Source organism: Solea solea, chromosome 21 (genome assembly GCF_958295425.1).
Source record: "Solea solea chromosome 21, fSolSol10.1, whole genome shotgun sequence".
In the NCBI taxonomy this organism is placed as follows: Eukaryota; Metazoa; Chordata; class Actinopteri; order Pleuronectiformes; family Soleidae; genus Solea; species Solea solea.
The window spans coordinates 12,451,510-12,573,446 of NC_081154.1; the positions used below are offsets into that span (position 1 = coordinate 12,451,510).

The 121,937-nt window shown below is 41.0% G+C and overlaps 3 protein-coding genes across 4 annotated transcripts; 2 read left to right on the forward strand and 1 right to left on the reverse strand.

The window, feature by feature from the left end:
* Positions 1–19,560: 19,560 nt before the first annotated feature.
* chst15 (carbohydrate (N-acetylgalactosamine 4-sulfate 6-O) sulfotransferase 15) lies at positions 19,561–53,595 on the forward strand. Of its 2 annotated transcripts, none has more exons than XM_058621804.1 (8): positions 19,561–19,822; positions 40,008–40,571; positions 42,059–42,395; positions 45,749–45,892; positions 48,432–48,582; positions 49,513–49,669; positions 50,843–50,990; positions 52,257–53,595. In XM_058621804.1, exons 2-8 carry the CDS (start codon positions 40,131–40,133, stop codon positions 52,448–52,450), a joined length of 1,572 nt encoding a protein of 523 aa, XP_058477787.1. In that variant the 5' UTR covers positions 19,561–19,822; positions 40,008–40,130; the 3' UTR covers positions 52,451–53,595. The 2 variants fall into 2 exon arrangements, with proteins under 2 accessions (XP_058477787.1, XP_058477786.1); XM_058621803.1 differs by having other exon boundaries at positions 40,029–40,571.
* Positions 53,596–63,105: 9,510 nt separating this feature from the next.
* Positions 63,106–91,882, forward strand: cpxm2 (carboxypeptidase X (M14 family), member 2). Its single transcript, XM_058621641.1, is given in 15 exon segments — positions 63,106–64,028; positions 66,715–66,807; positions 71,971–72,080; positions 74,969–75,108; positions 79,448–79,532; positions 80,832–80,982; positions 81,982–82,070; positions 83,899–84,022; positions 84,152–84,348; positions 85,583–85,762; positions 86,503–86,800; positions 87,006–87,145; positions 88,126–88,225; positions 90,828–91,081; positions 91,083–91,882. Coding segments are annotated over 15 exon segments (2,361 nt in total). The 5' UTR covers positions 63,106–63,754; the 3' UTR covers positions 91,209–91,882.
* A 6,970-nt stretch (positions 91,883–98,852) lies between these two features.
* Positions 98,853–107,663, reverse strand: LOC131448125 (G-protein coupled receptor 26-like). The gene is made up of 3 exons (XM_058620255.1): positions 106,572–107,663; positions 105,137–105,250; positions 98,853–101,738 (listed from the first exon to the last, which is right to left on the reverse strand). Exons 1-3 carry the CDS (start codon positions 107,237–107,239, stop codon positions 101,492–101,494), a joined length of 1,029 nt encoding a protein of 342 aa, XP_058476238.1. The 5' UTR covers positions 107,240–107,663; the 3' UTR covers positions 98,853–101,491.
* Positions 107,664–121,937: the final 14,274 nt, after the last annotated feature.

The window sequence follows — 121,937 nt, forward strand, 5'->3', positions numbered from 1 at the left end:
GAAAATACGACCCATATGTGGACTACTGGCTCAGTAGCCAATACAAATGAAAAGTCCATGACAAAGAAAACCCTATAAAACAGATGCTTTTGTAACACCCGTCTCAACGACCGGAATACAGGTTTTAATCTTTAATTTAATACTAGGCCAATCACTAAGGTTCGACTACTAGAGCAAGGTGGATGACTAATGACACACACTCAAAAGGTTTGGTTGAACATATATATATTTGGATTACCACAAGTGCAGCATAACCGGTCACTTTCAACCTGGTAAATCACATATATTTAATAAATGAACATAGATGACATTATATACAAAATACAATGGGCCCAAAACCCTATTAAAGCGTTCAACAGGGTTACCCCTTGGAGGATATACATCCGAATACAACACATCCAAAGTGTTAGTGCCGCATTTACTCTCATGTTTGGAACCACAAGGGCTAATGTTGGAACCTGGACCTCCCCTCCTACAAACTCCTTTGGGAAAGTGATGTCTAGTTCCACATACCCAAAATATGGAACCTCAGAGACAACGATGGTTAGACTTTACTGTGACTTTTCCTTTTAACATCATCACCGGACTGCAAGCATAATACCGACCATACAGTTGTATAATATCTCGGTGCAAGTTTTACGATGTTTCTGAAAGGTTTTATAATGTTAGTAGCCTGGTATAAGTTGTAAAGAGCAGTGAGTTAATGAAGTGGGTCGTTTCCTTCTCAGCAGTGTACTTTGCTTTATGAGCTTGGGCAGTTCTAAAATCACAACAGAGAGAGGCTGCTTCTGGGTTTGTTAAAATCACACTTTTATCTGCACTGATCGTAAACAGGCCTCCCTGGTATCGAGCTGACTGAATCCTATTGTAGCAACAACACACTTTAATCCCTGCACATTTTTTGCCCCAGTGGAAGCTACACACCAGGATAAGAAATGCAGGCAGATCAACTGCTAAGCATACTGTGAAATTGAAAACTAAAACAGGAGGTGATAAACGGTAAACAAAGAGGGATGCGTGACACATCGTGTTGCAATTTGTCAGATTATAGTATAGTAGACGTATTATCAGGAGCAGAATGATCACTCCACTTAAACCCACTAAACCCTGACAAACCGGCTTTAAAGCAACACTATGCAACTGGTGGGCTCTGAGTCTGAGTGGTTAAGCTGTTTTCATGTACAGAAACCAAAGCCTTCCAATCACTTGACTAGAGGTCTGACCACCTCCAGTCTCTCTCACTGAGACATGGATGAACACTGTATGTTCCTCATGATCGCCACCTTCCACAAACCACCGGTGCCGTCACTAGAACAAACACACCAAACTCCACTAGGAAGACTTTGCATTTTAACCCTTTATCAACTAAGCTGCAATTGTTTCTGCTTATTTTAACCATAAAAGGGCCAGAAAATGTCCTGTGAGTAATTGCTTTTGCCCATTTTTCCAGAATAACCCTCAATATCTGGCAGTTATTGACAACGTACTAAATGTTAAAATAGTTTAATAACAAATTAAAATGAATAAAAAACGTTAAAAGTAACATTTGTTTGAGTCTTTGTGTTGATGTCCACAAACTATGTTGAGGCGTTTTTCCAACTCTCTCCTCTCTGGCGACAACGATACTGATTCACCGTCTAAATTACCGTATTAACCACATTTCGGCTTTGACTTGCAACTTCTCAGCTTTCAGAAACCGCAAACGTGTCATCTGCGTTACATCGGTGTTAAAGGTTTTCTCACTGGATATCAGAGACAAACACCATCTCTTGTGTGATGGTGATAGTGCTATAGGCCTAATTCCAGCACATTCAGCTCTAAACCTCTCTGGGGTGATTTTACCCCCTCTCTAAAGCTACATAGTACATAAACAGGTGGATAGTGGGCACAGAGTGAGAATGAAAGAAGTCACTGTACCATCAAAATGATTTTGAAGCTGTTAGTTCAAAAATAAAAATGTTCCATGGTGTTGATTTAATGTGCATGTAAACTCAGTCACTCCTGCAGGCAAAAAGTGAGTCAGTTGAGCGCGCTGAATCGGTGTTGTGGGACACAGAGCTGAGCCCGCTTTGAACTTTATGTCCCAGTTTCTCACAGCCAAACACAGCAGGCATCTCCCCAATGTTCCCTCATGAAAGCGGCTTGGACCAGCCATTATCCACCAATAAGGCCTTTGGCTACGCTGTGTGGTGGCCAAAGCTCTGGGGAATGAGATAAGAAATGAGGGTGAATTTGGCTCTCAAAGCTGTGAATCTTTTCTACATGCCCTCCTCTTGGCTTATGTTGGAGACTGTCGCCGTCTGCACTAATTGGATGAAAGGACTCACTATGAAAAGGAAATGAGTGGCAGAATCCAATTGCCGTTGCCTGCACACGCAAGACTCCAGAAAATGACAAAGTGAAAACGGATAACCAGAAAAATAGATCGCAACATTAAGGCAATGGTTCAGCAATGCGGGAAATAGGGTTGTTAAATTTCCTTAGAAATAAACTGAAACCACACATATTTTTTTTAAACTGTTCATAATGTAAGCCAGCAGGCACAGTTGTGCAAATAAAGTGAGGTTAAAGTGTGGCCTTGGTTTAATCTGAACATAATCTGAACATAATATTTCACCTGCTGACTGAAATTGGTGACATTTGACTATGTAGTGATCCATTCACCAGAGTTCTTATGAATATATTGTTTTATACAAGACATAAAGGCACAAGAAGAAAAAAAGTGCTTTCAAATTTCAAGCTTTGTTAGAAATATTACCAAAAGTATTAAAGTCATTTTGAAACAATGCAGTTTAAAGGCATATTTCAGGTGTTTTTTAACTGTTCTGTGACCATCCTGTCGTCGCCAACAGGACTTGGCATGCCTGTTTCTCATTACCGTAACTCCTAGACCGTTTCTCATATCTAGAAAATTCAAAAACTATGGACTGGGGATTTGTCCAGGGTGTGACCCTGCCTTTCACCCAATGTCAGCTGAGATTGGCACAGCACCCTGCACGGCCCTCATGTGGAGGATAAAGTGGTAGAAGACAGATGGATGGATAAGGGAAAGCAGTGAAATAGAGCTTTGCACCCATTTACTTGTCATTACGGTAGCCCTCAGGACTTCCACGGAATGACCATCCAATCACAAACAAGGTTCACCAGCTCGTCACACATTTGTCACGTCAGCTTCTCAGTACTGTAATTCCTAAACAGTTGGATAACTGCCAGATATCCTAAGTGAAACTTATCTTAGAGATCTTAGAGCAGAAGCACTCACTCAGTGAAAATTTTTCGACAATACTGCAGCCCTAAAATCTAAATAAATCCCCTGCAACCTCATTATCTTGATGGACATAAGAGGGTTAAGTATGATACTGATAGATATTAAGCAGCGACTTTGCATGCATGCAGAAAACATGAAATCATGGCTCCCAATGGGGACACATGGAATAACAGATTTTAACCACCGGAAAAAGGAAGTTGTCTACACGTTCATTAGAGTTGTGAAGTTTAGTGTCGGTTGTGGGAGATGTTCAGAATTATGAAGTATGGGAAAGGCTGACAGAGAACCAGCGTTACCATGTAAGGTCAAGGGAGCTGCTGGTAACCACTCATTTGCTGAATGTGTGTTTCTTAGCTAAATCCGAAACTGATGATTTAAAACACCAAAGTCACAAAAACACATTTTGTTAGTGGTGGAGGCAGCAGTGGATCTAAAACTGTGTGTGCTGTGATGTAGATTTTCTCTGTGGAGTTTGGTGCAGGGGAGTAAGTGGTTTACAAAGTGAGATCAAGTGGCAAACAAAGACTTAAGCAGATGCATAATTTAAGTGACCTGTTTGTTGGACCACACGGTTGGCGACCCGGTCAGTACAAGGGCCTTTCTGCTCTCCGGGTTCAGCTTCCTCCCACAGTCCAAAAAGGTAAATTGGACACTCTAAATTGACCATAGGTGTGAGAGTGGGTGGTTGTTTGTCTCTATATCTGTGCCTATAATGGACTGGCAAACTGTCCAGGGTGTGTGGCAGAAGATTGATGGATGGATGGACCTTTTTGTTTTGTGGTTCAAATCTGTTTTTCCTTCTGTGTCTAGGGCTGAAGTTATGGCAGTATGCTGGCCGCACACACAGATAAGTCAACACTGACCACACAAAACAGAACTATCCCTTTTTACTGGGTGTTATTTTGAAAAATAAAACACAAATCAAGTGTGCAAGAACCTGTGTTTGGAAAACAGTGGCTTGGAAGGGAATAATGACTTTGGACATGTGCCCAAGTCTGTCTCAGTGTCAGCAGGCTGTTGCTGCTGCTGCTGCTGCTGTGAGCGCTGCGGCTACAACACCTGAATGAGTGTGAAACAACAAGCTATCATAAAGATCCTCAAGAGAGTAAAGGTGTGTGTGTTAGCAGAGGATGGGGAGCATTCATTTGAAGGTTACAGGCTGTAACCTTCAAACTTACAGCACAGTCCAGAGTATTTGTGGGTCTCACCTCTCCATTGCCCAACCTTAATTCAAAATTAGCAAACATGTCACAATGAATCAAGACCAGGCGTTTTAGATGACGAGAAGCTGATGCACCCCGCTGTGACACTTCCTAATTTGAACTGTTTTTAATTATCACACCCGGGGGAGTCACATCTGTCCGAGTGGTCGGTGTCTCACTCTTTAGCTCAGCCGTAGTTTTTCATTTTGACCAAAAAAAACAAAAAAAACACGGAACTGATTGGACATTCAGGATTAATCATTCAGAAGGCAAAACAAACTGAAAACGTTAAACCTGGGGGTAGACAACATCTTTATATATTCACAGTTAATCAATAATGGATGAGATGGAGAGATTGTTCCGCATCATCTGTCCCAGATTAAGTGTTTGTCTCTGTCCATGCTCATGTGGTGGGCTGGGCTCAGGACTGAGAGACGAGAGCCCAACATATTAGTATTCAACAGCCTGGGGATGAGACTTAATTGTTTCTAGTGATCCTACCTACTCTAGCTATAATATTTTGACAATAATTAAGAAAATATCACATTTTCTTTTCCTGACATTGGGAATTAAGAGCTTTAGTGTGTAACTTGTATATGGAATTAGATTTGTGTCAATATTTTCAAACAACACTTTTTAAGAAGCAGACAACACTTTATGAATTGAGCAAACAAAAAATAACCACAAAATCAAAATACACAAATTGCAAATAAAATATCGATTCAATTATTCAAAAAAATATGCTTATGGAGTCGCTTCGCTGTCCGTCTGGATCTCGCTCCCCAAGTTTTCCCCGTTGACATCCGACAATATAATGGTAAGTATCTAACGTTTATAAGCTGACAAACGTTAGATACTTACAATGCGACTCCAAGCCTGTGACTACCTCTAGGCCATTGAGCTGTGGCTCCAAAACTCAGTAGCCAATCAGCTGCCCTTCCTAAGGCTGGCCCATGGTCAAAATCGTAAACAAAAAACAACACAGCAAAGAACAAGTGAGGGAGCGCAAACGCAAAAGAGTCGGAGCAAACAAAATTCCGATCGTTGCAAACAAAAAGTGTATTTTAACAAATAAAACACACAATATTTTTGAACGATTAAATAGACATTTAATTTGCAATTTGTGTCTTTTGATTTTGTTTTTTGTTTGCTAAATTCATAGTGTTATTTAAAAAGTGTTGCTTGAAAACATTGACACAAATCTAATTCCATACTTTTGTATGTAAAGTCTATTACATTCAACCTATTGTCAAATGAGTTCATACAATGATGTTTAAGGCTTTCAGCGTGTGTTTCTCAGTACAGTGGTGTTTAGATTTCCTGTCGCCCGGTGACTAGAGAAATAGCAACATTGCTCTAGTAAACAGTCTGAAAAGTGCCGACCAAGAGTGAATTCTACTGCTCAAAAAAGCCTCCTGTGCTGCTGCTGTATACACACAAATGCTCCCACAGTCAGGTCTGATCTTACTGCTCGACAGAGCCCGTCTTCAGGCAAAGAACGCAGCACACAAATAATGCTTCTGTTCACAAAGGCCAACCGGTGACAGAATCACAAAAACAACATAAATCTAAAGTTACGGACTGCAGCTTAAATTTCTTTGGATGAACAATAGTAAAAAAAACAACCTTGACGGGATTTTTGTGCTCCTTGACTGGATGAAAAAATCATGAATGGCAAACTTATCAAAAGATGAAGCCGCTCAATCTTTCCTCAGTCAGAAGTGTCCTGAGACTGTCTGACCAGCATTTTCCATTTTACAGGTGAAAGTGAGCACAATATGTTCTGCCTTTTTATTTTTGTCTACTTTCCATTGCCTTCTCTCTCTCTCTCTATTTTCTTAACTCTTGCATGATCCTCCGTGCCATTCCTCCAGCTCGATTATATTCTTTCGCTCGTGAATGAATGGAGCCTCAGTGTTAACGGAGGATGTGAAGTCACCCGCTTGGCACAGTGGCACAGGTTGGCACCTGGATGGAGCAGCTGTCTCGCCGCCCGTGACTGACAGATTGCAGCTTGTGAAACCTGGACAAACAGCCACACAGTCGTGCAGACAGGGGTGCTGGAGACGGGCCATTTCATTTATCTCAAACACCATCGAGCCTCAAAAACCACTTTGACTGGACCACCTCTCCTGTGCAGGTTTACTCACCTGTGCTCCAAATCCAGAGCGGTGGAGTAGAACCCAGCTCCAACCAAGGAGACAAACGGATGCACGTCCAAATGATTTCAATAATTTAGTCTCATTAATATAGCAGATGAATATTTGACAGGCCTCATAAGAAGTCCAGCAGGAAATATGTGTCTTATGTAACGTGATCAAATAATCTGTTGCACAGAGGTTGATTTTGGATCTTTCATGCAAAGTATTGGCTGAATTTTCACGACTTCCTAACCTTTTCCTTGGAGTCTGAACTTTCAAGATTTCAATCTGCTGTTCCAGGTCATTTTTTATCTGTCTCGATTCAAATACTTTACTTGGATGATGACGGGGGTTTAGTTTTCGCCAAAGATTATACAGAACTGAAATAAATTATTCAGACGCTGATAAGGTAATGTATTCTGTGGTAAGAAATTTATCAGTGTAAATTTAAATTTATGTATACATTTTTACTTTGCTAATCTGTATTCCTATACACACACACACACACACACATATGTATGTATATATATTTATATATACATATATGTATATATATATATACTGTATATATATATACACATATATACATATATACACAGTATATATTTCTTATTATGTCATTATTGTAAACTGAATGCTTGGGTTTTGAAATATTAGATGAATAAAATAAGAAATTTACTTCATTTTTTTTAACTTAACATTTATTAAATTTTTCAGTAAATATATTGATTTTAGGTATTATATGGACAAAATAAAAAAAAACATGGTAACAACAGTGCTGTGGTGGATAAAAAAAAGTGAACGCTATGGTGATACCATGTTGTCTGAGCTAAAAATATGTAAATAAAAAGCCACAGGTTGTGTGGACAAAACATGAAGCTTTGCCGTTTATTTTATTTTATTAACTCCTGCAATATAAATGATTGGATATAGAAGATTTAGTCCTGCTTAACCACTGGGGAAAAAGAAAGTGTGGCACAGTGCATAAAAACAAACAATAAAATGCAACAATTCACAAAGATCTCATTAGACAAATTGAAATGAACAGAAATGTAATTCATGTTAAACTAGGAGGTGAAAATGGTTTCTGAGAAAGTTTTTTGGAGGAATAAATTGACTGTGGAGAGTGGAGGAGAGGCCGTTCCAAAGTGACGGCGTGCTCACTTGTAAAAAATTCACCTTTGGTTTTAAGGAAGGTACAGGGGCGAGACGTGGCTTTGCATGTTTTAGTTAGTTAATTAGTAAGCTAGTATTTTAAAGGCAACTGTGAATTCTGTGACAGGATATCACAGTGGTTTAGGTGCCCTGCACTAGGGGTGGCAATCACAGGGTACCTCACGAGACTAAGGGTGTCATGATTTGATTTTCGATTTTTCATGAGTGGATTCCATTTTTTCTCTTTTAGCACAAATGGGTCTGCCATTTTTTAGTAAGTTTAGTCTAGGATCATTGGTTTGTCATACGTCATAATAACTCATTAATCCCATTGTCTACATGGTGTCATGACTGATCTAATGTCCATCATGTGTTTGCAATGTACCACACTAAAGCCTTATTGGCAAATTGAAATCATTTATTAATAAGAACCAGTCAAAAACTAACTGTAAAAAGAAGAGAAGTCATGGAGAGTCATGTCGCTCTGTGTTGCTCTTAAGGTCCAGCAATCTGTTTCAAAATATTTCCACACCGGTGACTTCACAGAAGTGGGAGGGGATTCAAGTCTGCTCAACATGCCGCCCAAATCAGCAGTTGCCATGGTGACTATTAGTTAACAGCAGCTTCGGGTTAGCGGGAGGAGGTAACATGTAGTTAGAAAGTTAGAAGTGCAGGATTTATATATTCAGTCTGTGTTTTGAACGTGGATGGGGCATCGCTTAACGTAAGCTTTCTCCGCCATTACCCTACATTTAACTCCAGGTAACTTCTATCCCAAATCTCCCGCCGCGAGGAGACGTCAAGTACAGTAGTGAAGTCCGGCAAGTGAAAATCACAGGGACTGTTCACTTTACAGTGCCTCCATTTATTAATTAAAATATCAATATTTGCCATGCTGAATCAGTTGCCATATTCCATAATATACCATATTCTGACCTACCACTAGCCTGCACTGTATGTTAAAGGCGACATAGAATGCTTGTATCACACATATATGTTAGTTATGGAGGTCTACTTACATATATAAACTTGTGTTCATGGTTAAAAACCTCCTAATCGCTGCAAACGAGCCGATCAAAATATCTCCTCACTGACGCTCTCGTCAGCCGCGCTGTTTCAGACCAAAACCACACCCCCAGAACCAGGACTGTGTTGTGATTGGCCAGCCAACGAGAGCTTTCCTACTGTCCTGTGATTGGCCAGGTACCTGGAAGTGACGTAATAGATAGGCCAGCTCTCAGATACACAGCTCCCCCTCTGGCACGGTGGATGCTCTGCATCTCAGCAGCTACAACGAGAGTAGTTCTTCTTCTTCTGCGGTTGAATGTACGCAACCGGATGTGCCCGAACTAGTGCCCGCACCAGGAGGCGCTACGGTGGTGAGAGGAGTGGTGAGGATTTTTGATGATGACATCAAACTACGGAAGTGCCGATCCGCTTCGCAGAGCCCAGGAAAACAATACAACACTATTTTCTCAGCAGTGGCTGAACTGTTTGTTCTGAAGCTTTAGGGTTTCATAAACGAGGTAATGACGCAGATACACACACAAACGCAGCGTTAATTGGAGCTTCCGGTCTATGTGGGCTTTAACCCACCAGAATAATGTTCATTTCTCCATGGTCAAATCATGCCGTTAATGCAAATGCAAATGCAAATCCTCCACGTTAAACCAATTATCTGTCATATCCAGAAAGTTGTGTTAAGTTATGTTTAGTTTTGCCTTCTATTTGTTTTGTGACTTCCTGTTTTATTTTGACATCTCTCTTTCCTCTTGTTTCAGATAACTTGCCCTTCCCCTGTAGTTTTCCCGCCAGTCTGATTATCTTCCCCGCCCTGATTGTTTCCACCTGTTCCCCATTTACTTTGAGTTACATATAGCCTGTGCTTCCCTCTGCCCTGCGTCAGTTCGTCTTGTCTGTCATGCCAGAGAACCCACGCCAATCCATGCCACGTCAATTGTTTGTAAGGTTTTTGCTTTTCTTAGTTGCTACTTTGTTTTGTCCCTTTTTGAGCCATCAGAGTTTTTTCCTCGTGAAGAGTGATTTTGATTTGGCACCTTGCCTAGACCTTTTGTCTCCTCCCAGTGAGTGATTATAATTTGTTACTTTGGCCTTTTGCTTATCTAGTGATTCCTCGATAGAGTGATTTTCTGTTGATACTTTTCCTCCCTTTGAGAGTGATTTTTATTTGTTACTTTGTCCAATAAATTGGAGTATTTTTGGAAGTTGTCTCTGAGTCGTGCTATTGGGTTCAAGTCCTTGTTCGGTTGTGACATTATCTCTGTTAAATGTATGAACAGAACACCGGAGAGGTCATGTGTCTGTGAAATCAGCTTTTAATCACTCTGACTTGCATGGAAATTGATATTGACTGATGTTAAAAAAAGCCGCTGAAATTCCTGAACATTCCTCAGTGATGTCTTGCTCCGTGGCCTCGGTGAAATCAACAATCACAGGATGAAAATGTGGTTCTGAAGCTCAAGCTAGATCCTGCATACATGCATGAAACCCACCAGCAGGATGAAGGCATGCAAAGGTGGGGATATCAAAAAGCGGATGCACCATCAAGCCGTCTCACTTGAAGCAGAAGAAATGTGATTCCCGTGGAGCGCACTTTGAAATACTGAGCTTAAAGTGAGCCAAATGAAAAATAACACGTGCAACAGCGCTGTCGTGCAGAATTCAAAACTCGGCATCATTTCAAAAGCCTCTATGTAGTCTCCATCTCTCCCCCCCCCCCCAATAAAAAAACAACTCGACTGAGGAAGCGACATATTGAAGCAATGGCAGAAAATTACACAGGTTTGACTGATGGGTTTTCATTACTCTCATAATTACTTCATCACAACCCTCTTAGAGGCTACTGTTTATTTACATGCCAGTGCCATTCAAAAATCTCATTAAAACCCAGCCAATGGTATGGACTTCTATTAACCTCCAACCATTCATGTTTGCATCTCGATCGCTATTTGAATTCCTAAGTTGGCTCATTAGTCTTCATTTCCACACACACACTAGGTTTGTCCCTGGCATTTGGCATGTTTAGAATTTCACCAACACCGGGGGAACTGGTGTGTCTGTGTGTGTGTGTGGGGGGGGGGGGGGGGGGGGCGAGGGGATATCTTATCCTCTTAATAGTTTTTATTCCTAATTATAGAGAAATGTGTATATTTCCTCCCACAGGAAGCTCCAGCACTAGCCTGCAGAAATGATATTGGCAATAATAGCATCACTGTTTAAGAAGAGTTCTGTTGCTGATTATTATGGGATAATAATTATATATATATATATATCCAAAAAGCAGGAGAATGCAGTTTTCTCGTTGCTAATGAAGTCAACATCAGCCCATTTGTACTATCTGGACTTCAAAAACCCCTTTGTATTCTTTCATTGGGAAAAACACTGTTAAAATCATGAGCTCAAGGTTAAGACGGAGAGCCTTTAAAAGACATCAGTCTGCACGGACACGTGAATAATGGGACCTTTAATAATATTTCTCTAAAGTGAAGGAACACATTCAGAGAGAAGATATTTTGGCTCTGTGATATATCTGAAGAGCTGAAGGATGTGTGTGTGGGTGTGTGTGTAGGGGACATTAAAAACAGATGACGTTCCTAAGAGTCCCGCAGGATTAGAACTTTCCTTTGTGATTAACCAAGCCAATCAGAAACCTGTCTTTAATTATTTAGTTTATCAATATTTCATAACATGGCACAGGTCCCAGAGCCCAAAACCACTTCTTTGTATTTCTTGTTGTTTGTTCCGTCTGATCAAACGCAATATGGAAATCCATCCATCCGTCCCTCTATCTACCTATGTATCCAAACCCACCAGATCATGTAACACAACACTGAAATAAACTGATAGTGTTGAGATTAAAATGTTTATGTTGTTCACCCTGTGTGTGTGTGTTGTTATCAGGAAAAGGGTGTTGACCCAGTCTGGTGAGCTGATGCATGGCGTCCTGTCCAACACAACAGGATTGGACTCAATTCTTGCTCATTCCCCCCACACACAAGACATGAGCAGCCTGGCATGAATCAAACATGTATTTAATGGAGAATGTTGTTTTCGCTTTCCCTCCAGTGACTCTTGGAGCTCCGCGTAGTTGACACGTGCCGTGATTAACTGATTCCGTCGAGTACCGCGACTCAGGCGTATTTTAATTTTTCATTTCAGCCACTGAGCTGCGAGAAGAGCGGCCTCCGAAGCACAGAGGTATGACAGAGACGATGGACTGTGGCAGCTTCGATCGAAAGTCCCGCTTTGCTGAAGCGCTGAGGCAGCACTATTCTCCGTGGAGGCAGGTGCTGCCATCTACATCTGATTGTTGAATCCAATAATTTACGACAGATTATGCTGGAATAACACACCCCATAATGTTTTCCCTTTTGATCTGGCCCTGGGATGCCATCCTGATATTAATAGTTGCAGATGCTGATGCCTTCATTGGACCAACTTTGCAGATTGCATCATGAATGTAATTTAGATTTTTTTTATGAATGTCTGCTAATATACAACCAAGGACAAATTTCCATCCATCCATTTATCTACCACTTTATCCTCCGCATGAGGGTCACGGGGGGAGCTGTGCTAATCTCATCTGACATAGGGTGATCGGTAGGGTACACCCTCGACAGGTCTCCAGTCCATCACATGACCACATATAGAGACAAACAACCACCCACTCTCTATTGTCAATTTCGAGCGTCCAATTAACCAAAAAAGATTACATTACATGTCATTTAGCAGACACTTTTATCCAAAGCGACTTACAATAAGTGCATTTCAACATTTGGGTACAAACAAGAGCTCGATTTAAGTAAGTGCTTCAAGTAAGCCAAACTGTAAAGTGCGAGTCATAAGTGCTTTTTGTTTGTTTGTTTTTTGTCGTTGTTGTCTTAGTCGAGGTAGAGTCGAAAGAGATGTGTTTTTAGTCGGCGGCGGATTTCGTATCCGTCTGATGTTGTGCAACATGTATCTGCAAGATCGAGCTGTTGCAGCAATGTTAGCAGTAAGGGAGAGATGGTCACCAAGTGTCACACTTGATGACCATCAAGAGTCTGAGCCTGAACTTCTAACACCGACTACTAAGCACATACCAGCATTAGCTTTGTATGAGCCTGTCCTAATGGATTTTTTCTCTTAGTCCACATTGAAAAAGTTGTAATTGTATCTAAATTCTCCACCATGTCTGAGGATTAAGTTGTCAACAAACAAAGCATTTTCAATGCAGACAATTTACCTATATTTTTCTTACCATAGCAAATGACACCAGAAAACACTATACATAACTCAGTCTAACTACTATTCCAATAAGTACATTTATACAGTATACTATAGTTTTTTGAGGGGAATAACTGCCTCAACAGCACCTGCTATTCAAACCATGCAGAATGGATGTCGTGCCATTTAATGTGCATGACAACGAAATACTTTGTCCAATACTTTGACGCTTGAGCGTCCTATAAAAAACTTTGGACTTGTTGTGCTTAGTTTCATTTTAAAGAAGAATCCCACACTAGACGGAGCGGGAACAGAGTTTTCTATAATTTTTTTCTGATTGCTTCATCGGCAACTACATCAGCAACAATGCAACCTGGAGACGGGCCGTTAGGTAACAGATTTGTGTGTATAATGCAAAGAGCAGCTAATGAATCCTCAAACCACAAGCATCGAGCAGGTCTCTAGTAAGCTCATTTGTAGCTAAATCTACAGCTCCTTAATATTTATTTCCCCAATATTAAACTTGTAGATTTCAGCAAGTCAGAGGGAATGGTTCACTTTTGTCTTTTCAAATACAAAACCACCTACTGTAAATGTAACCATACAAAAGATTAGTAGAGGATACTGAGCTATACAAGAGTGCAAATGGTGGAGAAGCAATATTCTATAAAATGATTCAACCTTGGCATGATTTAATGAGGTTTGGTCCAAGTGGTATAGTGTATCTGTGTGTGCTTGAGAGACGGAGAGAGAACCACAAGAATAGATGATATTTCTACTGTCAGGTAGACCAATGCCAGCTTTGTCATTTCACTGAGTGGTCAATAGAAATTCACTTTCACAGATAAGGATAACATTATATGGGAAACTTTTTTCAATTCTGCTTCAGAAAGATACCTTTTCTTCCAGCCTTGCATACTATTATAATTATATTTTTATATTTTATATTTTATATTTATATATATATATATATATATATATATATATATATATATATACTTGCATATTTACTGTACTTACATATCAAAAGTTATTTTCTGATTAAAATGTACTAAAGTTGGTACTTAAGTGAAGAGTAAGGATTGAGCCATGGTAGCCAAAGTTGTCTTTCAACTGGAAGGTTGTGGGTTCAATTCCTGGCTCTGCTAGTCTATATGTGTCCTTGAGCAAGACACTTAACCCATGTTGCAGCGTGTGAATGGGTATGAAAGATGGCAAAACTATAGTGTAAAGCAGCTCATCAAGACTAGAGACGCTCTATATAAATACAGACCATAATACCAACTCTTCTTCTTCTGATTTTATTTGGTAGTAACAAGTAACAAAGATAGTTAGAAAAGATAGTCCAAACTGTTTTGCTTTCAGTTTCACGCCTCACATGTCTAATAGGTTGCATTACAGTAGGTGGGAAGTCTCTGTGCCTTTAAAAGGTGTTTGATACAGCTTAAGTGTGCCTTTTTTCCCTGATTACTCCACAAAAAGCTGCTATTTCGCTCTGCTATTTTAATGCCAAGTAGACTTAACATGAAGACATATATACTGTTGTCAGGCTGAATATTAAAGTTTTTATTGAATTGTTGAGATGAAAATGAACAAAAACATTCTGATAGTCTCCATGCATCTTGATACACCAAGCTTTCTCCTGCATCTTTATATCTCAAGACAGATCTAGTTAGTATTGATCTCGAGGCAGAGGGGCCATTTTTCAAGTGTTTTATTTCAATGTTATAAGGAAAATGAAGCAATGTTTCCCCACTAGAAATGTATTCCATGGTCTTTGTTTAGCCCTCATACCAGCACTGAGGAGTTTCTACAAATATCATTAAGGTCAGACTGTAATCACCGTTCAGCCTTGACACACACAACATGGAATGAAAGAGATGAGTAATGCCCAGGCTGCAAAGAACCACAGAGCAGCAGCTGCTTTAGCTCCTGCGAGTTCAAACCGGCCCTAACAACAAACACATTTGCACAAAAGACAAAATAGAGACATGTTCACCTCATTTCAATGGAAACAGTGAATCATTATGAGGTCAGTGTTCATTCTTTCCTTAGACGTCCGCAGCATGATTTTATCGGACACCTAACCCAAGCCCCACTCACTCACTGACATCTGTAAAAGTTATTAATTCTCATTCGACTGATCCTCCTGTGTTTCTTGAAACTTTGCTTTTATCTTCTCTCATTATGCAGGAAACAGAAAAACTCACAGAAGCTGTGGTGCTCAGTTCATAAAAACCCTCTCTAACAAAGCCAACTGTGGGGGTCTCACTTGGCCAGACATAAACTGGGATGGATACATTTCTCTCCCCGTCAATCCAGAGAAGGTGGGAAATAAAATATCACAAAACACAGAAATGATGTTAGCTACAACTACAAAATAAAACTCTTTTTAATTTCAAGGGCATATGTAGCTGTGAACTACTTCAAAATCCAGTAGTTTGGTGGAAAAGAGCCAAACTATTAAGATTTCTTGGCTGCCACCACTGTGCATTAACGGCACTGACATGACACTGCCAATTGTTAACACTTTGAAGGAATGCCACCTTTAAACAAAAGCACGAGTGGAGTGTGTGTGACTAAACAAGCAATCATCAGACACGGCCAAGCTGAATTACATGGGGTTCGGCTCCAAATATTGTGTAATTTTTGGAACTTCTCTGGAACTGGAAAACACTTAATCACAAGGGTCCCGGTAACAAGCACACACATACCGACATGTATTTCCCCCTATCGCCTACCTCATGTGTGATGAAATGCAATTTCTGCGCTCAGAACACAAAAAAGATGAAACAATCACGACCAGTTTTTTTCCCCCACGTTTGCTTCCTCTTCAGTAATTTCCACTGGGCTTTAATGGAGACAGAGGCTAAGACAGGCTGTTGTTGGGAGGCATGTCTGACTGCAGATATGGGGCTGCCTGCAGGCAGAGTGACTCATAACTGAATGACTTGCTGAAGAGACAAACAGCCATTACACGATCACTTCATCACCAGTGCTGTTGCCATCAGAGGTAAATGGTCTTACACACACACACACACACACACACTCAGAAACACTGCTATCATCTACGAATGACAGACGGGGAGCAGCTGAAAACAAAATTCACACTGTGTGCGAGAATGAAACTCCTGTAAATGCAATGAGATAAACTGACAACAATAGATAATGGGAGGATTTTTAAACCAGCATCTGGGAAAGAGAAAAGCAGAATTTTAATGAGAGCCACTCAGAAGCTTGTGGCAATTATGATGACGGTAGAGGGGATGACAAAGACCAACTCTGCTGCAGCAATGACCAACACATACTGTAGCACCATTAGTGAAACCGTGATCCCCCCCCCCCTCCCCACCCCCTCAGTCTTGCTGATGGAACTGTGTCAGCATGTGGTGCCACCACGGTCAAGCTTTGATACATTTTAGCTGCTGAATGGTTGTAATGTATCAGGGTGAATCATTTCTGGTCCACATGCAGCTCCCAGCTGGCCTTCATTAAGCAAGAGACTGAAACACCAACAGTTGAATCCACACATTCTCAAATCGATGGGAGATTATTGACCTTTACTCACTTCCCCCTGGTAATTGGTCCGGGAACTGATCTAGAATCTCTCATTTAGACCTCTGGCAGTTACTGTTTATTTATTTCACAGCAAAACAAAGAAAACCTTACCAACATATAGACATAATATGGCCGTCTGTAAATCCTTCTTTGCTTGGTGTGAATTAAGCAGCAGCTGTCTGGCTTCCCTCTCTCTCCCCTCCCCCTACATTCACCCCCTTTAACCAAGCACCACAATAATCCACTGATGGTCCAATAGAGACTTGGGGTAATGGTGTTCTTGTATTAAATTTTTTTTCTTCCTGCAGAGATCTATATCCGTTTGAGTGCACCAGGTTTAATATGAGATCAGTCAATGCAGAGCCTTAAGGGTCAGTTCACCTAAATCACACAACAGTGTTTCCTCATACACCTCCATGTCGCCATGCACATAGCTTTAGCCGATGTTTTACAGTTTTCCGACTCGTGGGATTTCTGTCCTCAGTGGACATGAATAAAACATTTGTGCTTCTCATTGCTTTGGAACATTTCTCCTACTATGCCATGCCAAATGACTGTCCATTTCTCAAGGTCAACTGAAAAGACCAAGGCCAAAGGTATGCATGTTAGTCTCTCTCTTCCTTTTGTCTTGAATTGCTGTGGAGAAAATAATTGACAATGCAGACAGACGTGAAGCATTTACAGCCTAAGCGAGGCAAAGCTTTATTTACAATGTCCGCACGGGACTAATATTGTCGCAGTGACATTTTTAATTTACAAATTGCGGACATATGGACGCGACCCAAATTTATACACGAGAGATGCGATTGGCACGCAGCGACGCCACAGAATTGCGGCCATCGTGTCCATTGCACAAATCGCGATGGCCAATCAGAGATGAGATTCTCCAAATGACGTCACGAACTGGCTAATGGCCAGACTCCGCTCTGGGATACGTATTATTTTTGTGTGCGGCTAGTTGGAGCTGTACGACACCACTTTATCTCTTGTGGCAACACCTGCAGAGAAGAAACCGTCTTCTTGTGTGGTTTCACAAGAAGACGGTTTCTTCTCTGCAGACGTTTCCACAAGAGAGAGTGCAACAATGCCTTGGCTGATGGTGAGAAGAAATGCGACAAATCGCACTCGGTGTGATCACAGATATACTTAAGTCAAACACAAGTCTTCATTTGCGTTTATTTATTTACAATTTATGTGTCACATAGCAGTGGAGCAACAGTCAAATAGCGTCTCTTGATCTAAAATGTGAGCACTCTTTTACACACCGACACGCACGTTCATCAATGATGGTGGAATTCCTCCTTATTCGTGGAAAAACATGTTGCATAACTGTTCCCTGGCTATCAAACCTTGTGATAAAAAACGAAACAAAAAAAACACCAAGTTGGGTCATCCAAACGTCTTGGACAACAGCTCAGTTCACCTTCAACCTGTTAGCCAATAATATGATTTATAGTAAGAACGCTCATTAGAACCAAACACATCGGAGGCACATCTGGGAGATTCCAGTCCCCAAACTCTCAAATGAGATATTTTCACCAAATTGTTCAGCAGTCGTTGCGAGAGGACACAAAAAGTCACAAATATCTGCTCTGCCAAGCTTTCATTTCAGGGTTTTGTCACAAGAGTCTCATAAAAACAGCCACGGATTGATAAATTGCAAAAAAACCTGTGATGATATAGAGTAATATGAGAAGCCGCTTGGCAAATCGTCACCCAGAAAAGATTTGCGAGGATGTGAGGAAAATAATCTAGCAAATCCAAAAGACCCTAGGAGCCGCTCACATGCCGTGTCTTTTGCACAAGAGACGAGAGTGACGTTGTAGGACATGGCGATGTGCCTGTTTTTTGTGACACCAAGATGAAAATATCTCAACTTTTTGGTATGTCGCAAGTACTTTAATACTTTTCATATTTAGACCAAAAGAAATAAGTGAAACTGGTCTTTCCCCCACAAATAACCCACGCACTACTACTTTTTGCTTAATTGAATGCATTGATTCATTTGGTGAAGCTGCAGCAGCTACAGTCAACTCAGCAGCTCCCAGGTTTTGATGCGGGGTAACAACGGGATGTAAAAGACGCCCGACCCCACAAGCGCTTCTGTTAAAAACACTTGACTACTTGCCACACATTTCTCAAGCAAGTAGACAAACACCATTCCAAACCAAAAGAAGGTCAAAAGCACTTGTCTGATTGCTTTAGGTAAATAAATATATTACCAAATGGTGAAGATATGACGCCAAGGCTTGAGGTTCCCAGGGCCGACACACTCCACATGCCGACCAGGTATCCCACTCTCCGTCAAAGGGTGGAGGGGGGCACCTGGCTGGTTCCGATGTGTCTACGTACCACACAAAATGAGTCTCATCATTTTCTGGGTTTTGGTCTTTTGGCTGCCCTTAGCGTGGTCTTTATGCTGCTATACGAGGACCAAATTAACGCTGCACTCAAAAGGCTTTCGAAACCTCCCAAGGCAGAGCCTCCAAACTTCTTTGAAAGAGCCAGAGAAAAGGCTCAAAGGAAACAAAAATGTGATCCCTTCATATCACAATAATCTAATATTATCACAGTGGAATTTTTTTCTTTAGAATTATGGACACAAGTCCTCGTTTGCGCTTGTTTGTTGTATAAATATTGCAATAAATAAAAATCAAAGTGGACTTCTCTTACCGAGATAATGTTGTTTTGAGATGATGATTTTTTGCTATAGGGTTACATTGTGAGCCACAAATTAAATTCCACTGGACTAATACATTATATCTCAAAATCTGAAGTAGAGGATTGGGTTATTATTATTATTAGAGTGAACTGGCCCTTTAAAGGTGTTTATTACCACTTAATTAGGGGGCATCTTGGCTGTATATAAATAGCCTGTAGGCTCATATAGACAGACATCCTCACCCTCAACGTTAGCGCCCCAGAGAGAGAGAGAGAGAGAGGGGGGAGAGGGAGAGAGAGAGAGAGAGAGAGAGAGAGAGAGAGAGAGAGAGAGAGAGAGAGAGAGAGAGAGAGTCTGACTCCCACTCGTCACATCGCGAGCTTGGGAGAGAGAAGCAGACGCTGTAACAGCGCCGAGTGCACAACTTAAACACATGTAAATCGGCAGTGGAGGAGAATCCAGAAGAAATCATACTTACAACAGTGATAAATACACGGATTTACAAATGGCCACTGATCAGTGAGCGGCGACGGGGATGGAAACACGGTGAGAAGTTGCCGGATGCGGGTGGTCGTGCGAGCGCAGCCGGCACCGACAGTGAAAACTCGTGGTAGGTTTTTTTTTTTTTTAATTCTTGTATTTCCACGCGTTCCATATGTGATTTCTCTTCACTGAAATATACACAATTTAATTCCTTTGCGTGCTTTATCATCATTATTATCATTATTTTTTTTTTAATGGACAATCTCATACTGACTGAGTGTCTGTCTGTGTCGCTGAAGTTCGTGCCCTCGGTGTGTGGAGCGAGTGGGCACAGAAATGGAAAAGTTTTTGTGTGATTTGACTGTGTGTGTGTGTGTGTGTGTGTGTGCGCGCGCGCGCTCTGGCTGTATAAAAGCGCAGACGCCGCCAACATAACGGGCTCCTTTGAGCGGAGCTGCTGCCGCTGCCCGTGCACAGAATGAATGGCTCACTCTCTCATCCACAGCCCACGAGTTGACTCAGTTTTCCTCGCATGTAAGCGCGAGATGCTCTGTGTGTGCGTTTATAACAACGCACCGCTTGTGACGCCCCGCATCAAACACCACGTCCGTTATTATCGCAAATCTAAAGGATTGCATTTATTCTGAACGGTAACCAGATCGTAAGCGGGGTTGGGTTTTTTTTTTCCTTTGTGACTGCGCGTGTTTGTCTGGTTTCCTCTCCTCCATGACATGAGCTGCGGTTTTTGGGGTTCTTGAACCGTGAGAGTCAAAACAAAAGGATCTCCTGCTGGCCAATAGGAGCAGGGGAAGCCTCGGAAGGGATGGAGTGGTCCTCTCTTCTCTTTGTCCTCTACCTGAGACACCACACAACATCACCACACATGACCCTGCTCTGACTGCCAGGAAAAAAAGAATCTGATTTATTTTGCATATTCTACAACACAGTATTAGGGCCAAATTAAAGAATTTAAAAATCTTTTGAGAACAAAGTCATATTATGAGAATAAAGTCATAATCTTTCGAGAATAATGTCGTAGTCTTTCGAGAATAAAGTCGTAATCTTTCGAGAATAAAGTCGTAATTTTTCAAGAATAAAGTCATAATCTTTGGAGAATAAAGACACAATTCCTTCGAGTATAAAATCATAATATTATGAGAATAAAGTTGTAATCTTTTGAGAATAAAGTTGTTATATTATGAGAATAAAGTCGCAATCTTTCGAGAATAAAGCTGTAATATTATGAGAATAAAGTCATAATCTTACGAGAATAATGTCGTAGTCTTTCGAGAATAAAGTCATAATCTTTCGAGAATAAAGTCGTAATTTTTCAAGAATAAAGTCATAATCTTTGGAGAATAAAGACGCAATTCCTTCGAGTATAAAATCATAATATTATGAGAATAAAGTTGTAATCTTTTGAGAATAAAGTTGTTATATTATGAGAATAAAGTCGCAATCTTTCGAGAATAAAGCTGTAATATTATGAGAATAAAGTCGTAATCTGTTGAGAATAAAGTTGTAATATTATGAGAATAAAGTTTTAATACTATGAGAATAGTAGTGGTAATCTTTCAAGAATTAAGTCGTAATTATTATTCAAGCAAAAGGTCAGATGATCAGCTGCAAACCTGCGTCAAGATGAGAAGCGCGGAGCATTTTGTGAAGTTACATTATGATTGGGGCTCCACAAATAAAGGAAAACTTTATAATAATATTTTCGGCTTATGAGCACCACATTATCTTGAGCATCAGGACTTGATTGTGCAAGAAACTGAATCACAAAGACTTGTGTCTGTAAACTGGGGGAGGAAACAGCTGGTTGTGGTCAAACATTACAGATTTATTCTAAATATTAAATATTTTTTGGCCCTAATAATGCGTCGTAATATTCAGATTTGATTCAAATTGCTTTGTGAAAGTGTGAACAAGGAGGGGAAACTAATGAGATTTGAAGGTGATTAAAATGGGATTCAAATTACATTTTCTCATGCATCGAGCTGCTACATTGGATTTAAAAAAACCGAAAAACAAACTTACTTTACAGTCGATACACAACAACATCAAAACTCTCCAGTTGTCACTCATGTTGCAGAGAAGTGTGATAACTACAGCACATCAGAAAAAGTAAAGTCTTCTGAGTTGCTGAGTTTTCCTGGAGAGATGGATAGGTTTTACACTGAGAATTGACAAGGCGGTTGTTTGGAGGCTTTTCATCCGTCTGTGTTTGACAGCTGAGCCACAAATGTGTGAACGTTTACGGTGTTGCCAACGCAACGTATGCAGGTGGGTTGGTTATGATTTACTGTAGCTGCACAGGCTGCTTCTATGATGCCAATCGATGATGCCAGCGCCCATATAGACAAAAAGCTATGACCGTTCTCAGAAACATCACATGTATCTAGATTGGCACTACATCTGATCTAGAACCTCATACTAAAGTGACATGAAAATGATTTGAAAATCAGAATCCGAGTCAAATCTGATTACTTCTGTCTAGTAATCTGAACATAGCTAATTAGATATTGGTTTGTTCAGTATCTGCGACTCCTAAACTCCCGGCAGCTCACACATACAACATCCCTCTTCACCTCCTAAACACTTTACATTAGAAACCTTCCACAATACAGACTCGGCTGCATCCCAACATGTAAACATCCTCAGCGCTGCAGCTGCTGAAACAAGGACCATGTGAGGGCTGACAGGTTTGGGATAATCGCTGAGACGTGGCCTCGGGGTGAAATCACTCTAACCTCCCAGTCCTATCTCCTCTTCACATTCAACTTGAATAAGTCAATGTGCAGAGACTACAGAGCAATACGATGCCTTTTAATTACATGTACCCAAGTTTTCAAAGCTGAAGCAGGGATGGCTCTGACCTTAATATAATAGATCTTAATATCACAACAATGAGCATCCACCAATACCAATATTAGTCTTCGTGCTGATGCATTTACCACCTCCGTGGCAAACATGTTATATGACATTACATTACAATGTAATGAATTTAATATTTTTTATGCATTTTTATCATTACAAAAAATACAATAATATATAATTACATTAACCCTTCTGTGCCGACAGGAAATGGCATGCGTACTTCTCATTACTGTAACTCCTGGACAATTTGTGATATCTCAAAAATTCAAAAACTGGCGATCTGTCCAGGGTGTGACCCCGCCTTTTGCTCCATGTCAGCTGTGATTGGCACGGCACCCCTTGTGACCTTCATGTGGAGCATAAAGTAATAGAAGATGGATGGATGGATACCAGAAAGCAGAGAAATAGAGCTTTGCGCCCATATACGTACTTGTCATTACGGTAGAACGTCAAGACTTCCGCGGCAAGACCATCCAATCACAGACAAGATTCACCAGCGCGCCACACGTTTGTGACGTCAGTTTCTCAGTACCGTGATTCCTTAACGGTTGAATAACTGCCAGATATCTAAAGTGAAAGTTATCTTGGAAAAAGGGGCAGAAGAACTCACTCATTAAACATTTATGACAATTCTACAGCCATAAATTCAGGCAGCCTGATTATCATGATGGTCATAAGAGGGTTAATCAAACCATTAAATTAACATCTGAACCTGCACCTAACCTAACCTAACCCTGCACTGAGCTTTGTGGTCTCTCTGTCGCTCTGTATGAACCTGGCCAGTACCACCACACTGGCCGTCTTCGAAGGATCTGCCTCCCTCCTTTGTTTACATAATGGTATGATCCTAGTCTGTCCTCGCCCGCATGGCGTGTCGGAGCGGAGCGGCAGAGGATTCGGCTTCTCGTTCACTACAAAGCTCGTTCACGAACGACACATCACTATAGGACTGAGAGCGAGTATCAGATCGGATTATCCCAGTAGTGAAGTAAATTAAGTCAGTGGGAAATTATTCACAATTATTATACTATTCGAAAAGAAAATTACAGCTAGATTACCTGCAGAAAAATTAAGAAAGATTAAGAGCACAAAAGTTTCACGTAATGATGCACGCACATGATTTACATGGTTCTGCAGGCACACACTGTGTCTGTGTGCTGGCTTAGTGTAGCTGTTTGCTTGCAAGTTGACAGAGCGCGTGTGTGGGAAGCTGAGATGTAGGTGTCATTTAAGTGGCGGGGATCCTCTTTCTCACTGCGATATATTATTATGCAGAGAGTGGGAGGGATGATGAGAATGATTTAAATGCCACGACTGGGTGTAGTGTACACAGCCCCACTCGCACACATGCCGCCGCGTTTGAGCTCACATCATCTCCCCCCCACCGTAGCGACTGAGGCACTTTGATGGATCACTCCGTCGTAGATAGGTCGAGCTGTAATATTTCCGGCTGATTGAGCTTGATTTAGATGCAGCATTAACTCGGTTCTTTACAGACGCCTGATTAAGTATTAATTGAAAGGAACTTAAAGTGCATCAACAATGAATCACGCTGACACACGTCGTTGAATCTGCACACAAACAACACAAGAGTGCATGCAGAAAGAGGCTGAACTCTGAGAAGGGTTTTTCAAGCAGAGACTGATTGCGTGTAAGTGATCGGTGTTCGCAGGAAGTGCCGCTTTTTCATCATTGGTTTTTATATGCGATTCCACTGATAAGGTCTCAGTTTGTCAAGCAGCTGCAGATTCTCAGTTGTTGCAACACAGGCAAAGGAGATAATGGCTATGTTGAAATCTTTGTTGGAAATTTCTCCAGGGAAGGCTTTTCACTTTAAACGCCATTTTCTCTCCTACTTTATCACGAAGACTGGGGAGAACTTTTGGCAGCGAGCAAACACAGGCCTGTTGGCCTTTTCAGGTTCATGGATTTAAGTTCATTAAACACCGCCAGTGACAAAAAACACATTCCCATGTTTGGGCAACTGTTGAACCACAGACTGGATTAGTGCCAGTTCAAATGAAACAAGATTGGCTGTGTTTATTTTCAGGGGAGGGAGGCTTCTGAGAATCAGCTGGTACTATTTGACCATCTTTGTTCCCGTGTTAGATCTGTGTAATTTGCAAGAGCATGCACAGTGCTCATCGAGCGTGGGAGTGGAAGATTAGGACTTTCGTTTGAATTGTTCTTGCCATCATGTACTTAATGTCACGGAGATCACCACAGTATTTATTTCCAGTAAAAGGAGATCAGCATCTTTTATTGATCTCCGTAAATCTTAAGAAAACATACTGATTTGCATCGAGAATTTATTTTCCTGAATTATAATTTGTCAGAATTAACTAAAAATACACAAGCGGTGATAAACATTGTGCAACTCGACCTGACTCTCTGCCAGCTGTCCCAGACAGACATGTCTGGGACATTCTGCACCAAACAGAGCAACTGACTCTCCCATATCCTCGGCGTCTCACCCCCACAACAAAACTCTTGACCAGTTATTTAGACAACCCGCGTTCCTTCCTCCCAGTGACTTACAGACTCTGGCTCTGCTCTGATAACTCCGACACATTTTTTCTCCTTCTTTGGGATTCATCTCCGTCTTCAGCCCCGAGAGCCTGAAGCAGCAGTCTGTGTTTCTCAAATGAAGCATGTGACCTCACTGTCAGGGGTCTTTTATTTTAGTCACTGCAGCAGGAAGCACAGTGTCGAGTGTGCATTGGGGGCCACTGTGTGTGCAGCCTGCCGGGGCTCCACTGGGCCACAGGGCTCACAGGCCGTCCATATGGACCCTCGACACAGCACAGGCAACATTTGCACAAGACAAGGTCAGGCCACATTCCAAAAAGCATGTCCCACTTTTGTATCTTGAGAGTCCATTGAGAAGAGACTACTACCTACTACATGTTGGTGCTATAACAAACAATAAATTCTGTTGTAAATGGGAACAATTGTCAGATAGAAGAACTATTCCTTGGCGCTTTAAGGCTGCAATGTGCAACGTTTGTTGCTGGCTGTGTTTATATTCTCAAGAAGTGTTTATCCCTTCAAATAAGGGTTTGGGTTGTTTTTTTTCTTCAAGAAGTTGAATTCACACGTGAAACTTTTCATGGGTTCTTCTTTGCGCTTTCAGTCATACTTCGACCTATTTGGAGCCATCTCGCAAGAGTCACATGCAGCCGTTAGGTTTAATCGGCAATGTGTGAACTTGGTTGACAATGGTTTGAATTCAACAGACCTTCGCTTGGATTTAAAAGTCACACGCTACACAGATGGTCAAATAGAAAACCCAGCTTTGAAAGCGTGCCGTTTAATTTGCTGTTTTTCTCCAGTAAACTGCACACTTTACGTCTCTCATCGTAATGTTTCCGAGTGTTTTTTGCGTCCATATAAACAAACCAGCCGGTCAGCTGCCATTTTATTCAGCAGCCTACGAAAGCACGGCAGCCCTTGAAGATGCCATCTTTTAGCTTCACGCCTGTCATCACTCACCCCAATCATTTTAATATTTCATAGACCCATTGCTGTTTTTTTTGTTTTTCTTTTGCGCAGCTCACATCTGAACGACAGCACACTCCACGTTTGAAGTGAGTGATCTATAGAGAGGACGGTATATGTCTGCTTCACTGCGACGCAGGAGTGTGCGGAAACTCCACTGCAGGACTTTGAAAATACCAAGGAGACCAGTGATAGATGGATCCTCCTATGAAGTTATGGCATATATTCCTGATAGGAGTGGTGGATCACCGCGCAGGATTTATGTGGCTGTGGAGGAGCAAGCACTCCTGCAGATGCCGTCTGTCTGAGGCAGTGGTCTGAGGCTATTTATCCCCGAGATTAATGACCGTCTCTTGATAAAGCCTACATGGCAACAGACATTACTCTGCTTTATCTTGTGAATGACTTGCAAAGTTTCCTTCGCTCTATTGTTATTGCCTCTTGTAAACAAAAGGGAGTCATTTTAGCAGCATGCTGTAATGGAGACGTTTAATAAACGCGTCTTAAAATTACAATTCAATATGTAACTGTCCCACGCGGCTACAGTGAGAAGCCATTACACAGGGGAAAAACAATAGATTCACACATGGACATTTAAAGGTCTTTGTTGAAAGAACAAAAGGTTTTTCATGAGCATGTGAGACTTGAAATTTCTCGCCAGTAACACGAGAGCCTGTGTGTGTGTGTGTGTGTAATGTGCACATCATGCTGGGACTTTGAGGTGATGAGTAAGAAGGTAAATCTGGCGTCACAGAGTTGCTGTGTGCCGCTGCCGCTGCCAAGTTGAGGGTCATTGCTTGTATTAATGACATGCGGCGTGCAAACTGGCTTTTATTTCCCTCACCATCTGCACCCAGTTGTGGCAAATAGATGGTGAACGAGAACAACCTCCTCATGCAGCGCACTAGTTTAATCATTTATGGCAATTTATGGTGTGGCGGTGCGGGTTTCAGTTTATTTTTTAAGCAGAGAGCACTGCACGTGTACAATGACGTGCATATCCCTCGTGAATCTCTTGTTGTTGTTGAAATTCAAAGTGAAAATGTAAGGTTTATTTTTGCACTTTGCTGAATTTCCCTGACATTTACTTACAGAGCTGATTGGTTGAAGCAAAGATTTTCAGACTGTGAGGTATGCGTGCCCAGGGGGGCTGTGGCAGATATGAAGGGTGTAGTAGAGCGCGGGGGCTGGGGGGCTGGGGGGTGGATGCAGTGTGAGGTGAAAGGCAATTAAGGTCCTTTAAACCATTAACCCTCTCACTCCACAATGTGTGTCAACATTCATACTCCTCCAGAGTCATGCCTCGGTGGCGCTGATGCTTTCTGAACGCATACCTCTTGTTTTTTCAATAACACATAATGTCCATTGACAGACTTTTAGAGAGTAAAAAAGAGAGTAAAAGTGTTCTCACAGCAGTTGTTGCTCGCAAAACAAACTCTTTATTACCACCATCAGTGTAATCCAGTGATAGTTGACTGCACATCCGTGGGTACGCTGGGATTTAAAGCTGCTACAGTTAATGCTGTAAGAGGCAGGATCACTGGGAAAAACTGTTGACTGTTGCGTTTTATCTCCAGTTCTTAAATACTAATGTCTTTGATTGAGGCTCTCTGATAAACACGGACAGACGCACACGCTTCACATGCAAGAGATGAACTGAGGCAACGTCTCCATCTCTGGAAACACAACGTATGATACTGATAGATACACATTTTATTGTATTCTCGTTGCTATTTTTTTTAGGTAGCATAGTCAGCTGTTGCTAATGCTAAGTACAACAGCCAATAGGAGCACCGTCTCTCTCTGAACTATCCTGTGATTGGTCAAAGTCTCTCGACACGAACCAGATTTCCCAAAGTAGGGAAACAAAGCCCACAAACGACACAAATATGTTGGCTACCAGAGCTTTTGTTAAAGTCTTGTTTCCCATAAGGATTCTCTAACCAACCAAGTTGTAGTAAATCAATATGATTTTGACAATTAATTTCATTGTATGTAAATAAGAGGCTGTTTTGCTTTAAAAATCTTCCAAAAAGGAAGATGGAACAAAGGTAATTGTGTGCCGGTGAAGATTCAAACAACAGAAACAACTCTTTTTCACATGAATTTGCGGAGAAACCTCTCAAAACAAATAAAGAGAGAGCAAACCGTATCACATGGTTTAGAAACGTTTACAAATACAAACAAAGTGTTGTGTTATTGTGTATTACTGGAAAATAATCAGGATTCTGTATGTGAGCACTTAAACTTAAAATCTATATTTACACCGCCACTATGCGATGGATGCTTTCATGTGCTGCGTTGGAGTCCTTTAGTTATTATTTTAGGTTAGGTTTGCAGAAAGACCCAGTATTAGTGGTTGTGTGCAACTCTAGTATCTGCCTTCCAGATGTCACTCTGGTGGTGCCTCGATTACTCCTTTTAAAGGAGCAACTCGCAGTATCACTGCTATTTCTCTGTGTTTTTTTCTGAATGCCCAACAAACCACTGAGGAGCAACTGATGTTTCACACAGTTTCGCGTCTCATCGCTGAACCGCAGACAATTTCTGTTACGCTGTCTTCTGAGTAATTTAAGTGCATGCGTGGTTAAGGTTGCGATTTAAGTGCAAGCAGCCGCAGCAGCATCTGCAGCAGCAGCAGCAGCAGCAGCAGCAGCAGCAGCAGAAGTGGCAGCAGCAGCAGCAGCCCCGAGGATCATTCCACCCGAACAACAACTCCAGTAAACAACAAACTCGCACGCATTTGCCACTTAGCCGTACGTCTGTTCCAGTTCAAAGGTCAACATCGAGTTCCGTTTATCAGTCAGCCTTGAAATGTCCAACCAGTGCGTTAGACGCATCTACAGGGCTGCTTATATTGTTCAGGCCTTTTGGCAGTAAAGAGACACACTCCAACCTGCATGGCCAAGTGTTCAATGAAACTTGTAGAGATGTTATTTTTGCCGCGTCACATTTTGTGGGTGAATCCCCGAGAAGTTAATTTGGAGCTGGAGTTTCGTATATCTGCGCAGGCAGCCGCTGCAACTGGGGACATTTTCCACACGACAAGATAGATGTGTTGTTTTAGCTCGAAACACCTTAGCATTTCCCTCCATTTATCAAGAAGTGGTCAAGCAAGTTGAATTGTGATTAAACCTTTTTTTTTTGCAAAGCATCTTAAACAAGACAGGTATATTATTGTAATTTATGCCAAACATGTCACTCTAATTACAGTGAAAGTAATCCCTTGCGACATATTGGCAGTCTTAAAAATGAAGATACTGTGCATTTAATCCTCCGTATTAAGGGGAAACTTCTTTATCCTGAGCCTTATTCTGGGGGCATTAACCTGCCTGCCTGTGTGTGTGTGTGTGTGTGTGTGTTAAGCCTGGACAGTTTGTCCAAGCCTTCATTATTGTGGAGTCACATGTATAATGTAGCAGGGAGAAGATAAAGCACAGCATCTTATACATAAAAAATCCAGAGGCCAGGTTAATATTATGGATCCTCTGGGATGTGCTCGAGTAGCCTGAAACTGTGTCCATCAGGCTCACTCTCAAGTGGTAAGCACTAAGCCAACTGACTTACCGGTCTTGTGTGGTCAGTTCACACATTTTTTCACAGCAGTCACAGGCTCACATTCAATCCACGTGGTTCAGCACAGTCACAGATAAAACTCCCGACTGTTAACTCGGTGTGAAAGACCTCTGCACAGGATTACTGCACATCTCCTGCAGAACAGTACGGAGGCAAAGCTGTTCTGGAAACATCAAAGCCTCCAGAGCCTCAACTCATTATCTCACCTACAGAAGTCGCAGGTGGGAAAACGTCGCCTTTAATAACTTTGCTTACTTCGTTTTTCGGCTCACTAAGTGGAGACGGCGCTTTCCTGGGTGCCAACCGTCTCCTGAGAAAACATATCCCACTTTGCCAAGTCATTCCAGGAATTCTCACAACTACGGGGGTTTGTGTACTTTGTTCAGACCGGGGTCATGTCAGAAACTTCACTTTCTTATGCCAATTTCTTTTAAAACACTCGCAGAGGTTGATTTTTTTTGCAGCTTCTAACTGGAGCTACTTGCGAAAAGCGTTTAAAATGGAGCCGACACTTTCCTCCATCTTTCGTTGGCTGACGACTAACACGTTTATTTGATTGAAAGAACGTTTAATTCAGGCTTCATTAAACAAATGAGTGCCTCACAGTCTCCTTACTTGATGGTCCAATGAATCTGAGGGGATTGCAGCTTCGAGTCAGCATCACCCTCTTCGTCTGTCCAGCGAGACAACTACGGGGATATAAATAAATTCCTCTTCGGTGAGAACAATGCTCCATGACAAATCCCAAGGCTCCCATTCTTCAGTAGTGATAAATGAAGCACTTTAAATCACTTTACACATCTCAGATCTCGCACACGATCTTTGTGGCGAGCCAAGTCGCGGTGACGCGTAGTATCTAATTTTATATAGTCACACAGTTGGCTGCTAACAAGCCGAAATGTGTTTGCTAATTGAGCTTAAGTGTGACAGATGGTAAACAACAAAGTTATGATTTAATTAAAGCTGCCAAACTGGAGCCACGGAATACTCAGTCACAATTACAGATTTATTTAACTACAGTGCTGTGAGGTGAAATCCTAACTATCATTTCATCACTCGATAATGTTTTCTGCTGTGTGTTTTTTTTTTTACCCTTACTTTATACAGGTTAGATAAATTGCATGGGTCCCTGGGAAATTCAATGGGTCCCCATACAGTGTCGTGTTTAACTCCTATTGCTGGTATGATAATTAAGAGATTTATATTTATGTACGGTGTTTCCTGTAGGGATGTTTTGTTGTGGTCGGGGAAGAATTGAAAAGATTTTGGTCATTTAAGTCCAAATTTGTCAACATCATAGTATATGCTCATCTTAAACAGTTCAATTAGTTTATAGTGACATTTTAAAGATGAAGAATTAGGTCCCTGGGACGCATGGACAGTGAGATAGATATGTACCCCCCACATCCCCGCTGATATGACAGTCAGGACATCAGAGAGGTAGAGATGGGCCAGTGTTATACCAACTGTCAACATTGACTCAGCAGTTGCTCCCAAAATGTGGAACATATTGCGACATGTCATGACTCCAGGTCGCCAATAAATACCAAGAAAGAAATTTAACAAGAGGGTGAGGCGGCACCTCGATCAACTGGACATCAAAAACCAACGATCAAAACCAACATTTTCAGTTCCTTCTTACCATGAATATCTGTAACATTGCTTTGCAATTTCCTTGAATAATTCCTGAATAATAATTTTTGTTTCATCTCAACTCGAGTCACTCAGCCATTTAAGAAGCTGAAAAATCAAAGAAAGTAGAAAAAAATTCCACATTTAAGAAGCTGAGAAAATCAAAAGTAGAAAAAAATTCACATTTAAGAAGCTGAAAAAAACAAAGACAGTAGAAAATATTCACATTTAAGAAGCTGAAAAAACAAAGAAAGTAGAAAATATTCACATTTAAGCTGAAAAAAATCAAAGAAAGTAGAAAAAAAATCACATTTAAGAAGTTGAAATATCAAAGAAAGTAGATAATAAATCACATTTAAGACGCTGAAAAATCAAAGAAAGTAGAAAACATTCACATTTAAGAAGCTGAAAGATCACAGAAAGTAGAATTTGGAAGCCTTGATATATTATTAACAGTAGTTTGGCAAATGATAGCCAATAAATGCCTTGCAGTTCACTACATTTTTATACTGTCTAAACACACACACGATACATAATTGCTGTAAATGTTTTACTTCAAACTTTCGAAGTTTTGTTTTATGCTCATAAAGAAGATTAACAGCGCAATTAATAGCCTACTTCACATTTTATCCCCGGGGCAAAACTCAATAATGAATTATTTCGCATTAATTGTGATAATTATTGACAGACTGTGTTGACTATTTTTACAGCAGCAACATTTTTGTCCGTCACCCATGAGCTCTTGTTTTTTTTGGAAGGGAACAAACATTCTGAGCTTCTCGTCTTTATTGGCTCTCTTTAAAGTCCCATCGAGTGTTTTGCAAAAATATCCAGTATATTTATACAGTACGTCGCACAGATGTGCCATCGAGTGAGACTTTAGTCGCGGTTTACTGACTTAAAATGCAGAGCGATTCCAAAAGACGGAGAACGGGGTTTGTTTACAAACATGTCCCACAAATCTCCAGAGCAGTGGGAAACAGTGCGTCGATGGAAAAGTACATGTATGCTTCAATAGCGTCTTAAATAAGGGATAAATATAGTAAGTATACGAGTGGGGGTCACAAATACACTTTTGAATCCGAATTCTAATTGCAAATGTCATGGTTTTTTCCCCCATGAGCTCACAGGCATTCCACTGCATGCATCCGTTTACATTCCCATTGGATTAATTACAACTGCCTCCCACTGTGGGGGACACATTGGTCTGCTTTTTATCCAAAAGATCACTTGTAGAGAGACTGCCTGTCAGATTTTGTTAAGAGAGAGGAGTTGAGCAGGAGCAGGTGTTGGTTTGTGGGGCGAACGAAAAAGGCCTTTGTCCAAAGGAAGAGGAAGGTTGACTAAAAGTAGGGGGGTGTACATCCCTACATAGCATTTTGATGTGTATCTAGATTAGAGCCGAAACAATTACTCAATGAATCGAGTACTGGACCAAACGGTTACTCTATTAATCGAGAAAATTATCAATAGCTGCAGCTCTAATCTATATACAAGAGCTACGATATGATTCAGGGAAGATTATTCTTTTTTCATTGTGTTTACTTGGGCAGGTTAGACAAAAGACATGAGGCCTAATGAACAAACATGTTTGATATTGTACATTTTTGGAAACTCACACATACCACACTGTTTAAATACACACTTCAACATAAACAAAAAATGCTAGTGTGTCAGTGATTCATGTAATTAAAACAGCATTTCAGAAACGTCCTTTTTCCCCAGTTTATAACGTCTTTAGTGCTTCAGCCGAATAATTGGGACTTCAGAAGTCATGTAATCCGACAGTAAGATAGAGATGAAACGTCAAGTCTCGTGTGTACAGGGAGTCTCGGGCGTTTGAAGATGCAGTAAGGACGTAAAAGTGCATCGTTACAGCTTCATTAAACGGATTCTCAACGTTAACAGATGGGACTTTGATAGCATTTTGATGGATGTGTTTGTAACTTTTCCTTTATAACCTATTTTATTGGTTAAGAATGGTGAATTTGCCACCCACACTATTGGCAACACAAAACATGCGATATGCACCACAAGGTGACGAGGAGCTGGCTGGCACAGCTTTTACGAATCGACAAAACATCCAGCTCTACTTCACAGCTCTCCACGAGTGAGTGGTAGATCACCACTTCTCCTCCACTTGGCAGTTTTCCTTCTCTGTCAATCAGCAGTCTGTAACTCTCTCTCCCTCTACCATCTTTCAGCCTGCATCGTTAACATTTCACAAAGAATACGAATGAACACCAAGAGACACAAACACCTGACCGGCGCTGACAGAAAAAGACGACGTAGAGATGCAAAAATGAACGTGACATGATCACTGTTGGAAAGAAACCGAGCAACAGGAAAAGCACACACAAAGATGTCTCCAGAATCATTTGAAGTAATTGGGGGTATTAAGTTAGATAACAAGTAACAGACATATCCCATTAAAGTTCACACTGATAAATTATTCATTCACACAAGTCGGCCTTGATTTTGTTAAGTTTCAGCTCTTCAAATAAAATTGCCATGGCTTAATTTGATGTAAAACGCTTGCATGGGCTCTTGTGTGAGAGAATGGGCTCATATCCCAGTTTAACTTCACTCTGCGATCTCTGTTAGGAGGAGCCATGTTCGCAACACCGTCTCTTCTACAGTCAACTGTTTAATAGGCGTCCATTTCCTCCCTACACTTTTAAATGACACCCTCACGTGAGCTTGTCAGGGGGGTTTCAGAGTGCTTGCTCTTCTCGCTCTGTTGCTACAAACAGAAAGTTTTAGGGAGCAACATTTCAATCTGAATACAGTGTACAACATATTTATTCTTAACTGATAAAAGATCTGGTAATAAGCAGATCATCATCATCCTCCGCTTATCCGGGGCCGGGTCGCGGGGGCAGCAGTTTCAGCAAGGGACCCCAAAAAAAATGTTATCACGATATGTTTTTCCATATTGATCGATCTCGATTCTTATCACGATATGTAGTTTTTGCAGATGCTGCCAGTGTGAGGGACATCCTGAAGCTTGAAGAAATAAGAGATTCACTGAAACTTTATAATAAAGTTTAATAACATAAACAACTTATTTAAACAACTTAAAAAACAATTATTAAATAATAATAATCTCAAAAGGCAGCACAAAACCAAACTAAGTAAACATGTGGGTCACACCCTCTGACACATTCAAGTGCTAAACAAAGACAAAATAAATGTCAAAACTAAACCACTATAATACTATTATATTGGTTTTTTGGAGGTATTGAAAAGTGCAAAAATAGGTTGTGCACATCTTTTGTAATGTAAACATGAGTCATCTCCCTTTACTCAATAATACAAGCTTTTACTTATTGAAACATTGTATATAAACTAACAGCTATGACAACTCACATCACATCAAATTGCTTTGGCTGGACAGTGAACATGGCCCTGGCACAAATGCTACCTGAAAGATTAAGGTAGATCTCTAGAAATATTTTAAAAGTAGAACGAAATCTGAGCCAAAATTGCACAATATGTAGTAAACCAGTCAGTTATTCTATCATTTACCACATTATAGGTTTTTTACAAGAAAGACAAGTCTGTCCACCACATCTGGCTTTAAAGCAGCGAGGCAATAACTAATAGCGCTTGTTATATTTTTGCTCCGCTTTTATAGTTTATATATTTCATACGGGGTAATGGCTGCAAAGAACGACTGGATAGATTTTTGTTTCACACTGTCAGTGTAAACACTGAGGTGGTGCCGCCACAGGCGTTGTGTTCCCCGTCCTGGCTGCTACCAACCGCCGGCATATTTTACAGACCGCTCCTGGTCGCTTTTGCAGTATCCAAACCACGTCCACACAATTGACGTTGTGTTGCCTTTTTTTTTTAACAATGTCTTCGCTGTGTTGGGCATTATTTTCGCTGTCTTCTGAATGTGGTTCCAGAGACAAGGCTGTGCGTGGAGGTAAGCCCCACCAGATCTAATTGGTAGCGTTCCATCTCCCGCACAAGCTCCAGCTCTTTCCCCCACAGCGAGGTGACGTCCCACGTCCCCAGAGCAATAGTAGACTATAGTAGAAGATATTTTATTTTATTTTTTTCAGATATAAAACGGTTACCGTCTTAAGCTCCGACCACAGTTGCCAGGGAAAATTAAAGTAATGAATAAAAGATAAGAAGGAAGAAAGTGCTGCTCTGGGACTGAGGCTGAGATCCCAGCTCAGCAACGGTTATGAACGCAGGTCAGAGGCCATGCAGCGAGTGTCTCTAGGCTGTGTTGATAATTTGACCCGGCAGCACCTCGTTAAGGTCACGGTCAGGCCCTGAGATGAGATCCTGATCCTGACGGGTGTGTGTGTGTGTGTGTGTGTGTGATGCGAGGGAATGTGATGAAAGAGCTCTCTCTCTGAGTAATATGATCCATGAATCCAGTAAATACTGATCCTCTCTCTTTCTTGCATGTGTTGTGATTTAGGCTCGGGGGTATATGGAATTAGATTGGATTTGGCTGATATGACAGGAAGTGATATCACAGGTCATTTTGATTCAGCTTACTTTAACATCAGAGGGCTCTGTGGTAAACTCTAGACATACAGCACAATGCAATCCTATTTCCAGATGTTTCTCTTGTACTACTTTGCTAGGATTAGAATTAGTTCGTGACATTATTTGAAGGTTAAAATCCTTTCCTCTTGTCGCTTCAATGTAAACAGCAGCTGTCACTATTTTCTTGCATTGGGAAACAAATGATCAAATGACAATTTTGAAACAATTTAAAAACCACCGTCTCTTCCGATGAATTCAAATAACACTTTAACAAACTGAAGAAACTGCTGCTTCACATTATCCTTAGTGTTCTCATGAGCATGTGATTTTCTTTTATTTCATGAAAAGGATGAAATAGAACGAGGCGGACCGAACACAGTCCTTTCAGTGGGCTCCGGTATGCGCAGCTTGAAATCAGATCACTCTTGTTTTTGACTGGTTTCGGCTGTGCTCTAAACTGAAACGCCTGCTGCAGTAGTTGCTTGTAACGCACGTACCGTTCTGTCAAACTGCATCTCCACATCAATATTTGTCATTTACAAAGACAACAACTTCAATTATTGAAATATGAATGAGCGTCACATCCACATGGAAGAAGCCCTGGTAAATTAAAATAGCCTTCAAAGTGAGGGGGCAGTGTCCGTGTCATCAGCTCTACATATCACCAGCCCTCTTCAACCAATCATAAGGCTGCCACAGTGTCACATGTCAGGCTGATTTCATGGCTGCAGCTCCCCGGCAGTGGCCCCATGATGAACTTTAATTACTGTGAGTGGCTTGGTGGGAAAACAGTTTTCTCCGGCTGACACAGCAGTGACACCCTCTTTGTTTTTCTCTCTCTCTCTCTCTCTATCTGACGGCTTCTGTCATGCTCCTCTTGCCCTGAGAGAACTTCCTGTGTTGTTTCTGGACGTCAACCACAATCCACTTCCTGGCTTTTGGCGACATTAAGAGGTCACTGACTGAAGGGAGGACGAGCAGATGGTTTCTGAGAAGTAAACATACAGCACAGACATTGCATGTTTACAGCCCTTTGGCTTGTTTTGGCTTTTACAGTCAGCTCATTAGCCGTTTGTGGAAAATAAGCCATGATGGGAAACTGCTCGAGTCTGCAGGCAGTACTGATATTCTGCTTACACTGAGTCATTAGCAGTTTGCTCTATTTTTCATGCGTTTGCTTATTTGCTTTAGAGGATCCATAAATGGTCCTAAAGGAGAAATGCCCTCAGAACGCTCAGTGGATGGGCTTGTTTCTGAATGACAAACGGCACCTTCAGAATGACAGTGAGTGGTTGAAATCAAGTCTTTGAGAGTCGGCTGAGAACGCTCCTGGGCAGCTGCACACAAAAGCTCTGAGGATAGAATGTACGGCTTCATTCTCAAGGTCTCTCAAGTCTCTTCATCCCATGGTTTCTCAGTCCACCCTGTCATTTTGTGCTCATCTTTTATATTCTCCTCCTGTCTCTGACTGAAGCAAAAGTACCAGGCTTGCTTTTGTCTCTTTTCACCAACAAGGCAGGTGAAAGCAGCAGATTATGCTTTGCATCTTCCACATCGCATATGCTAATCTGTTTTATTTATTTACCACAGTCACTGATTAAAAAAAACACAAACATATTTGCAGGAAAAATCTAAAATGTTTCTGGCAGGTGACTTTATACACCTGCACAATAAATCAGGGATAATCCCTTGTTTACCTTTGATTATGTTGTTTATCAGTAGTATTAAGGCACTTTTCCACTACACAGTTCCAGCATGACTCGGCTCTGCGTGGCTCAACACTACTCCTTTTATAGTACCTGGTACTTTTTAAGTACCTGCTCTGGCGAGGCTCCAAGCTGATACGAAATGTGACGTCGACAGGCTGCCGGCCACCGGTACAGAAATCAAACGCCTGGAGATCAGTTAAAAAATCCTGAAAACGTCTTAAGCTCAATATTTAAAAGAGAGAAAAAGAAAAAGTTCTAAATGAAGTCGTGTATAAAGCAACGTCACAACAGTTTCATCTTTTTGTGTCCAAGGAATTTACATTAGCCAAACCTGGCATGTTCGAGCCAGGGAAATACATGTGAGCAATATCCAGCTACAGTGAGGAGAAATGTTAAATCCACACTTTCTATTCACCGTTACAGCTTTGAAGGTTTATCAGCTAAAAAGGTGGATGACGCAATCCTGTGTCCTCTTTGTCCAATGCCCCGCAGCCATATTTCTCCTCCAGTCATGCCATTTCATCATGTTTGATGGACAGGAGCAACGTATTTGCTTTATGAACACAGTAGGACTGTCAAGCTGCCAGTCACCCACTGCTATGGTTAGCCGATTGATTTAGTTGCCAGGTCCCTTGTGACGTTCCTCGTCAATGACACAAACCAGTTCCGCTCATCTCAATCTCGGCTAGTCTCTTTTTTTGAAACCAGTTCTCCATCCTTCCATCTCTAAATCGCATGCCCTCTTCTTCCTTCCCTCTATCTTAAATAGCCTTGAGCACAGGCAAGCACCCCAATGACAGCCTTGGTCAAGGACGCAGACAGTCGATAAGTGCTAATGGCATGACGACTGCAGATGAGAGCAAACACTGGGCTTGTTACCAAAGTACGACCCTGAAAATGTCAGTTTTAGTCCTTTGATTAGACAGTGCAGTGGCTCTGTGATGGAGAAGGACGTCAGATCTGCTGAGACTACTGTTAAAAGCAGTGTCATTTTAATGTCTTGCTTTTATTCTATGCATTTCTTAATGTATTTATGTGCCAGTGTAAAGCACTTTGAGTTGCCCTGTGTATAAATAGTGCTATACAAATGCACTCGCCTTGCCTTACTGGCTAAAAGTGAAAACATAATATCTGACTGGGGCCTCGGCTTTCGTCATGAATCCTTTATTTTCTCTTTAGCGCTCTCATTTTCTCGGTCTGAAGTTGCAGCCAGACAAGCATCTTGAGGATTCAAAATTGGTGTTTTAGAACAAATCAGTGGCTGGGCTTAATGGGGCTGTAGCTGTGGTGTGATGCTGACGGCCCAGCTGGAAGAAAATGACACTGCTCGAGCTGAGCAGCTCTTCAGCTGACTCTTATCAGCTCTGCCAATACACAGACAAAATCAGTTGTCTGAGGTGGAGCATAAAGGCCATCTGAAGTCATTTCAGGTCACTTTTCCTATAGCACAGGTCTGGACCGTGTTCTTTTAAATAAATAATGATGTTATTGATCTAATTTAAGCCAGGTTATTACATTTCATTTTCGCATCTGCGCTTTAACCAGTTTTACATATGAAAGCCCCTTAGCTGTGTTGACTTGTTTCATGACATTGTATAGAATTCACTGTCACCGTGCTACTTGGCAGAGCTCCAAACACAAAGAGTCGCCCACCTCAAAGATAAACCCAGACGTCACCGCTGCTGGAGCATTATCATTTAAGGTCCCCAATTCTTCACCCTTTAGACACTGGCCTCTCTTTTATCTGCAGGCATTGTGCGACTTCAGAGTGAGAAATACCATTTTCTGATAATATAATCCCTTCTTCGGTCTGAACCAGGTATCTCTCATGTTTGTGTCTCTCCCCAGGAGAGTCTGACATGCAGCCTCGTAGTTACTAGGCTGAATGCATCCCTCATCCTTATCACTCCCTCCATATTGTGACTCTGGCGAGCAGGGAGGATGGAAGATGGACTGTGAGGTTGGGGAGGGTGTTGCCGTCCTGTGTCATTAAAAAGAACAAGTGACAAAGTCGGTGATTTTAATTTAACCTTGCTGCATAATATGATTCTTTTTTTGTCACATTAAAAACTGAATCAGCAGAGACTGTGGAAATAGTGACGTATCAAAGCACGTCGTCATTTCCAGGACAAGACGTTACTTCATCCAGCTCATCTATATTCAGAGCGGCCACTGTTTTTCTCTTGCTCTCAATTTATATTTGTTCAGCCTAAGGTTACATTGCAACAACTGCATAAACAGAGCCGTATAATGGTTGAACAGTTCGATAAAGGAGCATTACTATGTCATTAGAGACAATGTGGAGACATGCTCTGTAGGTGGAGGATTTACACTCAAAATGAAAAGAACAGCTCCGGCCTTGGTGACAAACTACTTCCCAAATGACACAAATGCTAAATGCAAGTCAGCATCTGAACAGGATGTGACTATGAAGCAGTCTTATTCTGTGTCACAGCATTGCGTAAAATCTGAGAATTGTGAGTGTTTTTTTTTTTTTTTTGAAAGGTGGTTTGTCTTTCTTACCAGGAATGTGTGACAACCCATCATGTGGCATCACCGTGGCTGTCCCCTGCTCCATAACGTGTCCCTCTGAGCTGTGACACTTGGGGCTGACAGACTGCTGCCACAATGACACAGATGGACTACAAATACAGCCTGCTGGGCTCGGCAGTGGACGACTACCGCAAGCGGCCCCTGCTCCTGCAGGTGGAGGACGTGCCCATGAACCCGTTTGCGGTCATGGAGGTGAAACGGGAACTGCTGAGGAGCTGGACGACCCAAAGCTACTTCAGCAAGATCCGGCTCTACAGCTTCATCGTCGGACTTGTCGTCACATTCCTCATCATGACTTCATACCTTCTGACAGGAGACAAGAAGGGACTCTTCCTCACCCCGTCACCTTACCACTACAGCAGCCTGGTCAGCCCCGGCCCTTTTGCCTTTAACCTCTCCTCAGTCAAGGACCACGCACACCTCAAGCTAGTGGTCAAGTCCATCACATCCAAGTTGGACTTTCACAGGAGTCGACAGATCCCAGATGTTAAGGCACTGGTTAACAGTGAGCCACATGTGAGTAGCCAAGAAACGCTGTATATGCATCTTAATTCTCATTTAATGTACTTAAGGACATCTTGCTGATGCCAATATTCTAGAGCTGCAGCTAACGATTATTTTCTCGATTAATCTTTGGTCCATAAAATATCACAAAACATGAAAAAATGTTGATCGGTGATCGTCAAACCTGGAAATGATGATGTTCGAAAATGTCTTGTTTTGTCCACAAACCAAAATCATTCACTTTTAATGATTTTGTTGTTATCCAGAGCAAAGAAATTAAGACAATTTCAATCGGAAATCTTGTTTTAATCATGAAAAAAGCTTCAAACCGATTAATCGATTATCAAAATAAATAATTAATTTAGTAATCCATTAATCATTTCAGCTCTACAATATGGCAAAAATGTAATGTCTTATCAGATGAATTAAGTCATGACTACTTCAGTGTTTAAGTGAACTTAATCTCCATTTCTTAACATCATACAGCAGCATGACAATAGCTCTCTCTTAACTGACAATCACAGACATGTCGAATGCTGTAAATGAATGTGCAGTGAACAGGGGATTCAAATCTGTATTCCCGTCTATACACACCGTCTACATATGGTTCAATACGGCCCACAGGCTGCAGCTTCTAATTTAATTTATAAAATGATAAAGCTGCTCTGAAAACCACCAGACCATTTCACCAGACCATTTCATAGATGCCTCTATTTTCTTTACGGTTAAAGTCATTGCGCAGTCTTCAAAGACAGACACACACACACACACACACACCGTGTGGGTTTCTCTCAGTGACTGCCCCACATCAAAGTCTGTTTCAATTAACTGTTAACCCAAGTGTGAATGGCTTGTGCCAGAGACCAATTTCTTATTGAACCAGCTAATGAACAGAAGAGTGTGACCATAGGACGATCGATTCCATATCTGTGTGTGGATTTAACACCGTTCGTCTTTAGCTGTGTCGTACAGGGAGATAGCAAGTCATAGTCATATGGTACTTTGTGGTCTTTTAGCATTAAAAAAAAAACAGTAATATGCCTCAGAAATATTTAACTTTGGGTTTGACGCTAAGGTAATTCATAAAACGTGTAAAAGACTGTGTCATCTTGTTGTAATTGAAGCACAGCAAATTAAGTCCTTAGATCACTGGAGAAGTTTGGAAAAACAATTTTAAAACATTCAGTTATCGTTTTAATATTTTTATGAATGCGGGTTTTGTTTTCTTGGCATTGACAGACTTTTTTCATCACCATCGGTTGACCTCTAATTTTGAGCATGTGCACTTATTAACCAATTTAGTCTACTCCTGTAGAGACGTTTGCGCCCTTGTACAAACTTGACATGAACTTCAAACTCACATCAATGGTTCACTGCACCTGCAAAACCTCTCGCTGTAAAGTATCATTGCAATGACAAGACGTCACCTTGGATTTTAATTTAATTTGTTAGTTTTATGGTTTTTGGTTTGACGCAGCTGTCTTTGTTTGCCCACACAGATGTTTTCCGTCATCCCCCACAAATTCCTTCCTGGTGTCAAGAACCCCTGTTGGTATGAGGAATACACGGAGAATATCACTTTGGACCCATACAGGGCTAACTTTTACGGACGCTACACGAGGCGCTTCCGGGCCGTGTTTCTGCAATTGAGAATCACTTTCAGAGAGCACTTGTTGCACCGCAATGGGAAACTCTACCGCATGCGGTGCCTTCCTTACTTCTATATCATTGGCCAACCAAAGTGTGGCACAACAGACCTGTACACCAGACTGAGTCTGCACCCGGATATTTTTACCACAGTTAAAGAGCCGCACTGGTGGACCCGCAAGAGGTTTGGTGAGTAGAGACGACTATAATTTGCTGTGGTAAAAGACCTCTAGGCTGGTATACAATAATGAGAGCCCAAGGGTATTGAAAGTGTGAGATGTGACCTTCCACAGTATGTCATTTTGGCAGAGCCATACCTCAGTGAGCTTCAGGATAAGCACTAAGCGACTAACATCGGAGAGGGTGTCGTCCTCAAAAGCCGGCCTGTCTCTTTTCCAAGCATAATTAAATCTCCTGGATTTTTTACCCTTTTATCATTTGTATCAATTGTAGTGTTAAATTGGGTGAAAGGTCCTGAAGGTACTGACTAACAAGATTTTCGACATAAAAGGACAAGAAGCTGTAACCACACTACAGCTGGATATGTGGGACAGATAAAGTCACACTGATATTTAATCTCCCAACGCAATTAATGGAGAAATTAATATTCAGGAGCCACCTTGAGCTGAAGCTTACAAGCAGTGTTTCTACGCGAGAGTTGTTACCCAACATTTATCGCTCTAATGTTCTGACATAGATTTATCTCTGTGGTTATCATCACTTCACACACAAAGAACATGTGAAACAGCCTCTTCACACGCTTGTAACCCACATGTGTGGGTGTGCCGTTTCCTTCACTTGCTTACTATTACATTAATGTTGCACTTTATACAGCTTTCTTTTTCACTCTTTGCAAACATTTAAAAAATAAAAGGAACTGAGATTTGGTCAAGACAGGAAAATCATTTTATGTTGCATATTTCATAAATTCTTAGAGCTACAGTATATTTCCATTTCTCCACCCCAAATTTGCCACTTTTGACATTAGCATTATCAACAACCACTTCATCTCAGTGTAGATTTTCTTAAAAAAACAAAAAAAACTAAATTACAATGTACTTTTACAATGCTGCCGTGTACCTGTTGGCTTTTGCTGTGATTCTTTGAACAGGTGGCACTATGCAATTTCCCCACACAAAGGAATAAACCCTTGAGAAGTAGAACTGCCTGACATCTGGTAATATGATGGTTCTGTCAGTAAAAAGTCTGGATGCCATTGTGCAATTCCGTTCACCATGTGTATCTGTGGTGTTAAAAGAACGACCACATCACCCCAGATGGGATTGAAAACCATGTGAAATCTGGAAGCGAGCCTGAATTTGCCCAGAATGAACTCAAAAGGCGTACTATACACGCATGAGCCTTACTTAACTTGCAAATGATTGAGCTGCAGTGCTCCCTTGTCGTCACTTTGCCGTCGGAAAAAAACAACAACGCAATTCGAGTCTATTAATATCTCAAAGATTATTTAAATCAATAGTCGCTGAATGACATTTTCATAAATAGGAAACCATCCCTAAAACTGAAATACTGTTACTGAAACAGCCACTGAGGCTCATGAATAATCGAGAATGTTCAGCAGCTGAAGAGGCGGGGATAAAAAGCGTGAGACAGTGTGTGTGTGTGTGTGCGTGTGTCATTATTGTGTGTCTGAATTTGTGAAGAGGTTATGGTAAAAAAAAAAACTTAAAGAGTGGCAGTTAAAGTAAAGAGCACCAATCTGCCTCGCCCTGACGTTTCTGTTTAAAGTCAGCCAAGCGTCTGGAATCAAAAAGCAGATTAGATAATGACTGTAGTGATCTGTAAGATGTTTTCATAAAGTGTGCAGATAAAATCATAATTTTCCAAAGCATCACATTTGTGTAGAATGGAGACTCGGTTTCCATGCTGATGTCTCACTATGGACGAGTGCTGTTCTTCTACACAGCAGCGACTCACACGTACATTTTATTTTGCTGGTTGCAACCAAAGTTATAGCTTTGAAGTTCATCCAGCTGCTGACTAACTGATCCCACTGGAACTCGTACACCTAATTGGTGGACAGTCTGCATGCAAAGCTCATTTTAACGTGCAGTGTTTGGTTTGCGTTGATAATTCTTTTTGCACATCGTAGCGCTGTGGGGTGTGGAGGATTTGTTTTTGGTTTTAATTTGTCTGTCGCAGCACTCGCACTTAGAATATTCTGCAGTCGTGTGACGTCGCATAGCTGCAAATGCATGCATCTCATGGACATGGGTCCCTCTCAGTTATTGCTCGCTGCAATTCCCCATGCTTTCAGCTTTGCCGTCACTTTCTTGCGTTCCCCTCAGGGCTGTACACTGGTGGTAATCAGCACTTTTTTTCTTAAGACATCCTTTGAGAACACTCTAAATTCCAACAGTCTTGTTTTGTACTTGTTGATTTCATTCCCCTGGAGTTTCCACCCCGACGATGTTGTGAAAAGGTAATTTGATGCTATCCACGCTCCAACTTTCTTAGAGAAGAGTTTGAATCTCAAGCAGATGTTATAACCTACCCATCAAGAGACATTTCAAAACTGTGTGACACTTCATTCATATCAAAGGGACGATGCTGCTGGCTGGCTGTTTGGGGATTTCACCAGAGCTTTTAAAATCATATTTTCCTGCTCAACAGAGAAGGGTTTACTATTGCAACACCATCAAAGCATCACTGAATGTTACAGATGCCCGAGTCTCCTCATTATCCTTACGCTGCATAGATCCTCCAAAGTCCTCCTACACTGAATCTCCACAACTGCCAAGTAAATTGTAATTATACTGTCAACCACATCAGCTTAGATGGGAAACACATTTTGTATTCTTACATTTAAAGAATTAACTTGACATTGTCCCTTAATTGGAAACACTGGAAACTGAACAGAGCCAGTGTTGCCCTGCTGAACTGAACTTGGATTTTATTAGGTCATAAGGACGATGCAGAAACCCCTGACCGGAGTTGCAAGCCCGTGCATATTAAGGAGAGAGGGTAGGCATGTAGGCATGCGTGACATTAAAAAATAACTAATTATAGTATTACTATGTCTAAAATACCTAAAATGTCATTGGGAGTCGATCTATTTCCACATGTAAACCTTCGCTCAAACAAGAGTCAGGCTGACGCCGGCCTGGGTGCCCTGTGCATGCGCCACAGTTTACAATATTGTGGCAATGGCTGCAAATTAAATTATGACCATTAATTGGTGTCATAATGTTGTGATACTATATCAGCTGAGGGAGCAGCCGCTGAATATCCTGTGGAAAGATTCTGCAAATACAGCTCAGGAATGTGACCACATGTGTCCTCAAACCACCACCAAATGTGGTCTCCATGATTCGGTGGCCACTCAGACGTGATCTGGACTTGATCAGATCACTCAGAAGAGACGTTAATAGCACATCCGACCGGTAATCTTCGTATTGTAGTGTCATAAAATATAAATATAAAAAAAAATGTGATGACAATCCAAGCAAAAAAATTCAATGATTCACATTTAAGTGTAGCCTACTGAGTGTGTCCATTATCTGTGTTCTTCCACCAACCAGGCATCGCCCTTTCGAACGAGCGCTTCCGTGATCAATACCCAGTGGAGAGCTACCTGGACTTGTTCGATAAAGTTGCTGACCAAATCCAGGGCAAACCCATGGCGAATGCCAGTGGAAGACCCAGCCATCCCAACATCATCACAGGTAGGCGTCATTACAGACTCAGTGGTAAACATTCTATGGTGACATTTGATAATAATTTGATTTTTAAAAGAAACAAGCCGTCAGCACAAAATAATCAAATAATTAACATAGTGAAAAATTGGTGCCTTAGACTTCATCTGTCATTTTAATATGCCATATACAGTATATATTCAAACATTACATAATGGCAGATCCTAGTACAGAATGTCTCAGTATAAGCTTAAAGGGATGCCAATGAATGAACAGATCACAACATGACTTAAAGAAATAGACCTTCCACAACCTCCCTCGTTGTCTTCAAGAGTAAGGTCAGACTTGAAGCACGAAAAGCAAAACAAAGTTTTATCAAGCTCAGTCCGTCGGGCCAAGAACGAAAGCGGCTGATGCGAAAGCGAGATTAGAGTGTTGCTTTAGTTAGCTCATCAGTGTGCATCTTGTCAATGAATAAAATATCACAGTCTCCTCTGTCATTGTTTTGGCCAGAGCCCAGAATGCTCTCTTGCATTTGCCACGAGTCCCTGCAGGCATGAGCATACTGATGAGGCTGCAGTTTTGTAACGACCACACATGTCCTTAGGAAGACGTGCGTATAGAACTAATGTTTAGCCCCTTTAAGAGAAACCTGATCATGGACCTGGACTTTGGAACAAAAAAAACAAGGCTACAGTTTTTCCTACAGATCACCCACTTTCATGCACTGACCATCCCTATACAATATGTCCATTAGCCTCTTCTTTTTTTTATACAACATTTCAATCAAAACACAGCTTTTCACTAAGCAGAATGTAGGAGTGGCAGACATGTTAGTGGAAAGCTTAGTACAAAATGATGTTTGTAAAACACCATCCACCATCACGTCATTAGAAATCTCTAGGCAGATTTAGTTGCACACACATTTCCCATTCAGTGCAAACGATATTAATTACTCAGGTCATGCAACCGCGCTGTGATCAGGGTGTTGAACTTGGACTGACCGAACCCTGAGGCCTCATCAGGCTGCAGCCAATACCGTCTGGTTCTACTGACCCAACATTTAGCGGGAACTTCACTTGTAATCTCGGCTCCAATATTACAAAGCTGCGAGTAAAGCATCAGATAGCGAGGCTGAAGCAGAGTTTCTGCTCTAGAGTGGTGGTGATTTTTTTTTTTTGAAAGAGCTGCCCTAGAGAGAGATCTAACAGCTTAATAATACGGGACTTCCTTCTGCTTCACTTATCCACATCACTGAAGGGCCATAGAAAAGAATCATTGTTTTTGTGTGCCAGGACAGCAATAATGTCCACAGTGGGTTGGAGAAGTTTTACAAACCTCCTTCCTCTATCTGCATATCCTGCTTCCAGTCCCTCTGCTTTCATCCATCTCTGTCTTTTCCCCCCTCATCCAAATGTGATCTGAAACGACTGCTCAGCTGCAAAGAAGAACTGATTTAATTTCAACAATAGCCTTTTCACACTGGACTGAGTTGGTGCATTGAGTGCAGCTTAGCATGCCGCCCTGTTTTGTCTCCCTCTTAAAATAAATAATCCTTGTAAGGGGGGGGGGGGGGGGGGGAGTGTGCCAAAGTCCAGCTCAGTATTCACACCATGCCCTTGGAGAGCCCAGCAAGGCCTGTGGCCAGAATCGTGGGCTTCTGCCTCTCTGAAACCACCAGCCAAGACCAGACTGCTGTAAAACACCAGAGGCATCGTCATCCTGGCTCCTCTATTTGTTTGCCCTATTACAGCCTCTCCCCATGGAGCCAAATAAGCTCTTTTAATGGACATAGAGTGGAGACCTTTCAGTAGACTTGATCACAGTGTGTATTAATTAGGCAGAAAGGAACTAGCAGTCACCTGGTCTCACATTTACCATGGTCATCGCAGGAAATGGGTCCTGCCTATCATCCCTTTCTCTAAGAAAATGATAAGGCCTGTGTTATAGTCTGACTAGATACAACACAGGTTCACTTCACAGTTAAGATGATAACGATAGCTCAGCCTGAATCAAGTTTCTGCTGTCAAACCGTGAAAAAATCGTCCGACTATGAACACTTGTATTGTCACTGTGTAGGTTGCATTCATTCCACATTTTTGTGCACAGCTGGACACATAATTAGTTTGTTTTTGTCCTAGTGCCTGAGTGTTAGTCACACGCTCAAATGAGAAGAATTATGGACACTTAAAACTAAATGTCATACATTTAGGGCTTATTGCAGTACCCCCTTGTTTTTAGTTCTTTTTAATAAAGAAAGCCTGAAGAGACGATCAATATGAAACATGGGGTAAATTAGATCTAACAATTAACTTTTGCTGTGAACATGCACCACCGTTTATAAACTATTTGTTTTCTTGCATTTGCTCAAGGTGTTGGGGGCATAATTGGCTAAATAAATGAATTTTCTTCCCACTTTACTTTTTTTTTTGCCATTTCAAAATAACAAGTGAATCATGTATATGGCCAAAATTGAATTATATTTCTTAAGCATTAATGTATATATATATATGTAAGTTAAAATTAAATAAATGACTATGCTTACTAATTCACAAGCTGTATCTTGCAGGAGAAGCCAGTGCATCCACCATGTGGGATAACAGAGCCGGTAATCATTGCTATGACAACACCACAGAGCCTCCCTTCCTTATCCAGGACTTCATTCACGCCCTGCAGCCCGATGCCCGCTTCATCGTTATGCTCAGGGACCCAGTGGAAAGGTGGGAGCAAAAACTTTCAGTGCCTGCTTTAAAATACCCACAATGACACACATACAGATTTAACACATACTGCCACCACTGTGGATCTACTATGACGGTTTATACTGCAGATACTTTACTGGTTCATCGGCAACAAAAGAGCTGTTGCCTTTTACACAGTCTGGTTGTCACATAAGTTTCATGATGACACCTTTATCAGATGCACAGAGCGCCTGAGGCATTTTGTCTTAACTGGGGTTTCACTTCATGCAGTTAATGTTGATTTTTACTTACGAGAATGTCTGAACATGTGCTCTATAATTGCCTTTGTCTGTCAAATCACAGTCTGTTCAACCATTCCCTAAAGCTTTTGAGAGGAAATTAATTTTTATAATGCATGACTTGTTTACAACCTTGGCATCTCCTCAGATACAGATGCCATATATTGTCATACTGAATTGTAGCAGCAATTATATGGTTCATGTGTCTCCTGTATTACTTTTTCCATATAAGCCAATAATAATAATAAGCTAATGCTTGCAAATAGGTTGGCCTTTGTTTTATTAGACACATGAATCATAAGCAGTCAGTCAACTTTACTGCCAATACAAATTGTCCATAAATTAATAGCTTTTTTTTTATGACAATGAAAGGGTTTCATTCGTACAGTACAGTAGTTTGTAGTTAGTATTTTGATGGCATTACATTTGGTAACACAGCAAATACTGATCTGAAGCTTGACTTTTACCAATTTTATATGACAATAGGTATCAGAAAAATCACAATTCAATCCTTTTAATCCCCCAAATTGTTCAGCCCTATTATAAACCCTACTGTCTCGGTTGCATATTGTTTTCTATGCATTAGTGTAATATTGTTGACGCAAAAATATGTATAATTGTCCAACTAACAATCAACTTTGTTTACTGACATGTTTGTGTTGTCTTGCAGGTTATACTCTGACTACCTTTATTTTGGTAATGCCAATAAGTCTGCAGAGGATTTCCATGTGAAGGTGGCCGAATCACTGCAGATATTTGAGCGGTGCCTTACAGAGAACACAATGCACTTGTGTGTGTACAACTATACTGTCTTAAATGCAATGCCAGTGAGTGTACCCTCCCTTCTACTTTTTGTTTGGCATTTAGCAACTGGCCCGTTAGCTGGTGGATAGAAAGGCAGTGAAAAGGAGTGATAAAGACAAATGGAGTGAAATTCACACCTCATTAAAGCATTTTACAGCCTGCAGGGCCTATTGTATGAAACGGATTGGTAGGACTATTGAGCCACTGAGGAGTTCAGCATCTATAGCCTCTCTTTGTGCTTAAAAAACCTGGTTTACCAGTGAACCAGCCAGTGCAGGGCCCCAGTGTAGGGCCCTTGGCCAGCGTTTCCCACAGTGCCTTGAGGAGAGGGGGAGTGTGGACCGTCCTCTTTTGGCCTCCCCCTCCAGACTGCCTTCTATTAAAAAGTCCTCCTCTCCAAATGCCACTGATGAGCTTTATGGCCCTGTGGGAGCATGCTTACTCTCTGCTGCTGGCCTAATTGCCCATCCACTAATTTCTCCTCAGAGTTATTAGACCGGGTGAAAAGCATTCCAGCTGCCCTCGATAAAAAAAGTTTAGAGCTCAGATTAGAGAATAAAAACATATCCATTGGCTGTTATACCAAATTGAATTAAGAAGGCAAGAGTTACTCGAGCTGTAATCCTGTATTCTGAAGGGCCTTTCAGATTTACTAAAGAGGGGAAAGGACATGGAGGTAATACCATTCCCTGTAACAAGCATTTATGCCAAAAAACTGCTCTGCCGTCATCAGTCACAGGAGAATTCAACAACCTATTTTAACAAGAGTGACATAACAAATGCTATAGTAAAGTCCTAGAAATAGATCAGTGGCCAATTATTTTTCACGAACTGAGGTCATTGTTTAAATCGAGAAAATGTCAAATGTTCTTTGAACGCAGGCCTTCAAATAGTTGTAGGTATTCATTTTTTATAAAGGATGAAAATGCAGCCGCTAATCTATCAAAGTAGAACTAGAGAATGTTCGTCAATTTTGCTTTACAACGGTTGTTATTAATGAGACACAGTAGAGGTGATAAAGCCATGTGGGGGAAATGTTAGGTTTATATCTGGTACATTGTTTATGTTGTGAATCTACTTCATCATTCTCTGTTTGACATTAGCACATGTTCATACCAACATTACAAAGCTGAATGCATGGGGGAGTTACAAGAGCCTGATTACCTCCCACTGATTGTTTCTGCTTGTGTGCTCAGGTCAGATTGACCATTGGCCTGTACATAGTGTACTTAATGGACTGGCTGACTGTCTTCAGCAAGAAGCAGATTCTGGTTCTGAGGTTGGAAGACCATTCATCCAATATGAAATACACAATGCACAAAGTCTTTGATTTTCTTAACCTAGGTGAGTGACCAACACATCCTGACATGTGACCAGTTACTTTCCTGTCCTCCTATTTAAAAAAAAAGATCACTGTAGACAATATAAATGAAGCACTTAGTGCAGTAAACCATATGCTGATTAAACTTTAATGTTTCACACAGACTAGGGCTGCACGATTCTGGAAAACAAATGTGAATCATGTTTTTTTTTTTGCTTAGAATTGAGATCACGATCCTCTGGCACATTTTTTTTCACAAATGGAAATATTTATTGCACTCATGAACAAAAGGATTATTGTAGTGGCTTAAGTGACACATGGCGCGTTCCCACTAGCTCATGACGTCATAACCAGGGAAAATGTGTGACGTCATTGGAAGAGGCAAAAGAACAATGCCGAACTGTAGATGAGTTAAAAAGACTTAACAATCCTGAAAATGTAGGTTAATCTCCAACATTTAGCAAAGGAAATGTCTGGCGCATTTAGCGACAGCACTGCTGAAAGCCTGCGATCGCGAGTGGCGAGCCGAATGGGAACCTTTTTTTGGCACAGGCTCGGGTGGTTGTGTGATTCTCGTCACTACACCTGGGTTTTCATCGCCATCCTTAACACACACTTCATCCTATGTTCTGTGCCGCACTCACTTGGCACCGCTGCATTTGATGTGAGAAACTGATAGAGGATGGTTTATTTACGCTGCAGCTCTTGAAATAAAATGCAGAAAAATCGTTGTCATTTAGAAATGAGATGACGTGTAGTTGTGAATCGAGATCGCAATTTTTTTTAACAATTTATCGTGCAGCCCTAACAGACAGATGTGAAAAGTTTTGTAATATTTATTTTTTTGTTTACATTCTTGAACATTTAAAAATGGTATTTTGTTATTTCTTGAGTACCATTGCATTGTAGAACTTCTGTTTCTTGTTTGCTTAAGTTATATACAGTGTTTGTTTAGAAAATAACTATTTTCAGGATCAGTGGTCGAATATTTTCATCAGATTGCCGTTATAGTAACAGGCCAATATATGTGTGACAGTCAAACCCAGTTGTGCTCTGTAATCTTACTCTTGAAGCCCTGTTAATTATGTCATACTAGGTCATTCCACAGTACAGTTTTCCAAAAGCCCAGACGTGATCATCACAGACACTGTCAGTTAGGTCAGATTACGGCTGAGTTACATTGAAAGAGTCCTTTACTACTGTATACTCTTTATGCTGTGGAAAACTCTCAAGTGTCTAAGAAAGCAGGCATGTGAAGTATGTGTTGTTGTTTTTTCTGTGTTTTACAGGGCCAGTGACAAAAGAAAAAGAATCAGAAATCACATGGAGTCCAGCGTCAAACACCAGGAGGCAGGCTGACAAAGACCTGGGTCCCATGCTGCCCATCACTAGAGAGATCCTGCAAGACTTTCACATGCCGTTCAATGAGAAATTAGCCCAAGTGCTACAGAATGACTCCTTCCTCTGGGAGGATAAACTCTGAAAAAGCCACCTTCCTTCACTTAAAAAGGGGGGAGAGAACTCATGTGTCAGCCATGTTTTGTGCCCATGAAAAATCAATGTTTTCTATTAAAATTATTTTTAAGTTACAAATGCGGAGATGACTCAAACAGCACAAGGGAAAATGGTAATTTTTTGGTGAGGGGGTTTCTTATCTTTGACCAGGTGTAAAGAATTTAATAGTGGATTCATACATACATATAGAGCTGAAACGATTAATCGATGAATCTTTTTTTTCTCTATTATTAATCGATTACTAAATTAATCGATAACTATTTTGATAATCAATTAATCGGTTTGAAGCTTTTTTCATGATTAAAACAAGATTTATGATTGTTTAAGCTTCTTAAATTTGAATATTTTCTTTGTTCTGGATAAAGAAATTATTAAAGGTCAATCATTTTGGTTGACAAAACAAGACATTTGAGAACATCATCATTTCCAGGTTTGACGAACACCAATCAACATTTTTCAAGGTTTTCTGATATTTTATGGACCAAACGATTAATTGATTAATCAAGAAAATAATCGACCGATTAATCGATTATGAAAATAATCGTTAGTTGCAGCTCTACATACATACAAAACTGAGTTCTACGTTGAAGCTTGGCATGATCACTTTAAAAATAGAATTGAAAAGACGACAACCAATAGTTCATTGTCAACCTTTTTATTCAATACAGCAGGAATCCAAGCAGAGACTTTCGCTGCCCTCACCATAATCCATTTACTATCCACTACTGCCCTCTACTGGGAAACACATGTAATTGGCTGAAAATCAGCCGTATGTCTGATCTTATCTTCACAATGTATATACTCTGTAAAACAATCATCACTGAATATCAGCAACAACCTTAATGCAAATTAGGGCCAGGCAATGATTCAATGATTTACTGCGATATCATTTTCTTCAAAATCAATATAGCAAAGGTCCGGTATATATCAATATAAATGTCAAGCACTGTGCAACACACTTTGAGACCCAAGACATAATTGCTGTGGAGGATTTTACGTCTGTTCATTTGTTTGAAACCTCATTTAACGGCTTTCTTCACTTCTCTCAGAAGCAAAACTAAATATTTAACGGTCTGATTTTTATCACAATAATTAAAATCAAATGATTTGCAACTTTGTTATTGTGATATTGTGATGACATTTTATCCATATTGCTCAGCTCTAATTAGAAATGACTGTGATTGCGATTGCAAGGCCACTATATCTGTTAAATTAATTAAAAGTTAATTGAAGAACTTAAACTGACTTCACTTTAGGATGAAATATAACCTGGAACAAATCCAGAACAATGTTAGAAAACCAGGACTGCACAATATTTACGGGAATGTCAGCATTGTTATGGTGAAATGAGCACAATGGTAGTATTGCAACATCACAGTTGAGACACTGTGACATCAGCAAGTGTGTGAGAGTCCTCTAGTGGTGATTCTGAGCACCTTACAGTATGGCCATGTTCCATAAATCGGTATCTTTGTAGGCTATAAATGAACCAATCATTTGAATAGTCACTTAAAAGTGGCATTTAGCCTGAAAAGATAACATATTAGTTTAACTAATCCCTCATCCTCCCTGTATGTCCAAGTAAACAACATAGAGTAAAAAAAAAACTAAACAAGTGATGACCACTAGTTGTCTAAATTAATGATGAATTGGATAAAACTGCATTGTAATTTTTGTCAATACCGTGCAGCAGTATTGAAAACACGTTGAATGCTGCCAAGGAATTAAATAACACACAGACTGAAACATAGTATAAGCTGCTATTGGAACATACTGTACCTATTCTCTACACCAGAGGGCAGACAACACTTAAGAATATATTTGTAATTTGGACTGATGGCATTCACTAAGTTACACCAACAGTGGTATAAGGACATCTCTCCAGCTTCAACAAGGTTCAGATGATCTGGTGAGTTGCCTAAACGCCTGATTTCAATCAAGAAAAATCTGGTGAGAAACAAAATTCCATACACACATGCCTCCGTTTTCTGGCATTCCCCGTCGGCCTTCTTCCAAAACATGCACATCCAGACAAACTGCCTTAAATATGAGTGGAAAAAACTCATTTATAATTCGAGGAAACCTGCAATCATTTTTTAAACGACTCGAGACTCATTGTTTTCGCTGCAGTTTTCAAAAGTGAATGCAGCTCTTTCACCGTCACAAATGCCAGCAGCCTTGGATGCATCCTCCTCACTGAAATCAAGACAATCTGACCGAGTGACTGCAAATCATTTGCATATTTACTCTGGAGTCTATCTGGCGGGCTGAAGAGGTTATGCTTCAATGAGAGCCTCCGACCAACTTCAATTTCCTCGGAATTCATAAATATTATCTAAGCTTCTTTCAACGCAGTCTGTGCTGAATCAGAGTACAGTAACTGACAGGAAACTGGACCAGCGCTGCTGCTGCTGCTGCTGCTGTGAAAACTTACATCAAAGATCCCACTTTTTCACATTTATGTGCACTGCCTCCATGTTTTACTTTGGTCACGGTGGCTTATACCAAAAAGACAAGTTACTGTTATGGGATATGTTTGTTTTCACAGAGATACAAAATATATTTAAACACATTTTAAATGGCAATACAGTTGATATTTGGCATGTATGGTCTCTTAACTCGTCATTTTCACAATACACACCATGAACTGAGCACAATAGAGACTGCAGAGTAAAGATGATGACACAACTACACTTCCTCTCGAGGCTAGAGTTAAGTCAGGCCAATTAACAGGGCCGATATTTGTCAGTTTTTAAGTAATCGCCATAAGCAAATTCATCCAAGGGGAATTTGCAGATTATTGCAGATTACACATCCTAAATCTATACATTAATTAAAATACATAATTGCACTGCAATCAAAATGCAGGTTGTAGAGACAGATCTACAACTAGCTTTCAATTATTTATTTAAAATTTGAGCAATATCTGTGTTGTTTTTTTAACTGTAAAACAATATATTCTATCGCATGGAGAAAAAACTCAAAAATCAACCAGACACATCAGCTAAAACATATCGGCATCATATAACAGCACTGGTTTCTTAATCTCGGCAAAGGCCATACTGTTTATAAATATTGTGGTGGAGGTGGAGCTTATGCATTTTGCAGCAATAACCCAACACAATTGTATCCAGCAACATGCGACAACATGTGACATCAGCAGCACCGATTAACCAACTTCAACTTCACATAAAACAGCAGCTGACATTTCATTTGGACATGAATACTTATTACTATATTGTGATTTTAACCTCTTGTGTTGAGTTGAGGCATTTGTCTGATGTATAGAAAATGTTACTTAAAAAAGCCATGCCAAGTGTCCCATACAACTAATATTGAAGGGTAATAACTACATGGACAAAAGAAGACGGTCTATGTTAACATCACCACAAAATATTAACCATTGCTGCAGTCGACCAACAGAAAACAGCCAAAACAATGTGGTGAATATGTGACAAATCCAACTCCTGACAGGCATTACTGATAACATTAATGATGGCCACGTTCAATTCATGTGTCAAACCAGCATTCACCAGTTAAAACTGAAGAAGCTAATAGCAACGCAGCCATAATTCATCCTATTCTTATTTATTTTCTTGTCACTGTGTTGGATGCATCAAAACAGCCAAGCAAATCCCTTGTGTCTTAAAACTGATTCTGATAATGTAAGTACAACACGACAATGAAAATGATACACATAAATATGGCAGCAACATAATATATACACATAAATATGGCAGCAACATAATATGTACACATAAATCAATCAATAAATAAACAGGGAGTGAGCATTAGTTTGACTATACCATGTTTGTAAACACCACCCAAACACAGACAAGACATCCAAAACAGACAGTGATATATATTAACTGTCAACAAAACATTACCTTGATGAAAAGAAGAAGCGCTTGTCAGCATCTCAGCATCAGTAAATCCTTCCAAAAAGCCGCCAAATTGCCAAAGTGGAGTTTCAGTGGTGTCAGAGCCAACATGGCGCTGATGTTTGACCCAACAACCTCACGGAGCGACGGGAGCTAATGACTCAAATCAGGCCGGGAGACAACGTGTTTGCATTGTTATTAGTTTAGCATGCCCATGTGTTTAATTAATTATGAATTTACATTTTAATCAGAGTGAGTAACCGCAGCGCGGCTCGGAAAGCCCCACTGAACAACCAGAAGACCTGCAACAACACCTGCAGCATCCCGTTTAATTAGACCGCCTCATTGTCACAGGTGCGTTTGTTTGACGCTGCAGGAAGTAGTTACAGTCACGTGAGTGGAGCTACAGACCTCTACTCACAAGGTTTGTATATGTATATACACATATACATATATACATATATATGTGTATATATATATATATATATATATATATACACATATATATATACATATATACACATATACATATACATAAACTGTACATATATACATACATATAAAGTGGTTTAGTATATCTAAAAAAGAGGACTGCTGTCATGTATGATAAAATAATTGTCTGTCACGCTGAATGTAATTAATATAAAACGTCAAAAATAACAATTAATTAAACTCAATTAAATGTCAACATTACTGCATTGTATTCAATAATGATAAAAAAAAAATCTGAGTGTTTTACAGCTACTGACATGTATGTCTTTGTGCTTCTTCAGAATAAGAAACCGACAGGAGCGACCCGAAGGAACTGCCACCTCCTCTCTGTATAAGACAAGTCAGCAGAGTCTTCTCTATGTCTAACAAAGGCAAGACCTATAGATTCCGGCAGCAGCATAGTGATTGAGTCTCTAAACCTAAAGTCAGTGTGCGTTAAGTCACATTTAAGGGGTTCACACCAGGATGTTGGATGTAATTGAGAGAGAGAGAGAGTTCCTCCTTGGGTCAATTTCTCCTCTGTCAGTTTGGATAAGCTTTGATGCAAGGGCTTTCCCACCACTTCTCCTTCCTCTTCATCAAATCTGTCTGAACGCCTCTGCTCCTTCCTCTCATATGTCTCCTGTGTCAAACTAACCCTGCTGTTAAAAAGAGAGACGTTTGTGTCCTGAGTCCTAAGTTTAAGACCTTTGACCATCACAGTGAGGATAAAATATTGCCTCCAGACCACCGACAGTGACAAGTGCTTTCTGTGGCTCATAACTCTCTTGTGATCCTTTCAAATGAGCCGACTCTAAATGAAAGATCCCTTATTAGAATCATAACCCTGCCGCGCAATGATTTATGAAGAATTTCTTGAATTAACAAGACAGAAAGATCTGGATGCGTAGGTTTATTCAACAGACATTTGTAGTCCATCATGCTGTTAGAACGCTCTGATAGTGTGCCAGTTATATTTGAAGAGTCTGTGTGAGGCCCAGTCATGCTCACTGATGATGGAGCGAGCAAGGAATGCAGGAAACAAACAGAGCTTTAGAGAAACTGCAGTCTCAAGTGGGTGAGATTTGTCACCGTAGTAATATAATGAGTATTCTCGATCCACAAGAAATTAAACAGAAAAGTCTTAAGAGTTCTGTGTGATGGTTAGCATTCTGACCAAAACATCTGTTTGTGATATGCAGTGCTATGCAGATTTATCTCTTTTGGACTCATATTATCGAAATAGAAATGGTCCATGGCCAAGCTTGTGATTACTGATTGGTCTGTTAACTTTTCAATCTTTCATGCAAAGTCATAGTTATGATGGCATCGTCAAAGTGCATGCAGTTGTTTTGATGTTTTGGGTCTGCGAGCATTCCCAGGCTCTTGTAAAGTTGTCGCCCAGCCTCTTTAAAAACTTGTTTTTGTTTTGGTGTGTGTGTTTACACTGCTGAGCCCAGGGGCAGACATGTCTTAAATCTCATTTGCATGCCTGTTTGCATCCTAATTATTTGTATTAATGGTTCTGTTTAGTCCTCCAACACTGTAGATGTACTAAACCAGATGTTTCTCCTTTTGTGTTTTCTCCAAACCCTGCAGGCCTCTTGTGTCCTTGCAGTTGTGTCACCAAGGACAGATGATTCAGGGTTTGTTGCATTAACTCACATCGAACTCTCGCCAAACATCTCACATTATGAACAATACCGACTTGTGATGTGATTGCATCTGTGCCTGGATGACCATCTCTTCAAAGCTGCAGAAACGTCCAGATGTCCATCCGCTTTCTCATAAAACCTGTTTTTTTGTGGATTTCTTGAACACAGCTGTTATCAAATCAGTCATAAATCTGCGGTGACTTAGATACTGAAAACCTTGTATATTTCATCAGTGTGCCAAACTCTTTTGATTTCTACTATACTGAGAAATATAACGTTTTATATAGCCAAGAAAACAGCAAGTTGGTAATAAAGATTAATCAATACAACGATAGCCAAATAACTTTTATTACATTTGATTGTGCTCATATGCAAAGTAATGGTCCCATCACCATTCAGTTGCCATTCAAATTAAAATAAAAATTGGATGTGAACGTCTGGCCTGTTTTGGTCACATCCATCTGGAGTGCACATCATCTGTGGCGAATGTGGACGTATTAGAAACACAGGTGCTCAGGAAGGGAGTGTTTTTGGTGAGGAAGCCAATGGTCGACTGTCCTGCGACAGATCCGGTCATCAAGCAGTTAAAGCGACATTGTAAAAGGGCACCTTTAGATCTAAGTGTGTGTGTGTGTGTGTGTGTGATAAATATAGATTAAGAGGCTTTTCATCATACATTATCAACAGCCTATCCAAACCACACATAACAGTAAATTGTGCAACATTTTAGAGCTATGACAAATCTAATAGTTTCTGCAGGGATCGTACAATATGAGCATGATTTGACTGAGGCAGTGCTGAAAAATAAAAATAAAAACCCACAAGTGTAAAACTTAGTCAAGTGTAAAACACAGATGTTGGGTTATTACTCACATATACCAGAGACATTTTATTTTTTTTATGAAAAAATAACTTTTATGGGTATTTAAATCGTAATTATTCAGATCCTGTTTGACCAGTATGCACTTAAACATGCACAGAGATCCCTGTCACATCCTGCACTGTCAAAGAGCTGCTGTCAGGCAGACAGAGACCACTGCTGCAGATCTAATCAGTTTAGAACTCGTTTCTCCTGATCTTCACTCACAGCTCTAAACAGTCGCAGTGATAATTACACAGAGATTGCATTCAGGTTGACTCGTCTTTGTTGATTTTATGCTACTGTTTTTTAATGACGTTGTTTTCCTTCTTGTGTGTGTCTAGTATCTGAATGTTACATCCAAATGGTAAGGTGACTTAAACCTGCAGTGCTTAACTTCTTTTTATTTTTGTTGTTTGGTGTTATTGATTATAATCCATTAGGTCCTTGTCAATACTTTGTCACAACGGGGGGGGGATCTATCTATCGAGGAACACAGAGAGATTTGAGCTGATAATGATTGACAATGGTTTCAATGTTGGACACCTTTCTTTATATTCAAAAGGTTATGCACTACAGCTTTAATCCATGCTTCACAGAGCGGAAACAAACTGTGCAGTTTTGTGAGACAACTCCTCCACCACATACTTAATTCCTAATATAAATATATATATTATAGCAGCTCCATTTCTTGTTTTTGCTACCACTTTATCATCCAGGGTCACAGGGGGGCTGGAGCCAATCCGAGCTGACACAGGGTGAAAGGCAGGGTACGCCTTGGACAGGTCACCAGTTCAATGCGGGGGCCAAAATACAGAGATGAACACTCACACATGGTCAATTTAGAGTGACCAATTAACATCTGAATGTTTTTGGTGGAGGCCACGTGATTGGTGTAGTGGTTAACGCTCTTGCCTTTGCAGCAAGAAGACCAGGGTTCGTAACCAGGTCGGAAAAAAGGGCCTTTCGCATGGAGCTTGCATGTTCTCCCCGCGTGTGTGGGGTTTCCTCCCACATTCCAAAAACATGCATTATGGGGATTAGGTCAATTGGACACTCTAAATTGACCATAGGTGTGATGGGTCAAGCCCTGTGATGGACTGGCGAACTGTCCAGGGTGAACCCCAGCTATCGCCCTATGTCAGCTGAGATTGGCACAGCACCCCTCCGGGACCCTCATGTGAAGGGTAAAGCAGCAGCAGTAGAAGATGGATGTTTTTTTTAATCAGGAGTACGTGGAAAAACCCACACACACATGCAAAACTCTACACAGACAGGCCCTGGGTCAAACCGGAACCTCAACCGGTGATCTTCTTGATGTGAGGAAACAATGCTAGCCACTGTATCACTGTGTGGCCTATAGCAGCTTCAATATGAAAATATTGGCAATAAGAGTTGAGAGCAGAAAGGTCAGCTGGATTCATATCATGCATTAGTTTCTAAAGTATAAAATACCTCTTTCTACAAGTCAGATAGCGTAGGAAATAGTAGCTGGAGGCCAGTGGCCTCTTTCAATATTCATGCATTCATAAGTCCAGCTTCATATAACTCAAACATCTTCCCCCTCAATATCATAATTCAACACTGGCTGCAGTGTTACCTTCCCCCCCCCCTCGCTCTCCTTAGAAGAAAGTGTCTCGGAAATCAAATGGAAGACAAAGAAATAAAAGTTCAAAAAGTGGTCTTAATCACGTTAAAGCACTGGATCGATGGACTAGATAGTCAAACTAATGTCATTTTCCTAGAAAACAAGGCAGTGAGGTCATAAGCTGACACAAATGTCCATGAATATTGGACACGGGGGACATCCGCCAGTATTCTTCACTGCATTAGACATCTCTACAATGATCACAAATGGTCACAGCCACTAGTTTTAAAGTGTAAATAGCATGAACTATGCAGGAATGTATATATATATATATATATAGATACATATATATATATGTATCTATATATATATAAATCCCATTTAACTCTTAACCTCAGAATGCATCGCAAATGTGGCTCACAGCCTATAATGTCGCACTCAGGGTCGAGTTTGATGGATGTGTTTTTGCATTTGTACAATTTTTATGTGCGTCTGTATACAGACTATATTAAATTCTCACTCATGTGAAAGGCAAACGATGTGCACTTTCATTTCAATCATGATTGAAGCCAGTGTGTGTGTGTGTGTGTGTGTGTCGTTTGTCTGCACAATGGTAGCCGTGCCATGTGCTCCTGAGTAGTACAGTACAATTATACATTATTCTTTTCACCCTCTACATTCTGTATCTCCAGCCAGACCCCTTTCTTCATCAATTACCGGGTGCCAACCAGCAGCAGAGAGGAACGGCCGCTGTGCCTCTGACCTGTCACTCTGAGCCCTGACGTCCAATTAATGAGAATTCAGTGGGGGGTTTTCTCCCCATAAGAGATTATGGAGAGAGGCAGGAGCCATCACTCTCCTACCTTGGGTGTTCCTCGCTGAAAAAGACAGCTATTGTCACAACATGTCTGCCTCAAGCTGCTCTGGTCCACAGCCTGATAAGCAGCTGCTTGATGTCCTTGCTTCACACTGAATCAGGTATTTTAAAGCAGACAGTTTGTTTTATTTCACACAGCAGGTTTAAGAAATTATGACAAGCTTCTAATAAAGGCTGACTGTTTCTAAGTAACTTTTATATTGTGCTGAAGATAGTTTCAATTTGAAAATCTTCAACATTTTGAAAAACTTCCACTTCAAATCACATGAGACACATGTGCTGGCTGGTTTGTCCATTCGGGCTGTTGTCAGCTTGGATGGGTGTAGTCTGCATGTGGAGTGGGTGAACAGTGAACGCCTGCCTAGCTGACAAAAGACTGTGCCAGCTGAGCACGGAGTATTGCAGCCTGGAGCTGTCCACCCACTCCACATCCTGTTGTCCTGTGATACACTCCAGCCTCAGACTGCTTTTGCCTCCATTCATACGATCCCTGACTCCCAGGTGTTAAGTCTTATTTCCATGCAGCCGTTTTAGACTTTGCTCTATTTGTACAAAGTCCATCCACATGAGTTGTGAGTAATGATCTGACGCGTTTAAATTGGGCAGCATGCCGTAAGGGCACCAGGCTTGTTAAAGGGTCATTATCTTTGCCTTAGTTCGCCTTGCCTCAGGTTGACAAAATGTCAAAAGCTGTTGTTATTAGTTGTGTGAACGATCCCTGGAGTCACTTCTCCCTATGACTAAATCTCACGAGCCCAAGGCGGGACATTTCTCAGCTCAGCTATAAATCTACATGCCTGTGAAATGCCAGGGATGCTTGTGATTAAACCTTTGTCCTGTTTTTAAGTATTTGACCAAAGGAGAGAAAAAAAAAATAATAATGTGAAAAATATGGTTTTAATCAGGAGTTGGATTTCTGGCTTGTGGAACTAAGACTCCATCAACTGCTGTGGGTCATGTTTGTGTGTGTGTGTATGTGGGAGTAAAGGAGAGAAAGAACTTCTTGAGGACAGGCGGCACTGATGTGATGTGCCGTGACACACAGGGTAAAACTTCCGTGTGTTGGAACATGTCTGGATGCTCCACAGAGAGTTTGTTGAGTCGGATTTCTGCCCACTTGTTAAAGTGTAAATTAGAAGTCCACACAGGTCCTGGCTGAAACACAAGCACAACCTCAACTTGCAAAGGAGCAACAAGCTAATTACCTTTACCAGTGAGGGGACATCATGTGGAGTGCAATAACAGACCCTTACTAAGAGCTGTGATGCACTGCTCTGACTGAAAATGGCAAATCACTGCTACTGTTTCTTCAGGAATGTATATTTTGTGCCAATCTGGACTTCAAACGCACCCAAACAGTGGATGGACAGGAAAGCTCGCCTCTGCTTCTCCTTTGGACACACAAACGCGTGGACTGGTTAGCTGATTAAATCCCAGAGTGGAGAGGAAACTTTTCCTCTGTCAAAGCAGCGCCTGCCCCAGACAAAGTGGGAGGAGATGGAGATGAAAGCAGATACTCCATATGTCAATTCATGTTCAGATTTCTATCCCTATTTCACTTCGGTGAAATGACTGCAAAGTGTCAGCAGAGAGGACTGGATTGAATTTAAACAAGAACATTTCTTTTTTTAAGTCTTCTGCCAGCATCTGAAGGACAGATCTGTCTGTCTTCCTGCCTCTACCTTCTGCACTCTCTCATCTTCTTCACTCTGTGCTTCTCCCTCCCTCGCTGCATTTTTCCCAGGCTGAGGCGTCCATGGACCCTCTGGCTCCGCTGCTTTCGTCAGTAACTTGGAGCGCTCCGAGAACTTTGTGAACTCCCCGTGTTTAAGTTGGAAGGGAGAGGAAGGGGAGCAGTTGATGGGACAAAGCCCGGCAGCAGTGGCAGGCTCCTCTGGAGAAGGCATCAGGACTCTCAGCTGGAGATAATCCCTCGGGGTCATGACAAGACAGCACCGCAGCCTCCTCACGCCCCTGGCTCTACTGGGACTCCTCGTGGGGTTTGTGGACCTCAGCCATGGTGAGGATGAGGATTACTACATGCAGGAGTTGCTGACAAGAGAACAGTACAACCAGGTTCAATTCCTGGAGAAGCCAGTGGACTCGACACCTGACAGGTATGAGCACCCAAGCCAAAACCCTGACAAGAAGGTGCCCAAGGGAAAGGAAGACAGCAGCAGGCAGACAGATCAAACCACAGCTAATGCCAAATCAGGTAAAAGAATTGCCCTCTCTTTGAATTTTCAGCTATAAAAAAACATTATTTGTGCTTTACAGCTCATTCAAAAAACAATCTTACCTGTGCCAATGCAATCAAAAAAAGTAGAACTAACCCAAATGAAACACCTACATAATCAATATTTTTACTGCAGGGACTTTAACCTTAAAAACTTAATTTGCGACTGCAACTTTCTGAGTCAAAGCAGCCACTAGATGACAGTGTATGGCTAATAATTTGGGCTTTTTAAGGCAGGATTGTTTAACCAATAAAATAAACATGACTGAAATGAATTTTCACAAGAACTTGCACCTTATTGTTGTTCAAAAAGCCACCGTTAAATTGCAGTCTCTCTCTCTTGCTCTCTCTGTCTGTGTCTAATGTTCCCCAGGACACAATTTGATCCATTCAAATGTAAAGTATGAGGCAAGTGATTGAACCTCTGTGTCCTGTGGGACTTCAGAGGAACAGCTGCCTTCAATTCACATGAAAAAAAAACCAAAACAAACAAAAATGGCCTCCTCAGGTAGTCCTCCTCCTCATCTTCCTCGCTCCCCCACGTGCATATACATCAGAGCCATTTTTCCGTGTTATATAGCTTCTATACCACAACAGCCTCGTGCACATCAGAGGTCAGGACTGAATTACACGTCGGAGCCAGAACACATGTGAAATCCACATTTTTCCCCCCCCCACCACAGCAGTGGGAACTGGCAGTGCTGTCCTGTTATAGCACATGTAGAAAAATACAGCTGAGGGCTTTGTCTCTCCCTCTCTCTCACTCTGGGACTCTCAGCACATGCAGTAGCAGGTTTGTAGGTATGTTTCAAATCCTGTCAGGTGATTGGAGGAAGGTAACAGGCGTGAATGTTTCTGTTGGATGGCGGCAGGTAATTTTGAGCAGCTGTGTCGACAGTGACCTCACGTTTCAGGCATCTGGCTTCACACAGTCTCAAAAGAGATGCCCGCTGCAGGTTGGAGACAAGGAGTATGACAACATCACATTAATATAATAATATTGACCAAATAAAAAAAAAGTGTGTTAACCCTTCAAAAACAGAGCATTTCTGCTGATACAGACCTTTTTTCAGCACAACCTAGGCAATCTGATTGACTTTCTTAAATGTGGAAATACGTCACAGTTCAAAGTTCACTTGGCTCCTTTTTATGAACAAAAAGTAAAGAAAAATTGTCTATTTTGTGCACATTTGTAACACATTTGTTAAAGCCTGAATATGTGACCTATAAACACACCCCCTAAGGTGCACCTGCAGCACAGATCCGTGCCACGTGAGCAGTGCACGCTGGGTTAATGTTCTGCTGGAATGCAAATAGGTCATTTGCTTAGTCCCATGTTTACTGTGATCGTTTTAAAACATGATAGATGTGTTATGTTTATCCATGAAGAAAGGCATTAACTTTATACTTTTTAAGATTTGGTTGGGATTATGGACATAAACCCATAGTAATAGACTATTAAACATCTGAAACTGAATGACACAATGTTTTTTTTTTATTATTACATGATTTAAAATGATTCGTTTTTTATAGGGAGAAAAAGGTTAGAGAACTTTCTCACACAGCAAGGAAGCAACTCAACTTATATTAAATAATAGGATCAGTGCTTCTTTATGTCTAGAAGCATTTTCATTATGTGTATGTTAGAGTGTACACAGTACATGCGCAGAAGAAGTGTCAAATTCTGTGATTATTGGTATTAGGATGTGACTGAAAGATGGTCTTATACATAAAAAAAAAACAAAAAAAAACTGCCAATGAGTTTCACTCACACAACATTTTATCCACTCGAGAGCCAGGAGTAGGTTACACTGAATACTTGACACTTTAACCTGTAGAACTGTTTTTACTTTTACTTTTTAAAATAGCCATTTTAAAACTGCATACAGGTTAGGATTAGCCCATGGCCCCATCACTTACCCTAACACTCCCACTTCTTCTGTGTTTAATGTATTTCTATTAACTCAACCCCCTAAAGCAACTTACGTACGTATCTTCCAAAATATCCTCAAGTCCCCGCGTAAACCCAAGCCAACTTTTCGTTTATGATACTTTGGCATCGACATAGTGAGCGTCATATCGGAGTGCTGTGTATCTCCACTGTGTGCAGCTTGGTGCACATTGGTGAGGATTTAACCTGTTCCCCCCAGAATGAGACGAGGATAAAGACTTTCAGATGTGAGAGGGATTGTTATCACATGGGGCCTATATCCTGACCTGACACTCTGTCAAATAAAAAGCACCCGCTTCACTTCTTCTCATCTTCAGTCCTTGGAATGTGACCCTCTGCTGCATGCACAAGGTATTTACATGATTGATCTTAACCGCTAAGGCCGCTATATTGTAAATGTTATCGGTGTATTAAAGATCTCAAATGAGATTGCAAATTAATGGCCACAGTGTGTGGGATATATCATGTAAGGAGCACAAGAGTTAAATGTTTTCAGATTCCTGGCCTGCAGATAGTCTTTTGGTTCAGTCCCCAATCCTGAATCCATCCACATGTGTGAGATGGACTCCAGCCAGTTTCTTTCTTTTTCTCACTTTCCCTTGCTGTACATATGAATCAGCAGTTTTAAACAGATATAAACGTTCATGACGACCCTTTGAAAAAAGACAAAATGTAATGTTTCTCTCCCTGTAATATTGTCATTTCCTTCCTTAGCGAACAACAAAAAGGGAGAGAAGAACAAAAAGAGCGCCCCGAAAACCCCAGATGGCATCTCAGACGGAGGACAATACAACTCAATAAAAGATGGTGAGTAAGGAACCACAGGTTATGCTTGCTTGTTATGTGAAATTCATGATCTCATAACAATTCATCTTCCCACCAATGTAATTTCTCTGCTTCCACAAGCTGCTGTGATGAAAAAACAGAAACAAACGCTCTCAGAGATGATAAATATTTTGGAGAGAGGGGAAGACTTCTCAAAAAGCATATTTTCCCTCCGAGGAAAAGTCTGGCAGTGTACGATGACACTCTCACAAGTGGAGTTGTGCCACTGAGGCGCTGGCGTGCTTGCCCTTTGCATTCAAGCAGTGGGTTTGGTTTCCATGGATTACAGGATATTTGCTAAACTGAATCCAAGATGTCACTTCTCTGTCACGTCTGAGGACAGATTCAACTCATCTTGCTCAGACTGTTTTGGGGCAAAGTGCATGCAGTTGGACCTCAGACTTTCCGCCACTCTAAAATTGGCAATATTGTCCATATAACACCTATTTGCTCAGTGTCAGACAATTCTAGCATAACAGGAAGCTGTATTTATGCTGCTGGGAGGGTGAGATTGGATGTGACGGCCAACTGTGAATTTATGTGTTTATATTGAGGCTATTGTCAGGAACCTACCGAGACAGACAGAAAGGCTGCCATTTTAAATTTAACACGCGTGGAATGGGAGCAGAAACTTGGACATTCGTGCGCATAGGAAAATGAGAACTCCATGCTGACACGCCTGGCACATAGCACAGACTCCCAAAATCATGTCTTCATGGCTGAAACGGTGACTCAGCACCAAACTGTTTCCCGTATTTGTTTTCACCATCTCCTGGTAGCAGCCGAGGGCCTCAAAAGTATAAAATTAAATCATGCACAGTCTATGCATCAAGCTGTTTCCAACGGCTTAAAAAAGTCGTGTCGCCTCCAAACATTTCATTCTTCAGCGACTGTTAAAGATGTGGCAGAAGCTCACCGCCTGCCACATCTACACATTCACCTAAACAATAGGGAATTCATTAAATAGAGCTTTAAGAATAGCAGGGCTCGTCAAAGCCTGACTCAGCAGATGTTTCAACAGTTCATTCATTAGTCCCATCAGACGCAACAGAAATGTTCCCGCTGAGATATCACAGCTTGTCACGTGTGCTCAGCCAAACCACAGAGGCCGGGGTTTTGAAAGTCCGGTCTGTGAAAAGGTTGTGTCAGTTTGTGTGATTTGTCTTGAAAAGAAATACTTTTTCTTTTCCTCGTGAAAAATTGAATTGATTAAACTCAAGTTTAATCAGTTCAACAAAAGTTGCATCGTCTTGTATTAATATTTGGATTTTTATTTGGATTTTTAAAAAGGTCGAAGGCTTGTTGTTTGGAATAGACATATGGAATAGTACATAGACAAACTATGAATAAGTCACACACCTTGACTATTTCAAATCCACTACCAGATGTGAAATAGAAATTTGAAATACATGCCTCAGCAGTAACATGGCTAATGGTCTGGAAAGCAACATGAGTCCTTCACTGTCAACTCTATCATTTGTAGCACACATTATTGTTGGATCCGGTTCATGTCTTTCTCTGTGGATCCACTTGCAAAGGATAGCATGTAGATGGGGATGATGATTTAAGGCTTTGGAACATGGCAGAAGCACGTCCTTTTTAGTTCGATCCTCTGGGGCCACTTAAAGGCTCTAGTATTTTGTGATTTCTGATTCCAAAAATATAGCATCACATGTTTTATTGGTCCCAGTCCTACCAGTAGCTTTGCCTCTGGCTTGTCAATCAATTACAGGAGGGAGTAAATTGGCTATTTAGCTATGTTTGCTTTATGCGCCAAATATTGCAGCTTGTGTGTATCTCTTGTGATTGACACTCTTCAGCATCTCAGACACATCGAGGCTGATGGAACAATTACAAAACACAAAGCCAACTTCCTCTGTGGCTCAAAAATGCACCTAACTGGCAGCTTCTGGTGCACATCCTGTAAAAGCAAATGTCCGGATCTTAACGGGAATTCCTTTTGTTCTTTTCTCTTCCTCTTCTCATTTTTGTGAAGGCTATGCTGGCTGGATGACCAGAGGCTTGTGAAGCTGCATGCACAAAAAAAAAAAAAAGGCTGTTGCTCCATGGAAATTTTGACTCTAAATTTCAACGCTGCGGTCCGGGCAGGTCTGCTAACACCCAAAGAGCCAGCGGGCAGCAGACATTTCACGCGTCAACCTTGATTTGCCCATTTGGCCGTCACTAGGTGATATCCACTCCAGTGTAAAAGATGAGCCAATCTCACACAAAGAGCCCTATTTAGCCAACATCATCTCAGTTACTGCAATCACTTAAAGACAGGCATTTGTTCAAATGAATTTGAGGCTCCCTCCAGCAGCAAATGAAATAACATTCTGAACTGACGTGCAGCACTCTTGTTTGAAGACTATAATTTTCTAAAATGGCCTCAAGTGCAGCCACGTGTTGAGCCACTACTGTGGCATTAGTGGGCGTCACCGCATAATTGGCATGGTGAAGGACTTAATTAGAAGACGATTATTTATACTGATGACGGCTAATTGTCATCATCGGTCCTACCAGCAACCCTATGAGCTACGTGGCATATTGCATTGTAGATTTATGTAGTTACGGCTGCACAGAGTCCAGTGTCATCAGCTACAGTAACAAACCTGATTTAAATAGGAGCAATATGGTAACATTATTAACCATTTATGAGAATTATAAATCTTGTCAGTATAAAAAAATGACTGTGTGGCAACATGAGACAAATCCTTTGAAGTTTCTCTTGAAGAAAACTAATCCATACATGAAACAACTTCATCTACCTTTTCAACATGTGGGTAGGTAGACACATGTGACATCACTGAGCTCATGCACTGGTGTGGATGTTAAACTGTGTTTTTTGTATTTTATAATCAAACTGCCAGGTTTGTCTTTAAAGGTTCAGAAAAGTTTCAGTTCAGTCGAGAATTCTGCTTTGATTCTTATGCCTCTTTTTTCTCCACTCGCATCAAAGTTAGATAAGGTGCAGCGGAGATATTAAAGAAAAAAATAGCGCGTTTACAGTTTGGGGACAAGATGAGTGACAGGTTCAACATCCTCAATCTGGAACAAAAGAAGAGTATGATGTTACCCTAGGCAACAGAACAAATTGACAAGTAGAGATGGTGATGAGACACAGACATACAAATCAAAAAAAACATTTCTACTGTATACACCTGTGTTTGAGTAAACACGTACAGTGTGTGTTCAAGTGGTAACCCAACACCCATCAATCATTTTGGCCAGTGCCATGTTGCTGTGTTTTTTTTAAAATCAGAAGTAAGTTAGGGTGGGACAGACTGAGAGCATGTCCAATACAAGTCCACCTGCAACCATGCACTGATTGGATGATGTTAGAAAAAAGGTTATTGTGCAAGTCTGACTAAAACCAGACTTGTATGAAAGTACATGTAAATCCCACTGAAATTATACAAAAAGGAATTTAGAAGGGAATTGGGCTTGTGACCTTGGGATGGGTCAAGGGCTGGAGTGCCCCTGAGCAAGGCACCCAACCCCCCCATTGCAGATAAGTGCTGCCCACTGCTCCTGCGTCTGATTTGTGTGTGTTCACTTCTGGTGTGTAAAAAAAGGATGGGTTACATGTAAATTTAAATTTCAAACTCACGATCACTGTGTGTGTGTGTGTGTGAGCACAAACCAAATAAATTCTATTTCTAACACAGCCAGATAACATGACTGGGAGTCAAATAACTACTGCATGTATACATTCAGTTGGACTCAAGTCGGCCTGGTCACGACCTGGTGGTTTGTGCACGCTCCACAGCCCCACAAGCCAGTACACAGTACGATAAGAATAAGAAGACAACAGCAAGAAAAACATGACTTCATTCTTGCTGGTATATATTTTTTTTTGTTTTTGACTGACAAGGAGACTTTATGCTCTGCCAGCTCAAATAATAGAATAAGTTCATGGACGATAGGAAGACTCAGAAAAGACCTTGACATGCTAACAACTAGCCACCAGCTAACCTGGAAACCGTTTACTACTCTCAAGTGGAAAAGGGGGCATATTGTTGTAGCAGTGGCAGACACACTCAAATTGAATAAATCAGTCCCACACTGCTGCTGTGATACTGGCACCATGATAGTAATCTAATTAAACGACACAGTCGAGCTGCAAACTGTAGCTCAGTATAACTGTGCATGGAAAAATACTGACTGTGTCTATGCCTCAATACTTACTATGCTTAATCGTCTGTTAGATATTCAATGGGACTATTATGGACATCATGGTGTCCTGAAGAAGACTCAAAACTATAGTGACTGATTTTTTGTCATAGACTGACATACAAATCCTTGCCCTGGTGGCCATTTAAGAGAATGCAAGTGTGCATTTTTTGTGTACTTCCGTTTTGGCTTCACTGTCCAGACCCTAACACTATATATTAGTAATCCTACAGCCTGTGGATTACTAATGTCTGAAGAATGAAACGTTAGTCTTCATCAAACAGGCAGTCCATTATCCAATGACAGCTAAAAAAAAATAAATAAAAAAAGTTTCTCTAACTGAAACATTGTCCTTTGATCTCATGTTTTGTGAACTTGACGGATTTGTGGCTCATTTTCTCTCTTTCAGGATAACGACACATGCTCAAGTCATTACAGCATTCTAATCATGTATTCATTGTGCAGTTAGATGGCGGCAGGAGGTGGACCTTGCAAAATTACAAAGAAGGAAATGTTCATAGTGTACAGTCATTAATCACCCATGAAGCTCGACACATTTTGAAATTCACAGCCATTTATAAATGAAAGTCTCCGGCAAGCTGTTAAATTCCATTTCCTCCATACAGACTAACCTGTTAAGTAACCTGTTAAAGATTTTTTGTGCTCAAAATATGATCTTTTGGTGTTTGTCGCCCACTGCGTGTTGTTGTCTACAGTAGGTTATTGTTATTATATAAAGTGCATGCTATTAGATGCTGTGCAGTTTTGTTTGCTTCACACATTTGAGCTCACTGTGCAAAGTCTAAATCACTCTGTCGTTGCCTTTGAGTCATTTGGTCAAGCTTTTAGCAAACGCATGAGGCCCTGACCCAGGAGCTACAGTATGTCATGCAGAAAGTTGTGCATGCAAAGCAATATGCATCACATGATAACATGACCATCACATGCCTTTGTGTCATTCCGATTACCCAGAATGCCCTCCTATGGGACTGGAGACGCTGAAGATTGATGATTTCCAGCTTCATGCGTCAAGCACAAAGCGCTATGGCCTTGGTGCACACAGAGGTCGTCTTAACATTCAGGTATGTAAAGTGTTGGAGTAGCTTGGGGAAGCTTTGCCGAAATGCTGGCACTTACATTATGATGCATATATAATTACAGAAAGATGCTGGCTGCTGTTATTTAGTTCATTATGGATGAAAGGTGCTCTCTTTTCTGGGTTTGACAACCACTTAAAGTGCTTCACGCTACAGTTCTGCCATTCATTCATTCATTCACATGCATATTCATACAGCACATTCACATGTTAATTCCATCATTTACACCCATTCACATACAGCTGTCAGGTGCAAGAAGTACAGTATATATATGCACACGGTGCAATGAAGGAGCCGGGGGTCTGAGTGCTGACCTTCTGGTTAGAGTAAGACCCGCTCTATCCCGCGATCTCGCTCCATGATATTATTATTCCGTATTCCAATTACTCCAAAGCTAACTCAACAAAGATGATCACAGTGTTGCGATCAATCCAGGGGCACACCCCCAAGCCCAATAAAAAGTATTGGCATCTTAGAAAAGGTATTTCCTGTTAGTGCAAGCTGTGCTTTGAAGGTATTTGCCTGTGCGCACTCACCCTACAGTGAGCTCCATCGTCTCCAGGCCAACTGCACAACTGCATTGAACCATATGCACACATATGTTTTTAATTCACGTAAGACAACGACTGGCCGTTTGGTGCAAATGTACTGCTGTGCATGTGAGTGCATGTGTGTCAGCAGGAACAGGGATTATGTCCATTCTAGATGCATCAAAAGCAGTGAGCGTTGTCTGCTGAATCAGGGCCGCAGCCACTGAAGTTTGTTTATTTCCATAAACCGTCTTTATTTTTAGCTGCTCTAACGTTCCAGACACCAACAGTTTTGGGAAAAATTTCACTTTCCTTTTTGATATTCTGAGATACACACTGGCAGGGAAATGTGGACAGAAATTAGTAAAAAAAATAATAATTATGGGATACAATAGTCACATTGTTTTCACGTCTGCACCTAGATCTGGACGGGCACCAAAATGTAATCACTTGTTCCGCAGCCAAACCTTCTGCCATTTTTCAGTGAAATCTGTTTCCCAACACATTCCTGAGATGCTCTGCGACAATAGCCAACAGAAAAAAGTGGAATATAAAACAGACCCTATTATTTTACAAACCCGGTCTATCATTCAACTAAAAACACACACATTTTCGTTTAAGGAATTTAGCTTAAGGCAGCTAACAACTTGAAATGCTTTTTCTAGATGAAAATCAGTGAAAGTACAGGATGCATGGCTCCCTTCTTTAGTCTACACATCCTTAAGCCCATTGTATACATCCGTGCACATTGTGCACATGGTGCACCCAGTATGGTGACGGTACAAGTCTGGACACAAGGAATAGGACACATTCCTACCAAGTCACCAGACTAGGGACTTCCAGCTGACCGAGCCTGTCCCCGTCATCCAGAGTACCATCGCCACAGGACTTAACGGCTGAGGCTCATTGGTTCTGACACGGATAGCCCTCGCGTAAATGTGTTTGCGGTGAATCTGAGACCCACACACTTTTCTCCAGCGGCACCAGTGAGTGTGGAGATGTGCTGGTTCTGGTTGAGGTGCTTGCAGCGGGCTACCGGAAGACTTGATTACAGTCAAGGTCCGCCCTAAAACCATGCCAGGCCACCTGGCACTGCTCTCACCTGCCAGTTGCGAGACAACTGCCGTTGTAGAGTTGAAGGTTCCAAACCCTAGTAACCCAAGGGCACAGACTCTGTCTCAGTCACAGAGTGAGTAGTAACGGTCACATGTGCGCTTTTTATAGGTTTCAGGTTGGGGTGCACGACCTCCCCACTCCGCCTGGATGCAGTTTAATGTCATACCCAGGACAAGTCACCACTATCAGTTAAAAACACAAAAACGTGGGTTAATCGCCAACAATTACCAGGGAAATATCTAAAATGTCAATATTTAACAGAGGAGTCTGGTGTATTTATATGTATTTAGCACTGCTGATCGCGAGTGGATGCTGTCCAGGGAAGTATACCACAGCCTTAACAAGTAGATAGATTGGTCAGCCTCTTTGGGACAGACCCTTGTACAATGCATAATGAACTAAACACATAACAATGACTTTAAATATTAATTTAACATAATTCACACACAAAAACAATATGCTTATCATTTGGACACACAGATAACTGTTCCATCCCATTTTCAGTCTTAATCTACATAATGCACCTTTAATTTTTTTTTCTCTTTGAGGTGGTAATAAGTGAACACTGATGTGTTCTGTTCTTTTATGTGCCGATTTTGAAAATGACTCCGTGGAATAATAAGGAATAATAGGAGACGTGCAGTTCAAAGAGACTTGACGCTCAGCATAAAGAGGCCGTCGTATCATCACAGTGTTTAAGTTAGGATGAGGAGGGTGAACAACGTGATCTGTCAGCATCAGTCTGTCGGCAACAATGTCAGCGGGTGTTGCATAGGATTTATGGATTTAATGTAATATAATGTAATATAAGTTCAACATTTGCACTTAGTGTGCACTAAAACTAAAATCTGGGAATGCTTGGATTTAGAAAGAGGCTCAGATAGTGATTTCCACTCACAGATGTGGCCAGTGTTCACTATAATTACTGATAATTTACTTTTTCCAATTTAAATGATGTCTTTTGTTTATATTTAAAAGCCATGCACTACAGATTTAAGTAATGTCTTCGTCAAGGCAGAAGACACATTTATCCATTATCTTTGCTGCATGTTTGTCAGAGTTCAATAGTGTACAGTAGGCTTTAAGGCCCTACCAGTCAGTGGGTTGTACCATGCATAGGCAGTGTGTGTGTGTGTGTGTGTGTGTGTGTGTGTGAGAGAGAGAGAGAGAGTCAACATGTACATCTGGAATACAATTGTGCTCCACATGCCTGTTTCTGACCCGCAGGCAGGCCTTTATGAGGATGACCTCTATGATGGGGCCTGGTGTGCAGGGAGAAATGACCCGCTGCAGTGGTTCGAGGTGGACGCCAGGAGGCTGACCAAGTTCACAGGGGTCATCACACAAGGCAGGAGCTCCCTCTGGTCGTGAGTAGGAACCATGCAGACATGCACGGAGAGTTGCAGATGGTCGCACAGTGAGAACGGGGATTTTCTTTCTTGCTCGAGCGAACTTGAAAGGCTAAATGTGGGGGACAGGTTTTCCCAAGCTGCATTAAAGTGTAGTGATGTCTGTCTTTTTTTTTTTTTTGTCTGTTTTATGAAAAAGTATAAATATGAAGTCCTTTTTTTACTGTCTTCAAAGTTTCATGGAGACATTGTCTATCCATGTAGCCGAGGTGGAGGAGAGCAGGCAGGGCAATATTTTTTTCTTTGGGTTGCAGTACCCAATTTCAACTCTAGTTGCATAGCTTACATTTCGTCCCTTTAGCCCTTACTGCACCCGCAAGTATTATTCCCAATTGCTGTGAGAATAATTGCTATAATAATAATAATTTATATGCGACACTATTATAATAATAATAATGATTTATAGGTCACATATTCAGGCTTTACAAAATGCATTTGTTCGTCTTCTAATGTGTTGATGAGTTACAGTTATGATTCCTTTTATATCTCATTTTTTTGGTAGCAATATAAAGTAGCAATAATTGTGCAGAAGTCACAAGATAGTTTTAGTTTTTCTTATCTTTTTGTTCATAAAAACGAGCCAAGCGAACTTTGAACTGTGATATTTATATAGTTGGATATAAACGCTATATAAGACACTCCATGTTACACATTCCTATAGCCTCTGTATATTATACTGTACGTTTTAGCATAGCAGTAGACAAAACACAGAAGAAATGCTCCGCGTTCTAAGGGTTAAATGTTTGCAGGTGACTTTTTTTAGTTATTTGTTTCAGTCACCTGCAATTTGTAAAGGAAAAGATGAAATATTTCATAGAAATGGACTAGTGTGGCTGTCTTATATACTCAGAACAGCGGTTGTTCGTGTCAGGTTAGATGTTTTCATTTTCAGGGGCCGTGACTGTCTGTACAAAATGTCACGGCCATCCATCCAATTTCAGATGAAGTCAGTCCAGATCAAAGCAACTCTGAATCACGCTGGAACAGAAGAGTTTTACAATGTCTGTGTTATATGGAAACTACTAAAAGTATCCCAGGCAGCGATCATTGTTCCAAAATGTGGATTTTCCTTTAAACCCGGGCACAACATTTTACCTTTACAAACATAAACAACACAAGCTTTTTTAATATCGTCTAAGTAGCGTTGGACCTTCATGGATGTTTGCCCTTTTCACAAGACTTTTCTGATCCCCTCACTGTGGGTTTAAGGGTGTATTGATTTGGAACTCAGCCTCATTCTTTCATCTCTCTTAAAAGGTCACAGCATTATTGAAATAACACGTTGTTGTTTTTTTTGATTTTGCTCAATTCTAAGCTTGTTCATTAGACTCATATGATGGGAAAATGGAGATATAACACTAAGGGATTATTTAAAAACTGCTGATTTTAACAGTTTTTTCCACATTGGCTCCACATTTACTCTAAACTTGGACACCGCCTACACGTTCCCATCTCTTCAGTCTGTATGCCACTGTTTGTACTGTACTGTATTGTATTGTATTGTAAATGATGCACATTATTAACGTCCAGCAAGTCACATGACATGAGTTAAGAACCATTCTGTCCAATGATATTATAAACTGTTTTAGGATTAAAAGGATTAGGTGTGTGTGTGTATTGTTGTGGCGAAAGGTGCATGTTGTCATGGTACTTCAGCTTGAATTGTTCAGCCCACACTTTTCAAACAAGACTGGAAGCTCCTTTTGTCTGTGCACCAGGCTGTAAATTTGGGTTGTGCTGGCGGGGGAATTACGGTGGGCTAAACCCGGGCTTCTCAAACTTTTCCAATACCAAATACCACCTGAGAAAATACTGAGCTCTACTATTTCTATTATCACTAACGTTAAAATACAGTTGTGTAAATAGGTCAAGCAATGCCAGCTATGGACTTTAATCAGGAGGCAGATTTATTTATTATTTATCCTCCTCTTCCGAGTCAAATTAGACTTAGATGGAGCAAGAGATAATTAATAATATCGTATATATATTATATATAGATAATAATTATTATTATTTGTTTCATTTTCTACGAGCTCTACAGCTCCACTCCGATCACATACGCTGGTATAAACACGAAACAGAATTTCAGATTTTTCCTCCAGAGTACCATCAGAGGAAGCTCGCGTACAAGAACAAACTTCAACACATTTAAATGTGTTGACATATATAATATACTTTGAAAATAAAAGAAATAGTGTGGTTTATGTAGCATTGAGGTAAGCCTTTTAACTGCACTTTCGTCAAGAGCCTTCGGTCAAACTGAAACACGTTTTTCATGTTTGGAAGTTGAAGGTTAGTACACAAACAAAGAGCAATGACATTCTTTCTGGAAGGCAAAGGCCACCATAAATCCCTGGTGCACTGGGAAAAACAGCGGTGAACAGAGGTCTCTATTTCTTACAATCTGCAATCCTTTAAGAGTTGTTAAATCCAACTGGCCCAAGATGCGATTGCTTTTCGAGATCAAAATGAGGCAGTGAATGAATTACTTCTCAAACCTGCAATTAAATTTGATTAAAAAATCACTCAGAAAGGCTTCTTCCACCACCGTATAATATGTTGTAGATTTCTATGCAGACAAAAGGTTTCAGTTCACTGAATTAAACGATTGTAATTTGTATTAGTTGTCGAGCACCAATACAAATATCCAACCCATTGATAACAGCAATGTGTAGAAATCAAGTACATCCTTTAATCATGAAAAGTAAAGTCCTCGCCTTTACAACAACGTGTTGAAGGAGAAATGTTCCGTTTGCATTTAATCTGCTCCTCTGTTCACCAAGAACACCAACAACCTCTTCTGTTCACATTTCCCCCTACTCTGACTTTGCTCCGCAGTAATATTTGACAACTTTTGGCCTTTGTTCTTCTTAATTGGGAAGGGTGGCACAGACGTCAGGAAACTGCAGCGTAGTTGGAGAGCACGGGGAGACACTTTATCAGGCCGGGTTTGTAATTTCCCCCGCAAGGCCAGCGCGTTCTGAGGGCATAGAAGACACTGATTCCTGAGACAGGATTTCTCCACAATTAGATCTGTAGGGCATGTAGCTGTCTGTTGCTGCCAACTCATGGGCTTCTTTCTCTAACAGTGCGTTAATTAGCAGAACTGGGAATTCTTACCAGGCTGCACCAGCTTAGCACTGACGTCTTTATCCAGGACGATGGGAGTCCCTGCCAGCGTGCATTCTGCTCGCTGAGGGGAGAGCTCTGTGTGGCACATAAGTCATTGGTTAACTCCTTTTTCAGAGACATGTAAAACAAAGAAACAAACAAAAACGTCCTGCTGTGAAGTTTCACCTCTGTGCTGTATATGCTAGAATCATTTTACAAACCAAACGTGTACATCGTGAGTAGTAGAACTATAGTTCTATAAACCATAGTATAGTTTATAGTTCTGCAAGTCTGCACCGGTTGTTTTATTTTACGTTTTTGAAATCAATTTTATTGACTAGTCATGGTAACTATTCATAAGATTTACTGATTAGTATGTGGCTCAGTCTGTTAAACATGCTATCCCATAGTCATGTGATGAGTGGTATGTCATTCTCAGGATTCTAAAACCCTAAACTATCTGTTTTTTTTTTTTTACCATAAGTGTCCTCAGACCTCAGTGTCAGCTTTAGATTTTTAAGATTTATTTAGTAGGTCAGAACTGTGTCGTCTCATGCCAATCATGTAACTTTGATAGAAGTTAAGGCAGATTTAATGCACAAGTATTTAATGCTCAAGAGATGAAAAGTGATGGACACTTGGAAAGGCAGGGACAGAAGACTAGAGTTACGAAAACATAACAATATGGATTGAAAAAGGTTTAGCTGTGATGCAAAGCTCAAAGTATTTGTTATATAAAGCATAACCGGTGACCAAAATGGGTGATTCTTTTTTTTTTTTACTGTTTGAAATCCATCCGGATTTTTGTTTTGCACTTCAAGCCTTCGTCTTTTAAGAAAAACAAAAATGCTGTAAGATTTGAATCGACGTTAGGATGTTGATGTTTTCAATGTTGATCAAAAATGAAGATAAGAGAGCGTATTTCCCAAAATCTTGAATAAGAATTGATACAAAATGGCAGCTCAATCTGTTTTCCAGTATTGATTTTGAAACTTTAGTCGGATAATCAAAGTAATCTGTGACAAACTTCAGTTTTAGAGTGAAAAGTTGCCTCTTTTCCAATTTTACTATTTTTAAATCGACTCTAACTCTGTCTCACCCCAGTTCTCCATTTGCAGTGAATTCAGCTTGACAAGAAATGTCTTTCCTTTCACTCACCCCTTTGCTTTTCTTCTAACGCTAACAGAAGTGACTGGGTGACCTCGTACAAGGTCATGGTGAGCAACGACAGTCACACCTGGGTAACGCTGAAGAACGGCTCGGGAGACTTGGTGAGTAACAACCATGACATTTACAAACTAATATCCTCTGACAGACAACATCTGCTTATCGCAACGTGAAGTGTTTGAGATTCAGCAATATTGTGTGTTTTTTTCTCTGTGTGTGAAACGCTTCATATGCAGTGTTGTTTTGTGTTTCCCAGACTGAACGGATGCAGACGGACAAATTGAATTCCGTCTTTAGAGCAATTACAGTGAAAGCTGTGGAGCTCCTGCTCATTTCCAACGCTTAATGAGCTGAGTGGGAACATTAGCAAATACCACTAATTCTCAAACAGATGGGAACCTCATCCTGGCGTTTTGTCTGACTTGTGTCTTCTTTCTTCTTGGCCTCATGAAGCCAGTAACTGCAGATAAACCAAGCAGAGTTACACCTAAAAAGAAAACAAAAAACAACACAGAGCAACTGATTACGGATGTAAAATAACGATATCACCAATGAACATCGTACAGCTCTCATTAGGTTCATGTGTTGTTGTTGTTGTTGTTTTTTGGAGGGAAAATCTCATCTCGGCTGCTGCCGACTGCTGTTCACGTCCCCGCAAATGAAATTTCGGCGTAACTGTAGACTCCCTCGGCTGGTTGATGTCATCAATGTGGGAGATAAAGCCCCTACAGCAATTTCGTCTCAGTTACAAACTTGCTGCTCCACCTTTGAAGCAGAGATTACCTAAAATAAACTCATCATGGAATCATCGTATAATGACTCTTGACAGGTGCATGGATATGTATTTATATTTGGGTTATGTCGATCAAATTATGAAGATTGAATTGCCCTGTGCTTACTTTAAGTATTATTTTTAAATCCAAAAGTTACATCTGCTCTATTAATATCTCATATATTTATATAGTATATTACATATAATGTAACATAAATATACCTACCGAGTTTGTAATGAAGTTTGCAAGAACAGACTTGATTTTGGCTGTATAGTATTTGAGCTACAACATGCATAAATGTGATTCGACTGAACGTTTCTCAACCTCTGACGCACGCTCTGCGAGGCAACACACCCACAATGCAGTTCGGCAACACCTGACATGGTGATGATTTCATTTGATGGCAGGCATTCGATTTCACGATGAGCTGTGGACAGGACACCGACACGGTGGTTGGAAACGTCCATGCTTCTAATAGCTTGCGTCAGTTTGATTTAAACTGCCCAAGACATAAACTAATAAATGAAATAAAATAGCTTAAGACAAATGGGTTTAACAGTCATGTTTGTCAGTGTGTGTGTTTTTCTGTTTTTTTTTTCACCGTTTGGCTGACTGTGTTTGCCTCAGTAGATCTTCACCGCCAACAGGGAGAAGGAGATCCCAGTCCGGAACATCTTCCCAGCACCGGTGGTCGCCCGGTACATCCGAGTGAACCCTCGCTCTTGGTTTAACAGTGGAAACATCTGTATGAGAGTGGAGATCCTTGGCTGTCCTTTGCCAGGTGACGGGTTTGTATGGACAAAGCAGACACATGAAGAATTCCAGCTGAATGAATGAAAAAAGAGCTTTTAGTTGAGCACAGTGAGAACTTTGGCAAAACAAATCTGAAAAGAACACAAGGTTACAATCTGAAATGCCCATTAATACTTAATTTGTCGGTTTGTTTAATCATCCACCCAAACTGACCTCTCCTTTAAGCTCTAATACAACTTTTAAATGATTATACTACAGTATTCTCAGTCACTGCAGTCACAGATGATGCTTGCTGTTTGATAATACCTATCCCTTTCAATTTCACTTGTATGAATCTTAATTGCCTGTTATTGTGGGGTAACTGTTTAGCAGTCTTGTATAAAGTACCTTAAAGGGCTACTCGAGTAAAGTACAAGTATCTTACCAGAAAATTACTTGGTGGAAGTTGAAGTCACATTTTTATAATATTACTTAATTAAAAGTCTTAAAGTATCATTTACTGTACTTAATTTTCTGATATAAGTATTAAAAAAGTGAGGAGTTAGGATTGAGCCATGGTGGCTCAGTGGTAGGGCAAGTTGTCTTTCAACTGGAAGGTTGTGGGTTAAATTCCTGGCTCTGCTAGTCTATATGTGTCCTTGAGCACTTCAAAACACTGAAGTGTGTGAATGGGCAAATGGCAAAACCGTAGTGTAAAGCAGCTCATCAAGACTAGAAAAGCTCTATATAAATACAGACCATGACCAACTCTTCTTCTTCTGATTTCATCAGAATATAAATAACAATTACGTACTTAAGAACAGTAATAAAGTATTTGTACTTTGTAACATTACAACACGGCTGTTTAGTGAGACCTTTCCTCAAATATCTTAAAACTTTGCCACAAAATTGAAAAAAAAAATACATGTAAGTGACAAAATGTTTCTTAGTCAAATAGCTGAAAGCATGTATATTCTAATAATTGCCTCATCTGCCTTATCTCGCTCCTAAATATCAATAACTGTGAGCATCTTTGCTTCCTCCACAGATCCAAATAATTACTACCGCCGGCGCAATGAAGTCATAACGTCCGACGACTTGGACTTCAGACACCACAGCTACAAAGAGATGAGACAGGTGAGCGTTGGTGACAGGGAAACAACAGATCTCAGCCTGCACCTCTTAGTTCTTATTCAGCAAAGAGACCAGAGCTCAGAAGCTCGGAGCTATTAAATCTTCTTGAGTAAGTGAGAGCCAAAGGCAGACAGACTGTGTCCTCTGCAGGAACAATGTGTGAACTAAATGCTGCCATGCAGCCACATGAGAATGCGCACGACATCTCCCGGCTCGTGTCATTACTTATTCATATACTTGTCATGAACAGTAGCCCATTTTGTACCAATAAGGTGGACAGCTGTATTTGTCACCGTGTGCAGTGTGACCAAGTGAATGTGAATGTTGCGAGTGCCGCGAAACCCCGTGCCAAACAGCCGACAGCTGGTGTCCTAACCTGCTGCTCTGGCCCGCTGTGAGACTTGCTCCAATTAAAAAACTCGCCCCATATAGCTCATTGTAACACAGCGGCCTTTCTTTCTGCTGTGACAGTTTGAAACGCTACCCCGGCATTATCAAAGTGAATTAAATGCCCCGTTTTTTTGTTACCGGTGAGGCTAATGCGTGTCACACAGGGTGTCCAGCCTCAATAGGCCTTCACAAAGAAAGCACGGGGTATTTTTAAAACTCCGCTTCTAAAGCCTTTTTTCACCCCGACATTTCTTTTCTCCTCGCAGGCACCAGGTACCATATCTCTCTCGTGTCCACAGCTGTTTAAATAGTGCTGCGCTGGGACCTTAGAGTGGAAAAAGCCCATCGCGGCTTTTCAAATAAAGGACATGCCCCATGAGGGGAATGAGAAAGATTTCTCTCAAGGATTGTGCTTTTCATAGATCTCCACTGATTATAATGTAATAGCCTTGGGAATACTGATATTGCCTGTGCTTGGACTTTTGAACAGCATTATGAAGTGGCTGAAAGTAGAAATATTTTCCACTTTATTAAAGATGGCATATTACCTAACCTTGACATTTCCAAGAATAGAATAAAACAGAATAGAAGAATTTAAATAAACGCCCATGGTAATATTTGTTGTTGTTACTTACATAAGAATATAAAATATGACACTATTTAAATATGTAAATTTAAGTAAGATGGAATGCAGAGCAAACTCAATCATATAGAATAATGAATACAAATCTAATTAAATAGGGCTTAAAAGAATGTCCTTTTCTAAAAAAAAAATAGGCAGTGGAGTTATATGGTAAAAGGCTTGTAGACAGCATGTTCGACATTGACTCTAAATACACTTCTGGTACATTTATCCAGGGAACGCCGAGCCATATTGAACTGGGAGCAATCGTTTGTCAAACGAACAAATCTAATGTTTGTGTGCTTGGTTAGAAGAATCAAGATTCCGCACAGACTTAATTAAAAGCCCATCGCTCCTGTCTGGGTAATAGCTTCTGCAGCAGCTGGGAGTGCGAGTAAACACAGATTTCTGCCATTAATGCAGTTGCTCTGTGCTCAACAGCTTGTTAGTCTTCCTCCTGCTGCACCGTGTCTCCGTGTCTTCACTCGTGCACATATGAGCAAATGAGAGTCGTCGTTATTTTAATCATCTTCTCTACAAGCCTGTCTTAGTAATTACCTAGACTGCAGCACACAAGACCCCCCCCCCCCCCCCACACACACCACACACACACACACTTGCCAGAGTGATATTAAATAAAGCCTTTGTCTCAGCACCTGTGACGCTATTTTTGAAATCACCAATAACAATGGAGATAATATGGTACTATTTGAGGATTCAGCAGTGTCAGAACACTCAAGATATGAAAATGTGGCACAGAAAAACATGGCTTAACATCAGCTTCTTTCACAGTATATTTCCTTGATTTACCCTCCGCAGCTCATGAAGGTGGTAAATGAAATGTGCCCCAACGTCACCCGGATCTATAACATAGGAAAGAGCCAGACTGGCCTCAAGCTGTACGCAATCGAGATCTCCGACAATCCCGGGGAACATGAAGTTGGTAAGTTCTTTAAGTGACGGGACGTGACTGTTCTACAATGAAAACAATGTCAGACACATCACACTTTGCACAGTGTGAATCCTCATTTTCCTCCCGTTTCTTCCCTTACCAAACAAACTCATTGAACAGGTGAACCTGAGTTTCGTTACACAGCAGGTTCCCATGGTAATGAGGTGCTGGGACGAGAGCTGCTCCTCCTGCTGATGCAGTTCATGTGCCTGGAGTATTTGTCTGGCAACCAGCGCATTCGTCACCTGGTGGAAGAGACCAGAATCCATCTGTTGCCATCTGTCAATCCCGATGGGTACGAGAGAGCCTTTGAAGTGGTAGGTCGGCCATTAGTGACCTGGTATCAGGCGCAGGCCCCTGGTGAAAATGGCACCGTATCTGTTTGGCAGCTCCTCTCCTGATGAAATGAGAACACATGTGGTGCAGGTGCACACTAGAACATTGGAATATATCAAAATAAACATTGTCCTGATGAGTCATATATATATATATATATATATATATATATACTGTATGTATATACGTGTGTGTGTATATATATACATATATGTATACATATACACACTGGTCCACACTAGTATATGCTGGTCCACCAGCATCATTATGTTGGTCCATGTTGGTTTATACTGGTCTATGCTGGTCCATGTTAGTCTATACTGGTCTATGCTGGTCCTCTAGCATCATTGTGCTGGTCTATTCTGGTCCTCTAGCATCATTATGTTGGTCTATACTGGTCTATGCTGGTCCATGTTGGTCTATACTGGTCTATGCTGGTCCTCTAGCATCATTGTGCTGGTCTATGCTGGTCCTCTAGCATTATTATGTTGGTCAATGCTGGTCCATGTTGGTCTATACTGGTCTATGCTGGTCCATGTTGGTCTATGCTGGTCTATGCTGGTCCTCTAGCATTATTATGTTGGTCAATGCTGGTCCATGTTGGTCTATACTGGTCTATGCTGGTCCTCTAACATCATTATGCTGGTCTTTGTTGGTCCACGCTGGTATATGCTGGTCCACCAGCATCATGATGCATAAATGCTCTTTTTGTCTGGCAGTGAGGATTAAAAATAGAAAGAAAATAAATGTATAAATATACCTTGTGATGTTAGTGTATTGTAGTTAAAGCACTATCAAATGAAAATATGTTTTAGGCTAGATTTACAAAGTGTAATGGACAGAGCCTGGTGAGAGCTCTGCCTTTTACACAGTCCATGATTTCATGTAATTTGCTGACCTAATGTGAACGTGCACTGTGACACTAATGGTGCAGCATACAACTTATTCCCATGTACCTCACGGTTCAAAGAGATAGGAGAGCAAAAGGGCAGCTCAAATGATCATGTTTGGTTGTGGCTGATTATACTGAGGTTGAATCAAATGACTATGTGTAATGTAAGAGGGTCACTGAGAATGAAAACTCACGTCACAATTCCCTGGCTGCTCTAATGTTGAGTTGACTTTCACTAACCCTGCGTAAAAAAAACATAGTTATTTTTTCTTTTTTGTCACAGCCATTTTCCTGCATGGAAATGTTAATTATTTTGTATCCAGGGTTCGGAGCTCAGTGGTTGGTCTCTGGGTCGATGGAGTGCCGATGGAATAGACATACATCATAACTTCCCCGATCTCAACTCCATACTGTGGGAAGCCGAGGCCAAGAAATGGATCCCACGCAAAGTGTTCAACCACCACGTGCCCATCCCTGAGTGGTACCTGTCCTCAAATGCCTCAGTGAGTCTGAAAGTTTCAGTTCATTCACTGTCTATGTTTCCGCTTCCCAACAAGCAAGTATTTGGATTTCAACTCTTTACAATGGCATCAAATTATATCTTCCATTGACTGCATCCATTGCTGGCAAATTATAACTCTGTGTCCCTGTCCATGTCTGGTGCCTCTTCCAGTTTAAGAAACAAATCCCAGAGCAGAGAACATCCGCTTGCTAAAAAAAGGGCATGAAAAACCAGCCATGTGCAATCTATTTTTGGGAGAAGTGGGCGCATTTGCTATTCGTGACGAAGAGGCTTGTGAGCTGAAATATCCCCAGTGATCTATTTAAAGCTCCTCCTCACGAGTGTTTTGACGTTACTGAGAGCCCTGAGTGAGTCACATAGAGCCTCCAGAATAGATGCTGCTGCTGCTGCTGCTGCTGCTGCTTGTAGAGCTGGGATCCCCCGTCTGTGTTCAGGAAGCTGTGATAACTGTCCACACCTGCCTCACTGAACAGCTCAACTACTGCTTAATTATATCAGCCCCATCAGTGGATGAATTTCCAGATTGTAAAATAGAAATATTTGTGGAATAGTGGAATTCGCTTCGAGCACAGACGTGGTGTGGTACAACCTTTGATGCTTAATCCCTCTCCCTCGTGTGCACATTGCACTGAAACTGTTGTCACTGTGAGGGCGTTCACTCAGCAATGATGCAACTGAGATGAGTGGATGAACAACATCATCCTCCCCTCTCCCCTGTAGGTTGCCTTGGAGACGAGGGCACTGATAGCGTGGATGGAGAAGATACCCTTTGTGCTGGGTGGCAACCTCCAGGGAGGAGAGCTGGTGGTGACCTTCCCATACGACAAAACTCGCTCCCAGGGAGTGAGCAGGGAGCAGACCCCCACCCCGGATGACCACGTCTTCCGCTGGCTGGCCTTCTCTTATGCATCCACCCACCGCCTGATGACTGATGCCAGTCGACGTGTCTGCCACACAGAGGACTTCGCCAAGGAGGACGGCACCATCAACGGGGCGTCCTGGCATACTGCAGCTGGCAGTTAGTGTCCATAGCTATAACACTTATATATATATATATATATATATATATATATATATATATAACACTGTATATAACACTGTGTCTTGCAGGAATCGCTTTGAGCTCTTTGTTTTAACACCCACATCTGCATATTGAACCCAGCAGAGTGCTGACTTGAGTTGACGCTGGCCTTTGCTGTATGAGTTCTTCTCTCTCTCGGCAGGTATGAATGATTTCAGCTATTTGCACACCAACTGCTTTGAGTTGTCGATGTACGTGGGCTGTGACAAATTCCCTCATGAGAGCGAGCTGCCCGAGGAGTGGGAGAACAATCGCGAGTCTCTTCTGGTCTTCATGGAGCAGGTACAGAGGCGAATGAGGCCCACGCAACTCAAGAAAATACACAAGCAGACAAGTCGTTTTTTCATTAGTCTGGAGTTAGTCTGGTTCCTGTGGTCTTGTGCTCCTCTGGAGTTCTTATCTAGTATGTGTCAATACCTCAGTAGTTGATCACATACTCCAAACATCATGAGACGTATTTAAACGTTTAAATACCTAAAAAGCAAATAGGAATCAATTGGATCCTCATATCAACATTTGAGTCATCATGAGTTAAAGGCAACAGGACTAGCTTGAGTTGACTATAATATCATCATTACAGAGAATTCATTATACACTTTATTATTAGAGGATCATTAAGTGAAAGTGAAAATGTTCACTTACAAATCAAGGGAGAAGTAGGCTCATTTTCCCAAAGACTTCCATTCAAACAGTGGTGTCGCCCCCTGATGGCTAACTGCTTTTTTGGCCCTAGTTCATACATTTTAAAATAGTCATTTTATAAAACAAGAAACAATTCAAATTGTTATTTTTGAAAGCAGTCAACAACTGCATAAAATGTGTGCACAGTACTGGACATTAGCAACGCATGATCCTGCCAAAAACCTAACTTACCTGTATGCCATTACATAACTAAACGGTGCATTATAGAGGACTGAGAGTTACAGAAGTCTTTCAGGTTCAAGGCTGCATTCTCAGCCTTTCTTTCAGATGTTTGAACTGTGACAGACATGTCCTGTTATGTTTTATTTAATCTTGTGATGTGTGCTTCAGAGGATACGACCCCAGGCAGGAAGCCTTTATTTAAATATTGATGCTGGATGAGGAGGGACATGTTTTACCATGCTGTTAAACTGCAGAGCATACATTATGCATCGCAAATTATACAACATGCCATCACTTTGTGTAATATATATTATGTTAAAATATGCAGTAGCCGTTAATGGGGTACACTTAGGGCAGGATTCACACATGGCTGCACAGGTCATGCTTTTCGTGTGCAGGTGCATCGCGGGATCAAAGGTGTAGTGAGGGACCTGCAAGGTCGTGGAATAGCCAACGCCACCATCTCTGTGGAGGGCATCAGCCACGATATCCGTACAGGTAAAAATATCACAAGATGTGATTTCTGTTATATTTCCAGCTAGTTATTGGTAATTTGAAGTAATCACTGACATGGTAAATAGTCTGTATTTATTTCTTGTCTTTATGACCACTCAAATCTGCTTTAAGGCCCCGGTAAACTTTCGTGCATGGTGCGCGTTGGGTCCGCGCATGCAGCCTAGATTTTGGAACCGTGCGCAAAGAGTGTGTTGGCCCCGCTCACCAAGCAGAAAAAATATTTCGCAAGAAGCCGCCAAGGATAGCCTCGAACCGCCCGACTCCCCTGCCCGACGGGCATTCGACCAGACACGTCCATGGGAGCTGCAGCATCGTCCTCTTCTTCTTTGGTAGGACTGCGTCCTATTCCCTGCGCCACCCGATGGTGAAGTGACATACTACAGGATCCTGACGAGGGAGTATACCAGGGTCCGCGCATTGCGATGTACACTTTGGTATACCAGGGCCTTAAAGGCTTACACGACACCCATTCACCCTTTCACACACATTCACACGTGCCCAGCATATGTATGTCTGTGTGTGTGTGTGTGTGTGTGTGGATACAAGCTCAGACATTACAATCAAAGCAGCAGAAGTTACATCAGGACTCATGGACTTGCCTGAGTCACTCTGTGAGCATTTGAAGGCTAAATAAAGCATTTCATGCGTGTGACTTAATTCAAAGTCATATCGAGTGTCATCGAGGCTTCTGCTTTGAATTTGATTATTGATTGTGTATCCGAGAAGAAATCTCCGCTGAGCAGAGCCAAAGCGGTTTTGTACTTAGAGCGTGAAATTGAATGTCCACAATGACATTAGTCATAATTACTGAAACTGAGAATACGTCCTCATCTTACAAATGTTACTTTTGCAGATGAAAGTTTCCATACTTTTATTTTGTTATTATTGTTTCGGAGCTGATGATCCATTATACACAGAAAGTAATCCTTTCATCAGCATACATCGACTGCAGTCCGAAAAGGCTGGACAGGTAGCTTCGGAGCGTCGTCTAAACTCCCGTATCGGATGTTTAGACGACAGAAAAGTCATTCGCTCATTAGCATTTTATAAATATATATTGCATTTCAGGAAACAATTAGATTGCCCTTCTGTCATCTGCTTGTGAGTAATGTGAGCGCAGATGTCCGTAATGCAAGCGCTGGGATCGACTGTAGCTCAGCTGCACCGACAGACCTGCTGTCACATTTAATTTGCCTCAGTGTTCGTTCAAACGTGTCAGGTGGGTGTTTGGTTGACTGGAAGGAAACAACACTGTTGTTCTTATGAGTGAGTCATAGGCTGCAAATACACCACGAGCGCATTCGTGCTCAGCTCTGCGAGACCAAGGAAATCCAACATGACAATGCAGAGCTATTTTTAAAATTCTCAGTAGGGATAAAGAGCAAAGGTAGAACACTAAGAACTCTCCAGAAGTTTTATTTTAGGGTTTTTATATATAGTTTAGATTAAGGAGTTTTGTGACGTTTATGTGTAATGTGGAATTTAATGTGTGCTTTGCCCTTCATAGGTAAAACCCACAAGGATATTATAGTAAAACGTTGTAGAGAGAAAGTACTAATAGTGATGCCCATAATTAAATCTGCTTATGGAAATACAATCATTTGTTTTGAATTAACTTTACTAATTCTTCCTGACTTACTTTTCACAAAGTAAAACCAACTAAATCTATTAAAGTTTTAGGAGATCTATTAAAGATACGCTATTGTAAATTAGCCAATGTCAAGTTTACAGGTTATTTTTTGTTTATTTTCTAGATTATGTCAGATTAATTACATATTTTGTGTTGTTGGGAGTCAAAGGTGAAGTTAAACTTTAATTAAAGTCACAATCTAAATCTCAAAAATGTCTAAATCTAAAAAACATCCTTGTTAAACTACTGAAAATAATCTGTTATATCATAACCCTAACCCATATTGTCATTTATTGTGTGTGTGGTTCTGGTTTCTCTGGCATCTATTTACATTGACAATTTATTGCATGTTAAAATGGTGTATTAACAATTTAAAATGAAGAAAAACTAAACATTCTATTTAAAAAAAAAAACACTGTAGTTGTACATGAACACCACATTTTTGAACAGTACAAAAAATTTAGGTTTTCATCTCAGTGTGTAAAAACCAAGGCCTAAAAATGGAAACTATGTACAGCTGCTTTTTCCCACTTTTCCCCTTTCCGGTTCTGGCGACAAAGACGCTGATTTGCTGGCTTCCTGCAACAGTGCGAGTGAAATCACCATTACAACCACATGCTGGCTTTCACGGGCAACGTCTCAGCTTTCAGAAACCGTTGGGATTTTTCCGATAGCACAAACCGTCACGTAATTACGGCGATGCAAAGTGCATTTGTGCAAACATGTTGTCTGCGATACGCTCGGTGTTAAAAGGTTAATGCGATCCGCCATGTTGCCACTGTCATATTCACTTCTACTCACATGCATTGAGCAATGTCAGCCATTGATTATTGTGTGGCTCAGTGGATGAGTGCATGCTCCACATGTAAGTGGACACGGGTTCAATCCCCACCATATCTAATTGATAATAGCCTCTCAAGTACACTGGTAAAATATCCCTGTGTGTGTTTCCAGCTGCTGATGGCGACTACTGGCGCTTGCTGAATCCCGGAGAGTACAAAGTAACAGCCAGGGCCTTGGGCTACAGCTTCACCAGCAAGAAGTGCGAAGTGGGCTACGAGATGGGCGCCACCAGGTGCGACTTCACCATCGGCCGCACCAACCTGTCACGAATTAAAGAAATCATGGAAAGATTCAACAAGCAGCCCATCAGACTGCCCATGAGGCAACTCCAAGCCCGCAGGTCCAGACAAAGACGTCTGGGGACTTAATGTCCGTACGAGAGCTCAGATCAGACTGCAGAGAACTCCAGCCCTGGGACTGGACCTCTGTCAGATTCCTTCACAGAGCTGTCAAAGAAATTACTTTAAAATTTCAAAACTGTGGGTAATTTAAAGGGGTTACTTTGTTTGGGGTGGGTGGGTGGTTTTTAAGCTCATCACAAATTTCATCTTTGAACTTGTGTTATAATATCCACTGTCTGAATCCTGTGAAGAGTTTGTTAAACCTCTTTTCTTGGATCCATAAAGGTCCAGTGTGCAAAATTCTGGTGACATTATTTTCATTAATTGGAAGAAATTGAAGATCCTATATAAACGGATCGTACTGAGGCTGCCATTATTGGCCACTGTGTTTTTGGACGACCAAAACATATTTTAACCTCAAGTTTTGATACAAACTTAAAGCTATACAGGTTTTTAAAACACTCTTAAAAGGAAAGGACGTAACTTCACCATTAATTCATTGCTAGATTTTACACACTGCACCTTTAAGACATCACAACATCACTACTATAAACACACATTTTTTTAAGATAAAATAAAATTATAAGCTACAGATAGAGGTTTTATCTTCGCATTACAGTCATTACTGTTATGATGTACATACGTAATAACTTATGTAACACAGCTACGTAAACCATTACAAAACTTTAACCTGCATTTGTGCAATTTTTTTTTTTTTTATTCTTTTAAATATTGGACATAGTGGCTTCTTTGTGTGTCACTGATTTGTTTCTTATAAACTCTGGTTTGTCAAGTTATTAAATAAAGACTATAAGTTTACACAAATTGAACATGTGTTGATCTTACTATTGGTTCATTTAAAAGTGGACGTTCTCCCCTGTCTGGTCCTCCTTCTTTGATTGTTGCATGGGCAACTCTTTAAGAATTATACAGGGCATTGCACTTTGGGGAAACTTCACTGCAGCAGTATATTTTTTATATTTTATGAAGTCTTCCCCAGATCTGTGCCAACACACTCTTGTCTCTGAGCTCTGCAGGCAGCACTCAAGGGTTTGGGATTTGCTCCGACATGCCGTGTCAGCTGTGGGATGTTACACAGATAGTTATGGCTGTGATTCTAAAAAAAAGCACTTCACAAGAGATGTTCAAAATCCTGCTCTATTTGTAATTTGTGAGGTATATTCTGTATTCAAACAGCTATTAACATGGACTCTTCCACGACCTTGTGAAAACCACATCAATGTCGAACGTCGCTGGATAGAATTAAAGCAAATATATCGTCCGACTCATGCATGTTGTAAACGTGTTAGCCTGTTATGGATTAATAAAGTCAAAGCAGTAATGACTGATGCACCGTGGTGCCGCTCCTTAATTAATATCAAACTATGATTTTACATTCGCTCCTGCTTGATTGAACATCCCTAATGGAAAATAAACCCCATTACAGTCCCATAACTTACTTGTAATCACCTTGGTTAATTTTAAGCATCATCTCATTTGATTTCCGCAGCAGTGGGGCTGTAACTGGCGAGTGCCGGCGTGGAAAGGCTTTAATTATAAGAGCTCTACTGGGGCTTTTACACATCACTAGCTTATTCTGACGAAAACCTTCCTTCTCTCTGGCCGACATGCAATTAGAGGAAGCCTCCACTTTTCTTTCTTTTTTTTGCCTCATCCCACAAAGGTTATTGAACGGACTGGAGGCTCACGCACCTGTCATCTTCTCACAGCACTGAGAGTGCAAGAATCATTATCGTCCAGTCAGCTCTATTCTGCAGTGAATTATGAACAGAAGAAAAGTGCAATATGTGTATGTATATTCATATATGGTACAGGTGATTTGGCACAGTGCAAAGTAAGAAAGAATTAAGTAAATGAAAAAGCAGTGCACATGAGCACAAAGCTTAAGTAGCATGAAACAAAAGAGGCATGTCGAGCTAATGTTGCTAAAAGTCCATGAACAAAAAAACAGTCCACAGGGATCAGAAACCAAGACGTTTGGTTTCCTGATTACTTTTCTAACGTTACCGTCAGTGCAACTGGAGCATATCAGTCCTCCCAACGGTCAGATCAACTGCCATCCCCACAGCACTGCCAAAAAAACAAGTAACCATGAGCTGTGGCCAACATGCAACCTCACAACACTGCTTTCTTCCTGACTTCTTGAAGACATAACCATTTTGCAGCGTACTTGAATGTTTACCAGAGCCTCAGATCTCTGAATTTTTTCAAATTCTACCTCATTGTTGACTTGACTTCCTCTGAGAATTCAGCATTCAAATGAAAAAAGGGGGAGGCAAAGAAGTGGCCCAGTTTAGAAAGCCTCGGAGGTAAAAGGGCAGACACTGGCACTGATCTGCAGCAGCTGTGAGGTCCCTGTCATGGATTTTGCACACGGAAGCCATTTTTAACACAACTGAGGGGAGATTCTGTGCAGCAGTTGTGCTTGTATGCAAGATATTGGACAATTCAAAGTGTTTCTGATGTGTTAAATTAACTAAATGTACCTTACATACATTTGATTGCCCAGGTAATATTGGGATTGTTAAATGTGGCCAATGAGTGGAACAAGTGATGTGTTGATTGAATTATAGCAGTGTTTCACAAAGATAGTGGGAGATTTTTTGTGTTGCCAAACAGAATTTTCACAACTTTTTAGTTCAGATTTATATTTAAATGTTTTTTGAAGTTGTATTTAATTTACCATGACTTGAAAATGATTTCGTTCAACAAGATATGGCTGTAAAATATTCGCGTCGTGATGCAAAGATGTCACAATTTGGACCACAACACTTTGCCATCTTTGAAAAATAATAGAAACAACGGATGTACAGTCAGAATCTTTGAGACAAATTAAGACCCAAGCCTCTCTCATATGGACTGCAGACGATCCCTTTGAGTGTAGGTGGGTGTGGGTCAGGGCAGGATGGGGGGAGGTGTGGTCCTGCTGCACACCCTGCAGCTGTGATAGCGTGCAGATGTGTGGGAAGACACAGTCACCGGTTGCCCTTGCCAGCAGTTGAAAGGCCAACGCTTCTTCAGAAGTTGGTCCAGCCTTTGAAGTGCTGCAGTGCCGGCCTGGATATCACAGGAGTGAGTCGCCATGCGGCGTTGGTAAACCAGTTCTTAACCTCGCTGCCCTCGGCTGCTCCAGAGCCTCAGAGGACAGATTAGACTCACTGTGGGCTCAGCGGACTTCAAAGACGACAACCAGATTAACAAAGAGAGGGAGGGTTGTCGGGAAAAAAAAAAAAAAAAGTTATGTAATTTATGTATTCATTTGCAAAGCTGGGGTTAATTAGACAGTGTAAATGAGCAAAGAAACAGAATTTATCTGTGTGGTTTGAATCTCTTGTTTTGTCGAAAACGTGACGGAAACTTAACTTTCATGCAACGTCAAGCTGATTTTCAGACTTTTGATCATCCTGCCTACTGGTAATGACAACATCGCGCTCACTGCATATTGTTCTCAAGAAAGTATAAATATGAAATATGAAGAGTCGGATGACATTGAACAGTAGAATAACAAGGACAATGGTTTAGTGTAAACATCCATTATCTTTAACAAACGAACGCGTACCGTCGGTGTGTCTTACGTTTGCCGCACTTGTATAATTATCTTGTGCAGTAAGGGATTATTATGCAATTCACTTTGTTTTGCTGTGAGTCATCATCGCGCACAGCTGGTACAAGCAGGAGCTCTGGGTTTATTAAAGTGTGATGGTGGGTGGTTTAGAAGATAATATGTAGTTGGGATAAAAAAAATAATTAGACCACAGAGACTTATACGTGTTCTTTTTTGGCTCTCTCAGATATGCTTTTCAAACAAATCAAAGGCCTCACATACACACACACAGGTGTCTGCACTGATTGTATTGATCACAATCAAGAGGGACAATTTAATTCCTTAGAACCTTTTAGAGAACAAGATTACCTGATAGTGATTCATTATTTATTAATAGAGGCCATGATCCAGTAAGGTTTTCTAGGAAGACCATGTCAAGGTCCTGGATCAGGGACACTTTCCTGAAATACTGTCCTCATTAAAGACAAAAGTTCTGGACCTGTGCCTGAAATCCCTCCTTTTATTTACTCTCCACCATCCAAACTGAGAGAGTCCTGTGCATAGACATTACTTTTCAGATCCTATTTTAGCAGCCACTTCACTGACATAGCACATCCCATTTCCTCGCGTACACAGTCACCTATGAGACACATGGGACAGAAAGTGGAGGTGGAATAAAAGTCAAGGAGTATGGAAAGCATGGGTACATGTGTGACACATTCACCCACATGTCATTCAGATGTTGAGGCCAAAGCCTGCAGGGTCTTGTATTTTGGTGTTTGGATGACACATAAAGCAAATGAACAACATGACTGGCTTGTCTCGGGTGAGGAGGCCCCCCTGCTGAGTCATGTGTGCATTATGATGTGTTTTCAGGCAAAAATAGCAAAAAAAAAATAATAATAAATAAATAAAAATAACAGGTTCTTTGCTGTCACTGGCTTTTCCACATCTTTTACATTTATTTTGAGGCTCACCTGTCAAATAAGATATTGCATTTTTTCTTTTACACATTTAAATAATGTATGTACGACATGCAAACAGAGTTTAAAAAAAGGGTTTAAAAAGGGGATTGCCATCCCATATTTCTCTTGGGAACTGCCTCCTCCCCAGAGACCCAAGTTTGTTGAACCAAAATGTGGAACTATGAGGAACTCCTCTTACATTTACAATGAATTGGCTGCACCATTGTAATTAGTGGTCATTTCATGACTAAAAACAAAACATTTCTTACATACAGCTCCTTTAAAAAGAAGGGTAACACTCACTGCACCGTATACGTTACACAAAAGGGATCATGAACTTCATAGAAAAATATGTCACTGACTTTCCGGGGTCGTCTTTAAACCTCGTTTGAGTCCTCGTCAAAGCGTTATCAGAGAGAGAGGGAGAGAGAGAGAGAGAGAGAGAGAGAGATGGAGAGAGAGAGAGAGAGAGAGAGAGAGAGATGGAGAGAGAGAGAGAGAGAGAGGGAGGGAGAGAGAGAGAGGGAGAGGGAGAGAGAGAGGAAAAATGACAAACATTCCTATGTTTTTGCAGAGCGAGGTGTCCACTTGTCACTCGCAGTTTGTGGTTCACCGCTCACATGGGGAGGTCAGTTGAGTGAGTGGGCTGAGGCCAGCCATGATTAAGCCATGCGCTGTGGTCAGTGCCACCCACCCGAAGATAATCAGTAGCCCCTGTGGCGGGAATCAGTGTACAGAATATCAGCCAGTTACCGCTGAGGCCATATCAGTCTGCCTCTGACGTTGTTTCATTACCACCTGCACTGTGGTGTGAACTGAACAATCACTTGGCTCTGACGAGGAAACAGTCACAGTAGCTCTGGATATAAAGTCTTATGATGCACTGTAGCGGCTGAGCAGTTGTACTTTCAGCCTGCAGTATTTCTTTTACAGACTCATATAACATTGCACATGTTGACATAAAAAGATTTTAATATTCAATAGGACAAATGTGTCTTGTGAGGCCACTTTTACCTTGACCTTTGCCCCCCTGTGTGTGTGTGTTTAAACCAACAGAGAGTGACAGTGCACACGTTTTAAATCGAAACATTATATTATATTATTATATTATATTCACACCAATATCAAATGAGTTCACACAAAGCTCTTGACTCCCTCTGTGTTTCCCAGTGTAAGAATGTTTACATCTTGTGTCACCCAGCGACCACAAACACAACACCGGGGCTGCCGGCCTCAGTCAGGTCTGACAGCATTACAAGACAGAGCCCAGAGCCCATTTTCAGAGGGGGAACGCAGCATACAAATCGTTTCTGGTCACGAGGACCAAACAGAGGCAGAATAATAACATCAGCAACAACAAAGATACACACAGCAGCTTTAAATATCATATGAATAAAGTGATGAGTAAGCCTGTGATAGACTCAGTACAGTATCATTGGACACTCAAGTGATATTGGCATGGAGCCGTCCCTAATGTGAACAACATGCACTGCAGCTTCAACTGCCCAAAATAGATGCAATGAATGGAAAACTTTCTAGAGACCATCATGGATACAAATGTACTGTAAAAAACAGTTTTTTTATTATTAAAAGTAGGGTGGGAGAACATTTTCTGGAGCATTTTTTTTTTTTACTGTATTGCTTAAAGGCGACATAGACCGGAAGCTCCAATTAATTCTGCGTTTGTGTGTGAAACTGCATCATTACCTCTTTTATGAAACCCTAAAGTTTCAGAACAAACAGTTCAGCCACTGCTGAGAAAATAGGGTTTTATTGTTTTCCTGGGCTCTGCAAAGCGGATCAGCACTTCCCTATGCTGATGATGTCATCAGAAAACCTCACCACTCCTCTCACCACCGTAGCGCCTCCTAGTGCGGGCACTAGTCCGGGCACATCCGGTTGCGTACATTCAACCGCAGAAGAAGAACTACTCTCGTTGTAGCTGCTGAGATGCAGAGCATCCACCGTGCCAGAGGGGGAGCTGTGTATCTGAGAGCTGGCCTACCAATTACGTCACTTCCAGGTACCTGGCCAATCACAGGACAGTGGGAAAGCTCTCGTTGGCTGGCCAATCACAACACAGTCCACGTTCTGGGGGTGTGGTTTTGGTCTGAAACAGCGTGGCTGACGAGAGCGTCAGTGAGGAGATATTTTGATCGGCTCGTTTGCAGCGACTAGGAGGTTTTTAACCATGAAAACAAGTTAATATATGTAAGTAGACCTCCATAACTAACATATATGTGCGATACAAGCATTCGATGTCACCTTTAAAATCCTCTTCACAACCCGATTGTAACCAATTAATGAATGCGTTGTCACAAGAATGAAAAATGTCAGTCAGCTGTGGAACGGACAGGCCTAGTTTTAGTGTATGTGATATTCCATCTTAATCAGTGCAGAAATGAGCCCAGTCAGCAGAGCAATGCTAAAGTGTCCAGCGCTGTAGACCATGTTAAGTGTCAAAATGTTCATTGAATGTGAATAAAGAGTATGCTTTTCTTTTCTTCTTCTCCGAGGGAAGTCTGAAGAAAGGGGCTTGGACTTTTGAATTCAAAACGTAGCCTGCTCTAACTGTTTCTCCAGGATGTCCAACCCTACCTTTAACATTATTATTTCGGTCAATGCAGTACAAGACTACTTTGATTAAAGGCTGCTTTTAATCTAATCATCTTCCTCAGTTCCTCCAATATTTCAGTGTCAACACGAGACATTTTAATCTTTCATCATCATCACCAGAAATTAAACAGCAGTCATGGTGTTCACCACCATCACCTTCATCAGTGTGTTGACTTCAGCTTTAGCAGCAGCACTGAGACAAGGTTTAATAAATCAGGAGATACATAACAAAACACTTCAGGCTGTCCAGTCCATCACCACAACAAAATGAGGTATATTACACTCACTTGACTGTCAACTATTAACCACAGTTAAAAACCTAATTTGCACTTGAAGCAGCACATTCTGTAACACTAATGAATACAGTGTCGTTATAAATAACAAGTACGCACATATCAAAGGACACAAAATACTTTTGACTTTTTGTCATTCATCTAAACCTGTCAGCACACTTCATTTCCTGTTGAGATTGTTTTTCCACCAATAACCATAAAGTCATCATTTATGGAATAAAATAAAAATAAAATCAGTGCAACACATCAGTGACAAATTACTAGCGGAACCAGGAAACACAAACACATAAGCAGACTCTAGTTAATGTACGGAAGAGTTTTAGGGCCACATGTAAAAAAAAAATTCTGACTTTAATCTCAGAATTCTCAGAATTCTGACTTTTTTCTCTGAGAATTCTTCTTCCTTTTTTCTTTCTTTCAATTTTGTTTACATGTGGCCCTAATACTCTTCCTTGTTAATGTTAATGAACTGAAGGGAATAAGGCCATGATTATTTTTTTTACTGTCAGTAAATGCCATGTTGAAAGGAAAAAAACAACAACTCTTAAACACTATATATTAAATTTTTTAAGGCATCTGATGTCTTGGTGTGCCATACAGTAACACACAATAAATATGACATAAACAAACATCTCCCATCTGTGTTATCATAAATGCTAATAAGTGTGGACACAAAATAACAATAACAATAATAATAATATAAATTATTAATTAGGAATTGGGTATTTCAATTGGCCTTTTAATGTTTTTTGGAATTTTGGCACTGTGTATGTTTCAATTGTAAATACACACAATATGTCCCTTATAAACCCGCCCTGCATGCTCACACGAAACACTAAACACAAGGTGTACAAATGCACGGAAAAGTCATACGTCCTGTAAAATGAACTTTCAAAATACAACAGTACAATATATAATATATAATATGCTTTTTTTGTTTTTTTTGAAGCACCTTCTCCTAAATGACGTCAACTCTTAAGTGGAACCCGGTCAAAAGCTCTCTGATACAGAGCTGCCTGTCTTCTGATACAGAAAAAAGTGGGCGTAACACGGCAGACACAACACGGAGTGAGTCGCCCGTCTTCACGATTTGACTTAAATATGTAGAATTATGGATGAATTTAGAGTTCATGTAAATCTGTGGTAATGTCGTCCTTCAGTAGCTACACATCGCATTGGAAAACTCTAATATACGACAAATACACGACTAACACTGGATGTTTATTATTGGTTGCCATGTATCTCTTCTTATAAATCAAATACTATGAAAGCTGTCTCTCTGATTTCCATGAATACATCTAAACACACGGGTGGAGAATTAGTGATATGAATGTTTCATGTAAACAAAGACTATGGTCTCCACTTTGAAATGAGGGAATATTTATTCATTGATACGTTGTTTGTGGGATTTTAAGTTCAATTATTATGTTATTTCAGATTTCGCTTCATCTTTTAGGACTCTACTGTACTCATGATGAAATCATGTTAAATGTATAGTGTGTATTTTCTAATAGCTTATGCAGATGTAAGTGTTATTAAAATGTGGTAAAACTATTGCTTTTTGTTACATCCTACCCACTCCCTTTTTTAAAAAAAACAACACCACCTCTTGAGGTAGAAACGATGAAGATAGTTCATTTTACATCCTTAAATCCTTTCAACAGCAACCTCAATATTGAAATGGAACCGCACTGTGGAGCATACCCATTCCCGGTGATCATATTTAGCCTCGTAAACTAGTTTGTTATCACCCACTGACCTTTCAAATGTACGTGAGTGATGTAATCATAAACTGATCAGTTATTCATTTTTAAGTGTGCCTCTCCGCCTGGAGGCCCAAGAACTAGAAATGATTCTCGATTATGAGAGCGATCATTGCCTTCATGTGGTCTCGCCAACGTCCGATTCAGTAATTGCAACAAATAACATTGTGAAAAAGAAAAGGTGGCAGTAATATTCATGATACTGCTGCACTCACTTCAGGAAAAGGATTCTTTTTGCTTTTTTTTTTGCCCGTTTGCTGCTATCACTGTAGACAAACGACAGATCGCCAGTCAATTACACGTGACAGACGTCATGTGGGCCTTCATTTGCCTTCCCTGTGTCCCTCTTACTCAAAGTTATGAGGCAGAGAGCGATGCAGTCTCTGTGGGTTTACTCCCCTCTGTGAATAACAAGTACAGTTGGTCACGCTCCAGTTGACTAAACAACCTGAGGGGCACATGTCAGTCATGATAGCAAAGGCAGCTGGTTTTCAAGGCCCATGTTTCCCATTAAACCTCTGCTTGGCCAGGTCAGTAAGTCCTTCAAACAGCAAACATGAAGTCCTGCTTGTTCCTGCCTTCCTTCCACTGGCCCTCGTGCTTCAAAGCGATGCACTTAGAAAAATGAAAGTCGTCTAAGAATGTGTCTGACCGAGAGAGATCAAGTGTAAAATAAACCTGAGCCAGACTGTGCAGCTGCACCATCTGCTGTATTGTATGATTTCATCTTCTTTCTTTTTTTTTATACGGCTATTTAATTACTTATACAATACACAGTTAATTTTGGTTAGGCTAGTTCTCAGTGCTACATACAGTATGGACGCGTTACTTGTCACTTGCAAACACTTTGCACAGACTACAACACACGTACAGCCACTCCTGTCTCTCTTTTTTTTTAAATATGACTATATATACTACAGTGATTTATTCTTAAAACACAAACACATACTGCAAAATCAGTACGTGTTTGAGTGAGGCCCCGAGACATGTGAGACACAGCGCTCTATCTGCCATTTGTGAAACGTCCTCTCCACTGACGCGCTGCTGTGGACCCTCGCTGTGCAAACACAGCGGCCCCTGTGCCTCGTCGGTGTCGCCGCTCGCTTCTTGAAATGTCACATTAGATTCAGGCAGATACAGAACACGGACATTTGTCTTCTTCTTCCTCATCCACAATAAATCAGCTTCATGTCGTCCGAGAGCCAAGTCCACCCTCGGACCCCCGTCTCCTATCAGTCCACTCTCTCCGTCACTCCACTGTGGGGAATGCTGCTGACTTGGTTGTCTTGGCCGCGGCCGGACGTGTTCAAGGAGCCGCGCTTCAGCAGCCTATTGATGATGTCGGCGCACGTCTTCCTGTACTGGTGTCGAAGCAGCGAGTACACGAAGGGGTCACACGCCGCCTTGCTGTACGCTAAGCACTTGGAGACGATGCCCCAGTGAGGATTGATAGGCACTGCTGGAAATAACTCCACAATCCTGGAGAGAAGCATAAAGACTGGTGAGAGAGGGACAGCAGCACTGTGCAGAAGTACATACACATTTGTGAGATATATCGATATTTTAATTAACCCTTTAACACCTAAGCCTTGTTTTTGCTTATTTTAACCATAAAAGGACCAGAAATTATCCTGTGATTTTGTGGCTTTTTTCCAGAATAACTTTCAATATCTGGAGGTTATTCACCATTTATTGCATGTTAAAATGGTGTATTAACAATTTGAAATGAAGAAAAACAAAAAAGAAAAAATACTGTAGTAACCAGATTTGGCGTGTTAAATTTGAAATTTGAACAGTGTAAAACATATTTCAAATAATATTTGTTTGAGTCTTTGTCTCAATGTCCAGAAACAGGCCAAAAAATGGAAACTTATGAACAAGTGTTTTTCCAACTCTCTCCTCTCTGGTGACAAAGACACTGATTGGCCGACTTCCTTGAGTGGAATTACCGTAATAAACACACTTCTCAGCTTTCAGAAACCGTTTGAATATTTCCGATAGCACAAACCGTCGCACAATTGCAGTGATGCAAAATGCGCTTGTGCAGACGTGACGTCTGCGACACGCTCGGTGTTAAAGGCTTAACAAATTAAGACGCTAAAGTAAACAGTCCCTGCCAGTTTGACTCGCCGGGCGTCTCTACTTCATGTCTCCTCACGGCGGCGCTGCTCAAATGAATGAGGGGAACTAGGGTGGAGAGAGTTTATAACAAGATAATGGTGGAGAAATCTACGTTAAGAGATGCTCCATCCACGTTCAATGCATAGACTTTATGCACTTTGTTCTCTATGTTGTGAATAAATAGAGAAATTGGTATCATGGGCCATGTATCATGTATTGTATCGTGCAATTCCCACCCTTAGTGTGCTGGAATAATTTCAATGACATGACATTAGTGTAATATCTCCTCTAATAATACTCATTACCATGCTGTGAATTGTATTACGTCCCTATTTCTATTAAATTATTACGGTTACCATGTTGTTACTGTACCGAAATATAACGTGCTATGATTGCTTGCATATAAGTCTGTGACAAAGATCACAATCTTCCTCTAGTACTTTGAGTATATGAGCACTTTGTGAGTTATAGTCCCATATAGAGTAAAAGAGACAAGAAAGCAGTGTATGCTTTGGAGCATGGCTGTGATGGGATTGAGAGCAGATGTCATGCACCGTGCTCACATTCTCAGCTCCTCTCCAGCTCCGCTTTCTCATCCAAATATGGCTTCTCGCTTCTGATTTTCAAGAAACCACGAGAGTGCTGCCAAAGTGCAAAACTCTTCAACTCAAAATGACAGTTAACAAAACTAGTGTGTGGCATAGCTTATGTCAGACGACTAAACCTATGTTGTCGTACAGGACTATTTGACAACGTGATCTCTTCCACATGAAACCTCTTGTGCAGTTACAATCCTGTATTTATTTGATTAAAGAGGTCACATAATGACTTTCACAGTCTCGCCTCTTGTCTGCATCTCGGGGTCGCTCTGCTCAGACGAGCTCGTAAAGACATTAAATTGCTGCTTTCACACTAATTTTTGAGATATTTTATTGAACGTGCCATCATAAAGAGGTGTAAAAAAAAAAAAGAAAACGAAAAAAAAAACGCTGATCCTCTTCTCTTGCACTTTGTATGATTACTCTGTCCACAGTGGAGCTTTGTCAGCATATTAACACTGGCCTTGTGGGCCAGTAGCCCATCAGTGGTGTTTGCCCACATTATCCACAGCACCAAAGAGAACAGGAGGTTAAGTCAGCTGCCACGCTGCACAGCGGGGTTTCTACTATATACATGACGACCCTGATGACAAACGAGTGCCACACAAGCGGCGGAGAAGCTTCGAGAACAATGTATATTCAGACTGTAATCCGTAAACTGCCATTTGCAAAGGGAGACCATGCAGAGCTGTCGCCATCTATTACTAACGTCATGTAATCTGCTTATTATTAGCCCTTCATTTACAAGTCCAACCGTCTAGGACCTCAATTAAAGAGCTTTTATGTTACGATATTAAACAATGATATAGGCTCAGTTTGAGATGCACTTCAAAGCCAACCATGTCGTTATTACGGTAATTTTACTGACACCGACGCAGGGAGCAGACAAATCGGCGTCTTTCCAAACACACAGAGAGCATCGAATTTTTATCAAATATCCAATTTTAAGACAAATACTCATGCATTTTACTGGTCTAATTTCAAAATGAAAATGCAAAATCTCTTAATCATGTACAACTATTGTGTTTTTTTTCATAATAAAACTCTAAAATCAAATCTCAAATTGTTTTTCTTGACTTTAAAATGTTAATATGCTCTTTATATGTATATATATATATATACATATATATGTGTATATATATATATATATATATATATATATACACACAGTAAATTGTAAATAACTGCCACATATTGAAAATTCTAAGTGCTCTGGAAAAACGGGCAAAAGCACTTACTCACAGGACATTTTCTGGCCCTTTTATGTGTACAATAAGCAAAGGTTAAAGGGTTAAAATGATGTCTTAAAAAGCCAGTTCTTTGCAATATCATCTTTGAAGTTATAAAAAATACTAAAATGTATTAAACTAACGTAAAATTAGATGTGATGTCCATGTGTGGCTTCACAAATGCCCTGTGGTTTCATCCTAAAATAGAGGCAGGAAATGCTTCTTGAGGAGATATTTTCTGCATTTTCAGGACCCAGTGTTCTTGGTGCTGTTTTACTAATCATCCACAATCAGCTTTAACTTTTTACCCCAGCAACGAGCAGCTCCTTTCAGTTGAGGGCTGTGTCACTTTTCCAGAGCACAGATATACTACATTTTCCAACTTAGTTTTTTGGTGCCAAGCCAAGCATGCAGATAATTTAACTTTTTTTTTCTTTCTTTCTAGGTTTTGAGAAACCAAGAAACAACCAAAAACAACAAAGGTCAGTGGACTGAGTCGTCCATGACGCTGGAAAGGACACATATAAAGAGCAAAAACAGCATTGTTGGGAGTTTTCACAGAAGTTAACTATAGTTTTTGCTGTGTATACTGTCTATAATCTGCACATACTGTCTGTTTAGGATGCTCTCTTTGTGCAGTGGTTTTATGCACGTTGGCGGGACCTAACCGCATGAGATGCGCCCAGCAAACTTGACGAGGAAAGTGCAAATGCAGCAGCGACAGCAGAACGCAGACATATTACTTATCACAGGGTCAGCCAATCTCATCTTCCCAATCTGGCCTCCACTGTGTGGAGAGGAAGCAGAGACAAGGCAGAGAGGAGGAAGTGGGGGTGGGCAAACCCGGAGAGGAGGGGAGGGAGCGTTGAGAGAAACCAGCAAAACAAAAGCCTGCAGCCTATACGCCGCAGTGTGGGCCGGAGCTCACCTGGTGATCACGTAGGGAGCAAAGCAGAGCATGAAGGTGCCAATGAACGTGCTGATCTTCCTCGTCGCTCTCTGCCGCCGCCGTTTCTGCTCCTCCAGGCAACGCTGGCGGACGCTGGAGACACAGTGGGCAACTGGGTTTATAATGAGTGAGACACACTTCAAGTAAAGGCCACAAAGTGTCCCGCATGAGACACAAAGGAAGAAGAGTCCATGTCTGTCGTACATGGGGTTGAAGAATGAACCAGCCAAGGCTGAGCTGTGGTCAAATAATTGATTTATCCCAAAGACATGTTTGTACTGCAAAGTAAAGGCCTCTACTACCTGGAATTACAATTCCAACAGTCGATTTTAGACGTTCGCCTATAAATGCATTGTGTTGCCATGATCAAACACTGCTTTAAGTAGGAGTTGATGACACTGGGGTGATGAGTGTGGGAAAAGAACACCAGCATGCTGTAATAAGTACCTCAAGCACACACACACACACATACACAGGTTTTCTTCCTCTTTTTTTAGTCATAGTGTGTGCTTATGAAGTAAAGCAATGGCTCTGTATGACATTTCAGTTTAATCAGATTGTGTGTCCCCTCTGAATACTGAGGGCTCAATTCAAATGTCAGTGCAAAGCATCATTAACTGCACAGTTTGTCCTGTGAGCAGACACACAACAGTGTCATTCCAGCTCCTGATGGCGGCGCTTGTTATCGATGGCACCAGCCACGATGACGAGGCTGCTGCCTGCTCCCCGTTTCCCCTGTGATCCGGGGGTTTGTACAGTTTGTTCCCGCTCTACAGCTGAATGTTACACACACTGCCTTAGTATTATTATTATCATCTCGGCCAAGGAGGTTAAGCTTTGGGCCGCAGAGTCTGTCTGTGAGCAGCATATCTCCAGACATTGAGGATTGATTTGGACGATGTTTGTGGTTATTTGGATTCAAATTTGGGATAAAAAAAAGAAAAGTATTGCAGCCTTGGTGGAGGTTTGCAGGGACGCTGCAAGAGGGTGGAAAGTTAGAGTGATTCCGAGGGCCCAGCAGTGAAAGAGGCCCCTTTCAGTGCTAGGTCTTTTTTATTCATTTATTTATTTATTTATTCTTGTAAAACTGTAAACATAGCATTTTCACCCCTCTTAACTCACTGAATGGTTGAGTCTCAGCAATTAAATAGTGATGAATCCATATCACTTTTTTTTGTTTCTGATACCAAAAACCTTATTACCTATGGATGCAGATACATTTGTTCTACCCATTTTCAACAATTTAGCTGTGATGCAAAACTAGTGTGCTGATACACTGGCCACCTATAGCTGTGCAGACGATTAGGATTAAGATTATGTATGGTGTACAGATTGTATCAGAATGTAATATTTTCTTTATTTGATGGGGGGGGGGGGGGGGCAATATGTGCAGTAGTAAGTTAAAGGAGCTCACCTGGGATGTATATCCACCAGCAGCACCAAAGTTTGCATTGTAATGACGTCGATCCTTTTACAGTGAAACCTCGCCACTTTCAGTACTTTGAGGTAAGTGACACATAACACTATAAAAGACAGGAGAAAGGTGAAGGAGTGGAAAAACACGGTGAAAATGACAAACTGGGTCCGGCTGCTCGCCCTGGGGTTGGCCAGGGTGCAGGACGCGTAAAGCCGGTGGTATCCCACCCAGGAGAGGCAGGTGGCCACCGTGGAGAAGGACATGGAGTGCGCCCACGTGTAGCCGAGCGCAAACGCCGCGTCCTTGTGGCGCATTTTGGAGTGATACCTCAGCGGGAACACCACCGCGATCCACCTGTCGATGCTGAGCGCGGCCATGCTCAGCATCGAGTTCGTGGACAGGAAGGTCTCCAGGAATCCCACGCTCTGGCAGAAGCCGTCCCCTCCCGGCTGAGTCTTGCTGACGAGTCCCACCAGAGTGAGCGGCATGTTGGACACGGTCAGCAACAAGTTGCAGAAGGTGAGGTTGAGGTTGAAGAGACCGGGCACCTGCTTGCGGATCTCCGGGTTGTACAGGAAACAGACCAGCACCAGGACGTTGGACAACAACGACACTATAATAATAACAACCACCAACACAGAGAGGATGACCTCCGTAGTGTCCATCCTGTGGTCACTCACTTATCCACACTTTTTCTGCACATATCCATTCATGCGCCGCCGCTGCTGCAGATTGGCATTAATCCCCTCATCATAACCGTGCCCGTGCGTCCCCACTTCTCTCTCCACCGGTGGAGATCCGCGCCGCTTGTCCCCGCTACATTGTCACCGTGTTGGAGATGATCGGGAGGATTCCGACATGAGCAGCGCTTTCTTTGTTTGTTTTGGGATTCGTAGTTTTGAATCTTCCCCTCCTCCTCCCCTGCTCCTACAAACTGCAGGAAACCAAGCTCCCGTGCCAAAGCTGCTCTCTTCTGGCACTGCGTCTTGCAGTGGCGTCTTGTCGTCCAGTGATGCGCTCTGGAGGCATCACCCCTCCGCACACGCTGCCCAGTGTGTGGGCTACTCGCTCTCGCCTCCCCCGAGAAGCAATCAGAAGGCAACTGATATTATTAGGAGTGTGGGATGAGTTTTCCCATAATTTCACATAATCCAAACTTATCTTTTACTGGAAAATTGTGGAAGAAAAAAAGGGCATCAAGGTGCAATAAGTGTGTTGGCTGATGATAGATGTATCTGTCAGTGCCACATCAGGACAAATGTTAAATGATTCATTAGTTTCTTGGACTCTAAACACCCAGTTAATGGTTAATTGCAGTGTCTGTGTTCTTTTCAAGTGGAATGGTTACACACTGCACAAAAGAGCAAACAAAATCATCACTAAATGACTTATTCAATCAAATATTATTAGATTTTAAATCAAAGACATATATAAGGCTGCTTCCATGTTTTTGCACCATCACAGCACTCCAGCAGCATGTCATCCTCAAGGATCTCTGCTAATTTTGTCTGCTCCATCAGACTGATGGGGAGCAACATCTTCTGGTCGCTCCCCCTGGAAGCCAAATGACGCCCCCACACTCTGCTCTCCCCTCTGGACTTGGAGTGTGGAGAATTTTCCCTGTGAAGCGTGGGACTCATCTGAGTGTGCAGCAGCAGCAGCACGTGAGCCACTGGGAGAGAGTGTGAGGTGATGGTTGTAGATGCAATGAGGAAGGGGGGGGGGAGGGTTGAGACAGAGTGAGGGTGTGTGGGTGGAAAGAGGAATTGTTACTGCAACACACATGATATTCCAGTGTGGAGATCCTGTGATACAGTGCACGCTTCAGAGTTTCTCTTCACTTTCATCACGGTGGCAAAAGGTGAGACTGAGAAGGAGGTCGCATGGAGGGTTTTCCTCGGATGTGAGGCTCATTAAAATGCCGTCCTGTAAATGGCGTCTGTGGTGAACATATATAGGCTGATGTCTGCTCTTGATGCAAAGAGAAGGCTGCCGCAGGGAGGAGGACGGCAGAGAAGCCTGCCAGCTGCTGGTTGTTATTTAAGCTGAAATGCAGCCCCATTTCTGTCCCGAGTAAGGCTTTTGGCTATGATGGATGCGTTCCCAGCACCACGCTCGCACATGTCATTGGCTATTCAGCCTTTGGAGAGAGGCACAATCGAGCGCTGTCATGCAAGTGCTTCTGCAGGTCCCTATAGTGTCAGTTTAGAGGCCTTATCAGCCCAAAGTCACTAGATGATCCCAGGCACGAGCTTTGCAGCTTTTTGGAATTATTATTTTCATTAGTAAATGACAGCGACACAAACGATAATGTCGTCCTGAAATATAGGACTAGGAATGGGCAAATACTGTGCAAATGCTTCTTTAAAAAAACATGATTAAGATGGTTTTGGTCCTGTAGAAGTGCAATTTAGAACAGAGTCACACAAAGATCCTCATTCATCATCATCAGGCGACGTTAGACAGGTTGCTTTTGATAAATGCACATTTAAAAACACACAATGCATCCTCTTTCACCAGGAAGAGAAGAGAACACTATGTTAATGAAGATCCATAAAAACTAAGCAATTTGGACACAGTCTACTCCAGACCTCTGGTAATCAAATGCTTAAATGAACAGATCTACAGCAGCTTCTTTAAAAACAAAACATATTTAAGGCCAATTCACACACAAGTAAATGTTAGTGAAGTCAGTCCAGACAAAAGTCATCAAACCTCACTGATTTTGTCATTTATACATCACAAAATGGCTTTATAAGCTTTAAGACACATGCAAAGTTTGTTTACAGCATGCATGCATGCAAGTGTATGGAGCAGGTGTCCACTTGGAAGCAACAGCTAAAATATAGTATAATATAGTTTCGTCAAATTTCTTGTGTTGTTTGATGATCATGAATTCCCAAAGGAACAAAACTAAATCGGACATCAAAAATAAATTTTCCTGACAAAACCAATCTACTTTTTTTTTTACCTGAACTTATTTTTTGAAGGAATTATTCTCCTGCATTCTGTTCATTATCAAAGTGTTTTTGCTTTTGCATGACACCTCGTCCCTGTCTTCATTTAATCCAAGTGGAACAGTGTCGGTGCTGATTATCTTCCTCACTGTGTCAAGATGTGTGTATCACCTAAAATCTGATATTTTCACGCGTGTGTGTGTGAGTGGTTACTGGGTAGTGGACGGTTCTTTGGGTCTACGGTGTCTGAGACAGCATCTCAAAGTGTGCGGACTCACACGTTTGAGGATAATACCTCTTGTCAGAAGATTTAACAAGTGCAGGACTTGACTGTGAGAGACGGTGGGATGACAGAGAGCCTGCGGCCCTCCTTTTTTTTTTTTTACTGTGATAGTGTGGATTTGAATTTGCTGCCAGTTCCAATTCCACACTTGACTTCTCATGGCGCGACGGGCCGGAATAAATTTTAAACCTAAATGTGTGCTTTGGTTTTGACATTTCCCTGACTCACCTTTTGAATATAGACCTGTCACTCTTATTTACAACGTGCATCTCAAACAATATGACGCAGGATTTCTCTGTGTTGGGATGGGGTTGAGAAAAAAGTTTGTAGTTACTGGACTATACGTGTTATCTAACAGTATATGCACGCTATATGACGCGAGCGGTATAGCACAGCTGCTGAATGGCACATAAAGGTCTCGTAGGTGAGGACAGAAAGGACACTGACTCAGACAAGACGCTTTAATACAAACAGAGTTAAATGCCAACCTGCAAGCAAGGAGAAGGGGAAGTGTTGACAGTGCTAACAATAACACGGAGTAGCCAGCATCCCTTTGCCCCCTGACTTACTCATCACCACTGAAACCAGTCTGACGATATATTCAACAATGCAGGGCAAAAGTGCCTCTCCGTAGATTTGCAAACACGGCCGTGCACATCGTGTGATATTTAAATGATTGTCAGCAGCCGAGTGAAACTGGACGCCAGCTCGTTTCAAAGCAAAAATAAAAAGATCCATTCAGCACCTCGAAAGTTCACTGTTGTATCTAACATTTGCGTTTGTTTGGTGTAAATACTGCACCATATGATGGCCCCAGATAAAAAGTCAGAGAGAGTGCAAGCGACGACTATCAGCTTGAGAGGTATAGAATGTGTCTTTATCATTTCATAGTAACTCGTCCAATAAACTCAACCTCAACCTCAGGGTAGCGCCGAAGGAACAGTTACGTGGTTCGAGACAATGTAACTGTAAGACATTTCCAATATTTCTTGAGATATATTTAGGTTTGGTACATAATCTATTTCACTTTTCACCTCAGTGTCACTGGCAATAAACAGGTAAGTCTGACGTCAGATCAGTAAATGAATTAAAGGCCAGTCTGTAACATGTTTGTATATGTGTATAATCAGTTTAAAACAAGAAGGATTTTATTTCCTGAGCCTTAACCCTTTAACACCAAGCGTATCACCAATTAAATTCCGGCAGTTTCTGAAAGCTGAGAAGTGGCACGTCAAAGCCCACATGTGGTTATTACGGCAATTTCACTCGCACTGTTGCAGGTAGCCGGCAAATCTGCGCCTTTGTCACCAGAGAGGAGAGAGTTGAAAGAACGCCTGAACATAGTTAGTACAGGCAGAAAATAAAAAGTTAACATGAAGCGAAAAGACCAAATAATCTCCAAACACAAGGAGAGGAAGACGACGACAGAGACAGCGTCGGCAAATGCAAGCACGAGCTGATACGACAAAACTTAAGCAGATCCTCCCAAACTTGAAATCGAGTTCACGCCACCTAAAACTCAACATGACGGCCTCATGTAAATAGAAAAATAGAAGGCTCATGCTGTTCATACATTCAAGTGATTCTACACTCAATAAATCCATCCATTGTCTACTGCTTTATCCTCCACATGAGGGTCGCTGGGGCAGCTGTGCCAACCTCAGCTGACATAGGGCAATAGGCAGGGTACATCCTGGACAGATCACCAGTCCATCTTAGAGACAAACAACCATTCACTGGAGAAAACCCATGCACACACGGGGAGAACATGCAAACTCCATGCAGAAAGGCCCTTGTTCCAACCAGGTTTCGAAACTGGGTCTTCTTGTTGCAAAGGCAAGAGTGCTTACCACTACACCAACCGTGTGGCCACACTCCACAAATAAATAAATGAAATAAAAATGGAAATCATCTAAATCTTACTGAATACCCACTAATTAAAAGCATCACTTTTGTCACCTTGTATTTAGAATCTTCAGCCACTTGTTTTAATTCGACAGGTCTATAATTAGTCAAGGGTTCAGTCAACAGGAGACGATGACAGCCGAGGGCATCGCGAGAAACCGCCCGAAAATGGGGAGCTAAAAATAAAACCTTGCTCAGCTCTCTCTCTCTCTTTTCCGTCTGTAATTACATCACGTTATCAACCACATCTGCTTGTTTGAACAATGCAGGCGTCCTTTGTGTAATGACAGGTTTGTGCTTTGAAGATCAAGCATGTTAGCGCAGATATAATTTGGCTTCCCTTGACTCACTGTTACTGAACTTTTTTTTTTACTCACTGAGCTTTTACCACAGTGAAATAGTGCATCATATTCCACCGCAACGATTCACTTTGCAGGTTAAGATAAAAATCATTACATCACTTTATAAACTTATGGGGCTAAACAGCCCAAATCTTTATGAATTCATGACAATATTAAAATGCTGCATCGTCAGCAAAGTCTACAGTCGTGCTGTGCATTTTATGGGGCTGCGAATTCTCATCATAAATAAAAACTTTAAAACTTTAAAGACTATCTGATTATGGAGCTAAGACACTTATACACAAACATTTCTGCTGACTTATGCCACTTCAAGTGTGACATTTTTAAATTGTATTGCAACAGTATAACGACATGGAGCGATGCAGCGGAGAGTTTACTTCACTCCGGTGAGTTTACAGCTGTAGTGACCAGTTCTTTAACAGAAGGTCATGATCCGAAAAGTGATAAAATTACAGTCTTGCTGGCTTTTCTTCAACTACTCAGAAATCTAATACATGTTGATATCATAATATCAGTGTAGTATACCAATATTTTTACTTTTGGTACTCAACATCTAACTATACTCACACATAACAGATGCAAAATTACAAATGCCTGAATATCTCGATTAATCCAGGACCAGAGTGATAATGCCTCAGTGAGTGTGTGTAATAATCTAACACTGAGTGTTTGTATGCTGGAAAAGCTTCCTTGATAGGAGGCTTTTGCTCATGTCTTCCATCTGTATGTGCCAGGCTGAGAACAATCGAAAACTGCTTGTCTTTTCACATTAGTTGTGCTGATGTGGAGGAAACCCTGCGACAGAGCCTGGGTTCACCATCAGAAAATAATCATCTGCACAAAGGCTCTGGTCTATGGTTCTGGTCTATGGCTTTTTGTTGTTTTTGCAGTGTGACAACAAAACTCATGGCCACAAATAAGCAACTGTTATACACAAAACTGATGGATTTCAGCTCTTTTTCTTAGTATGTGTTATTATAAAGCAATGGACTCCAATTATTATCTTCTTAACCTTCTTCTTAACCTTCTTAATCTTAACCTTTTCGCTAAAGCACTGCTTAATTGGGTAAAACTGGTGATATAATACAGAAAAGAGCAGAAATAAGCTTTGCTTTTGTCTAATGTTAACAGAGGTAAAAGCTTGGGCTCGACACCAGTGAGGTTTTCGCCCCATTACAGAAATGAAAAAAAAGAGATGATTTTGCACGTTCACCCTTGACGATGTCAATCCCACTCGTGTACGCGTTCAAATATGAGGCCATCTGTCTTTCATCTCTTTATTTCACAGATGAGTTCACAATGTCATTATCAGCTGTTCTCTGAAGCCTCTGCCACATCACACAGCAAAAGCAAACACAATTTGTAAAGTATTGATCATCTCATTAGCAATTCTCCAGCGACGAACCCACCCAAGTGTCAGACGTGGTGTGAGAGCTGCAGAGGGTTTGGATTCAGCAACGTTCAGATAAACATGCGGCCGTGGGGTTTTATTTGGAGTGTCGCACGGCAAACGGCAACAAATGAAGCCGAAAACACAACTTCTTTAAATTCCTTTTAACTTTTCTGAACGTATTTGAGACAAAAAACAAACACTTCAGAGAGTAAAACTTTAAACTTTTACTTAAGTACAGTAAAGTTAAGATTTTACTTAAGTAATATTATAAAAAGTGACTTCAACTTCTACCAAAGGAATTTTCTGGTAAAAATACTTTTACTCAAGTATCCCTTTTAGGTACTTTATACAAGACTGGGTGTAGATGAACAAAGATCTTATAGCTGGAATAAAATAGTTGGTCAGCTGCACTTTATTAGGGAGTATAACTTGGTGTTTTTGTTGTTGTTGATGTTATTTTTCTGCCTGTCTTTGTGGAAAAATGGGGTAACATTATTTGCATGATGTCTGCTTTATCTGAAAACAAGCTCTGTCAAGCAACACTATCAGTCCTGACGGAGGGTTATCATTTACAGCGTGGGCTGTGGTTATGAAGCCTCTGTCAAACTCCTGAGAGCAGTTCTGAAACTTTTTGCTTGTACTCCCTTGAACCTGTTTGCCGCCGCCTCGCTTTACTAACACAGTGTTGCTGTTGCCTCCGTCTGTTTTGATTTAAAACGAATCGCTTCTTGTGTGCGGTGCAGGAATGTTGCCGGGCAACACGAGATCTAAACACTGTAAAACTGAGAAACACAGAGCTGATAGGCTTACTCAGCATTCTGTGAACTCATTTGACAGTGGTTTGAATGTAGCAGACTTCACGCAGTAGTTTTATTAACTATTTCTCACCTGAGGCTTCATCACAACCACTTTCAACACGTTTCAGTAACTATGAAGGTAGGGAATAAAAATAAAAATGTGAGTATTGCTTTAGGTTCTGGCCTCATTTTGCTGAGTTTGACTTCGGCCATGATGACAATAAATGCATATTTGTAGCCATCATTTTGAAGCAGCAGCAGTTTCAGGAAGAATTAATTAGTACTTAATAATAATAGAATAATAGTTATGTGCACACAATGTAAAAATAGACCAATAGACCCTGGGTGCACTGTGGGAATATAACCATGTGAAGTGAGAGCATCGCGACTGAAGGCCTCTGATACACAAACTCAGGTGTGCGAGAAAACTATGTAAAGCCATGAGATGAAAGGACAACTCCTGTTGTCTTAATTAATTGAGTTAGTTCCATCCATATTCACCTGAGCTCATCAGTGTGTTTCATACCAATCCAGCCTACTCATCCCCTGCTTTGTGCTGAAAAGCCAATTTCCTCATGGAGTGATCTAATTCACTACAAGGATTAATTTGCTCTGCTAATTTGATATTTGATTCCACAGTACTTCCATAAATCCCTCCCTTAAAAAAAAAAACAACTCATCAGTGTTCCATTCACCTTTGAGAGCAACCGTAATTAAAAACGCTAACGCGCAATTCTTCTTTTTATTTGGAGCTTTAAGGAAACGAGCAGGAATCGAATGACAACAGAGTTTGGCTTGAGATAATAGATTTTATATCAGCATAATTACATGAATATGAGAGTGTAATGTTTTTTTTTTTTTTGCCATATCCAGCTTGCAGGAGGCTGCAATTAACCTCTGCAGTCCCTTCTCTAACTAAAGCTCTCACACATGGTGATGCTTCATCACACTGTGCAAATGCAAACTTGATCACATTCTAAAGGACTGTTTTCCTGCAAGTCATTTTGCACAGAAACATACTTTAGAGCTTTGCCATCATGGCCAGAGCTGCTGTTTGTTCAGGTGGTTGTCCTATTACAGAAGATCCTTGTCATGATGACACACGCACTCAGACGTTTAATTACACACTCCTGCCATCTAGTGCAGCAAAGCAACATTACAACAATATGTTCAGGGAACTCTAATCACTGCACGTTCTCAGCAGTGCTTCCTCCTTGTGGAAAAGCAAGGTCAGTGCCGCTTTGGCATTTCCCTGCAATAAACCATGTCTCGCCCCGGTGGCATTTGTAAATTGCCTGCTCCATTTTACCATCAAGGGGTTGTTTGAGCGTTTGAAATATTGTTACACAGGTTACAAGGTGTAACTTATCATTTTCTGTCTTCTTCATAAAAATAGATAGAGATTCTTATGCTTAAAGAATAATACTCCTGGTTTTATACCATCTAACAAGCAAAGGTGAGAACCTATTTGAGCACAAGAATCCAAGATAAAACTCCTCCCAATTAAGGCAATATTTTGGGGGCTGTCATCTCTGCCCCTGCAGCTGACATCCAGCCATTTGGCTCCTTGTGGAGATTAATAGCAGGAACACACAGGGGCCATTAAAGTTGAAAAGCTACTGCCCCACCTCTTCCCCAGCCCTGCCCCTAAAGCTATAAGCCCCAGAATGGCTCCTGAATGAATAGCTCTCACCAGTCGTATATGAAAAAACATGATTTTTAATTATGGGATGTGGCGTGATACCAGGGACGAGAAGTAAAGAGGTCAGCAGGCAAAACCTTTCATGCCTTCAGAGGAAGTGACATTCACCCAACTCAAGTTTTCATTGATTGGATCCCACTCGAGAGCTTAAGAGTTTTAATACTGGGTCATAACATTTGTAACCTAATTAATGTGTTGATTTAAATGTTACTAAAAATATGTTCTTCTCGACTCAACTCAAAGTTATTTATAGAGCACATTTAAAAAACAACAAGGTTGACCAAAGTGTTGACGTCAAATAACAAAATAAAATCGGTAAAAATAGAAAGCATAAAGACATAAAACATCTAAGAATGATACAGAGCGTAATAAAAACCCCTAAGAAGCAAAGCAAACACACAAAAACAAAATAAGCAATTTTTTGTAATATGGACAACATAAGCCATAAACACTGGCTGTTGTAAACACTTTAAAGCATCTATTTTATTTAGTTATTTTTTTTATTATCCTAACATTACAAAGTCATCGTCTAATAATTGAACAAGATTTGTTCTTTCACTTAAACGACAACTTTGTAACTGAACTGGTTAAGTTTAACTTCATTTTTGGTATATCTCTAATAAACTTTTATTTCTTTAAGCAGGAAAATAAGTTGCACATTTCCATATTGGGTTCAACAGCACATCTTGCATTGCTTTCTCAGACAGCACTGCTGCTGCTGCTGCTGCTGCTGCTGCTGCTGCTGCTGCTGCTGCTGCTGCTCACTGGGCTCAGGCTGCTTGTCTACCAGGTCTGTAACAGTATCTGGGTGGAAATGGATGGGTAGAGTCAGCACCTCCAGTAAATGCCCATAATTCACTGTCAACAGCCAGCACAGGATTTCCTAAAAGTATCTGAGCAGTAGCCAAAAGATCCCAGAGAACAACTGCAAATCTCAGAAACATTGTGAGTTTGCTTGAAGCACAAAAACTACTCATTTGATCATAAAAATATGACAACGTCGAGTCAATTTCACTTCTTTTCAGTTATATCAGTGATAATACCTTCTTCACTGGGACATTTTTCATGAGAAAAGCTCTTATTAATTCATGGGTTCCAATATAATATAACCAGGACATAATATCTGTCTCAAACTATGATGGCTAAATGAATTATTTACTGCCGTTTGTATTCAGTGCCCACTGAGTCCTGCAGAGGGCAGGAGAGACAGCCCGTGCCGTTCAACCTGAAACCCAAGAAGAACCTCTTAAAGAGAGTCACTTGCAATCAGAAAGCCTCCATTTAATTACAACACACAGGAAATTACCGAGTGAATGGGTCAGGCGCTGATAAGCGGCTGAGCCCCGAGGATGACAGCTCCTGAAACCTGAGGAGCCCCCGATCTCAAAGCTGACTTATCACAAAGGCCAAGTCTGGAAGCCTGACAATCTGATTGTACTGTCGTCCAGATTCATAATTAATATATTTATCAAATTAATCGCTGAAAAGAGCCCCGGGGCTGCCGAACAGTGGGGTAGATTCATTTGCCACTGGTTCGGCTTACAGCTAATAACAGTGTTGTCAGTAAAATGGGCCCAGAGTGGGCTGATGCCCCCAGACCTCATGACAGACAAATTGCTCATCTGTGTAGAGATGATATGGGGAATTTAGAGAGTGAACGAAAGAAAAAATGTCATTGTTTGGTGACAACCACAATTGCACCCTTGTTTCTCATGGTGAGTACCGAGGTGGAGGAACATGAAAGGGGCCTTTTTCTGTTTGGGGGAGAGCTGAAAATACCTGTTATACCTCTGGTTTTACAAATCATTCATCAAAGGGGCCATGTCTGCTGCTGCCATATGCTTTTCAAATAAAGAGGACTGTTTAAAAAAGTGACCTGGTATGTTGTTAGTGTATTTTATGAGTCATTTTATGCTAAATTATTTTACTTTTTTCTGTTTAAATGTCAAAATGTACAATATTCATTCAACTTTTGGAAGCATGTTGAACTGCATCTCTATCCAAACGTAGCTGTACGTTATAGAAACACTGTACTATACTGTACTGCACATGCACAGTCGTCTTTTAGTCCTTTGAATATGAAAGAGTTTGTGTAGTTTGAAGTGTCCTCTCTGTGCCAAACAGGGGGTTCTTTCATCTTTAATCAAAGAATGCACTAAGTCACCTGAGCCGCACACAGAACCATGAGTGTAACCATAGACTGACACACAGTCAGTCACACAGGTGTCTCTGTCAAATGACTTGTGTAAACTAAAGCAGAAAGGTTCATGTAGTTTAAGTGGTTCTTCTTCTTAAAGGGCCAAAAAAATATACGGTTGTTTTTTTTTGTTTGTTTTTTTTCTACCAATTTCCAGAGATAAATGTGTTATTTGATCATCAGACAGTGGATCTGAGATGCATGTCCACAACAACACAGGAAGTTGGGATTGTAAAAAAAAAAGAATAGAATTGACAAAAAGTCGACGTCAAAGTCACTTCCTTCAAAGACAATAAAAGTCCCACACTGCTCTTTACTGTGTTACTGTTTTATGAGTAAAGGATCTGAAAAAAATTAAATAAATAAAAAACAAAAATGATCAAATTTAATCCGCCTCTGTAATAGAATATGAATTAAACGAACACAGCAGCATCACAATGATTTTAAGTTTATTCTTCATTTGAACAAGTGGGGAAATAATGGGTTAAACTGCCCTTTAACACAACTCAACGCTATTCATTGTAATTTTCTAGTAATTTATTGTGCAAACTTACAGGGGATTTGATTCAGCCTTGAAATACTACAACTTTACGTTCTGTGTATCTGCAACTATGTATTATTTATCATTTATCTTCTTAAGTACAGATTTTTGTCCTGCGTCACAATGATGTCAAAATTCAGTCTAAAAAAACACACACACAAAATAATATCACTCCTAAAGACTCACTGAATATCTCTCTCTATCTCTCACTTTGAGACCTTTTCTCTCCCCAAAGATGTTGCCTCTCATCCCGAATTAGCCGATTACAAATTGGACACATATGGTTCCATTTGGATCACTAATGAGCATCCTGAAAAGCCACTGCGTAAAAAATTACACTGCATCGTTTGTCGCTCCCTTGGTTTCCCCATCTGGTCCCTCTGAAAAATGTGAAATTGTTGGTAATCAGTGGTCATCATCTCAGGTCATCAGCAGCTGTAATTTCAAAGTAAAATATCGTGCCCTATTTCTTTTGGTAACATATCGATCAAATGTAATATATAGGTATACATATATATACATACTGTATATGGTAGTAAACTTTATTTTAGTCACACTTAACCTATATGATTTGGCCTACACTAATGTCCAGGGCAGCATAAAATGCACTGATGATGATGGTGATTGCTCGATTGACCTTACACCCTGAAGGTTACGCTTGACTAATCTTGTCTTGTTTGCTCTGTAATAATGTTGACATGACATGTGTTGTCCTCGGCAGTACTTGTGCACGTTGGTGTTTGTGTTGTCTTGCAGCAGTTTCGTCGAGGTCCTCGTCCACAAGCACAAGCTCGGCGGGTTCAGCTCACCGCGCTCTTCACTGCAAAGCCCTGCACCAGGCAGATACAGTGCAGCACAGGCTCATCAGAGGTGGCAACCATGCACGCGTCCGCTTAGTGAGAGGGCTCTCTGGCTGTAATTGCCAACAATTACAACGTGCGCCGCACACAAGGAGTTCAACACTATTTTCAAACACGGTGAAATGGCACCGAGGCCTCCTCCTCTCGCATCCGTGATAATTGAACAATTAAACTTTAGCATTCTAATTACCTCTTCATATGTCATGACTATTTACTGAGGCAGGCCGGTTACAAGGAGAGTTCTCCAGGGTTACAACAAAACTGTTGTTCACACTTTTACACAACATTTTTAATTCCATATACTGCATGTATTATATTAGGAATGACATTAGCTGGCACCATGAAACACAAGCTTTTTTCTCTTTTCATTTTCAGGTTGGCTCGTCCTAATTATACAGGTGATTGACCCATGATCACTTAAAGGCCATTTTCTTGAGGTCAATCAGCTGCAGCCCCTATTAAACCTCCTGCTTAGGCAGGATTTAAATCACACACTTTGATTGGGGCAGTTTAAGCTCTTTATACTCCTCACTCTTAAATGCTCATTCTCCCCCCCAAAAACGAATGGACACGAATACACAGAGAGCATATGGAGAATCTCTCGTATTAATAATGCAAAGGAAATGAGCAAAGATGAGCGAGCAGAGCATCGGCGATGTTCTGTCCCCATTACTTCTGCAAATGAGATATATATGATTTGAAAGATTGCAAAAGTATCATCTTCTTGTTCGTTAGAATCTGACAAATACGTGAAATTCGTGCCATTATCCTTCTCCAGATTAAGCTCCTTTCTTTCTAGTATGGTCACCAAGCTCTCTGTGGTAGATAAGCTCCCCAAGTATGAATCCTGATGCCTAATTATATTTAAGAGGGGAGCTGAAAACCCTCACTCACACACACACACACGTTTGCCCAGCATTCAAAGCGAGGACCCTCATAGTCATAATACATTCCCTAGCCCCTTAATCATCACAACTAAGTGCCTAACACTAATCCTAACAGAAACCCAATTATAACCCTAACTAAAACCAGGTCTTTACCCTGAAAAAGCCCTTCAAAGATATGAGGATCAGCCAAAATGTCCTCACTTTCCCCAAAATGTCCTCCCTCCATATGGTTTATATGGTTTTTCGACCTCACAAAGCAGCAAATACAGGAACACACACACACACACACACACACACACACACACAGTGGGGCTCTTCAGGTGCATTAGGTGGAGATGACATTAACACAGACAATAGTAGATGCAAGGCTCCAGGAAGCACTTGAAGAATGCAGTGGAGATGAAGAGGGCGTGTGTTTCACTCTGTGACAAAAGGCTGAAGGAAACCATATGGCAGCAGCAACAGCAGCACTACCCTAAATATAAAATAACCAAAACAACCACCAGATGCTAAATCGTCAACTAAATAAGTTTTTTTTTTGTCATGTCGGGTAAAGTTTGTGCAACACAAACATGCGCTCATGACTCGGTCGCACCATAAAGATGAGAGAGATTATGGATTTGATATTAACTCCAACTCTAAAGGCCAAACTGGGAGCATGAAGCACATTTAATATACAGTATAAACTTACTCACACACAAACACACACACACACACACACAAAAGTCATTTGCAAGTTCCAATACAAGATGATTATATGTGGCGATACGGAGATGAAAATGATTGGAAATGTATCACGAGGTGGTGATTGTGGACAATATTAAAGTGCACAAAGACGCTTTTGTTCTCGGAATTCCACCAGCAGTTCAGCCAGTATTGCCTCTGCTTTAATTTAATATCTATTTATTTTACTCCATTGTACGGGTTTTATTGAGGTTGCGCCTGCTTTATCCCCTCCATCTAAACCAGAAGTGAAGGTCAGGAGGGGCAGAGTGCCTCTGTTTATTGGCTTCCATTCAGCCCATATGAGCTGATTTGGCTATCTGCTCTTGATATTAAACTCTTTCACAGTATTTTGTGCTGTCCGGATATTGTTTATCACCACATTGAGATTTTCGCCGTGTATTTACTGTTGAATTAAATATTCTTCATCACTTTTGTAATATCCTCCAGCTCGCGCATGCAGGATGTGAGAATCCTGGTGAATGTGCATGAAAATCCTCGGGTGCCTATCGATGAGTTCAGAGGGGAAAAAAAGACAGAAGTCAGACAATAATGTTTCACCTGTGTCCTCTGATACGGCGTATGTGAAATGCAAAAACATATTTTATTATTTGTAGCCAAGTCTAGGTCAAACCTTACTGTATCACTGCAGGAGTTTGTTTCTGTACTCTCAAAGGTCACCTGTAATCATAAATAATTCAGTCCTAGTTGTCTTACAATCACTGATACAGTAAAATTATTCCATATCTGTCTTTT

Bases quoted from the DNA above. Each gene is read 5' to 3' on its own strand.
- LOC131448125 (XM_058620255.1), bottom strand. From the start codon at position 107,239: ATGGACACTACGGAGGTCATCCTCTCTGTGTTGGTGGTTGTTATTATT. The intron at 105,251-106,571 runs GTGAGCTCCTTT...CTGTGTCTCCAG, and splicing joins CTGGTGGATATACATCCCAG to CGTCCGCCAGCGTTGCCTGG. The intron at 101,739-105,136 runs GTGAGCTCCGGC...GCTTCTCTCCAG, and splicing joins GCTCCCTACGTGATCACCAG to GATTGTGGAGTTATTTCCAG.
- chst15 (XM_058621804.1), top strand. From the start codon at position 40,131: ATGACACAGATGGACTACAAATACAGCCTGCTGGGCTCGGCAGTGGAC. The intron at 40,572-42,058 runs GTGAGTAGCCAA...TTGCCCACACAG, and splicing joins TGGTTAACAGTGAGCCACAT to ATGTTTTCCGTCATCCCCCA. The intron at 50,991-52,256 runs GTGAGTGACCAA...TGTGTTTTACAG, and splicing joins CTTTGATTTTCTTAACCTAG to GGCCAGTGACAAAAGAAAAA.